Source organism: Phacochoerus africanus, chromosome 10 (genome assembly GCF_016906955.1).
Source record: "Phacochoerus africanus isolate WHEZ1 chromosome 10, ROS_Pafr_v1, whole genome shotgun sequence".
NCBI lineage: Eukaryota > Metazoa > Chordata > Mammalia > Artiodactyla > Suidae > Phacochoerus > Phacochoerus africanus.
In genome coordinates this window covers 99,859,638-100,003,816 of record NC_062553.1, presented here as the reverse complement: position 1 = coordinate 100,003,816, position 144,179 = coordinate 99,859,638, and the positions used below count along the sequence as shown (strand labels likewise).

At 36.0% G+C, this 144,179-nt stretch overlaps 1 pseudogene; it reads right to left on the bottom strand.

Annotated features, from left to right (window-relative positions):
- Window positions 1-39,937: 39,937 nt before the first annotated feature.
- On the bottom strand, window positions 39,938-112,795 carry LOC125137472 (protein mago nashi homolog; annotated as a pseudogene).
- Window positions 112,796-144,179: the final 31,384 nt, after the last annotated feature.

Here is a 144,179-nt window from a genome sequence, read left to right as displayed (position 1 = left end):
AGTCATCAGGTCTACCCATGGGCTAGAAATTGCCTGTTGGAAGCAAGAATTTATATCCATTGTCTTTAATATTTCCTTTATATTATGTGTATTGGGAGGTTAGAAAGTAAATTGTCCAGACTTCTTGGCCCCTAGGTTTATGAATGTGATTGAGTTTCTGCCAATGAGATGGCTACTGGGTGACTTTTTGGAAGGCAGAGGCCATTCCCTTTCTGGTGTCGGCACTTTAGGGGAAGGTCGTACTCTACATTTCATTCCCCAGTCACCAGCTTTTTGGGTAGTAGATGCCGTTAAGTTGGTAGCAGTTCCCATTTCTCCATCTCTGCATGGCAACTGTGGTATTGTTATTTGACACTTAGTGACAGCCCTCAGATCTCCCCATCTATAGCCTTTCTAAAAATATTACAAGCATTTAATGATGTGTATAAAGAACTTCTTTGTTAAAAATGTCTGGAAAGGCTTCTATTCCCTGTACTAAATACTGTAAGACACCTCATTTTCAGATGAGGAAAAGGAGTTTCTAGATTTGATTCAGGCTAGAAAAAAAGTCAATGGCAAAAATTGGATTAGAATTAAGCTCCTTCATTGCCTTTACAATATTTTACATCAGCACATATAAAAAGTTACATAGTGTAGTAGAATATGAATGCTTAGAGTTAAGTAGACATCTGTTTGAATTCTAGTTTTTCTGCCTACTAGGTGCATGACGTTGGGCAAGTCAGTTGATTATGGTTATCATTCACTTGATTATAATCTCACTTTCCATATCACACAAGGTTATTGTAAATATTGAAATAATATTTATTGAAATTTTTGACACACTGTAAGAAATTAATAACTACTGAGTTCTCTTCCTTAAGTCATGAATCTGAGCCAGAGATGATTGGGACACTAACACTTAGAAATAAAGACAAAAAAAAAATGACATCCTGTGATCACTGTATTTATATACAGTATAGCTCATGTAAATCTTACACATTGGGTGATAAAAAAGACAGTGTAAATCCTTGTAAATTAGTTCAAAAAGCAAAGTCCTTCCTTCGAGAAGTAAGCAGTATGATGGTTCACAATATATTTTAAGGTAAAAAAAAATCCTTAAAAGCCCATTGTTAGCTGGGGCACCCTCAATTAAATGTTATTAAATTTTAAACATGTACTTTATGTACTTTACTAGTCTGATTATACCATAATGTTGATTCTAACTTCCAGACTTTCAAGGAAATAAAAGATACTATTTCTTCGCTCAATAGGTACCTGAAGGACTCTAAAGTTTTTTTGAAGAGGAAATGACATTATAGTACTGTTTTTGCCATCATATAAAGCAACTACTGTAGTGTAGAGATAAGAATCTTAAAGAACAGTTAGGAGATAATTGCCATAGTTCAGACAAATTATCACAAGAATTTAAAGTAATGTGAGAAATGTGAATGAGAAGGAAAGACTAGAGTTGAGTGAAATTTTGTAATAAAATTGACGCTAAGTCAGAGCTAACTAAACATGAGCCACTGGAGGAAGGCCAGTGGTGAGGCGAGGTTTTCAGAATTAGTATTTGTTCAGATGGCAGGTGGGTCAGCAAGAATGTTTTATGGTTTGGGTGCTTCAGATAAAATGAATTAAGTTTAGGGTTGATGCAATTTGAGGTTCTCATGGAATATCCAGATGGAGATTGTTCCATGGAGTCAGAGGGAACACAAAAAACAGAGACAAATTGACCCTGCGGACCACAGGTGATTCTGAAGAAGAGTAGGCTTAAAGGTACAAGGGAATATGGTCAAAGACAAAATCTTCATTGTACTTTGGAACCCAAGTAAAGTACTGAAGTTGAAAAGGGAGCAAAGGCGGGTAGTTAGACAAAAGAAGAGGAGCTGGGCTAATCAAGTGTTAAGGGCAGAAGAGATGAATGAAAAACATTAAATGAAGGGGGTTCCTGTAGAGAAATAAAGGAAGTAAGACTGAGGAAATGCTAATGGATTTGGCAATAAAAAGATAAATTTCTTTTGAATTTTGAGAGTGAAACCCAAATCTAAAGGGTAAAATGTTGACTAGTGGCACTACATCCAGGTATTTCTGAGTTTAGCAATTTAATAGGACCAGGTATACATTATAACTTGATAAGTACCACTGATATTATGCATTACATATCTGGATGGCATTATTATATACGTCATATCATTTGTTCCAAAGTTGCATGGTATGTTAGTAGTCAAAGTGTTAAAATTTTTGTGCTTCTTCAAATTTTAACAGTAGTCAAGCCTCCATAAAGGGGGAAACAGGAAAAGTTTGGTTATTGTTTTGAAATGCCATGTGAGTGAATAGATTTTAGTTCTGAATTCTAAGATAATTTATCAATACTAGCTGATTTAAATTTCACTTTCTTCCCTTAAAAAACATTTTTAAGTAGCATCCAGAAAGTAGTCTTGGAGAAAAAAGAGAAATGTCCAGAGATCTTCATGTTTCTCTTTGAGGGAGTTGTTTGTTTGTTTGATATGGGTTTATTTGGGGAGGAGGGATTAAAAAAATCAATAACATAGGACTAACAGAACTTATTTCTCTTCTGTTGTACCTGCTGGTGACACAGCTTATCAGTTTAAGTTGTCATATTATATTATCGTTAAATCCACTTGTGGCCTCAGACAGAGCTACCAAATACCAAAGGCTTATATCACACATCTCTTTAGATACATTTCTCATAGAAAGAGCAAGAAACAAAGATGGCAATGATATCCTTAATTTTCAAACAAGTTATCTCTGTTAAAGAGATCATGACCATTATTCTTGAAGTTGGAAATGATAAGCAAATACTTCCAAATGTTGCCATGTATATATCTGGTAACTATGATTACTCTTGATGTAGTTACATGACATTTCAAAAACCTGATACTGTGAGATGTAAATTATTAAAATAAAATGATATATAAATATATCATTTTAATATATCATTTTATTATGTCATAATATAGAATATCACAATATTATTATATTTTTAAAATTAGGCATCTACATTGTCATTTTAAAGCATCTAAATAATACTTGAATGATCATTAAGATATATCTGCTGTTAAATATTTAAAGATATTTAAATAAATATCCCATCGTGGCTCAGCGGAAACGAATCTGACTAGGAACCATGGGGTTGCGGGTTCAATCCCTGGCCTCGCACAGTGGGTTAAAGATTCGGCGTTGCAGTGAGCTGTGGTGTAGGTTGCAGACACGGTTCGGATGTGGCGTTGCTGTGGCTCTAATGTGGGCTGGTGGCTACAGCTCTGATTAGACCCCTAGCCTGGGAATCTCCATATGCCCTGGATGCGGCCTTCAAAAGACAAAAACAAACAAACAAACAAATAAATAAATAAACAAATATTTAAAGATACATAAATGTTCTTACTAAATTAGGGATTTTAATCATTATATTAGATAAGTTAAATAATTTATTTCACTTCTTAATTGCTATTTGCTCTTGCTGCACTGTTAGGCTATATTTTGAAGAATTTCAAATGTGCTGTGTCATTAGAACTACTTTAAGGTGAGAAATATTTTGTAGGAAATGTGTGAGTGTAGAGAATTAAAAGGAAATTATGAAAGGAATTTGATTCTGTTTAAATTGACTCCTAAATGCTGACTTAACCATTTTATTCCACTATTTCTAATCAGATAGGATTAGGATGAAAATCCTTAATTTTCTTACACAAATAATAAGACTATAAACTTTGTATAATTTTAATTCTATAGAACTTTATTTATTTATTTATATATGTTTAAGGCTGCACTTGCAGCATATGGAAATTCCCAGGCCAGGGGTCTACAATGCAAACAATAACAAAAGTAAAACTGGTAAAGTTGTAGTAATGTTAGACAAGATAGATTTGGGGCAAAATTAAGACAATATTTCATAATAAAAAAGGATCAATATAACGATAGACACTGCATTTCTAAATCACACTGACTTTTTTCACAAAATATTATATTCTCTAGGTCTATTCACATTGCTGCAAATGGCAGAATTCCAGTCTTTATTTTTATGGCTTAGTAATATTCCATTATATATGTATGTATATATATATATATATATACATACATATATATATATATATATATATATATATATAACTACTTATTTATCCAATTGTCTATTGATTGACACTTGAGTTGGTTCCATACCTTGGTGATTGTAAATAATGATGCTATGAATATTGGGGGACACATTTCTATAACTAGACATAATTTGGTACAAGTATATGTTAACATATAAAAACATATTTCAGAAATGCAAGGACCCTAAAATCTTATACCATGCACTCCATCTTAGAGAGTGATTAGACAAGGTAGTGAGGTAGACCAGGATAGAGAAAGATGTTAGGTTCAGAAATGGGCAGCACTAACCCAGAAGCATGGTGAAGAGAAGCCTTAACAATGACAGACAGTCAGGTGGATTTTTAAAATAACTATAGCAGATTTTAGCTTAGGGAGGAAGAATGAGCTCCAGGAAAATAAAAGACTTAGTAAACAGGTAATATGAGAAGTGGTCATTGGTGATGATTTTTGATGGTTTGGTGTTGGTTATATAAAAAGAAAAAGACAAAGAAATGAAGAGAGGGGAGGTTAGGGGAGGTGAGTGGAAAGAGGAGAAGGAAGTAAAAAACAGTAAAACAAGGGGAAAGGAAGGATTTCTTGATTTAAGGAAAACAAGTTTGTACAACTAAAAATGCAATCATAGTTCAATACTTGGTTCTGTATTCAGCAATACTATATAGTTATAATGACATAGACATTGATGGTTTAATTTAACAAATCAATAGTTATATAATTATTAGGAAGTGTAGGGAAAGACAGATTGAAGAGAGAACTATATTGACATCTGACATAATGAGGAGTCAATAGGTAGATGCCAAATTGCTAGTTACTAAATAGCATTGTAAACACATTTTATTTAGGAAAGTGGAAGTCATTACCAGAAAAAAAAAAAAAAAGGCAGTTAAAATTGTTTCCTCCAGAAATATTGCCTGAGAGACATGGGAAGACATAGGCTTAGTGACCACACTCGTTACATGAGCCTTGTAGTACATTAGAAAAACAACTTTGTGACCAACTTTGATAGTTTAAAAAAAAACCCTATGGTAATAAATGAAAAATTTTTAATTTCAAGTTTTTAATTTATTTTTATTCTGTAAAATTCCACTAATGTTGATTGATCTATTTGATAAATAAATGTTGACTGATCTATTTAAAAAATAAATAGCCCTTATCTTCAAAAATGTAAAAGGCAGACATACAAGGTACTGATTTTTTTTTTAATGATACTAACTTTACAATAAGACATCAATTTAGGAAGCACTCTATCATCCAAGGCTCAGATCTACATTAGATACTCCATATAGATGATATTGATGGAAGGTAGATCTCCAGAATCTTTCTGAATGAGAAATCTAAGTTTGAATATTCATTCGCTGCCAGAAAAGTGCTGCTTTCTCTGAAATTCTCCTTCTTCCACCATGGTCTCCTTTACCAAAGTACTTTCTTTTCTATGCAATTTTTCTCTACAGTCCTGGTAGCTTGATGGGTAATATGCCCTAAATGGTTACAGTAACTGTTGTTTATACTTTGTTGTTTCAGTTACAGAAACATTAACTGTAGCAGACAACCAAACCAACTTCATGATATGTCTTTGCTGCAGGACGGAAACTGTAATTTTCCAGTTTTGCTTGGATCTGAAATTTGGCTTCACTTGAGTTCAGTCTGTCCCAGGACAAAGAGAAGCCAAGTTTACATTATGTATTAAATACTTTAGTTGTTTTTTTTTTTTTTTCAAACATGAGACACATTTTATGGACTGGAACATAATAGTAGTTAAAACCATAGGATTTATTTAAAGTTTTTTTCTTTTTCTTTTTTTTAATCCCAAATTCTTTGTTCCAACACTAGAGTTTCCTTAGTTTTTTCCAATGGTTATTGTTTATCTAACAAAGAAAGCAGAGATATCTTAAACTCTGACAGAAATGGTTAAAGATAAGAACTAATCAATCTCAAGTAATTCTTTCCATTCATCTTGTTTTCTCTCTTAAAATTCCCACCATAAGTCTCTGCAACTTTAAAATCAGAGTTCCAGTGCCCTTGCATAAAAAACTGCTGTTCCTTAACCACAGAAGCTCTAGATGTGAGGTAGACTGTTCTGAAGCTGACATAAAAAACTGGATTTCCAAAAAGATGGGATTGCCATTTCCTTTTCCAAGAATTACACACAATTCTTGTCTTGTTTTGGATGTAACAATTTGCTATCATTTAACAGGAAAAGTTGATTAAACTATAAGGAATTAAAGTCTGATCTTAAGGCTTGTAATACTAGGTAATATTATCCTATCAAAGGTACTTTTTTCCTTGTGTTTTAATGGTAATAGAGTATGTAAGAGAGTAAACTAATGCTTCAAAGACACACCTAAAGTGGTTCGGGATAAATTGTCAGGATCTGCAACTTTTTTGCAACTATGCAGAAAACAAAGTGAAAGCCATCAGGCAAGTGCAGCAAAACCACAGTTGAGCAAGGGTAAAGAGTATGCCTCATATTCACTGAATGGCCTTTTCAATTTTCTACAAGCTTCAAAATCAAAGGTTGGGAAAATATAACTAGTCCAATAGGCTGAATGGGAGGCCACATTAGGAACACTCTTCCTATGACTTCTTACTTGCAGACTTTCAAGGAATATTATTGCATTACTCTGAAGTTAAGCTTTTTAGCGTGGTTATTAAACCCATTAAAACAGCAGTTACCCAGATAAACAAAAAGGCCCTACCATATAGCACAGGGAACTATATTCAATATCCTGTGGTAAACTATAAGAGAAAATAATATGAAAAAGACTATATATAAATCTATATATATATGTATAACTGTCACTTTGCTGTATAGCAAAAATTAACACAACATTGTAAATCAACTGTATTTCAATAAAATAAATTGAAATTTTTTTAAAAAAAAAAAAAGCCTTTTGGGAGTTCCTATTGTGGCTTAGCGGGTTACGAACCTGATTAGTATCCATGAGAATGTGGGTTTGATCCCTGGCCTCACTCAGTGGGTTAAGAATCCAGCATTGCCATGAGCTATAATGTAGTTTGCAGGTGTGGCTTGGATCCTTTTGTTGCTGTGGCTGTGGTGTAGACTTGCAGCTGCTGCTCTGATTCAACCCCTAGTCTGGGAGCTTCTGTATGCCATAGGTGTGGCCCTAAAAAGCAAAAAAAAAAAAAAAAAGAAAAAAAAGTCTTCTGATGAGAATAGCATACAACTGGACAAATTTAGCATATCTGATTATACACACAAGATGTTAAGTTGAATTTGTAAATGACAAGAGCCCCAGAGTTACTCAAAGCAATTTACAGACATTCATCCTATCATATTTGGTGATCTTAGACCTTTGTTTGAAGTTAAATATGTACATATGCCTGCTAAGGTATCTGGTATTTTCAGGAAGAAAAATGAAACATAATGCACTTTTTGAAAAGAAAAAGAAAAAAGATTCTCGGTTTGATTGCTTTAGACTCCAATGTCAAGCTTACCAGTAATGTTATTTTGACAGGACTAGAATGATGAGTTTTCCTGAAGGCTTGCTTAGTCACACCAGGTTTTACCTGATACTTTTTTGAGGAATATTAGCACTCATAAGTGTCAATTAGTTGTGTGCTTGTGCATCACATTCTACATTGGAATACAATTCAAAATTAACACCACTTCAAAGATCAAGTTAGGATGAACACTGTAGTCCTAAACCAAGCAGCCCCCATAGAACGAGAAAGGGCTGGGGATAGTGGCGTTGCCAGATGGGGAAGAGTGAGGGAGCCACAGTCACTCCCACACTTGCTCATTGTTTTTGTAAGCCCTGGTGAAACTGAACCTAGGTCATTAAGGTAAAAGTCAGTGGATTAACCAACCAAAGTCCTCATCTCAAGGAGGCATATTTCTCTTTAGGTACTCCTTTTCATTGAAAAGGGGACCACCATCCCTCCGTTAATCAAACTTGAAACCTGGAAGCATGCCTTGATTTTTCATTCTCCCTCATAGTCCACATATAGTCATTCATGAAGTTGTTTTTCCTTCCTTAGAAATATGTCTGGAATATTAAAATGTCTCCTTTTGTCATCATCATTGGTATTCAAAGAATTATCGCTGTGGAAGATTCCCAATCACTTTCTTCATGTCTGTGTTTGCCCTTTCTAAATCATTCTTGGCCTGGAAACCAGAGGAATCCTTTTCAAAATTACAAATCTAATCTTGTCATTGCATTCTTAAAACTGTGTGATAACTTCACATTGTCTTAAAGTATCCAAAATCCTTATGAAACTATCCACAGCATGGTCCTATAGCTCTATCCTTATCTCAGTTTATCTTTATGCTAGAAACCTCTGACCTTCTTTCAGATTTCAAGCATTCTTTATAGAAACTACTGGTTCTGGAATATTTGTGTTTGTGTGTGGGGGGGTATATTTACTCCCTCATCCTTGCCTTATTCCTAGTCATCCTTTCTGTTCAGTTTCAAAGTTAGTTCTTTAAGAAATCTTCCTCATTCCTAGACAAGTTTAAATACTAACATTTTGACCCAATGCCTTTGTCCCCTGAACCTCTTCTTCACATTTTAATTTCTAGCTCAGTGTTCATACCTGACTCAGAGCCCCGTGTCTTCAGGGACTTTATATATTTTGTTCATGCTTGGCCTCCTTATTTCTATTATAAGTACTGAAATACAGTAGAAGCATGAAAGTATTTATACAAATTGAAAGAAATACATCAGAATGATTAAAAAATGTGTAACAGCTTCCACTGTATAGCACAGGAAAATCTACTCAATAGTTTGTAATAACCTCTATGGGAAAAAGGAATGGGTATATTTATATGTATGACTGATTTACTTGCTGTATACCTGAAACTAATACAATATTGTAAATCAGCTATACTCCAGTAAAATTAAATTTAAAAATAAATAAACATGTGAAATGTAGGCAGCTTGCTTTCAAATGCTGTAGACTAGAGATTTCAAGGCATTATACCTATATTATCATAATCCACATTTTGCTTCTAGTTTGCCCATTAGAATTATTTGTGGGTGTATATGCACATGTATACTTATGTGTAGGTGTGTATTAAACAGTGAACGGCAGAAAGAAAGTGTGAGTGTTAAGGACCCCCCCCCCAATTTTTTTGAAGAGCAGTGTGGAAAGCCCCATGGGGGACAGTTTGCCTTCCTTTTATCAAAAGCCTGCCATGTTCTGAAGTCTTTTCTAGACTTCCTGGTATACTCTAGAAAGCCCCGTATACCAGAACAAAAATGCTTATAAAGTGCAAATAGAAATCCTCTAGAGAATATATGCCCTGATACCTTTGTCTTCCTTTAAAGAGGTGAAGATCTGAGAGAATATATAAAGCCTAATCCCTTCCTGTGGTTTTAAGAAAGTACTGAGAACAAAATATATATAACTCTCAGCACATACTTGAAGTCATGCCAAGTAAATGTTTCTTCTGTACCTTATGGAAGAAGTGATTTTGCGACTCTCTGCTTTTGAAAATGAGATCTATTTTTTTCCCCAAAAAAATACTTTATTGAGAGAAGTCTATGTACTTTGGAAGCAGCACCTTCCTCAAGTTTTATAACTTATAGTATTTCTCCAGAGATGTTTATACGCTCAAAAAGGAAACTACATCTTTGGGGGGGTGAAGGTTACTGTGTCATTTTTTAGAAGTCTTGCCATAAAGAAATGTGAACAACACAGATTAAACTAGACTTTCCAAATATTTTATCATGCAACCAAACTCTTTTTGTTTGTTTGGTTTGAATGCTTGTCCAAGTCACTCAGAGAAAAAAACTGATGAAATTCTAGTGCGATGGAAGGAAAGTGAGTTCCAATCTAGCAACCTTATCTGTCTCTGATATCCCTCAGATAACCTAACTTATCCTAATCTGAGTCACAGTTTGTAAAATAACAATAATCACACCTACTCCCTAGTAGTGTAATGAGAATTAAATGAGAAACATATATTAGAATCCCTACTCAAAAAATTTCATTTTCTCTTCTAAATCCCAAATAACTGGAGGAAAAATGTGACAAAGCATTTTGTATGAATTATATGTGGCAGCATTTAGTAATTAATATTTCCTCAAAGGGTAAATATTGTAACATATTGTAATTGTGATGTTTGTGTACATCCTTAAACAGCAATGCTTTTTGCACTGGGGTAACTTCAAAGATGGAGGTTCTGTACAAATTGCCATCAAAATTCATGTAGGGGAATGGCAAGCAGGACAGTGCATATGCACAGGGAGAGCCTGATTGTCATTGCAGTCAAAGCGTGGGGAGATGCACTTTGCAGACAGCAGAGCAACTGCAGAAACAATACCTCTGAACACTCTTTTTCATTCACATCACTCTCAGAGTGTCTGTAATAAACAGGCTTCAAAGAATGAAAAGTCAGAATTTGGAAAGCATAGCATATGGGTTCCTAAACAAGTCTAGGTTATGAATTGGTAATGACTGAATTTGAATCCCTTGTCACCTTTGTGCCAGCACAGGAACCTGACCTTTATCCCCTGATCACTCCCTTCCCCGCACCCAAAATCCATCACTTGTGGGTGAGTAAAGGATAATTAAAAGCTAAGAAGAAAACTCAGACCCCACAGAGTAAACATTCATAACAAGCTCCTGCCTAAAGAGTCATACTTCAGAGAGAACAAATTATTTTCCCCCAAGAAAATTGCTGTTGGCAAAGATGTGACAGTTCACAAACTTTCATTCTAGTAAAGCTAACTGAAAATGGAAATCACTGAATCAGACTGGAAATGGAGATTATGTTCAGGAGTCTGTTATTTAAAGTTGTAATGATGTCCCCAGGTACAGTTTTGCTGAATTCATGTTTAAGAAATAGGAAAGTCAAACCATGATTTCTTTTTTAAAAAGACAAGAAAGTAATGATATCATACATTGGTTTGTGTGGTTAATTTCCAAGAACTGAAGAGCAAGTTAGCAATAGCCTAAGTTGTATATAAATTTTTGGAATGGATTAAGAATATTTTATTTGATACCAAAATGAGAGAAAACATGGGGCATAGGAAACATGCCACTGTACCAAGTGAGTTATACAGAAAGTTCAGCTGAGCAATGGAATGGTTTAGCTTCTAGGGCTAACATTTTTCTTTAAGGGAGAATCCCAAGTACATTGCTCTAAATCATATTTAACTTTATGTATTTATTTTTGATATATGACAAAACTATCATCACTGGTCCAGATATAAGATTATTTTTATTATTTTTTATTCATATGTATAGTTACTCATTTAATAATATAATGTTACTCATTTAATAATATAATGAACCCCTGTTTACCTACCTCTGTAACCAGACAATAAGGCCTTACAAATAAATTATTTCCAAGGGTTCTATTTTCCCCACTCCCAGAAGTAAACATTATTTTGGATTTTGAATTTATTATTTGTAGTGGGTGCTAAGATTAGCTGCCTGAGTCCTCTATTGGAAATCAAGGAACTTATTCAGCCAGGTGCTGGGAATGCTGGTGATTGCCAGGTCTCCCTGAATGTCCCTCTTGGAATTACCCGAGAGTCTTCACATCCAGGGTCACTTCCTTTCTGAGAGAGCATGCATCATGAGAGCATGCATCGCGTGTGTGTGTGTGTGTGTGTTGTGTTGGAGGAAATCAGTGGATGAGTAAGTCCAATTCCTTTGCTCCAATGCAGGACAGCTCTGTGGTACCATTCCAAATCCAAAGCTCTCTGTGGGGCTGCTGAGGCTTTTTTTTGAAACTACATCTCACTCAGTCCAATCTCTATCCTTCCTTCATTTTTTAAGAAAATCTCCCTCTCAGTTTCTGTTTTCCAGAGAACCCAGTGTTTGACATTATTCCTATGCTTTTTTTAACAAATGATGCAGAAGCAATTGTACATCTGTAAGTAAAAAAATAAATCATGACTTAAACCTCATTCCTTATTCAAAAATTAACTTAAAGTGGGTAATGAACTTAAGTATAAAACATAAAATTATAGAATTTTTAGGGAAAAATATAGGAGATATTTGACAGATGAAAAGTTTTTCAATTAGGAAAAACTTAGTAATTAGGAAAAGTGCAAATTAAGACCACAATGAGATATCCAAACTATACCTATTCAAACAAGTAAAATCAGAAATAATGATAATAATAAAGACCAGAAAGAATGTGGGGAAACAATCATTTGAACATTGTGGTGGGAATGTAAAATGTTACAACCACTTTGGAAAACAGTTTGATACTTTTGTGTAATACCAAACGTACAATTATCATACAGCAAAGCTGTGGAAAACTCAGGTGTTTATCTAAGAGAAATGGACTTATGTTCATGAAAACAACAAAAAAAATCTGTACATGAAAAATAACAGCTTGATTCATAATAGCTACAAACTAAAATGAACACAGATGTCCTTCGTAACTGAATGGTTAAACAAACTAGTACATCCACACCATGGAAAACTATTCGGCAATAAAATAGAAAAATGGCTATTACAGTCAACGACATGGATGGATCAATAAGGAGTAATAGAGGAAAAATTTCAGTCCCCAAAGGTTACATACTATATGATTCCATTTACATAAGATTCTTGAAATATCAAAACTATGGAAATGTAGAACAGAGAAGTAGTTATTATAAGTTAGGGATAATGTTGGAGAGATGTGATTATACAAAAGAAACAAGAGGGTTCCTTGAGATGGATTGTTATATATCTTGATTATAGGGCTCCATTTACAAATCTTTACATGTAATAAAATTACATACAACTAAATATACCCACAAAAATGAGTACAAGTTAAATTTGGGAAGTCTGAAGAAGATTGGTGGTCCGTCAGTGTTAATAACCTTGTTGTGGTCTTGTGGTGTGATTTTGCAAGATGTTAGTAAAGGGAGAAACTGCATAGAGGGTACAAGATCTTTATTACTTCTCGCAATGATATATGAATCTACAGTTATCTCAAAATAAGAATTTTAATTTAAAAATATAATGCTTGTTTTTAAAGTTTATAGTAGCATACACTACATGCTGTTTTGGGGGACTTTTTCTTCCTTTCCGATACTCAAGTTTATTCTATGTGACAGTTTAATACTAAGATTTATTCAGGCTCTTGTATACGCATTTCTTTCATTCATTTTTTCCCAGTTTCAAAACTTACTGATGAAGCTATAATAACCCAGACAGTGTAGCAATGGAATAATGATAGACAGAGGTGCAAGTGCTCTGGAAAATAGTCTGAAAGTTGCTCAAATGATTAAAAGTATTATTACCATATGTTCTAGAAATTCTACTCCTAGGTATATACTCAAGAAAACGTATCTTTCTCTGTGCATATGTGGGCTCTCGGGAGGTGGGGCACCTCCTGTGTGGGTTATGGGGGCAAACCACTGCAGCTATCTGACTCCAGAGGTTGGCACAGCCTGCCACCACTAGGGGTCCATGAACAGGCACCACCTGCAGCCCCAGTCTCCTCAGGGGTTGCTGCTGAGGAGAACACTGCAACCGAGAGACACCATTGCCCACGCTTCCCTGGAAATGCACACACCTTGCTGCTGCCACTGCCAGAAACTCTGGTTGCTGCCTAAACCTTCCAGGGGGTCACTGCCATTGCCCAGGGCCTTGCAACCAGGAGCAGCCTGCACCACTTCCCCACAGTCCTCGCCAGTGTCAAGGGCTCAGCAACAAGGCCCTGGCTACAGGCCCTTCCCATTGCTTCTATCTTCCTTGAAGCAAGAACAGGCGTACACCAGCACACTCTATATCAAGGGGATAATAGCCTGTGCACACTGAGAAAAGAGACAGCAAGCATCCAAACCAAAAGCAGCACTTACACCAAAAAAAAAAAAAAAAAAAAAAATAGAAGGCCATCACAAGCTACTGAGGGGTGCTCTCACTTATAAATAGCCCTCCAAGACTACAGGAGTTGTTTTTCCTAAACTCACAGGATAAGAAAAATATAAGCAAAATGAAGAAGCTCAAGAACAATTCCCAGTTAAAAGAATAGGACTATTCCCCTGAAAGAGTAAATAATGAAACAGACCTCTGCAGTATAACAGATACCAAATTCAAAAAGGAGACAGTGAAAATACTGAAGGAATCAAGAGCATATATGAATAGTAATACTGTTTAGAAAGTATTACTGTTTAGAAAATATAAGGAGAACTGAATAAAAATTATAAAATTCATTTGCAGAGTTGCAAGCTGAGTTAAAGGCATTGAAGAGAAGATTGAATAATGCAGAGGAATGAATAAGTGACTTGAAAGATAGAATGACGGAAATCACTCAATCAGAACAGACAGAAAGCCAAATGAAAAAAAACATGCAAGCAATATAAGACGTCAATGGGATAATATAAAGTGGGCCAATCTCTGTATAATAGGAATTCCATAAGGTGAAGAAGAAGAAAAGGGGATTGAAAATATATTTAAATAAATTATGGTTGAAAACTTTCCAAATCTAAAGGAAACAGATATCAAGATACAGGAAGCACAGAGGGCTCCAGACAAGTTGAACCCAAACAGATCCACAACAAGACATATTTGACATTATAGACATAAAAATGGCAAAAGTTAAAGATAAGGAGAGGATTCTAAAGACATCAAGAAAAAAAGAATTAATTATAAGGGAGCCCCCGTAGGGCTATCAGCTGATTTCTCTACAGATACACTATAGGACAGAAGAGAGTGGCAAGGTATATTCAAAGTTCTAAAAGGGAAAACCTTGCAGCCTAGAAATACTCTACCCAGCAAGAATATAATTTAAAATAGAAGGAAAAGTAAAGAATTTTGTCCAACAAACAAAAACTGAAAAAAATATGGCAATATTAAACCCATTCTAAAAGAAATACTGAAGTATTTCCTCTAAATAGGAGAGAAGTAAAAAGATATAGGATGGAGGAAATCACAGTTGGAAAGTAATCACTTAAATGAGCCATTATACAGTTCTAAAAGGGAAAAACAAACAAACACAAAGAACAACAACAAAAAAAAAACCTTTTTGTAAAAGTGATGATAAACACAAGGAACATCAAAAGGATAAACATGAAAATGTGAAAAAAGGCCATCACAATCATAAAATGTAGAGAAAGAAAGTAAAAAAATGTAGACTCTGTTTTTCTCTTTTTTTTTTTTTTTGGAATGTGTTTGAGCCTCTATGGTATCAGGCTACACCAGGCAAATATAGGAAGGGGTTAACATATTAAAAAAAAAACAGGGCAGTTACAAATCAAAACCAAAAAATGCATTCACGAAAACCAAAAAGGACACAAGCATAAAAGGAAATCATCCCACCAAAAAAAAAAAAGAACAAAGGAAAAATATAGCATTAATGGAAAACAAGGTTGAAAATAGCAATAAATACATATTTATCAATATCAGTGAACTGAATGCTCCAATCAAAAGACATAGAGTGGCAGACTGGATAAGAAAACAAGAACCTACGATATGCTACCTACAAGAGACTCACTTCAGGGCGAAGGGCACATATAAATTGAAAGTGAGGAGTGGTAAAAGATATTTCATGCAAATGAAAATGACAGGAAAGCAGGAGTTACAACACTCATATCAGACAAAATAGATTTAAAACAAACGCCTTAAAGACCAAAAAGGACACTATTTAATGATAAAAGGATCAATTCCGGAAGAGGATATTGCAGTTGTCAATATATATACCCCTAATGTAGGAGCACCCAAATACATACAACAAATGCTAACAGACATAAAAGGAGAAATTGATGGGAATACAATAAGAGTAGAAAAAATTTTTTTTGTCTTTTTTGTTGTTGTTGTTACTGTTGTTGTTGTTGTTGCTATTTCTTGGGCCGCTCCCGCGGCATATGGAGGTTCCCAGGCTAGGGGTTGAATCTGAGCTGTAGCCACCGGCCTACGCCAGAGCCACAGCAACGTGGGATCCGAGCTGCGTCTGCAACCTACACCACAGCTCACGGCAACGCCGGATCGTTAACCCACTGAGCAAGGGCAGGGACCGAACCCACAACCTCATGGTTCCTAGTCGGATTCGTTAACCACTGCGCCACGACGGGAACTCCAAGAGTAGAAAATTTTAACACCCCACTCACATCAATGGACAGATCCTCTAGACAGAAAATCAGTAGGGCAACAGAGATCATAAATGATTCAACAGAACAGTTAGATTTAATTGGTAACATTACATCCAAAAAAATCAGAATATGCATTCTTTTTAGGTGCAGGTGGAACATTCTCAAGAATTGACAACATATTGGAGCACAAAATTAACTTCAGTAATTTAGGAGTATAGACATGATTTCAAGCATCTTCCCTTACCACAATGGCAATGAAATTAGAAATCAACCACAGGAAAAGAAATGAGAAAAACCTGACTACATGGAGACAAAACAACATGCTGCTAAATAACCAGTGGGTCAATGAGGAAATCAAAAGGGAAATTTAAGAATACCTTGAGACAAATGACAATGAAAACATAACCACTCAAAATCTATAGGATGTTGCAAAAGCAGTTTTTAGAAGGACGTTCATAATGATACAGGGCTTCCTCAAAAAAAAAAAAAAAATCTCAAATCAACAACTTAACCTACCATCTAAAAGAATTAGAAAAAGAACAAACAGAACCTAAAGTCAGCAGAAGGAAGGAAATCATAAAGATCAGAGAGGAAATCAATAAAATTAAGATTAAAAAACAATTTAAAAAGCTGAAAAGAGAGATGCAAACATGTGTTGACATAAAAACCTGTTCACAAATGCTTATAGTGGCATTATTCATAATACTCAAAATGTGGAAACAACCCATGTGTCCATCAACTGATGAGTGAATAAATAAAATGTGCTATATGTAAACAACAGAATATCATTTGGCAATAAAAAAGAATAAAATTCTGAAAAAATTAAACTTGGTATTATCCATATAATAGAATATTGTTCAGTTCTTTAAAGCAACAAAGTAGAGATACATGCTACATGGATATACCTTGAAAACATTATAAGTCAAGGAAGCCAGTCACAATGGACAGTGATGGTTAACGTGTGTGGAGTTTCTTTGGGGAGTTTTACACTATTCTAAAACCAATCGATTGTGATTGTGAACACAGGATTCTGAACATACAAAAGCCATTGAATCATGTATTTTAAAAGGATGAATGTTATAGTGTGTGAATTATATCTGACAGCTATGTGTGAGAAAATGTTCTAAGGTATTGCCCATTGGAATGGGGTAAGGGGATGGTTCATTTCAAAGAACAGAAACTTTCCAGGTATTTTAAATGAAATGGATTTAATACAGAGAGCTATATGCACGTAAAACTGTGGAAAGGACTAGGGAAGCGAATGAAAGTTCACAGATGCACCTATATCATCCAAAAAATCAGGAAGTTGCTGCCACTAGAGGTCAGGAAAATGCAGAAAATGATTGCCAACATCTCAGCTGACCCCACACCCCAAAAGTGAGCGATTGGTAGGAATGAATTCAGGGTGCCCTTGCAAGAACTCACATGTGCCAGAGCTATGTGGCTTTCACCTCTGGCTAGGGAAAATTAGGTATTATGTTCTGCCTTTCAAATTGTATACAACTCAATCACATTGGCGAAATCTAAACCATATTCAGAAACATGGAAGCATCCTGTATCAAATAAGTAAATAAATAAATAAATAAATATGCACTTTCCTAAAGGCCAGCATAACACAGATGCCAGAGGAACTGTAAATGGTAATTTAATTCCAGATTGAACTGAGGCTGTATTCATTTGAGTTATTCAGAGCCTTGTCAGGGGAGTTTAGAGGCTAATTTTTTTCTGGGGACACAAAAGCCCAGCTACAATCTAGGAATGCTTTACCCTTATCTTGGAAGAATAAATTTAAATGTCATTAATTTCCCTTGATGATTCAGAGTTGATTTTTATTTAGGTCTCAGTTAATGCCAAACAAGCAAACTGCACTATTCTCAAATCTGTTAGTCATGATTTGCATTGCTTTAAACTATCACCTGCAATAAACTATTCTTTTTAGTTCTTTTTGATGCCTGGGGGTGTTTGTGTCCCAGCTGCCATCTGGCAGTCATTGCTAAGTCAGTGGACCCTTTTTTTCCCCTCAGATTAGTCATCATAGTAAAGTGCAGTGTTCATATGAATGTCTGTTCTATAAATGAATGAAAAGGAGAAACTGTGCTCAAAGTTTAAAGTATGAAAACAGATGCAATTTCTTTCAGAAGAATTGAATAGGATTTGAATGAGAAGCTCTAGATTTATAGAGCTCCCCATAGCTCCCCAACTTTTACACAACAACCAAACATCCATGTACTACTGCTGTATTTTCATTGCCTTTAGGTAACTCATTGGTTCTGAGTCACTTGATTTCTATTTATTTATTTCCTTCAGTCACTCACCCCTATACCCTCTGACCTTCCGTTTTTATGTCTCCTTCCTACTTGGGCATGTTTGGCTTGCCTGTGTAGTTCTAATCTTTAGTAAACGGATGATTTTCTCAATAGGATGCTTTTAGTATTTCCTTGACATTGTTAAGCATCCTATCCAGAGTGTCAGCTTGCATCCTTGTACCTCTAATACACAATGGACTAATACTCTTGGGTGAGGTGGAAAGGAAACTCTTGTCTGGTAGGTAGAGACATGAATACCAGGACAGATTTAAGGCTGGTATGAAAGTTAACTAAGTGGTGCGGTTTTTGATCCTACCTCTTTGTGCCAAGAGGATACTAAGACAAAAGAATGAATGAAGCAGAAGGAAAATCAGAGTTAGCTCTGTTTGTGAAGAGGTGTTAATTAATGGTTTCCTGAGTGGAGAACTGGCAGGTAAAGCTTTTGTCTTGGCAGATCCTAAAAGTAGGACCATGAATTAAAGTTTCAGGTTGTAAGCACCTAAACAAGGGCTACATCTGTGTAACTGGTTTTGTAAAGCCTAGGGCCGTGCTTGGGTGGTCATTTAGTAATAACTAGTGACTGACGTAGCAAAAGGCTTCCAGTTGACTCTAATACTACATCCAGTTTAGATCAGACCCTGTGTTGCTTAGACAATGCCTTAGGTTTCTCTCTCTCATCTTGGGAGCAAATGATACTAGCTGTATTTATATAAAATTTGTGTATGAGATTAAAATTCATAAGAATGATTCAAGCTGCCTCCAGCATAGGTGAGTAATGGTTTGCAGGTGATAAAGAAAATGAAATGAAGGGGGAAGGAAGTTGAACAAAATACTATGAGAAAAAACATTTTCAGTTGCCTTTCCCATTCTCCCAACCCTAACTTATTCATCCATTGCAACATACTGTACTTTTTTTCACTTTTTTCTTTTTTACTTTTAAAAATGGCTACCAAAAGGTACACATGTGGCATTCTATTTCTGCCAAATGTGAGCAACGTACTGTATTTTGTTATTTTGTCGTTACCTCTGCAAAACTGTGAGCAACTTGAGTTTGGAGGAAATTAGACTCATATGCTATGATACTGACTAGAGAGTTCTGATCAGACTAGACTATTTTAAATACAACTTATGTTAAATGCTAGTCATGGGTCCACAAATAGAGCAGAATAGTGAAAGGAATTTTGGATAGCAGTATACATAGATCATGCAGATAAGTCCCCAGTTTTTATTTTCTTCTGTCTTCTCATTCTTACCTCTTTCATCCTTGCTTCCAACACACTAAACTCTTGAAGAAAGGTTTTGAAGAGTGGGAGGGTTTTAATAGGCAGAAACAAAGAGGGGGAATGTTTTAGAGAGAACAACCTGTACAAAATTAGGATTGATTGTAATTACAAGAGCAAACTAGAATGGTGAAGGAGATCAGAACAAAATAAATATGACTCTGACATAAATATTATTTGAGCTGAAGGAAATTAAGAAGTAGCACATGCAGAAAAGCTCTCTCTGCTGTCTCCCTTTTCTGCCTAAAGGCAAGATATAATTTCTATTTTTTACCATAGATAGACTTTTAACAGTCCAGAAGCACCAAAGGAATTTGCAAACAAAAACCATACAACATTAGACTCCTCCACTATATTTACCTTCCTAAACTTTGCCACCCCTGCAAGAGTAAAACTGCTTTTATTTTTCCTGTCATTTCTCTACAAGTGTATTCTTTGTTGAAGATGCTATAGAAAGCCATAGTTCTGGCTATCAATTTGATTTACTTTGTCAAGGTTAATCCTATGTAATTTGTATTGCAGACATTAATAAACTGTTTTTCTCTTGTTAATCTGTCTTATGATTAAAGATTATCAGCTAAAAATCTAAGGGTAGAGGTAAAGTTCTGCTTCTCCTCCAATGGTCAGAGTACAGGATATGTAAGAAGGGAAAGAGCTATAACCTTGGCATGGTGGTTGTAGATACCATGGGTGGGAAGGAAGCAGTAGGGTAGAAGTTAAATTCTTGATTGAAGAGTTTAAACTTAATTTACTATGCAATGAGGAGCCACTAAATAAAGGTTTTAATTATAAGGAAGTGATCAGGTAAAAGAGTGGTGCTTTAAGTTTACTTTCACAGTGGTATTTTACTCATTCACATCTATTTATTAACCAGTTTTAATAAAGAAATATACATTAAATGCTGTAGAAGATTAAAAGTATAACTTCTCCTTTAAAGAGAGTGCAATTTAGGGATCCATTACAAAATCTTTGCTGTAGCTGTGCCACCTAATAAGTAGTAAATATCCTAAATGTATGGAAGGAATTGAGAGGAGAGACAGCCTGCTTCTGGTCAATTGGGAAGACCAATTAGGAGGTTAAAACCAGAGGCCAAGCATGAGGAACTTAAACTACCAAAGCAACTGCAGTCGGAATAGAAAGCAGAGAGAATAGATGCTATAATAAACCTAAGAGACTTGGTCACAATTTTGATTAGTGAGGTAATGGAAAGAAGAGTCAAATGATTGAATTTTCCAAGCTTAGACAACCCAGATTTATCCAGTCATTCTCCCATTCATCAGTTTGGTACCTATATATGTAATGATGACCATGTTCCAGGATTCTGTAAGTTGTTAGGAAGGGAGAGATGAACAAACTAGTCCTCATGGAACTTACTGTCTAGTAAGGGAATGAGAACATAAACAGAGAAATAGTGTTGTATGACCCAACAGGAAACCAGGGGGAGAGGTTGATTATAAAAGAGGTTTTCGTTTATTTTATAATATTTTGAGTTTTAGATGATAATAAGATATGTATTTAGACAGGAAGGAGGGCCAGAGGGATACACTGTTGTTTATCCAGTGGAAATAGTTCAAGCTATGAGGATATATGAGCTCACTAAAGAGAAAGTACTGAAAAGCAAAAAATAGAGTTTAGCATAGAATCTTAGGAAACACCTGTATTTAGGAAACAGAATGTTGAGTCAGAATCAATTAATGAGACAGAAGAAGAGGATGAAAAATTTGGAAGCAACCATGGGTGCTACAAGTTCAAAGAAAATATTTTTAAAAACCCAACAGTCAAGGAGTTCACCTGTTCAGTGCAACCAAGAGTGTAGGAATATAGATTGAGAAACAGTATAATATTGTAGTGGGGGAGTTCCCATATGGCTCATCTGGTTATGAACCCAATTAGTATCCATTAGGATTCGGGTTCAATTCCTGGTCTCACTTAGTGGGTTAAGGATCTTATATTGCCTTAAGCTGTGGCATAGGTTGCAAATGTGGCTCGGATCCCCGATTGCTTTGACTGTGGCGTAGGCCAGCTGCAATTCAACCCCAAGCCTGGGAACTTCCATATGCCATAGGTGCAGCCCTAAAAAGAAATAATAATAGTAATAATAAATGTTGTTGCGGGGTGAGAATCTAGATTGTAAGCTAGTCTTAGGTATGAAAGGAAACAGGGTGACTAGAGAAGAGCTTGTGAGAAAGAGATAAATTACAAGAAAGTTGTTTTAAGACTAATAATCTTTCATGATCACTAGTATTTGGAATTTTTTGAGCCAAAAAGAAGGAGAAAGCAAAATGAGGAAATAGCTAATCAGCCCAAGGAAGTGTGACAGGGTGAGATTGAGCACACATAGAGAGCCTTGGCAAGGGAGACTGGAACCCACTCCTCATTAGTTGCGGCAGGTATGCAGAAAGAGGTGGTAAAGGAGTGGTCAGGGGAGCAGCTGTGGAAACTGCTGTCAGATAGCCCTGATATTCTTGATAACTCAGAGAAAATACCGTACTGATTTGGAGAGTGTTGGGTGAAGCTTCTAAACATGAAAAATGAAGACAGTTTGAAATAACTGCAATAGCAAATGAAATTATGATTCAACAGAGGTGATTCAGATGATTGCTCACCAGCCAAAAGGCTCTCTGCAGAGAGCATTTATCTGCAGTGCGCTGATAGATATGGTTTTACAATTCCCTCTAATAAGCATTGGCTGCCTGGTAGCGGAGAAAAGGGTCTGGTTGATCCCAATTCCCCTTTCTCTAGTCTACCAAGCGTGCTACCGGCAGGGCCAAGGGTGATCCATCTGGTGTCAGAAGAGATACAAAGGGTTTTTCTCCTCATGTTCTCCATGGTTTGTTTTACCTCTTTGATGAAAAGAAGCTATACGCCAAAGTGAAGAAAGCAAAGTCACCAAAACATAAGCCCACTCATCTGTCACTGACAGTGTTTCAGACTCTTTCAGTCCAGTTGTTGTGCTGATGAGTGGCGATAGAATTGCCAGAAACCTGAGGAGGAAAGTTCTCAGAAAGTTAAACCAAGTGGGAGTAATTCATTTTCCCAAACATGGAGTGAAAAGTATCTCCAAGAGCAGTAGGAGGTCGCACTCGAGCTTCAGGAATTCTCTCCTATTGCATGTCAGGAGCTCCAAGTACTTTCTGTCACTTTTCTGACTCCTCCTGAGGGACCCTGGAGGACTTGATGCCAGTCAATGCGAGTTGATCCTTATAGACATTCCCAGCTCCAGGTTTTTTGTGGATTTATGTAATATATAGGTGTCATGCTTTCATATGCATGATTGTGACTCAGCTCTTAAGCTCAACCTCAGAACCCAATTCGGAACAGTGTCAGTATAGTCTGTGATTGTCAGGAGTGAATGTGTCAAAAATGTGATTCATATAATAATTTAGACAGTAAAACAGCCCAACAAAATAAGCTTTTAAAAAAACTTTAAGGGAGACCATTTTGACAATACAAACCTGAGGGTACATAGTGTAATCCAGCCACTTAAAATTAGGAGACATCTCTCACCAGAGAATTTTTAAACTGCCATGGTCTCTGTTTCTGCAATTAAATTTGCTAATGGTCAAGTTTTTAAGCTAGGCAATATCATTCAAGCTCAGCTCTGTTTTTTTTTATCCCAAGCAAAGGATCTGTTGAAAGGATGCCATAATAAAGTAAAGATAGGGCTCCTTTGTGCCTTTTGATGAAGTGAGACAGAATGGCATCAGATCAGGGATAACTTTAAGCAATATCACTGCTACATGAGGAGATAAGACAGAAAGCAGTCAGTGTCTGAGTTGTTTTGAAGCAGAAGTCTGCACTTGAGCAAGGAATATTTGTAACTGGAACCAAGTACACTCTGAACTAAGAACTAGCATTGGCTGTGAGTAATGGATTCAGTGCCTGAGGACTGTGTTATTGCTTCTGCTTTTCAATATCTTGGTTCCAGGGAGCAAGATGTTGGATTTAAGCACATTTACAGAAGAATAATATAGTTTAACTTTCTAGAATTGATGGAGAAAGAGAAAAGGAAGGGCTGAATATGAAGCACTCTTAGCCACTTCTCAGAAGGGTGAAAAGGAAAGTCTAATATGTTAATCACTTTTTGTATGTCTGGCTCTTAACTATATTAAGCCAATTTTTAAAATAATGAAACTAAGTATTTAAGAACCTTGCTCAGTCACACAGCTGAAAGTAGCAAACCCAGTAACTGAACTCATCAAATTTACCCCTTTGCTTAGTTTGTCTCAAAGTATAGACTTTGGACCAGCAGTATTGGCATCACCTAGAGACTTGTGAGCAATGAAAATTCTCAGGCACATCCCAGACCCACTGAATCAGAAACTCGGAGAGTGGGGCTTAGCCATCTCTGGTTTAGCAAGCTCTCTAGGTGATTATGATAAATACTAAAGTTTGAGAATCACTTAACCAGTAAAAAGTCCATGTTCCCTCACAGTTTGCCTCTCTTTCCCCACTATGTAAGAATATTAAGTATAGAATATTAAGCTGGTATGTATTGAGGACATTTTGCCCATGTTGTATGTCCATATTTTCATCATCTACTTAAACATTTACTTATGCATTCGTTCATTCATTCATTCATTCATTCAAGTATTGTATGTATAGAGTATTTAATATTGACAATAGATAAATAAAAGATTAAGATAAACTCACTGATGTTGGAGAAATAGAGCAGGTGCACACTAAACAGTTATGTAACAACCTGAGGCACTAATCAGTAATGGACAGAGTGCAGAATCAGAGAATTCCTCAAGATTTTGGATTTGAAGATGACATTGTCATGGTAGGACTTCACGGAGAATCCCAGAGTCCAGCATGATCTTGGAAGAATGTGGATATAAAGAAGTGATGGTGATGCTGGGGTGGAGGGGGCATATTCCAGGTGGATAAAGTCCTAAAAAAATATGTTTGATAATTTCCAGAGCAATATCCTGTTTTCTTAGATAATGAAATTGCCACAGTGGTTTAAGTGTTCACAGGGGGCAGCTGAGGTATAAAGAATCTTGGAATCAGAATGAGGAGACCTGGGTTCTGTCCTCTCACAGCTGGTGACATTTGGCAAACCTTCCATTTCCTTATTTGTAAAACAGGACTTTCAGTGTAGTACTTTTAACAAAATTGCTATAAAGATTAAAAGAAATAATCTCTGTCAGGGTTTCTCATTCTGGCCTTTATGTATGTGCTAAAACAAACAAACAAACAAACAAACAAAGCCCAACTTTCAAATCAATTTGGAGAACAGTAGGTTAAATTATGTGTTCAAGAGATCACGACTCTCTGAGAGGAGAAATCAGTATGTGTGTACCCCAAACATTGTGCCAATAAATGCCTTTATTTGAGGAGAATCTTTTACTATCTCCTTGGATAAGCATTTCAGAGAGTATAGTCTGAAACGTGGTGATCTATAGTGACTGGGCACAGAGTGGGGCTTTTAAATATTGATTAAACTGGATTTTGTGCAGACCAGTTACAGTTCATCTTAGATCTCAATGTGCAATAGTGGAAGTGGCACAGTAATGTGAATTCTAAAGCCAAACCTTCTAAAGTCCCAGAGCAATAGGTCGGTATTTATATCTTAAAACTTTTGCCCTTAAACTTTGTACAAAATGCATTTGTTTCTGAAAGTGTTAATAAGCCGTTTGACATTCTGAAGTCTTAAATATGTAATGAAATTGCCAAAAATATATTTCATGATTGATGCAGTCAGTTGGTAAATGAAACCTATTAAGGTTTCAGAAGTAGTAAAAAAATATTTAAATTAAAATTATATGTAGATGTAATTATACATACATAAATCCAAGTGAGTATTGTGATTGTTATATATAAATAGGACAAAAATTGCATTTTGTATTTTGTAGGCAATAAACATTTTTCATACCCACTCTGTGTGTCAAAGACTGGGCGGGCAAGTTTGAAAAATGTGACAGAATATTTTCCTACAAGGTGTTCATGAGCTAGTGGAAGATAGCAATACCCATATGAACCATAAGTGCTAAGGAAGGGCCAAACATTCCATGGAAATTAAAGAAGCAAGCATTTCTGTCGGGGAGGAGGAACAATGGAATGCTCTATCGAGAAGGCAATTCTCCATCTGGGCCTTGAGAGATTATTTTAAGATGTTTGGGGGAAAGGGAGGGATTCCAGGGGGAAAGTACAAAAATGTCAAAGTGCAGGTCCTGTTCAGAAAAAGTAAATAGATCTGCGTAATGAGAGAATAGAATGGGGGCAAGAAGCAGCAGGGGACTTGAGCTGGCCATTAATGTTGAAGCAAGAGTGTAAAGATGGTTAGTGACAATGTAAGAAATTGTGACTTCATTCTGAAGAACATAGGGTATTATCAGAAAGATTTGTGGCAAGAAAAATCTCTACTTTATAAAGATGGTTCTGATTTCTCATGTGAAAATATATTCTAGGTGAATCAAATAGTTATAAGAAGTAGTAGTAGCAAAATATCTATCTATAGAGGACTTGTACTGGGCATATCACAATACTCAATGCCAAGTCCTTTACAGATATTCTCTTCTATAATACTCTCACAACAAGAGGGAGGAATTCTTTTCCTCTTTTTTTGACGTAACATAATGTACTTAAATTCACACAGCTTAAAATTATAGGGGAGAATTCCAAGCCAAATCTGTGTAACTAAAGGCTTTCAACAACCATTCCATGCTAATATTCATTGAAAAATAACAAAATAAACAGAAGGAAATATGGTGAAGGTTTTTGTTTGTTTGTTTGTTTGTTTGTTGTTGTTGTTTTACATTCTTGAAGATAGCAAAAGCCTTTATAAGTAAAATATAAAAGTCAGAAAGGAGAAGTCCCCCAGTGGCCTAGTGAATTAAGGATAGATATTGTCACTGCTGTGGCTCAGGTTTGATCCCTCCAGAGGAACTTCTGCATGCCGTAGGCATGACTAAAAAAAAGTCAAAAAGGAAAATGATTAAGGAAAAAAGGTAGATTTTATTACATAGACATTAGTACTTTCTGTATAGAGTAATTATAAACAAGGTAGAAACACAAAAAATAACCTAAAGAAAATACTTGCAACTGGTATGACAGAAAAAGTATCTACAATATATAAATATCAAATATTTCTAAAACTAGGTAGGGAAAATTTGGACTCCCCTTACAGAAAAATGGGCAAAGAATACAGACAACTAGTGCATAGAAGGTGGAATACTACGGGGAATTTTTAGGAATAAACAGACCGTGAGAGAATAAACATATTCATGCAAAATTTGGTTGGGGTATAACTTTGTACTAGCTTTCTCAAGGAAACTTTGACAATATGCATCATAATGTAACAATGTGTATTTTTTGACCCAATAATTTCATTTTGAGATTTTTTTTCCTTAAATAGTAAGATATAGTTTGACATATAGAGACAAAATGATTAAATTGGTTGAAAGAAAAGAGACTTCAAAATTAAATCAGGAGTTCCCATCATGGCACAGTGGAAACGAACCCAGTTAGTATGCATGAGGATGCTGATTGGTTAAGGATCCGGCATTTCCATGATCTATGATTTAGGTCACAGCCATGGCCCGGATCTGGCACTGCTGTGGCTGTGTTGTAGTCTGGCAGTTGTAGCTCCGTTTTGACCCCCAGTCTGGGAAAAAAAAAAAAAAAGATTAAACCAAAATCTCTGGATGTAAAATATCAATCTTGCTCAAATTCTTTTAAGTGTACTGAGCATACTCTATAGTCCTTGCTGTTCCTCTGAAATGTTACAAATCTCCAGGGAGAGATGATGGGTATTAGAGAGAACAGTGATCTAATGAGGGACCATTTTAAAATTTGGCTTCGAGACATGGAATTCAAAGTTGTGGCCCCCTTTTCATAAAATATACCTATTCTGCTACCCTTGAGTACTCAAAAAGTAGAAGAGTACTTGGGATGTTAACACAATGCATTTTTAAAATACCATCTTTGCCTACATTCAAGCGTATTAACCTAAGGGTCAGAACTTTGAAATTCAGATTTTTGGATGCATTTTAGCTTCATAATTTAAGGTTATAGGCATTAAGTCTTTTAGTATGAACTTGTTCATATAATAGGCAAATACCAGCTACTCAGCACCTGGTTTCCAACAACCAACTTGCTGCATGAGTAAATATCAGTGTAACCATGTCACTAGATATCACTGAAATTTCAAAATTCTCTAGTCTTCTCAGAGACACAGTTAAATTAAAAGTAAAGTCAAGTGACCAAAAGTATTTGAACTTGAAAGGCACTAGAGTTTATAACCCCTATGGTGAAGGAGGTTATGGACAAAAGATGTGTTTAAAACTGGAAATATTTCTTCTCTTGAATTGCTATCTCAGTTGTTAAAAAATAAAAAAAAACCAGACATTTCTCCTTAATTTAACATCCTCTTACTGTATCTCTTAACATAACTTCCCCACTCATTTGAATTTCTGCCAGTCACTGTCTTTGGCTCATTATTATCTTTTCTATTGAGCTAGAAGAAACTTCTAATCTTTGATTTTCTCTAAGAAATATGAATACTGCACAATAGTTGTGTTTCCTCTGTATGAAGGATAGGAAGCAAGGAATCTGAAGTAAATACTTCCAATTAAAGCTTTACTCTGACATATAGGAAGCAGCCCTTTCCTGACTGTGCACCCTGGGCCATTTTATCCATGTAAGGCAGTAAGAAAAATCTCATCAAGAATCTAATACAGATGTGCACTTCCTATCTGAATTTGAGATGCTATGCTGGGCTTGGATGTTTAGATCCAGCCACAGTGGAACTGTCTGGAAAACAAAAATTAAAAAGACCAGTATATAATATTCTATATTCTGTTTTGGTCTTCAGTTTTTTAGTTCTAGGATATCTATTTCCAGCAAAGTTATATTAGCCAGGGATTCCTTTATGTAAATATGATTTAAGTGTTTCTTTTCAGTGAATACTAACAGAAGGTGTTAACCCAATTCAGAATCTCAACTGTTACTTTTGAGAGGTTGGAGGCATGGCTGTCATCTGGTCACCTGCCATTGGCCTCTCCCAGTTCTTTCCTACTCTTTTGTCCAAATCACCTTTCATTGAGAGACTTTGTCACTGTCACCTGAATGTCACCACATTTGCCAGCTCTACTGGGCATCATTATTTTTTCTAGCAAGATCTGCCATTCAATATTTATTTTCTTCTATATGTAGTATCAGCTTGTCTTTGAATCTTTGTATCTTCCTTTGAGCTTTTATTTCAAAGAGGAAATAGCTTCTCTAATTTCACAGAAAATGCAGTCAAAATTTTAATCTATCTCAGAGAGGAATTCCTGTTGTTTTCTTCTATTTCCTGCCTCTCTCTTGTTTTTTTTTTTTTTCTTTCCTTCCTGTTACATTTTTTTCTTAGTATATCAGGTCCTATCAGCAATGTTGTCTAGCTATTCTGATCATGATGTATGAGGGTTTTATTTCAGGACCACCTATTGACTGGTAAAGAAGTAGGAAGCTTGGATATAGATCTCTTATCTCAGAATACTTCCTCCCTAACTTTATTCTGCAGTTTGAAGCAAAGATTTTTTAGTGCAAGCAGATAGATGGATGTCCGGTTTGCAGTAAAACCCAGAATGGTGAAAGTTCTTCATGGAGAGATTTAGTGTTTCCTTCCTTTCAGAAACTTTGGGATAGCTCTTAGGTACAATCACTCCTTTATCCTGCCACACTAACAATCTGCTTTTTGCTAAATGCCTGTTTGAATGAATGAGCAATGGTCTCATGTGGATGGTAGTGATATATTTCTCAGAAACATGGTTCTCCCAATTTCTCCCAAACTGTCAGTATTCCTCTGGTTATTTTTCAACTTAAGGAGGCAATATAACATGGCATCTACCCAATGTGAAAAGTCTTAAACTTCATGTACTGCAAATTTAGAACAAAATTTAAAAGAACATGGAGCTACTGCAGCATACCATAAAGGGGAACTGTTATTTGCCAAAATTTCTAACATTTCGATTTTCTGTGATTTAGGGTGTTTAATTAGCTTCATGAGGCTTTTCTAGGTGCTGTGCTCATGTTGTCTATCAGTTAAGAAGATTGAATACCCTAGATGACTAAACATGAAACTCGGAATTTTAATTCTAATAATAAAATTTTAACATTTTATAAAGAGTCTACCATATGCCAGACATATACTTTTCCTTTTATCTTATAAACACTCTCATCCTTCACATTCTAGCTCAGTAGCCTTCAGTAAAATATTCCATGATTCAACTCCCAGACAATATTATAATGTGTCATTAAGCAAATTAGGATCATCTTCTAGAAAATTTGCTTCTAAACATCTTGAGAAAAAGTTAGATAAATCATGATTGAAAAATCAATTTATGAATTTTATAAGAAATCTAGATTTTTGTTATCCAGTGTTAACATTTCTGGATTTTCTTTTATTTATTTATTTATTTATTTTAGCTTTTTAGGGCCACATCCATGGCATATGGAGGTTCTCAGGCTAGGGGTCAAATCAGAGCTGCAACTGCCAGCCTATACCATAGCCACAGTAATGCCAGATCCAAGCCTTGTCTGCAACCTACACCACAGCTCACAGCACTGCTGGATGGCTGACCCACTGAGTGAGGCCAGGGGTCAAACCCTCATCCTTATGGATACTAGTCAGATTTGTTTCTGCTGCACCACAACAGGAAATCTTGGATTTTCTTTTATTTTGAAAAAACAATTTTAAGTAGAAACTACAGTATGGTGGTTCGAAGTACATACTCTAGAATCAGAGGGAGATGACTTCATATAAATCTTTGCTTTGCTACTTAAGTAGTAGTTGGATGAGTTGAAATACATTGCTTAATTTCTCCTTATGTCATATTCTTCCTCCAGAAAATAGGGAGAATAATACTTGTCATAGTGCGTTGATTGCTACAGGCCTTGATGTGTCATTGGTTTTTTTTTTAAATATATATATACACATATATGTATTTAGATGTGTGTATATGTGTATTCACATATTTAGATTACAAATTACCTAGTATATTTTTAAAGTCTTCAAAATAGGAAATATATCACATCTTTCTCACACCACTATGCATAACAAAGCTGTCAAAAAATACTTAAAGTAAGAATGAATGAGTGGGTGAATGAATAGAGAAAGCGAGGGAGTGAATTAATTTGGCAGTGCTTGAATTCTGCCAGTTATCTCCTTCAAAAAAAGAGTTTCCCTTGGAGTTTTTCTGTAGAGTAAAATCAGAAATTTAGTTTCTGGTGGACACCAAAGCAAGCCTTGATAAATTTAAGAAAACGGAAATCATCAAACATTTTTTCCAACCTCAAAGCTATGAGAACTGAATGAAATCAACTGCAAGAAAAAAAAACTGTAAAAAGTCAAACATGTGGAGGCTAAACAATATGCTGCTAAACAACCAATGGATCACTAAAGAAATCGAAGAGGAAATTAAAAAAAATAACTAGAGACAAATGAAAACAAAAACACGATGACCAAAAATCTATGGGACACAGTGAAAGCAGTTCTAAGATGGAAGTTTACAGCAATACCAGGAAACAAGAAAATCTCAAACAAACAACCTAACCTTAGGCCTAAAGCACCTAGAGAAAGAAGCACAAACAAAACCCCAAGTTAGTAGATGGAAAGAAATCATGAAGATCAAAGCAGAAATAAATGAAATAGAGACTAAAAAGCAATACAGAAGATCAATAAAATTAAAAGCTAATTATTTGAAAAGATTAACAAAATTTAACAAGACTCATCAAGAAAAAGGAAATGGCCCAAATCAATAAAATTAGAAATGAAAAAATAATTACAACCAACACTACAGAAATACAAAAGGTCTTAAGAGACTACTTCAAACAACTATATATAACAATAAAATGGACAACCTAGAAGAAATGGACAAATTCTTACAAAGGTACAATCTTCTAAGACTGAACCAGGAAGAAATAGAAAATATGAACAGATCAATTACCAGTTCTAAAATTGAATCAGTAATTTAAAAACTTCCAACAAACAAAAGCCCAGGACTAGATGGCTTCACAGATGAATTCTTCTAAACACTCAGAGATGAGTTAACACCTATACTTCTGAAACGATTCCAAATAATTGTAGAGGAAAGAACATTTCAAAACTCATTCTGTGAGGCCACCATAATCCTGATACCAAAACCAGACAAAGACAGCACAAAAAAAGAAAATCACAGGCCAATATCACTGGTGAATATAGATGCAAAAGTCCTCAGCTAGTGAACCAGTTCCAGTAAAACATCATATATCCTGAAAAAGTGGAATTTACTCCAGAGATGCAAGGGTTTTTTTCAATACCTAAAAATTAATCAATGTGATACTCCACATTAACAAATTGAAGAATAAAAAGCACATGGTCACCTCAATGGGTGCAGAAAAAAAAGCTTCTTTTTCTCTTCTTTTTCTTCAGGGCCTCACCTGTAGCATGTGGAAGTTCCCAGGCTAGGGGTTGAATCGGAGCTACAGCTGGTGGCCTACACCACACCACAGCAGTGCCAGGTCCAAGCCACATCTGTAACCTACACCACAGCTCATGGCAGCATCAGATCCTTAACCCACTGAGCAGGGCAAAGGATTGAACTCACATCCTCATGGATACTAGTTGGGTTCATTTCCACTGAGGCACAGCAGGAACTCCTGGAAAAATCTTCTGATAAAATTTAGCATCCATTTATAATAAAAAAAAGTGGGCACAGAGGAAACCCATCTCAACAGAATAAAGGCCATACTTGACAAGCCCACAGCTAACATCATACTCCAAGGTAAAAAGCTGAAAACATTATGTCTAAGATCAGGAACATAACAAAGATGCCTGCTCTCATCACTTTTATTTAACATAGTTTTGGAAGTCCTCACCATAGCAATCAGAAAAGAAAAAAAGGTGGGGGGGTGGAATCTAAGTTGGAAAAGAGAAAATATTACTATCATTGTTTGCAGATGATATACATAGAAAATTCCCAGAACAGCTGTAAATTACTAGAGCTCATCAATAAATTTGGCAAAATTGCTGGATACAAAACTAGTATACAGAAATCTGTTGCATTTCTACACACTTAACAACAAAAGGTCAGAAAGAGAAATTAAGGAAATAATCCCATTTACCATAGCATCAAAAATAATCAAATACATAGGAATAAAGCTACCAAAGCAGGCAGAAGACCTATACTCCAGAAGCTATAAGATGCTTATGAAAGAAATTGAAGGTAACACAGGTGAAATACATACCATGTTCTTGGATTGAAAGAATCAATATTGTCAATATGACCACGCTATCCCATGAAGTCTAGATTCAGTGCAATCCCTATCAAATTATCAAAGGCATATTTTCAAAGAACTGAAACAAAAAAAATTTAATTTGCATTGAAACACAAAAGACCCCAAATAGCTAGAAAGATTTTTTTTTTTTTAGGTGTGTCTTTTTGCCATTTTCTTGGGCCACTCCCGTGGCATATGGAGGTTCCCTGGCTAGGAGTTGAATCAGAGCTATAAGCACCAGCCTATGCCAGAGCCACAGCAACACGGGATCTGAGCCACGTCTGCGACCTACACCACAGCTCACAGCAATGCCAGATCCTTAACCCACTGAGCAATGCCAGGGATCAAACCCGCAACCTCATGGTTCCTAGTCGGATTTGTTAACCACTGAGCCACGATGGGAACTCCTAAAAAGATCTTGAAAAAGAGGAACAGAGCTGGAGGAATCAGGCTCCCAGACTTAGACTATACCACTCAGCTATAGTATCGAAACAGAATGATACTGGCACAAAAAGAGACATATAGATCAAAGGAACAGGATAGAAAGCCCAGAAATAAATCCTTGCATTTATAACCAATTAATCTATGACAAAGGAGGCAAGTATATACAATGGAGAAGAGACAGTCTTTTAAGTGGTGCTGGGGTCATTGGACAGCTACATGTAAAAGACTGATATTAGAACATTCACACCGTACACAAAATAAACTGAAAATGGATTAAAGACCTAAATTTAAAACCAGATAACTATAAAATTCTTAGAAGAAAACATAGCCAAGTGCACTTTGACAGAAATCATAGCAATATTTTTTTGGACCTGTCTCCTACAGTAATAGAAATAAAAACAAAAATAAAAAATGGGATTTCATTAAACTTAAAACCTTTTGCACAGCAAAGGAAACCATAAATAAAATGAAAAGACAACCCACAGAATGAGAGAAAATATTTTCGAATGAAGCAACCGATAAGAAATTAATTTCCAAAATATGCAAACAGCTTATATAGCTTAATATTAAAAAAAAATTTTTTTAAATGAGCGAAAGACCTAAATAGATATTTCTCCAAAGAAGACAGGGATTCCTACCAGGAACATGAAAAATATGCTTCATATCACTAATTATTAGAGAAATGGAAATCAAAATTACAATACGGGAGCAGGATCAAGATGGCAGAGGATGTCATGGCACAGCAGAAACGAATCTGACTAGGAACCATGAGGTTGCGGGTTCAATCCCTGGCCTTGCTCAGTTGGTTAAGGATCCAGCATTGCCGTGAGCTGTGGTGTAGATCGCAGCTGAGTCTCGGATCTGGCATTGCTGTGGTTCTGGTGTAGGCCGGCAGCAACAGCTCCAATTAGACCCCTAGCCTAAGAACCTCCATGTGCTGCAGGTGTGCCCTAAAAAGATTTTTAAAAAATTAAAAATAAGATGGCAAAGGAGTAAGGCATGGTGCTCACCGACTCCCACAAACAAACACACACAAATAAATGTAGTACAGTTGACACAGAACATCTCCTGAATGCTGGCAGAAGACTGTAAACCTCCAAAAAGGGCAAGAAACCCTTCACATTACTGGGTAGAACAAACGGAAAAAGAGAGAGAAGAGGGGGAGAAAAAGGAATCAGGATGGGACAGCACTCCTGAGAAGTAGCTATGAAAGAGGAAAGGAACCCACACCCTGGGAGGCCACCTAACTGACAAGATTAGTCCAGACAGAGGGACCTCAAAGCCTCAGAGAAAACTTCAGCAGCTGGACTGATGAGGGCAAAGCAGAGAGAGCCATTCAAACCACTGCTACTACTGCCCTCTGGACACCACAGCCTGAGATGCTGTGGCAGCAGGTGGGTATTGAGACTCAGGCTCTGGAGGTGAATTCCAGGGAGAGGACTAGTGTTGTCTGTGTGGAGATAGACTGAGGGGCCATGGAGTGGTGCACCATGGCTTGGGGAGTGAAACACCACAACCGAGGGAACTCAGGAGGGCACCTGGGTCCCCAAGAGAAGCAAGCCCACCATTGTTAGGGAGGGCAAGAGGAGGAGGTATGGGACCATATATAGGAATATCTTTTCTCAGCACACACGTGGGTGGCAGGGCACCTCTTGTGTGGTCTTCAGGGAGCAGGGCACCTCTGGTGCAGGCTACGGGTGGCAGGAGCAAACCTCTATAGCTATCTCAGACTCCAAGGTGGGCATGGCTCACCACCACTAAGGGTCCATGAACAGGTACCACCTGTGGCACCAGTCACCTCAGGGGTCATTGCAGAGAAGGGCACTGCAACTGAGTACCACCTGTTGTTGCTCTCACTCCCCTGGGAATGGACACACCCTGCTGCTGCCATTACCAAAGCCTCTGGTGCCTGATGGTCACTACCACTTCCCAGGGCTGAGCAACCAGGAGCAGCCAGTTCCACTGCCCCAAGAGTCCTTGCCACAGTCAGGGGCCTAGGAACCAGGCACTGGCTATTAGCTCTGCCCATTGCCTCCATCTTCCTAGAAGAAAGTGCAGATTATACACCTGTACACCCCCTATCAAGGGGATAACAGCTTGCACACACTAAGAAAAGAGACAGCAAGCATCCACACCAAAAGCAGCACTCATGCCCAAAAAAATAGTAAACCATCACAAAATACCCAGGGCCACTCGCACATATAAATAGCCCTCCAAGGCTACAGGAGTTGTTTCCCGTAAACTCACAGACTAAGAAAAATATAGGCAAAATGAAGAAGCTCAGGAACCAGTCCTAGTTAAAAGAATAGTACAGTTCCCCTGAAGGTGCAAGCAATGAAATAGACCTCTGCAGTCTAATAGACATTGAGTTCAAAAGGAGATAGTGAAAATACTGAAGGAATTAACAGCATATATGAATAGTAATGTAGATTACTTTAGAAAGGAACTAGAAGATAAAAGGAGGAGCTACAAAAAATTATAAAATTCATTTGGAGTTGCAGGCTGAGTTAAAGGAATGGAAAAGCAAAATGAATAATGCAGAGGAACAAATAAGTGACTTGGAAGATAGAATAATGGAAATCACCCAATCAGAACAGCAGACAGCCAAATGAAAGAAACATGAAAGCAATTTAAGAGATCTATGGGATAATGGAAACAGGGCCAATCTGTGGATAATATGGATTCCAGAAGATGAAGGAAGGAAAATGGGATTGAAAATATATTTGAAAAAATTATGCTTGAAAACTTTTCAAATCTAAAGGAAACAGATACCAAGATACAGGATGCACAGAGGACCCCAAACAAGTTGAACCCAAGCAGACCCACAGCAACACATATTAAAATAAAAATGGCAAAATTTAAACATAAGGACAGGATTCTGAAGACAACAAGAGAAAAACAGAGTTAATTATAAGGGAACACCCATAAGGGTGTCAGGTGTTGTCTCTACAGGAACACTAGTAGGCCAGGAGAGAGTGGCAGTATACATTCAAAGTTTTAAAAGGAAAAAATTGCAGGCTAGTATACTCCACCCAGCAAGAATGTCATTTAAAATAGAAGGAGAAATAAAAGATTTTCCAACAACAACAAAAAAAACTAAAAGAATACATCAATACTAATAAACCCATTCTAAAAGAAATTCTGAAAGGTCTCTAAATAGGAAAGAGATAAAAGATAAAATATGGAGGAAATAATAAGATTTAAAATGGCAATAAATACATATTTATCAATAATTACCTTGAATGTCAGTGAACTGAATGCTCCAATCAGAAGACATAGAGTGGCAGACTGGATAAGAAAACAAGAACCTACGATATGCTACCTACAAGAGACTCACCTCAGGGCGAAGGGCACATATAAATTGAAAGTGAGGAGTGGTAAAAGATATTTCATGCAAATGAAAATGACAGGAAAGCAGGAGTTACAACACTCATATCAGACAAAATAGATTTAAAACAAACGCCTTAAAGACCAAAAAGGACACTATTTAATGATAAAAGGATCAATTCCGGAAGAGGATATTGCAGTTGTCAATATATATACCCCTAATGTAGGAGCACCCAAATACATACAACAAATGCTAACAGACATAAAAGGAGAAATTGATGGGAATACAATAAGAGTAGGAAATTTTAACACCCCACTCACATCAATGGACAGATCCTCTAGACAGAAAATCAGTAGGGCAACAGAGATCATAAATGATTCAACAGAACAGTTAGATTTAATTGGTAACATTACATCCAAAAAAATCAGAATATGCATTCTTTTTAGGTGCAGGTGGAACATTCTCAAGAATTGACAACATATTGGAGCACAAAATTAACTTCAGTAATTTAGGAGTATAGACATGATTTCAAGCATCTTCCCTTACCACAATGGCAATGAAATTAGAAATCAACCACAGGAAAAGAAATGAGAAAAACCTGACTACATGGAGACAAAACAACATGCTGCTAAATAACCAGTGGATCAATGAGGAAATCAAAAGGGAAATTTAAGAATACCTTGAGACAAATGACAATGAAAACATAACCACTCAAAATCTATAGGATGTTGCAAAAGCAATTCTTAGAAGGCAGTTCATAACGACACAGGGCTTGCTCAAAAAAGAAGAAAAATCTGAAATCAATGACTTAACCTGCCACCTTAATGAATTAGAAAAAGAACAAACAGAACCTAAAGTCAGCAGAAGGAAGGAAATCACAAAGATCAGAGAGGAAATCAATAAAGTGGAGGTTCAAAAAAAAATAGAAAAAAAATCAATAAAACCAAGAGCTGGTTCTTTAAAGAGGGTAAACAAATTTAAACCTCTGGTCAGTCTCACCAAGAAGAAGAGTGAGAGAACCAAAGTAAACAAAATAAGAAATGAAAAAAGAGAAATCTCAATGGATACTGCAGAAATACAAAAAACCATAGAGCATGCTATGAACAATTATATGCCAACAAATTTGACAGCCTAGAAAAAATGGACAACTTTCTGGAGACATAGAGCACACCGAAACTGAATCAAGAAATAGATCAATTGAACAGACTGATCACTAGAATTGATTTAACATACTCAAATCAATAAACATCATATAGCACATTAACAAAAGAAAAGTCAAAAACCACATGATCATCTCAATAGATGCATAAAAAGCATTTGACAAAGTCCAACATCCATTCATGATAAAAACTCTTGGCAAAGTGGGTATAGAGGGAATGTACCTTAACATAATAGAAGCCATTTATGACAAGCCTGCAGTAAATATAATACTCAGTGGAGAAAAGCTGAAAGCCTTCCCACTAAAATCTGGAACAAGACAAGGTTGCCCCACTCTCACCACTTTTATTCAACATAGTATTGGAAGTCCTAGCCACAGCAATCAAACAAACAAAAGAAATAAAAGGTATCCAAATTGGAAGACAAAAGGTAAAATTGTCACTGTATGCAGATGACATGATACTATTATAGAAAACTCTAAGGACTCCATACAAAAACTACTCAAACTGATCGACAAATTCAGCAAAGTAGCAGGATACAAGATTAACATTCAAAAATAGGTTGCATTTCTGTATACTAGCAATGAAACATTAGAAAAGTAATGTAAAAAAAACCTTTAAAATCACACCCCAAAATTAGACACCTACAAATAAAACTGACCAAGGAGGTGAAAGACTTAAATGCTGAGTACCATAAAACATTAATCAAGTAAATTAAAGAGAATTCAAAGAAATGGAAAAATATTCCATGCTCCTGGATTAGAAAGAAGAATTAATGTTAAAATGGCTATACCACCCAAAGCAATCCATGACAATTCAAAACCAAAAAAATCCAGAATTGCCAAAGAAATCCTGGTGGAGGGGGGGCCTTGGGAACAAGCAAGAGGCATAACTCTCCCAGTCTTCAGGCAATGTTATAAAGCTGCGGTAATCAAGACAGTGTGGTAGTGTGGTGCTGGTACAAAAACAGACCTATAGACAAATGGAACAGAATAGAAAACCCAGAAAAAAATCCGGACACCTATGGTCAATTAATCTTCGACAAAGTAGACAAGAATGTAAAATGGGAAAAAGACAATCTCTTCAGTAAGTGGTGCTGGGAAAACTGGACAGCTGCATGTTAATTGACACTAGTGGACAGCTGCATGTTAATCAATGAAACTAGTATACACCCTCACAGCATGCACTAAATAAACTCCCAATGGCTTAAAGACTTAAATGTAAGACAAGACACCATAAAACTCCTAGAAGAGAACACAGACAAAACATTCTCTGATATCAACCATACAAATGTTTTTTATGTCAGTCTCCCAAGACAACAGAAATAAAAACAAAAATAAACCAGTGGGACCTAATCAAACTTACAAGCTTTTGCTCAGCAAAGAAAACCAGGAATGGGATAAAATAGTTACACATGGTGCAACCAATAAGGGCTTAATCTCCACAATATACAAACAACTAATACAACTCAACAGAAAAAAAAAAATGATGAAAAAATGAGCATAAGACCTAAATAGACATTTCTCCAAAGTAGACATACTGATGGCTAACAGGCACATGAAAAAATGCTCAACATCACAAATTATTAGAGATATGTAAATCAAAACTACAATGAGGTACCACCTTACACTAGTCAGAATGGCCATCATTAATAAGACTACAAATAACAAATACTAGAGAGGGTGCAGAGAAAAAGGAACTCTCCTACACTGTTGGTGGGAATGTAAATAGACTCAGAGGCATGAAAACAAACTTATGGTCACCAAGGATGATAGGTGGGGAGTGGGGGGAAATGAATTAGGGAGTTTGGCATTAGTACATGCACACTTCTATATACAAAATATATAAACAACAAGGATTTACTGTATAGCACAGGGAACTATATTCAACGTCTTGTAATAACCTATAATGGAAAAGTATCTGAAAAACCACATGTACATATATATTTTTGAATTTTTTTATGTACTTATTAAAGACAATCATTTATAGTTTATAAAAATTATTGCCCTAATATACACAAAAAAGTCTTAATAATGGTAATTAAAGGCAGCTATACCCACCTTTCCTTGTGTCCACACCAGTACTCAATCTAGATTGATTTAATCTTGAGGTATAATCCAGTAAGACTGAAGATCAAACACTTCAGTTCCTGGAGAAGATAATCAAATACTTGTAAGCCTTCTGGATCCTTAGATTGGTTAACATCAATAAGGGAACCAATTTTTGTGTTGTGAGAGAAATGTATTCTTCTGCAATGATGATTTCAAGCTCCTGCTAGCCCCCTTGGTCAGGAGGAGGCCTCAAAGTACCATCCTCTTTGGTAATTTCACTGTCATCAATTATTCTCTTCAGTTCCTCCATCACACTTTTATGTATATAAGCCTCTTTTCGGCTCATGACATCATTTTTATAATTGCTGTTGTTGGCATATCTCAATTTCCCATCGGGTCAGAACTCAAAGTATAGGAATTCGTGACTGAATTTGCCCTTGTGACCCACATGGTAACACAGATAGAAATCACTCTCCACCACTCACAGAGGGCAGCCGGATGAAAGTAATACATAATATAGTTCATTTAAAAAAGTAATTCAGTTTTGGGTCAGTACAAGTTGCTATTCTGTAAAGGTATGGTACTATTCTGGTATCTTGAGAATATCTGGCCAGTCAGAACTACTCATAGCCTGTCCTACTCCATCTGTCTCCTTTGGAACTCCCTGAAATTTTACTATACTTCAGTTATATGTACATAAAATTATTGGAATATTTTCCTTTAAAATTTCATATGGATTTAAAATGAGAAGGCAGTGAATGAAAATGAAAGGTTACATTTGGGAATAAAAATAGCAGTATTCTAAAGTAGCATAGATCAAAAAATAGAGTCTGTAGTAGGACATAGAATCCTGGCAAAAATATTTTTTTTCCAAGGAAAACGTGAATAATTGCATTTTAGAAAACATAGCTGATACCTCAGAAAGGTCTCTTGTAGATCCTAAAATATTGCATTACAGTGTTCCCCAAGGAGCACTGAAATATTTGGACTTAGAACGCATATAAATTTAGCAGAGAGCTTACTTTCCTAATCTTGTGTGTTGCTGTTATACTATCTCTCTCTTGTTTAACCTTAGTTTTCCCCACACACAAACACACATCTCTCTTAATCATGCAGAAAGGAATATAAGGTGAGACTAGGTCTATGCTGCACCAGACAGAAAGATAATGGGAAGGATATTGACATGAATGATAGGGAATAAGATTTATATTGAGTATAAAGCTGCTTGCAAGAGGAAGATTAGAGCAGCTATAGATTAATTTAAAGAGAAAGTTACCAAAATAAAGATCTGTAAATATTAAGCAAGTTGAAAGAGTGAAGAAATAAGATAAAGTATTTGTAGAGTAGATGCTGAGTTTGGAATTAATGGAACTAGGTTAAGACCTAGATGGCTATGGAAGAACACTATTACCTGTATATTGGGATTTATATGCAGAGCCTTGTAAGAAAGGGTCCAGAGTGAGTGTAACTAAAAATCAGAACTAAGGAATTCCCACTGTGGCACAATGAGATTGGTGGCATCTTGGGAGTTCTGGGACTCAGGTTCAGTCCCTGGCTGGGCATAGTAGATTAAGGGTTCAGCGTTGCTGCAGCTGTAGCTTAGGGGGCAGTTGTGGCTCAGATCTGATCCCTGGTCAGAGAACTACATACGCTATGGGGAAGCCAAAAAACTTAAAAAAAAAAAAATCGGAACTAAAAACAAACTAGCAAAAATTAGAATAGAAAAAAAAGTGAACCGTTAGTGCTAAGCTTTACTTATGGATTCAGTGACCAAGCCATACCATAAAACTAACTTATTTGGGAGTTCCCGTTGTGGTGCAGCAGAAACGAATCCAACTAGTAACCATGAGGTTGTGGGTTCAGTCCCTGGCCTCACACATTGGGTAGGGGATCCAGCATTGCCATGAGCTGTGGTGTAGGTCACAGATGTGGCTCAGATCCAGTGTTGCCATAGCTGTGGGGTAGGCGGGCAGCTATAGCTCCAATTAGAGCCCTAGCCTGGGAGCCTCCATACACTACGGGCACAGACTTAAAAAGCAAAAAACCAAACAACAACAACCAAAAACAAACAAACAAACAAAAAAAAACTACTATGTATAGAGCACGGGCTCTGAAATTAATGGTACTTTAGCTGAAGATATTTTGCCACCTGAAGAGCACACAGTATCCTTCAGAGGGGTGCCTCCATGGGGCAGCACAACTCTCATTTCTGTGGAATAAGGGATGGACCTTTGCCAATAGTAAGAGCAACCACTTGTGCATGTGTGCACATATGAACTTGGGACTTTTCTTTGTGTTTACTTTCTGAGAGAATGCCATCACTCAGTTACCCATTGTCCAAAGCTGTAGAAGGAGAAGCTTTTGTAAATACTTCCTTCTCAATTTTTCACATTCAATACATTGCAAAATCCTATCAACATCACTTTAGATCTCCTGAATCCACCCACTTCTCCATTTCCACTGCTTCACACTTTTCTCACTTAGACTTCCATGAAAACTTTTCTGTTTCTTTGCTGTTTCTTGATTCTTTCTCACCCACCCCTAGGATGTACTCTACTTTCAAAGAGTGGATCCCACATTTGTTCAAAACATGGTTCATAATCCTCTATCTAATAGCACTTATCAAAGTTTTAATTTTTCTATTTTCTGCATGATTGTTTTCAAAGTATTGATTTTATCATACATTTCTATTTATTTATTTATTTATTTTTATTTTTTTTTACTGCTGCACCTGCAGCATATGAAAGTACCCAGCTAAGGGTCAAATCAGAGGTGCAGCTGCCGGCCACAGCCACTGCAACACCAGATCCAGGTGTCATCTTTGATCTAGCCATAGCTTTAGGCAAGGCCGGTTCCTTAACCCACTGAGTGAAGCCAGGGATTGAACCTGCATCCTCACTGTGTTGAGTTCTTGACCTGCTAAGCCACAACGAGAACTCCTAAAATTTTTTAAATGACTTATTACTTATGGTATAAAGACTACACTCTCTAGCATTAGTTAGGATAAGCTTTCTTAGCAGAGATCCCTCCAACATTCAGTGACTTAGAGCCGAAGATTAATCCTCGCCAGTGTGGCAGTCCAGGGCAGGAGTCCAGGCTGGCAAAGAATCTCCTGCAAGCAGTCTTTCAGGGTCCCAGACCCAGGATGATGCATCCCCCTTTATCACACAGCTTCCAGTGGTACCCTGCTCTTGCAGCTCACAGAGTGGGTGGTGAGTAGTGGAGGAAGCACACCCACTGACTTAAAACCCTATCAGGGATGTAGTGACACCATATCTACTTGCCTTCCATTGGAGAGAAACATGTCGTGTGGCCACACAATGCAAAGGGCACTGGGAAATGTAGTCTCTGATGGGGCAGACCCACAGAAAGGAGAATAGACTGTAGCTCTTTCTGGCCCACCTTTTGCCCAGCTTCATTCTCTGCCATCATCTACCACAACTTTATATTTGTCCATGAAAACAGTAGTTGTCCCTAATTATCTCCTACTCATAATGGAGTTGTCAGGGTAAATATTGCTTCTCAGGGAGGCCATTCCTCACCTTCAGATTAGGCCAAGTCCCCCCTGTACATCTCATGGCTCACCCTCCCTTCTCCTGTAGCACTTAGCACAGTTTTAATTTTTCCATTTTGTGCATGATTTTTTAGTATATTTCTTTGTCACTGGATTTTAAGCCCCTCATAAGACCTGTTGATTTTTGCCTCTCGTAAAACCCATTGATTTTGCACACCACTGGTATCCCTGTTTAGCACAGTAGATGAATAGGTCCATAGCAAGATATTGTTTCAGCATTGTTTTGATATTTCCCTTAGTAGTATTGTCACATGACATTGTTTTCTTTTCTTTGCATTGCATTATCTTTTACCACAAGCCACATTCACTTATTCAATAAATATATGTGTTATACTGTATTAGGAATATGGATGGCAATGTGGTGAGAAATGGAAAAATGTGGTCTTTGATCTAAAAGGTTTTATTTTATAGTTGGTGAAAATGAACAAAAGGTCCTCTAGTATAAGACACTTGATAAAAGGTATTAAAAAACAGTATAGGATTAAATATATTGAATGAGTAGTATTGTCACAAAGAGTTATATAATTTCAGAGGTTCAAATGAGTGAGAGTTGTGATGCTGATGGAATGTTTCTGGAAGGAAGTAAAGAATGGAACTAAATCTTTACCTGTAGGTGCAAGAGTGGTGCCCAGACATTTTGAACACATATAGGTTTTTAGAGATACCAGCTAAGCACCAAACCTGAACTTATTCCCCTTAAGTCTTTGGGGATCAAGAAAGTCCTTAGGGAACATCCTCTGACCTCCTGTGACCTCTTCTAGGAAGCAGCTCAGAGTTTGGACTAGAGCCACAACCACCAATTGCTGTGGCTTGTGCTGAAGCAATTGTGTGTAGAGTGGTTGGCATTCTAGAGGTCCACTCTCTTGTCTTTTGTAGCATATAAAATCTCCACAGTTTAATGAATTTGTTATAGCTTAGCCCAAGTCTGCAGCTCAAAGGAACTTTCGTCAACATAAACATGTCTGAAAATTTTCAGACTCTGGGAGATGATATGTAGCCACTGTAGTTGCTAGAGGGTGAGACCAAAAAATGCAGCATACAAATGGTGAAAATACAGATGTGCTTATAAGCATAAGGATATACCCAAAGGATGAGAAAAAAACATCTCACTGGATTGACCCAAGATTTGGCAAATGGATAATTAACTTACTGCAAAATAAAGGCTAATTGGGACAAATCTTGGTTATTCACCCTACATCCATCCTTATGACTCCACTTCATCTTTCCTGGCAGAGCCCACTTCCAAGTTTAGAGGCTGAACATGCCAGGCACAGCTAATTAGGAAAGCTTTCAGCTATGATATGAATGATGCTGACTCGCTGGGGCCTGAGTGCAGGGGAGCTTTGGGAAAGCTTTCCTTAGTAACAAAAACAAAGACCCATAGAAGGTATCACCTCTTTTTCCTTACTGGAGAGACCCTGCCTGCCTTTGCCTCATGGAACTATCGTAGCTGTATTGAAAACACCAAATCCTAACCACTAAGCTACCAGGGGGCACGTTATCCCACAGCTATATTGAAATTATGAAATGTTGACATGCTGAAGTTGGTATACAATTCAGATGAAAAAATCATGATGGCATTAGTGAACAAGGCCTCCATTGCTGAGCTGTCCAGATCTGTCTGGTATCTTGTTAGTAGGAGGTTATACATGCCCTTACAGTCAATGCCACTTTTACTTGGGTATTGTATTACCTGCAGCTCAAAGCTCATATCTGACTTAGTAGCTAATCAAATAAAATATAAAAATGAGTTGGATAAAAGTGAAAGATAGCATAAAGATAAAAGTAAGGTTTTTAAGGCTGATTTATAAAAACGTGTATTTCGCATTGTATTTGCTTGTACACTAAGTTGAATCTATCTAGGTGATATAGTGCCAAAACATCAGAGGACAACAAATATTAATTACAGTTTTCCTCATGTTTCTGAGCAATTACAATAAATAGTTCTTTTGAGCTTCAGTCTGCAGTATTTTAGAATTGATTGGTTGATTTTCTTTATGCAACATATTAAAACATCCTTTTCAGTTCTCTGTAAATTTAGTTGAATGTAGAAATTTGGTCTCCAATAGCTAGCAAGAAAGTGTTCCATCTATAAAATCTATAAATAACAAGGAAGTAAGCCAAATAGTCACCAGCCTTCATTATAATAGTTTCTTTATAAATGATCTCATTTATGCAATTTAAAAAGGAATCAAAATTACAAATGACACATCAGGTTCAGGGCCTTGTGAGGTCCAATTCAAGTGAGAGACCTTAAAGCTTCAACTTCAGTAACTTCTCTGTGCATCTAACTTTAATAATCAATTTTGAATTTAAAAGTATTTATCAGAAGTTTCAATCTAGTCCTTTATATCGATATCAAAATTCACATCCTGGGTTCCAGTCCTGAAAAACCAGAATAAGTATCATTAACCTCAAAACCTGATCTACAGGAAAAAACTGTTGGGTAAACCTCACTTAAGGCAGTCTTTCTTTTCTAAAACTCTGCCCTTAAGTTTTCTTCCTGCGATGTCTTCTGTCTGAAGTTCAGTCATAAAATCCTTTCCTGACAGAGAAGAGAAAGGAGGACATAACGGTATGATCTGTGCTTCCTGCCAAGGTTGCTACTTTGGTGACAGAGGCGCTTTGTACCCTGTTGGTTATTGGATTACAGCTGCTGTTCCTGCCCCCATCCACCCAGGAGCCCAGTGCCCTGCCTTTATTTCTCGCTCTTTGTGTTTACATGGTTGCCTTCTCTGTGCTATGTTTTCCTCTGAGCTATCAAATATTTCCAATTCCTATCTGAAGCCTTGTAGCTTCCTGCCAACTCCCAGAGGCAGTCAGGGCACTCCTGACTTTGGCTCAGAACGCAACACATCCTGCCCAACATTTAACTGTTTTTCTACGTATAAATGCAATTTCTATGTCACTACCCATGCTGTCTTTTCTAAACTTGAAACGCTTTGAAACCACAAAATGTTTATCCTTTACCTTGGCTTCCACTCTCTCCCTTTTTTAAATGCACATCTTCTACCTCTTTTAGAGTAGGAGCCTAAGTGTCTGTATTCTTCCAACATGATTCATTTCAAATTGGAAAGATTTTAAGAAGACTGGCCTTTACCTCCTTGTAGACTCAATACTTATATTTTATTCATTTGGAATTAACTTTTAAAAAATGAGTTACTAATTTAATAGGATTTTGGAAAGCGACTTAAATAACTTAATTTCCCTTTTGTTCTCCTAGTGCCCCATGTGCATATCACATTGTACTTAAATTGTTGTTTTCTCCTCTCTCCCAAATTGTAAAGGAAAAAGGTTATCTAGTTTCTTTTTAAGAACATTTTTTCCTATCAGAGCAATTTATATTATGGAGCAATTTATGTAATAATATGAAAATTTTAAATATTCTGTATAATCAAAATAATTATTCTGATTTTTCCCCATACCTGATACCTGAAAGCCATAAATGAATTTTTTTTCTTTTTTTTGTCTTTTGGTCTTTTCGAGGGGCACACCCACGGCATGTGGAGGTTCCCAGAGTAGGGGTCGAATTGGAGCTGTAGCCACTGGCCTATGCCAGAGCCACAGCAATGCGGGATCTGAGCCGTGTCTGCAACCTACACCACAGCTCATGGCAAAACCGGATCCTTAACCCACTGAGTAAGGCCAGGGATCGAACCTGCAACCTCATGGTTCCTAGTCGTATTCATTAACCGCTGAGCCACAATGGGAACTCCTCATAAATATATTTTTAAATGTGTGTTTATTTTATTAATTTATCTAAATCACATGAACTGTTGATGCCTTATTTTTACTAAGTTCTATGATCCTGATTACTCTTTGAGTAAAATGACATTTTATTTATTAAATATCATAGAGCTGGTAACTAATTTTTCATTTGGTTTTTCTTCTTTACATGCCCCCCACATCTCTCTACACTCACCAAATGCCTCTGCTCTTTTCTTTCATCTCCCTTTAATTATTATTACCAGTATCACAGTGTTAAAATAAAATATATCCATTTCTTATTACCCGCAGGTCTCACTTGATGTATTTTTAATTGTTAAATTCAAGCCTAAGCAAAAGGTGGGTGTGTATGGTCCTTAAAGCGTACCTATAATGAATCCTTACTATTTTTACACACACACATCATGAATTTCACTGAAATAATTAATAAGCAGAGCAAGACAGTAAGTTTCATACATTGCCCTCTAAAAGAGAGGGGGATTAGAAAGTTTTAAACACACTTGTGTTCCAATTCACCTCTGATATTTTGTAGCTGGTGATCTTTAGCGGTTACTTAACTTCTCTGAACCTCAGTTTTCTCATGAAAAGAATGGAAAATGTAATGATCTTAACTGGTTGCTGAGAGGATTAATGGTATACTATATATATATTATATATGATATCATTGCATCTATTTATAGAGTATTTTTTAAAAATCCCACAAACAAGTAACTATAAATACCAGAACTTGATTTTAAACTGAAAAAGAAAAACTTAATAATCTAGTCTAGATGGTTTATCTATAAATAACTTGGGATATTAAGATTGTTCATAACCTCATGTTCTTATGTCCTTAGGTACTTAAAGGATACAAAGTGAATTCCATATACACTAAAGTATTATTTCTATTTACAAAGGAATTTGTAAAACTGAAGAAAACACTTGGGGAAACCAAGGGGGAAATGCACTTCTGTTTAAATTGAGTTTCACAATGAAACCTCTATACATCCCAAATAGGACACTATCAGAAGTAGCAAATTTGAAGTTCTAGAAAGTTTAGACATTTAAAAAGAATTTTGGCTCTACATTATTGTTTTAAATTTTAGCATGAATAAACCTTATTGTAGCTTATGGCATTTCAGTTCCATGAGTGTGGCAGACACTGTGGATTGACTGATCCAAAGCCATTTGCATCCCCCTTCTTATCTTCTGCTACTGTAGGAGCTCCAAAGCTAGAGTTCCAATATTCATGTTCCTATCCACTTCTTTTTAGGGGTGACCACATGACCCAGTTCTACACAAAATGATTAAGTCGAAGTCACTGGGCTTACCTGCTAAGAAATTTCTAAAAAGGGACATTTAAAAAGGACACTGTCCTTTGGCTTTTCTCTACCAACTTCTTCCTCCTTCTACCTAGAAAGCATCTGAGAGCCTGCCCAAGCTACAGCTATCCCACAACCTCATGAAGACAACATGCATAAGGACCTACCTGACATGCTGAGAATAACTGAACAGCAATAAAAAGAAAAAAGAAAGTTCCCTAGAGCAGTAGACTACTACCCCTGACTGGCTGGCTGTCTGAGATAAATAACCCCTCTTTGTCTAAGTCACTGAATAGGCTTCTGGTTGCTTATATCTGAATTCAATCCTAATGATACAAGTTTCCACTTGAACACAGAAGACAGAGAATGATTTAAAGACTTTTTTTTTTTTTCAATTCTCTCATGGAAGGTACATAACTAATATTCTAGAGGCAGTGAGGTTAATTTATTACATAAAATGAGTGATTAGGGTAGTAGGGCTTGCCTCTCTTCCACATCTAGCTGTGAAAAAATCTTCACTAAAATAAACCTTGCTATATAAAATCTGCAGGTCAAACAGCCTCGGCATTATCAGATTAATTTATTAGAAATCTAGAATCTCAGATTCCCCTTCTTCATCTACTGGGAAAGCATCTTAACCATGATATCCAGGTGATTCATATGTACATTAATGCTCATTTTAAAATAGTGGATAAATTGTGGACTCTTTGAGGTGAAAGTACCAGTCTTTAAAAAAATATTTTATACCTCTATTTCCTGATACAGTGTCTAGATAGCACCTGATAAACCCAATCAAATATTTGATGAATGAAACAAAACACTGGCTCAGTATCAATCATTAAACTTCATTATATATTTGATTATCAGAAATCTAACTATTATTTGCAAAGTAGCACCTATGGCTATGAGGAAATGAGTAATGGGCCAGATATGATGTGAGACAGGAAAAGTGGTTGAAAATTTACAAAGTTTAGAATGGAATAAAAAATAGGCTCTAGTTGTACACTGAAATTAAAAGTTTTAAAGTATGCAGGCCCCTCTAACAGAAAGATTTAAAGATAGAAAATTGAAGGGTAAGTCACAGAGAAATGCCCTTGCCGACAGTTACTATTTTGCCTAGACCCATCTGATCTGTCTGTTCTAGGCCAGAGGTTCTCCTAGAGTGATGGGATCACTTAATTCTGAGGAAGACTAAGGCTGCTTTCCCAGGAAAATGCACAAACACATTTCATACAGCATCAGGAAGTAAACAGACTCCTTAAAGCATACCTATCAAGGGTGCAGTGGATTTTAGGTAGAGAGCCAGCCCTTCATGGAGTTTGAATTTCCCATATTATCAGTTGGGTAGATTGATAGTCTGTTAAATCTAGAAATGGTTCAGATAAATAGATGGAGCCTCTTTCCTCACACATCTTAAATCCTAAATTATTTCCCAGGTTAACTTTTGACTGAATGGAAGCATGGTCCTTCTGCTGGTCTTTCTTCTGTGGGCCTGTTGTGGCGAATGAATAACCCATGATGGTTTAAGAAATGAGCTTTTACATACCCTTAGTTGTTGGACTAACAAATACTTGGACTTGGGCGCAGATGAAGTGTACCCAACTTGGAAATATATACAAGGATGTGTTAGAGACTCCCTTCCATTCTTATAAGGCTGCTAATGTTAGAGGCTATTATGGGTTGAATTCTGTCCCCCTGAAATATGTAGTGAAGCCCTAACCCTTAGTACCTCAGAATTTGACTTTCTGTGGAAATAGGGTCATTGAAGATGTAATTAGTTAAGATGATGTCATACTGAAGTAGGGTGGGCCCTTAATTCAATATGACTGGTGTCCTTGTAAGAAACATAGAGACATGGGGGAGAACGTCATATGACTATAGGACCAGAGATTTGAATGGTTAGCAAATAGCTGCAAACCAAAAAATGTCTGGGGCCACCAGAATCTGGAAGAGTCGAGGACAGGTCTTCCCATAGAGGGTCAAGAGGGAGCATAGCTTTGTCAACACCTTGATTTTCTGACTTCAAGCCTCCAGAACCACAAGAGAATAAACTTCTGTTGTTTTAAGCCATTTGAGTTTTGGAAATTTCTTCCAGAAATCCAAGAAACTAATAGAGTGGGAAAACCAAATCCTAAATTATAATAATTTATTTCAAAACGTCTGTCATGATTATTAAGAAAAGAATTTATTCAGCAAGTATTCATTGATCTTCATTATGTGTAAGACATTTTGCTGTTTAGAATATAAGATAAGTAGCAGATTCTATGCTTAATTTATCAGTCAGGAATATGAGTACCCATTAAAAATACTTTAAAGTGTGTTCCTCTAAAGGGTTTCATTGAAATCAAAAAACCACTCTTACTATGTGCGTGTTTTAAGTGCCTACATATCTTCACTGTAGTATTCTTATTGTTAGAAAAAATATAGCCTAATTTTTATTTACAAATTATTTAGCTGATCTTGGTCTCTTGTTCTTTCATCGATAGAATGGACATTAAATATTAAATGTCAAAATTTTTTCAGAGTTCTAATTTTCTCTTAGGTTATCAAAAATAAGTGGTAGTTTGTTTGCTAGGGAATTATCTTAAATGGTTTGTGGGTATATTACCTAAAGAAGACAAAACTCAGGGAAAACAGCTATCTTCAAATAGCTGAAAGCAATTAAAAAAAAAATGGAAGAGACACTGTCGTGTGTGGCCTCAGATAATAGAGGGGATCTGGTAGAGATGGAATTAGACTAAATATATGGGATAACTTCGTAATGATTTTTGGCTTAAACATGTATTTTGACCTTTACATTACTAAGTTCTTTGTCATAAGAATTGGATACCTTAACTGCTGTATGTCAGTTATATCTTGATGAAACAAAAATAAATAAATAAACATTTAAGAAAAAAAAGAATTGTTCATCTGGACAATTATTTGTCAAGATAGATCAAAGTCATGTTAAGCTTCTGGGTTGGTTGGTGATTTCCTGGATCACATTTTCCAGATAATATAGAATCCAGAAGGGTGTATTCAGAAGTTCATTCACTTTGGAGATGGAATGGAGTTCAAACCCTCTGTCTGTCCTTTATAGCTATGTAAACTTAATTTTTTTAATTTTTTAAGTTTTATTGATTTATAGCTGATTTACAATGTTGTGATAGTGTTTGCTGTACAATGAAGTGATTGAGTTATGAATGTACACACATCCATTGTTTTTCAAATTCTTTTCCCATATAGACCATCACAGAATATTGGGTAGAGTTCCCTGTGCTGTACAGCAGGTTCCTTTTGGCCAGTCATTTCATCTACCACAGTGTGCTTATGTCAGTCCCAAACCCTCAGGCCACCCCTCCCCCACACCAGTCATTTTTGGCAACTGTAAGTTTGTTTTCAAAGTCTGTGAGTCTGTTTCTGTTCTGAAAATAAGTTCATTTGTATCCTTTATAAAGACTCCACATGTAAGTGATATCATATGATGTTTGTCTTTCATTGTCTAAGTTCACTTAGTATGATAATTTCTAGGTCCATCTATGTTGCTACAAGTGACATTATTTCATTCTTTTTTATGGCTGAGTAATATTCTACTGTATTTATATACCACATCTTCTTTATCCATTCCTCTGTTGATGGACATTTAGGTTGCTTCCATGTCTTGACTGTTGTAAATAGTGCTGTAATGACCATTGGGGTGCATGTATCTTTATGAATTACATTTTTTTCCAGATAGATGCCCAGTAGTAGGATTGCTGGATCATATGGCAGTTCTGTTTTTAAAATTTTAATTTTTTATTGTCCTTTCCTGTGGCATGTGGAAGTTCTTGGGCCAGATATCAAACCTGTGCCACAACAGTGACCTAAGCCACTGCAGTGACAATGCCAGATCCTTAACCCACTGCACCACAAGGGAACTCCTATCAACTTAATTTTTGAATCCCATCTTCCTTGTCTGTAATATACATATGTTAATACCCATACTAAAAATATTATTCTAAATTGCAGATAAAATAATGCATAGAAGGTATCTAGTCACTAGTCAGTACCTAATCAATGCTGGTTCCATCCCTTGCTCTGTAACTGTGATTGTATTTGCTACTGTTAACTGTATTTTGTACTATACAAAAATAAACTCATAAATGAAACAAGAAACCAACATTAAAGAATTTTTTAAAACAGAAAGACAAGTAATAAAATATATTCCACCTCCATGTTAATATTTACAGTTGTAAGGATATAGAAGTTTGCCACTAATCACTCAGATTTGTTCACTAAAGCATTTAAAATGGTAAATTTCAACCAAACATTTTGAAGATAGAGAAAAAGAGCAAAAGTTCAAAACCATTGCTAAACTCTGATCCTGTGAGGTACCAAAAGATTCTTAGCAACTTGAAATAAAAATAGGCACTGCTTATATTATTTTCCAAAGTAATTACTTCTTCATGAAAGTTATTCAAATGTTTTATATTTGAACAAACATTTATTCATAGTGAGAAAATACGGAATAGTATATCATTCTTCATTTTAACTGCTATTTTACATTCACCTATTGTGTTCTTGATAGGGGTGGTTCTATAGTAATAGTCTGCATTTCTCTGTTAGAGTTAGAATGATTGCCTATGCATTCCTAAAAGCAAAGTGAAAAACAAACAAATACATAAATGAAAGTCCATTGAAGCTCTTTTGTAATATTTATATGTTTTGCCAGGTCTTCTCTATGTAAATGCCAATAATGCACATTTTTAAAAATTATTTCTACTTTTCTGAATATTAGCTTTTATTTTGGTATAGTTACTAGACATTTCTTATTAAGTATTTTCAGTCTTGATTTATGAAGCTTTAATTTTCCTGTAGTTAAAACATTGGTGTTAAAATATGTCATTCAAAAGTATGTTTGTGCAAAGTGAAAGAAACAACAATCAAAATCTTAAGATATATGTTCAGCTTGTTACCAAATCAGGCCCACCTCAAAAATCAGTACTAGAGAGAGGCAGATGTTGGTATAAAAGAAAGTTGCTTTTAATCAGAATGCCAGCAGTCTCAGGAGATGGTGGACTCATTGTCCCCTAAAAGCTACCTTTTAAGATTTTGCTCAGCCATAAAAGTTTTTAAAAGGGTAAAGGGATGCAATCTCAGTTAATCATTGAGATAGGAGATCAGAGTCGTTACCATCCTTCAATGTGTACAGACTTATATGTGGGCTTGTCGCCTTCTTGTGATTTTTCTTTAGATGCCATCTTGGTCATATAGTTTGTTTCAGAGATTACTGAAGGGGAGGCTAGAGAAGAGATCTTGTCATCTGTTAGTTATTCTTCATTTCTACTTCTTTGATCTAAAGAAAGAACCAACAGGTTAGGTGAGGTATTGGGTGATCATAAGATTTGAAAGGTGTGCTAGGGCCGGAGATGAATAGAGCATGGAGGTGCCTGGTTTAAGGTTAGTGAAAAGACAAAGGGGCCTCCTGGAAGGAACTTTCCTGTCAAAAGCTGCTTATAATATCTTAACACCATTATGGATTAGTAGGTGACTCTGGACAAACTACATAAATTTTATGAATTTTTGTTTTCTTATTTACAAAAAGGAAATTATATGTACTTTCTACAAACCTGAGGATGATAAAACTCAAATTAAGCATGTAAAAATTTCTATGTAAATTGTCAAGAGCCCCATTGACAAAAGACATTATTATTTAATGTTATTTTATTGTGATTACTCTATTTGTATTTTTCTATCTTTTTCAATTCTTAATACCTGTCACAGTATTAGACTTGACCCATTGTATATTTGGTTTATTGTCATTCTGACAATCTTAAAAAAGTCAAGTCCCTATTACACCAAAGGAGGTTGACTCCCTATTCAACCAATGCTTTCATTCAACAAATAATTGTCAAGCACTAACTATGTATCAGGAACTTTTCTAAGCATTGGAACCAGTTTTTATCTTCATTCAACTTATATTCTACTGGGTGAGACATAAAATAAGCAATACAAATAAGTAAAACACTGTATGCAAGATAATGTTAAACACTAAGGAATAAACATAGTGCATGAGTGTGCACTGGTAGATGCAGTTTTAATAGGGTGACCAGGAGGTCTCTCCAAGAAGGTCACATTTGAATAAGGCCATGACTGATGAAATATAAGCAAGTCTTTTCAGCTGATTCATAGCATAAGCTAATTTTTCCTGCCCTCCAGATGTGGCCAGTCTCTGCTAGGTCACACCGTATCTTCCAGACTCTGCTTTCATGTGTGCTGGGTATCCCGACTAATCCTGCCTGGCTTTTCTACCTCTGCCATGCTGAAGAGCCCCTCTTTATAGCTATCATCATGTATATTATTTAGCCTCCTCAGCTAATGCCACTGCCATTCCTGTTGGGAAGCTTTGAAACAGGTGAGGTACTGATATTTCCACTGCATCTAAAGTATTGTTTTCAAGGTGGCAAGATGAGACTGTTCCAGACCATCCATTAATAAAGTTGTACCATGTTCTCTGTAAGCATGCAGAGAATGCCTCTGTCTCTGCTTTCTCAATCAAAGAACAAAATGCTGCAATTAGCAAAATAATATTTGATTCAATTCACTTTAGCTTATGTGATATACATATGCCATAACAATAAAGCAAGGGGATGCCATATAAATTATTCAAACCTGTGTGGGATATTGAGATCATTTTGAATGCTAGGAATTACTAGGTAATATGATGATGTTATATTATTTACCACATTATCCCTAACATCGTAGGACACACAAAAAAAGCTTATAGTCAAATCACAAGCTTTTAATCAATTCAGACCACATTTCTGAGTGCCACTGTCAGCTTTCTGCACCAGCTGTTTTGCAGCTGCAATGAATTTGACATGTTCTGAAATCACCATGGAATGCTCCAGATCCTTTGGAAATACAGAGAAAAGCCTAAGAAATAAAAATTGTAGCCTGCCACGCTGAACAAAATCAGGGAAGACATGTTTTAGAGAGTTATGTGTACATGATTGTCTTAAAATATTTCAAATATAGGATCCGGTGTTGTGCTGAGCTGTGGTGTAGGTCACAAATGCGGCTCAGATCTGACGTTGCTGTGGCTGTGGTATAGGCCGGCAGCTATAGCTCCAGTTCAACCCCTAACCTGGGAACTTCCATATCCTGCACTGTGGCCCTAAAAAACAACAACAAAAAAATTTGAATATGAGTAGTTGTAGTATTTAAGATATGTAATAATACATACATATATATCACATACATGCAAGTGATACTATTTTTAATAATTTACTGCAAAAATTTTTCAATATGGAAAAAATATTGAAATAATTTTAGACTGGTTGCATATATATCTACCACCTACTACTCTTTTACCATATTCTCTTTATCAAGTGTATATCCAAATATTCATCCTTATAGCAATCCATGAGTTTATCTCATTTTCTATATATGTTTAATACCTTCTTGACTACTTAATATGGAAGTACACAATTTAAAAGAGCCAAACGTAATTGTTCAGAATATAACTATTAGTTTCTAATCTGAGAATGATGGATTTTTAACCCTGGAAAAGAACTTTAATCTCCTTACTGTAATCATCTTGTTATTTAATTATAGAAATTAAGGCATACTTGTTTTAAAGATTTTGAGTAAGAGTGCCCAACTACTACTTAGTAACTAATCCAAGATTAGAATTATTACTCAGTATTTTGCATAAACATTAACTTGGACAGTAAGAGAAAATGGTAAGGTGTTAGTAAGATGAGGAGAATCGTGGAAGCATGCTCTTTGTTAAAAAATGGAAGTGACTAAGGTAATAGACCAATGCACAGCTGAATTAACGGTGAGGTTTCAGAAGGTACCCGAGTTAAGTGAGTTAGGAGCTGAACACATATGAAAATCCTCCCACTGTGTAATCAAAAGAAAAAAATCTGCTAAGAATGCCCTAATGCTAGTAGAAATCTTGTATGTGTGCCCAGTTTATAAAATTACGGAATGTCAAGGGGATGAAGAATCTAAGTCTAACTGTGTTCAGAAGAAGGGAATTTGAGTGGGAGACAAAGAGCGTCTGCTGCTCAAATCCAGTTTGATAAACTCACAGACTGTCCCAATTAGCACAGTTTAGAGAGCATAGAAAGAATACATACTGTAGCTTACACATCCTCTCAAATAAGAGATGCTTTGCTAGAGGGGTGCTTAAAACTAACTCTAATCTTGCTCACAAATGATATGCATTATTTCCAGGCATATGCTTAGATAAGGGTTCAACTCTGTTCAGAGAATGAATGTATCACCATTTCATCCCTTTGGCACTTTTATGTTTCTACGTTTTAACACAGGTTTTAAAAGAAAATTTAAAATCAATAGGTGAATGAATGTTAGAGAATTGCTAAAATTTAGAAAATGAAAAATTCTTTACATTTTGATTCATACTTGAAAGTTGGCAAAGCAGAGAATGAAGGCTTTTTTCTCTTTTTTATTTCTTTCTCTTACATCCTGTGAAACCTATCTTCTTTAGGACTATTTTCTTAGACTTCAGGTGAATGACTGAAATATTTTCCCTGATACCGTAGTTTTAGTGATTTGGAGTGCTCAAGAACTTGCTGGGAAATGTTTAAAATTTAGCTTCCTGAGCTCTAATGTGAACGAGTTCAACCTTCTGTGCTTTTTTTTTTTTTTTTTAAGTCTTATTGTGGTATAGTGAATTTACAATGTTGTGATAATTTCTGCTGTATGACAAAGTGATTCAGTTATACATATACAAACATCCATTCTTTCTCAGATCTCTTCACATATAGATTATCACAGAATATTGGGTAAGATCCCTGTGCTATATAGCAATTCCGGGTTGGCCAAGCATTCCATATATCACACTCTCCAGGTAGTTCTTTAGGTGACCGGTATGTGAGAATTATTGGCATGGATAATTCTGTATTAGAGGTCAAGAAGTCTTGTGTTTAGTTCTGGTCCTATAGTAAATACTGATTTATTGGATGGCCCTACCAAAGTCACTTATCTCTAGAATTTATTCTCTGTGATGTGGTAGATTCCAGAACCATCCAGAAAGATAAAACAAAAATTATTTTTCTCTTATGGAGCTCTTCTTTGTATGACAAACAATACAATAATAATTATGGTAGGACATTTACAAGATTTAAGGTAATGTATTTAAGAACTTAATGTTTAATATTAAGTAGTGCTCAATAAATAATGGTCATTATAATTATAAAATTGTTAATACCATAAAGAAACAGGCGTTAAACTCATCTGTTATTTAAGACTAGCCTTGTAAAATGTTAAATTGACTAAAGTATTTCTGAACAGCAGGGTCATCTGCTCTAAATGCTCCACTGATCATGGTTTTATCAGATGACTCACTCATTTTAGGGTACCATAAATGTGGGGCTTGTGGTCTACTTAGGGAAAGCAAAAGGTAACAACAAAAAAAAAAAGGTTAGGGTCAATAGGCCCTGGAGATAGACCACAGGAAATGAATACAGTTAGCCTCAAAAAGATAAGCTCAAGGGTATATCAATCTCTTTGACTCTCAATTTCCTCGTCTTCAAAGTTGGACTAATGATTCCTATTCTCAGGTTCATGAATCAAAAATAACTATAATAAAATTCTGCCATTACTAGTTGTGCAAATTTGGCCCAAATAATTCACCTCTCTGAGCCTTATCTTCATCTGTAAGATATAAAAATATGTTTAGAAATACTTTATAGTTTGTGAGAATTCTTGGTGCATGATACAGTCTTAGCACTCGGTGAATATTTTCTAGTGCCATGGACTCATCTATTAGTTTCCTAGGACCTCAAAACAAAGCACCACCAACTGGGTGGCTTAAAACAACAGAAATATCTTATCTCACAATTGTGGAAACTAGATAATTCAAAACAGCAGGGCCGTTTTCCCTCTAAAACTTGCTGGGAAATTTTTCCTTGCTTCTTCCGAGCCTTTTGAGGTTGGCCAGCAATCTTTGACATTCCTTGTCTTGCCGCTGCCCACCCAGTTTCTTCTTCTACTATCACATAGCATCCACCTTTATGTCTCTGTCTGCACATGGCCGTCTTCTTATAAGGACATCAGTCATGCTAGAATAAAGGTCCCCTCTACTATTCATTGTCTTCATAGTAACTGATTATATCTGCAGTGACTCACATAAGGTCACTTTCTGAGGTACTGGAGGTTAGGACTTCAACAAATCTTTTTTGAGGAGGAGCACAATTCAGCTCATAACAATGTATCAGTGTCTGCTTTACCAGGGCTATAGTGAGTATTATGTGAGATGACAGATAAGAGTATTCCATACACAAAAATGTTACATACAGTTTTTTTTTAATAAAAGCCTTCACATAAATGACGAGAAATTTTTAGAATGAGAAGGAGTAGCAAATATAAATATACTTAAACCTAACACAAAAATAATTTAAGTGACACATTGGAAAAATACGATAGCAGTGATGTTTCTGAAATGACTCTTTAATTGTTGTCTTTGAAAATAACATTGTTAATACTGGAGTTAAATCTTGGTATTGAAAGATTATGTTGGTCTAGAAAGAAAGCAGGTAAGGCTCTAATACTTCAAATTGTAAAGTTCATATCTTATCCTACTAAACTATATGTAACAAATAATATTTTACAGATGTATGTTAATCATTTTTCTCATTAGTGATATAAAGAAAATTCCCTTTGTGCCACAAAGGATAATAACTATTAGCACCCTATCTTTCTCTCTTCTCTAAAAATTGGAGATCTGATATGAAAAACCTTACCCACAAGTCGTATTTAGTAAATGAAAAGCTTGGAATTCAAACCCATCATTTTGAATGAAAATCTTGTCTTTCTTTGGTTGTTCATTTGTTTTTACTTTTGTTGTTGTTGTTTTCTTCTATTTATGACACTGGTAGTACTAGATCAAAGAATGGTAGTAGCAACAACAGAGGATGTGACCGAGGCAGTCATTATAATTGTTGATTGACCAGAAATCTACATAGGGAGATAAGGCCATGCATTTCTAGTTTCCTTTCTGAAAATAACGATTTCCCATCATTTTTTTCTGACCTTCCTTAAATTAATATCCAGTTTCCTTATAAAGAATAGAAATGATTCTTTGATAATAATTTGTTCCATTGAAATGATGAAACATGTAACACTAACCATTGCATATGTGTGCAGCAACCAATTGTATAAACTTTGGATTTACTCAAATCCATGTATAAACTTAATGGGATATAAGCTGAAATCAGTAAATGTCAGGTGCAGACAGAGGAAACAGCATGTCAATTTAACTTTGCTCGTCCTACTTCTTCCCTAGAGAACATTCAATTAGATTTATGTTATGGTTTTACTCTAGTGGGTTCACTTACAAAAGATCTTTCTTATACCAAAACAAAAAAAAAATTATGCTCACCTTGGGAAAACATAAAGCTTTGCTTCCAGAAGCTATTGCCAGCTGGCCTTCCTTGACCAAATCCCAATAATTGGACCGAAGTCATGTGTTATATGCTAAGGTCTAGAAGAAGTCCGAACTTTTGGAGTAACATCTGCAGAGAAATTACAAGCCAACGTAAAAACATGTTCATTGTTACTGAAATTAGGAAGCTTGCATTCTTTAAAATTTTTCTGCTTCATTGGGTATTCTTTATTCATAAAACCTCTCCAAGGCATTTTCTTTGGAACACAAAAGGATGGCTCATACTCTGTTTTTTTAGGCTCATAAATTATTTGTTAGTTGTCAGAGTCCAAAGTTCTACAATGATGCTTTATTTCCTTTTAACACCCACTCACCTAGACCTCCATTTCCAAAAGAGAGCAGATGGAAAATTTATACACTATGTGTTTTTTTTTACATTCCTAAAGAATTGATTATTAAAACACAGATTGGATTTCTTAAGGTCAATATGCTATGTTTGACTATATGTGATTTAAGTAATTATGCTTGACTAAAATATCAGAGATTAAAAGATGTGACCCAGAAGTATTAGCTTAGAAGACTCTTCCAATCCTGTAAATCTAATTGATTGGCCTGTCTTCAGACAAGCCTCACAAAAGTTATTCCACTTGACTCACTTTAATTTATTGCCCAGTTGTGGGCTTGGTGCTCACTAGGTTCCAGGAGCTATGGGGACTGCAGAGGAAATAAAGTCATGACCCTAGTCTAGGAAACTTAAAATTTCTATAATGGATATTTTCTTTTATAGTCAAGACATGTAAGTATCTTCAAACAAACAAACAAAACAATTTAAACCCTTATGAATATCAAACCCCAATGATGAAGTGCCAAATTCATGGCATAGAAAATACGTGTAAAAGAGGGTCGATATTCCTTAGTTCTAATGCAAAACTGTCATGGTTTGAGTCCATTTTTATATTCTAAAACTGTATGTGAAACATGTTTTATATAATTATCTTTATTCAAAATACTTCCTTTGTTAATATTTGGTTTATAAACTTATTTGGGAAATTTTTCAATGTTGAGCAAGGACAAAAACATTTTAGCCCTACATTGAAAAATGAAAAAGGTTTTTTTCTCTGCTTCATACCTGTATGCAATTTAGAAGAGTGAAGGGGTAAAACATAAGCAGATTTAAATGAACGTGTCATGAATCTGTGATATTTATAGTTCTAAGGCTTTCCGCTGAGTTTTTACTTTTCTCTACAAGGGACAAGTCCAAGATATAAGCCATCTATTTCTTCTCACTACATCTTAGCAGGTTAGTAATTTAGTCTGACTCCTGATATTTAAGGGAATTGCTAGAGGTTGATTTGAGCGATAACAGGGAAGCTAACTGGTCTCTGGCTGTTTTTTTCATTTCTTTCAAACGTATCTACAAACTTTAAACATGTGTTTAGTTCTTCCGTCCTCAATGTTCTCTGTTATTGAGTCTCACTCAAGTCCAAAGTCAACCTCATCTATTGTGCTTGGTTCTTGTCAGATAAGAATGATAAGTAGGAAATGGTTTATCTCTAGACTTCAAATCTCTTTTTTACACACACACACACACCCCCAACCCATATACTAAGAGGTGAATTTAGCACTTTGGTTTCTCTCCTATACCATTCCTGAAACCTTCACTATGAAAAAGAGCTGATAAATTTTATTCCAATATATATTATTGACTGAAAAATACAAATTCATTCTAGTCAGTCTTTAAATTTGAATTAATGCTTCTTAGGACAGGGACCTTGTCTGTTTTACTGGGTGCTGTATCTTCAGTGTCTAAGGAAATGATTAGCACATAATATATGCTCAGTAAATGTTTGTTGAATGAATGCATGCATTGAAGATTAAATCTTCTGCCAAAGGAATTGGACAACTGCAGATGTCCGTGGAAGATGTTTAATTTATTTATGTCTTTTTTGTTTGTCCCTGATATACCTCTCTCAAAGCTGCTTCCAATTTATATACAGTTATGCATGTGGTGTCCTTCCCTCAGCTGCCTACCCCTGCTTTCCTATCTTGATAGTAAAGAGTAGAAATCTTCACTTTTACCCTGACTCTATATGCAAACATTACAAACCTCTCTGTGGGAGTTCTCATCGTGGCTCAGTGGTAACGAAACAAACTAATATCCATGATGACACCTCACTCATTGGGTAAGGATCTGGCATTACTATGAGCTGTGGTGTAGGTCGCAGATGCGGCTCAGATCCCACATTGCTGTAGCTGTGGCATAGGCCGGCAGCTACAGCTCTGATTTGACATCTAGCCTGAGAACTTATATATGCCATGGGTGAGGCCCTAAAAAGTCAAAAAGTCAAAAAAAAAAGGGAAGAAAAGAAAAAGAAAACTCTCTGGGGATATTAGAAAAGTGGTATTTTAGGTGAGTGTTGGCAAAGACTGAATTGCTAATCATCTGAGTCCCCAGCCCCCCTTACAGCTGCTGAAGAATAGCCCCTTAGGCACACAGAAAAGAAAGTCTTTGCAGTGCATGAAATTGATAAAGGAAAAGCAATTCTGTAGCCCTCCCAGGCATATCTATTAGTCTTAAAAGTATTTAATTAACTTTATTGCAAAGCAACCACACTAAGGAATAGAATGAGGTATTTAATTTGTGTGTGTGTGCCACTGTTTCTTGACTCCTGAATCAGGGGAGCTTAAGGGAAGGAAGTAGCAAGAAATCTTGTGGTGTTGATCCAACCAGGTTGTGTGAGAGAAACTTTCCCCATTGTTCTATAAGTGGTAAATAGTCACAGGACTGGCCAGGACTCACAAACTCACAAAGCAGTTCTTTATTTTCCTACTGATTTCTGGGACTTAATCCCCTCTCCTGCACCATCAAGAGACCTCCAGAAAACAGAGATACTAACGTTAAAGTTCAGTGTTTTCTGGCTCTGATTACAGCCATGTAAGCCAAGTTTTCTTTTCCATAACAAATTCTAATCTTGGGTGTCTATTCATCTTAATACACACACGTATTTATCAGCCTGTGGAGTTAAGCCTTCTGCTCAAACTAGCTTTTAGTCAGTTATTGACACTACCCCCTCTCTGCATTGTCTGAGAATTGACAGCAGAAACTCTTAAATGAAACCATTTCCTAAACACAGTAGAAAGCCTTGAAGATCCTGAGTGTGTGTCTGCTTTTGTCAAGGGGAGCACAGCATGTTTGTAAACATGTGGCATGGAAGGAAGATTCAGGCCTTGACAGCAAGCCTGTGGCCCACTGATTTCCTGTTTGTCTCTTGACAATGTGTTACCCCTAGTAACTGATGAGGGAAATAATCTGAGAGAATGGCCAGCACTCCTTTTCCTTATTCTAAGTTCTGAGTTTAGCAAGTAAGGTAAAATAGAAACTTTGAACTGCCTTCTTAATTGCAGAAATTTGGTATACCTCTCTTGTCTTCATTCACTTCCCTCCTTCCTTCTCTCTTAAGCAAGGAGAATGACAGAGACAGAGAGAGGGAGAGAGGAGATGAGATTCTGCCTCGGTATTTTGGTCTGCTGAAAAGTATACGCGTCAAGTTGATATAGGAGAAATTTTTTAAAAAGATAACACAGTACCTGCAGAGTTACCATAAATAAGCTCCACCTACATATCATAGAAAGTGGCACAGCTGAGTAGACCAGTGTACCTTGGATGCCTTTAGTTTACCATATAGGCAGACAGAAACAAGTCACATACATCCATTTATTCACTCAGGTGGCACTTGCCGCGTAGGAAACACTGCAGACATGTATGTTATTTTATCCCTTTTGAAGTAGAGTTTAACCCACGAGGAAACAGAACAAGAAGAGGTGAGGTACCCTGCCCTGGGTCACACTCTGCAGTTTCAGGGCCTCGTCTTTGGGATTCCAGAGCTGGTCTGGTCCACATACTACAAAGCCTCTTCAGATAGAAGTGCCTAGTGTCTGAGGTACAGCAGAAATTAGACAACACAGATTCTTAAGGCAATAAATCAAAATAAGGACGTGATTCCTGAGAAAACTGAGCAACCACATACTTAACTGTCGTGTTCACAGCTTTCTTAATAAGAAGCAAGAAAAAAATTGAGTCAGAGGGTGATGACTATTAAGGACCTTTCAGAATCTAACACATACATTAGTGTAAGATGGGAAGAGTATTCAGTAAAAATAAGCATTTGTTTCTACTAATGGTCACACAAAACAATGAGCCAAGTCTAATTTTGAGTAATGATTTTCAGGTTCCTGTGTCATTAAACATTTTATATTCTCTGTATCATGGCAGCCGTTGCTTCACAAATGACAATCAGAATGATTTTACCTACATGCCAAGTTCCTCTCAATATATGTCATCTCTTTGTCAAAAATGCTCAAACAAAATTTCCTTTTATATTTGGGCCTGCGATAGCTGTTGTTTGTACATATATTTCTTTAACCATCAAAGGGTTACCTTCATATTCTGAAAGTGCTTGGATTTCTCATTATGCTGGTCACACACTTAAACATTTTAGTAGTTAATGGGCCATTTGCTCCACAACGTCAACTGTAGGTAGTGCAAATTTAATTTGGAGGATATCTTTATATTAGGATCCACTAAATTTTTAGAAATTACTGTTCCTTCATAAAACTATTTTCTTAATATTATTCCTATTACCATTCATACTTCATATTACTACAATACATGTTACTAAAATCAGCTCAGGTCATTAATTATTATATAATCAAAAAATCTATCAGGATGTATCTTAAAATTTCTACCCATATTAGTACTCTAAATTTTACAGAAATCGGTAGCTTCATTGGTTTGTTCAATTTAGCAGAGACACGTTCACAATGACTTAGCCTTCCACTTACACAGGCTTCTTCCCAGACAGATTCCTAGAAACATTCACAAAGTCATAATAATTTTTGTGATATTTACAGTGGTAAGATATTTTAACTACAATTGATTAAAACCACTGTCTCCGTCCATCCCAACTTTCCCCCAGTGGCAGGCAATGCTGGAGTGGCCACAAACATATTTGAAATCTGGCTAAAGAAAATTTACCTTGATGATACTTTGAGTTTGAGTTTAATGGTATACATTTATGTGGTTTATGGTCACTTAAAGTGTATAGGTATGTAATTGCTGACCATCTGGATACAGAGATGACTTCCAGGAATCCTCCTCATGCTTTTTGACTCAAAGGAGGCAGAGTTAGAGGTCCTTTGATTGTGGTCAGTTCAAAGAGCAGTGTGACTACACTGCTTATGGAAACTTGAAATGCCTTAAAATCATCAGGTCTTAGATGAAACACCTTGGGTAGAGATTTCCATCTGTATCTGACAGCAATCCTTTGTAACACTATAAATGATGATATATGAAACTAAAAGGAACATTTTAAACTATCAAAAAATACATCTTTAATATGCTAAAACAAAGACTTAATTATCTTCCTATTCTTTCTAGAAAATATTACAAAATTATTGTCATGTGAAGAATACATCAAAAAATTAGGGACAGACAATAAATTAATAAAAGTATTAAGCTTTTTGGGCATTTTGATACTTACTTTATTTGCCATCTTAGGAAAATTTGGTCCTTATTAAGACTCTTATTCTCAATAAATTATTACATGTAGCTAATTTTGCATCTGCAGGTTTGTGTTATCTTTGGGGGGGGGGCATCCCTAGTGGTATAAGCTCCATAACCTGAAAAACCTGGATTCAATCCTGCATGACAGGAAACTAAAATAATTCAATGTATTTTCCTAAGAATATTATGTATTTGTTTCAAATTAAATTTAGTTACCAAAAATAAAGAATTGTTTAAAATTTTCCTTTTTTACTTTAATAGATTTTATCAAGATGAAGGACCTTTATGTAGTTGCTCTTAATATGGCAATTCTGTTATGTTGTTTCATAGCCTGGCAAGCTAAATTGAAGTAAATAGTACATTTTCAAAGACTCAGCTTTGCTATCTATTAAATGGGTAATGAATTAGATTGCCTACTTTCACTTCCCTCTGGTCACCTTGGTTGTGCCTTTTGCTAAGTGAAAAAAAGACAAATACCCATCACAAATAATATACAGTGATATAATACACATTAACTTAGGACAGGTTTGCAATTTCTCTGTGGCTTAACTTTTTCAAAAATAACTTGGGACAATTGATACATGCTTCACAGGGAAGCTTAGAGGGATAGTAACACAATACCAGTGTAAAGGCTTAGAACAAAAGTGGCCTCTAAGACTGAGGTAGAATTATACATGATGTGTCCCAAACAAATTGGATTATTCCAGAATGGCTATAGGCCCTTAGTTTCATGAATGATCCTTTAAAAACAAAGAGTTAAACCCTGGAGGTTCAGTTACAGCTTGATGAAATACTTGGAATGACCAAATTTTGAATTCAGACTTTGTTGTACTTCAGAGATAAGAAACGGCCACAACTACCATTTCTTACACTTGTCCAGAACAACGCCTTATTATTCTCTCCTCTCTCCATAAGTTGGAGTTTACTAGGCTAAGCAATTTTTTACATAAGTTTTGCAGGCATATCTGGTGGCTGCCACCAGATAGAAGGGGTGAGGACATTTTCATGCACTACTGGTCATGGCCTTAAATTCTTCATCATTTCTGTTTCTTTCCTACCAATCCAATCTTTGTTAAAATAACAAAACATAGCAGTTAACATTTCAAATATTAGCTCATATTACTTATACACTATAAAATGCTAATAATGAGAAAAAATTTCAAAAAGGTAAAAAAATTTAGGACACTTTAATTCTTACCAACCATTGTAAATTTAAATCTTGTTCTCATTCAAGGCGTTTTCCTGAACTCAAAGTCATTCATTGATAATCTGTGGACTCCCAGTGCTAGTGCTTTGGTGCTTGAGAAGAACCCTGATAGAAATAGCCCTCATAGAAAACCCTCTTTAAATTTATTTGGGAGAATAATTTTTATTTTAAAATACCACTCATAGCTGATCAGAGGCTAGGTATTAAGGCCTTTTTAGAACTTCTGATTAGCTCTCAATTCACCCAGACCAGGTTTCCAAATTTTTACAGCGTTCTGCTCCATGTGGCCTCAGAGAGAAGAAAAATATTCACCTCAGTTTATAAATCTTTTCAGGAGGCAATACCATATCCTATATTTTGCCCAAACTCTCAGAGGGTCTCTTTCTGGTAAAAAGTGTTTGTTTTCTCTATTCCTCTAACTTTTCCAAGAGATTACAATTCTTTAAAATGACCATTTGGCATAAAAGCTAATATACTCTAAAGTATTTTCTTTTGTAAGTTCTTCAGGCTTTTGCTGTTTCATAACTATTCCTTTCCAGAACTTTCTGGTACCAATTTACTTCTTAAGGGAATCTTAGATTTTTATCATAGCCTTTATTTCAAAAATGACTTGAACAGCAAACTCAAGTTTTGAAGAGTTTATAGAAGTTTCCTTGCTTAACTAAAGAGCCCATAGTCTAAACAAAAACTCAAATACAAAGGCTCTCTTGATAACCAGAAAAATGATACTGTTGGAAATTGTTTAAAACCCATTCCCAGTAAAATAAAATGAATGCTCATATGGATATTCCGTTATGAAAATAGGTTTCCTTTTATCTTCTGTGGTAACTATTTATTGTTTTAACAGCTCTTGGTAAGAAAAGCATAGCTACATGTATGGGTATAATTTTCTTTGATGTGAATTTCTCTTGTTATTTTCCTTACCTCCCATTTGTAATTTTGCATTGCTTTGTGGAGCATCCATGACACTGTTAACTTTTTTCCCAAACAAATAGGGTCATTTACTCTAGTTCTGCTCCAATAGCTTGAAAAGTCCCCATTAAACACCCAGGTATCTTCCTAATTAAAGCAGGTACCTGACTCTTGAAAGCCCACTGGAAAATTCCACTGATGTTTGAAACTTGGGGCAAATCAGCAATGAGAACTTCTGCTTAAGCTTTTTTAAACTACAAAGGTTCTTAGAATGTGAGCCAAGTACTTAACTGGTATAACTTTTCCAAAGAATTCCAGAAGTGACTCTTATCTTCTTAAGTTGATGAATCAAAAGATATAAATAAGACTTTATCTTAGGAAATTATCTCTGAAAGCTTACTGCACAATATTTTGTTGTATAAACAAACAGTTTCAAAGGAAAAACCATCCTTAATTAGAACAAACTTTAGTGCAGGTATTGAAAATGGTCTATTCTGAAACCCTTAGAGAAGCAACATCTCAAGTGGTATCTTTATTGTTATTAAGTATACATGACCTATGGCATAATCTTGGGTATGTTCCCCTTAATGGAGAAAACCAATTGCTTTTGAGTCACCTCTTCACCATGGTAATCATAAGAAATTGAATATAATTCAAGCAATACTTCTAAATAGTTTGGGAAGAAAAAAAACCTAAAATTGGGTAAAACTTTCCTAAATATTTCACTCCTCAATTTCAAAATATCTAGAGATAAATTTTAAAAGTGTCTTGGAAATTCAGATGCAATAAATTTCACCTAAAAATTTAAGGATTATAGTTTTGTCACAATTGTAGCAGATAAGCTGATTCTTTGTGAATAACCAAAAATTGATAAAAATCAATAAACATTCCCCAAAAAGAAAGACTACAAGGCAATGCAGTTGACCTTTTGACTTGCCTGAGTAATTGACCTGAGTAATTTATGAGGTCTTCTTCATCTCTTTTAATTGTTCTGTTAACATGTTGAGATATATTTTGTTTTGTTTTTCTTATTTGAAATTAAACAGCCATAACCAAATGAGTCATAAACCTAATATTTATATCTTTATCATTTCTTTTTTTAGTATGAGATAATAATTAAACAATTATATATTGATTTAGCATATATTTAAAGAGACTAAAGGTAAGAAAGTATACTAGAAAATGTGTTGAGTTCAGCTCGAAATGTTACATGAATTAAGCAGTTTTTTTCCCCTATATTCCTTTAGTCTGCTCATTCATTCATTATGTAAATAGGCTAAACCTGTTTAGAATAATATACAGAATAAGTTATCATGTATCATCACTGTTATTATTTTGCACCTTGTTCTCTTTACCTGTCATAAGCACTGAGCCCCCTGAGCTGTCTCCAAGGTTGAGGAACAGTGTATTTAGACTCTGTGAAAGAGGGGACTGCTAAAAAGGAGGATTTTATCAAAGGGGCACATGGACCTCCCTAGAGGATAGACTTCTTGGCATTATGACTTCCTCAAGTTCTCAAATTGTGCTGGTGACTGACTGAATCCTCTATGCTGCCTGGTCTCTAATTAAAACAAGATGTCTGATATCAGAGGAAATGAGTTCTGGCATGAAAAGCATTTCTCATTTCCTTTGGACATTTGAGACTTTGAGTTGTGGCACTCCACCTCTGGTGATTCAGTGACACCATGCATTTAAAATAATACCCACTCCTCTCTTTGTAATATGGACTCCAGTTTAGGACATCATTTTCTTATATGAAAACAGCTATGACTACCATGATAAAATCTGCTTTGTTATAGAATTTATATGAAAAGTTTTAAAAATTTAAACTCATGTATAATAGAAGGCTTCCTATGACATCACATCTGGTTAATAATCAACAAAGAAATGTTGATGCAAATTATATAAACCTATTGGTACCGTAATCATTTATTCTAAATAGTTTGCACAAGAACAGTTAATGAGGAGGAATGAAGGCATTAGTTTGGAAGACTTGGAAGAGATTTGACCTTCTTGTTTCTCTGAGCCAACGAAACAGGTCATCTAGATATATGCTTACTCAGGACTAGAACATCTATGGGAGAAATCGATTCCTAGAGGATGAGATTAATTTGCAGCATGTCAAACTCTAACACTGCAAATTTGCCACAGGCATGGGATCTTTTTTCACGTATTTTTACTTTCTTTTATCCTTAGTCTGAATGTTCTGCCAAGCATTTATTCAGTATTCATTAAATTGATAAATGGTCTTTAAGATATTTTCTACAACCAGTCTGTAAACTCTGCTAAAATAGCCTTTCCCAGAATAGAGAGCTATGAAAGGCATTGGAATGCCAATCAAATTTTGAGTCAGTAAAAAAAAAAAAAAAGTTAGATGCATTTAAAGCTATAAATTCTTCTGTCTACCAAAGACAATTTTTCTCACCTTTCCTTTGGATTTTTTAGTTGTCTTAGCTGAAAAATGTGTATATTAAAATTGTACAAAGATAGTAAAGTCAGTGTGGGGATATACTGGAATTACACTTTAAATTTAATAATTGACTGTTCTTCATGGAGTCACCATGACAAACTACAGAATCTAGAAAGCATGTTTTTTCCTGTTGTTTCACTATGTTTCCTTCAGTGCAGTTTGATTTTTATCAATAGGGTGTTGACATCATTTCCTTTCTAAGTGGCCATTGTTTAACTCTGGTGGACAGCGGCAGGAAGAAGGCAATATATTTATTTATATAAAATGTTCTAGTCAGGAAAATACTTTCTTGGGTATTTTATTTCCTCATTTTCAAATGCAAGGTTCTTATAAAAAGATAGTGGCAGTGTTTTCATTTAACACAAAAATGCGGTCATTTGTTTCTGTTCATGGAGCTTTTTCTTACCTCCATATCACTTTTGATAAACATGTTTTATTTTGGGATTTACTTTTTATCCTCCCCTAAATTCCAAAAAGTTATCTTGGCATTAGGATCCCCTGAAATTAAAAAAAGAAAAAAAAAAGAAAAAGACAAAAATCAAATACACTCATGCTTAGTGAAGATTGAGTTGTCTTCCATAATTCAACAGCCTAGTCTTAGGGCAAATCCAACTAAAATGGAAAGGATTATACTCTGAGTTGATCAAAAGATTGGAGGAGACTTGGGCTTTCAGTTTGACTTAGAGGCTGAGTTAGAAAGCAGCTAGAACAGAATAATAATGAAAAAGTATATGATTCTCTGAAGTATGCTTTAATCCCTTTTATTCTTCTCATTGCCATGGTCTTTTTTTCAGAAATGGGGTTCAGAAAATAAGGGCAAAAATGTGATCTTTTGGATCAGCTTAGAGGCTATTTCTCCTTATAGCTTTAATGATTGGGAGATAATTCTTTGAGCACTGGTAAATCTAAGGTTAATTTTTTCAAATAATAATATTAAACTTTTACTGATACCTCATGTGTTATAGTCACTCAACTATGTCCTTTACATCAGTCATTTTATCCTCATAACAACACTGGGAGAGGTTGGTTCAATTTATCAACCCATATCATAGGATGAGAAACACTCAGACTTGCCTAAGATTATGCAGTTGGTAAATTGTAGAGCTGGGATTTTAACCCATCAGCCTGACTTCAGAGTTTGAACTCTTAAAACTGTTTTACCGCTTACCTAATGTAAGACACTATTCATTGAGTAGTTCATTGAATAGTTCTCAGTGAACACTACTTTAAGTATATTTAAGAGAACATGATGTAAAAATACATGTGCTTCCATTCTCACTATCCCTCTACCTTTAAGAAAACAAAATATTTATCACCAGAGATCCAGGAACAGTGCTAAGCCTTAGAGACACAGAGATGAATCATACAGAGATCTTTCTCGCTTACATCTCAAAGCCTGGTGATGGAGGAAACTATATCCTTATTTGTGGGATTGTATGTTTTTTTTAAAATAACTGCAGGTTCATTTAAGATAAGAAATTCAAATAAGTTCAAGAACACCCGTTAAATAACTTTACATGTGACCAAGTAAAATCTTACCTTTATGTAATAAACATAAGTGATGTCTGTGAACGATTGCACAATGATAAATTATTCACAGTGTTCCATAAAGAAAAAGTCTGTGCCATTTCATCAAGCAGACTATAATATCTGAGTGACAGGTGTATGGTAATTTTGGTCCCTATAGCATCCTAATTAACTTTTCCATCAACTCAGAGTCTCGATGATACCACAGGTACTGACACAGTAGCCTTATGATGTGGGAAGCATTGTAACTGAACAGGGAAAAAAACCAAATAAACATAGGCTCAAGGATCAGAATGTAGTGTTTTCATACCACTCCTGCCCTTATAAGTACTAGGACTTTAGACTGTGCCCTCATTTGTCAAAATATGGATACTGTCTACCTAATCTTAAAAGTAGGTAGTTTTAAGATTAAATGAGACAGAAGTAAAGTACTTACAATATAAGGGACTAGCACAGTGGCTGTCATAACGTGAGCTCTTAGGGAATACAATCTCTTTTGCTAAGCCCCCAAATCTTTCATTATTCATGGCAACATCTAGGCTGGCTTAGTAGTCTCTACAAAGAATACTATTTTTACTGTCGTAGCAGAAATATATTTAATGGGGATGGTATTACAAAATTAAAGCAGACTAGGCTCATATCTCCTGTTTTGTGTTCTCTCCAATGCCTGGAGGAGAGGCTGTCCTCTAACCTCCTGCCATTGAGTGTCTTTCTGCTTGAATTTCCTAATGAGAAATGGGTATTCAGCTGGCTATTCCTCACTTCCAGAGAAGGTGGACAAAGACTCTGTTTGGGTGTTTCCTGTGCAGATACTGTGCCTATGAGGAGAAAATTTCAAAAGATTTAAATTAAAGAGCATACACCCTACAGAAACCCTGGCCTAAGGCCCTCACTGGGTCATTTTTTCCTTTGTCTATAACTGACATATTCTTTAGAAGTTTTAAAATACATCTTCTCATGAGAGTACAAACCCAGAAATAGAAAATATCTTGCTTAGAGCTTGGTGTGCAACGCAGGTGTCCTCATTCCCAAACCATCATTCTTCGCGAGCCATGCAGCCTCAGTGATGTATACATAGCTGCATACAGCTGGGCAGACTTGGAGCCTAATCCCTGTACTATTCACATTTAACAAGATACCAGCCCAAGGACTTTGAACAATCATATCTATCTTTACTGAGATTTTCCCTTTGGGAGTTCAGAGGCTTTATAAGGCCCTTCATTCAATACAGCCTCTTAAATATCATCTGGAGACATTTCACCCATCTCCAAAGTTTAATTTCCGTGAACAGAGCTAAAATTGTGCCCAAACCGTACCCTCAGTCCTCATGTGTGCGACGCCTCACCCTCACGGCCATTCTTCTCCATCCCCTCCATTTAGTCCTCACTCATAACTTGTCCCACTCCCTCTCATAGGAGAAGTCACCCTTCTCTGACAAGGAACACTTCCTTTATAACCAGGGGAACAATGTCCTTCATCATTTCATTATATTGACTTATATTTTTGAATATTCCATATTTCAGCTCTCTTCTACAAACTCTTAAATATTAACGTGGAAAATAAAACAAGTCAAGTAATTATTTTCTCAGGAATGGTCAGGGCAATGTAGGTTGTTCCAAGGAAATTCCCTCCACTGACCTGGAGCCGCTAAAACCTCACTCTGAATCATTGTTGACAAAGAAATAAAACACAGATTCTAAGAGTATAGTCAGGGTTCCTAAGGTAGTACCCTGGGAGTCAGTACAGCTGGGAGAAAACTGTTTTCCCTCTCTTTTGTGGGGGCAGGGGGGGTGCGTCTGAGGTATGCAGAAGTTCCTGAGCTAGGGATCAATCCCACACCACTGCAGTGACCTGAGCCTCTGCAGTGACAAATCTAGATCCCCAGCACATAAGCCACCAGGGAACTCCTCTATTTTTGCTTGTCTTTCTGTTTGTTTCCTCTGCTAGACTGTGAGATCCTTGAGGGTAGAACTGTATCTTATTATTTGGTATTTTACCTAGGATAAATTGGCCACTCACTGAATGTTCAGGAAGGAATAAATGGATGAACAAATGAAAATCCCTTTGGAAACTAAAAATTTTGTAGTTATTGAGTACAGGGGAGAGCAAAAGGAGAAAGGATTGCCCTCACAACCCACCTACCCCAAGATGATGGCAAGAATCTGAGTTGAGCAGTGTTAAAGATATCCCTCCTTCCCAGACTCAACCCACTCCTCTTCCTTTAAAAATCCACACCGGGACCAGAGTCCCAGCAGTGCCAGCTCATTCACTGTCAGGGAATATCAAGGCAGCTTTCCTTTGTGGTCTGTGGTTAGAGATAGCAGAGGCTCACAGACCCCATTTGCCTGGTTCAGGGCTGTAATCCCTTTTGCTGGCCTCTCAACTGTGAGGACATCCCTCAGCAAGGCCAGGGGGGAGCCTTCATGCCCCCTTTTCTCTGCCGCTTGTTTCCCATCCTGGACGGGAAGGTCTCCATCACTTCTCTGAATAAATAGCTGGTCTACCAGGCCAGCAGGTCCTTTAGATTTTACACATCATATGGTGCCAAGCAGCATAAATTTGAATCTCCCATACCTGATCTCCCCCCTCCTCTAGCTTCACCATCGCTAAATAACACAGGGTCTTTCTTTACATTGGGAGCTGCCAGCTGTGCAAAGGGAGATTAACTGGCAGCTCTCCCAGCCAAAAAAGCTCAATAAGGATGAGAGCCTGATGATGAGGTGGGCTATGGCTGTAGCACCTAGATTACAAATCCAGTTTGAAAATTGCAAAGGTGCCTTAATACCATAAACAAACACTATAAACTTTTAAAAAATTCCATCTTCCTTATCTGATTGAGGTTGATCCAGGTTATCTCAACAGCTAAGTGGCAATGCATTTTAAATGAAACAGGAGGCAAATCTAGATACTTTAAATAAGCACAAAAAACAGAATGGGGTGGTGCTGGTACCTAGTGCCTTATCTCACATGCAGTCCCTAGGAAAAAATAGTGTTATTCTCAAAGAAAAATGTTAGCTGATGAGAATGGCCAGTTGATAGTTCTGTGGCCTATAATACTTTATGTACCAAATTTTAGCTTAAAATGCACTGAGATAAATTTGATTTTAAAGTTGAGCATAGTTTGAGTACAGATAAACTAATAAAATATAGCAAAATAACTCCCAATGCTTCTCAAAGTGCTTTCCATTGATACCACAGTGAAAGTGTGATTGAACATTGGATAAATTAATTTGAATTTATAACATCTTATTCCCAAAGAGGCATTCTCCTTTTACAGATGAAAAACTAACAGCTGCATATTTACATTGTGATATGCACTGATGTGATTTCAAGGGTTTCTCACCTGGATACATAGCAGACATACCTGACCCATAGAAATTCCCCAAAACAGGTTCTCTGTCTCCTGTTTTTTTTTTTTTTCCCTAGTTTAAAATTGACAATGCTGGATTTTATACAAAGATAGTGGTTCAATGAATTAGCAATTATCTACATTCAAAGAAAACTGCTCTTGAAGAATTAAATGTATCATATAGTCATTATTGAAGAGACAGAATTCAAAAGCCAGTCATTTTTAATGTTTAACATAATCATGTTCTAATTTAGATTTGTTTATTGTCACTTGTTCTGATTCATAGTCATTTAGATAATATATCACATTACTAATACATTTATAATCAAATATACATCATAAAGAAAACCTATCTACTTGAAAGTAGAATTAATAAAAAGTAAAGATAGCTTTAAATGTTGGTTCAAAGAAATTATGATCATTTTATGTTTTTTAAAAAGTCATTGGAAGCAGAGGTCATTTGTAAAAGCAATTTTGTGCCTTACTCAATGAACATGAATAAAAAGAAAGACACTTGATTTGCATGCACATCAAGCAATCACAGATCACTTAGTAATTTTAGAGAACTGCTAGTCTTTGGTGCAGTAGGAAAATGAGCATCACAATCTTGAATAAAATTCACAGAAATAGTCTCAGGGTAGTAAATTGCCTATAAACTCTCGCCTGGTAAAAAGAACCCCGAATTTCTGAATAACATCAAAGAAATCTGTGTATATCATGAGTTCTCCATCTGAGAGTCTAAAATTGACCTACCTAATCAGTGCCATAATTATTTCACTTGATGATAATGACTTTTCACATTAACTTAATTCTTAGCGCTTATCTTTGGGTCTTTTCATCCCTCCTCTACCTGCTCTAATTTCTTTTAGGACAGTTTTGCCAACTCATATCCCCATCGTATTGTATTAAATTAAAGAATTGTTCACCCCAATTGTATGACATTAAATGATGCAGTAACTGTGCAGACCAGTGTTTCATTAGATCACTGCCATTCCTAAAATATCAACTGGTAGGTCTCCAGCTTTTCCATAATGTTATTCTTCATATTCTTCATACCACCACGCTTTAGGTGGTACAGAATTCTCAGATGTTTTTATTCCTACTCCAGTAAATATTTGCCAGTTATCTGAGGTGCAAAGGCATAATATTGAATCTAAGCCGCAGCTGCTACATCACAGCTGCAGCAACACTGGATCCTTTAACCCACTGCACCAGGCCAGGGATCTAACCTGCACCTCTACAGCGACAGAAGCCACTGCAGTTGAATTCTTTTTTTTTTTTTTGTCTTTTTTTGTCTGTTGTTGTTGTTGTTGCTATTTCTTGGGCTGCTCCCACGGCATATGGAGGTTCCCAGGCTAGGGGTTGAATCGGAGGTGTAGCCACCGGCCTACGCCAGAGCCACAGCAACGCGGGATCCGAGCCGCATCTGCAACCTACACCACAGCTCATGGCAACACCGGATCGTTAACCCACTGAGCAAGGGCAGGGACCAAACCCGCAACCTCATGGTTCCTAGTCGGATTCGTTAACCACTGCGCCACGACGGGAACTCCTAAATTCTTAACCCACTGCACCACAGCGGAAACTTTGATCTTGTGTTTTAAAGGCACTAAAATGTGTGCTATCCTAATCCACAAATCCCATCTCTTGGACTGTTTTCTAAGGCAAAATTAACAGATATGCAAATATTTATTTACAAGAATCCATTACAGTTTTATAGAGTATCAACGTGGATATATATATATATATATATATATATATATATGGCTTCATATATCATGCTTCATTCAAATAATGTAATATGATGACAAAACAAGAGTCTGGAAATATAGAATACAGATATTTACTGGTAAGGATATTTACTGGTAAAACATAAACATAAGGGTGTTTATGTTTTATTTTGACTGATGAGTAGATAATAGCAGTTGACAAATTATTAGCAATTTGTGTAAAAAACTATTATATGTGTAAGGGGAAGTGTCTAAAATGTACACACTAGGAATTCCCATCATGGTGCAGCAGAAACCAATCCAACCAGTATCCATGAGGATGCAGGTTCTATCCCTAGCCTCGCTCAGTGGGTCAGCAATCTGGCATTGCCATGAGCTGTGGTCTAGATCACAGACCCTGCTCGGATCTGGCATTACAGCGGCTCTGGTATAGGCCAGCAGCTGTAGTTCCAATTCGACCCCTAGCCTAGGAACTTCATATGCCGTGGGTGCGGCCCCAAAAAGCAAAAAATAAATAAATAAATAAAATGTACACACTAAAATATTTATAATGTTTTCTCTGAGCAATTTATAAAATGTCCCATTTTTTTCATTTCTGTTTAACAATATTTTTACATTTTTGTATGATTTTTTAAAACATTCTAAAGTAAAAATTAACATAAAATAAGAATTTATTACTGGCATATATGTTCATTATCTATTCATTAATGATAATGAGCAAAATATTTCATTCCTCAGCTAATCTTGAAAAAAAATCTTTATGTACTCCATACATGATATTGTTCCACCTCGATGACAACCACACCCTTTGCTTGTAATGGTCATCCTTAAGTTCTCCTCTTCCAGCTAGTCTCTGTAGAACCATTTATAGGAATTACTGTTTGTAATTGGAAGGGCAGGCAATAGCAAAAGTAGATCAATTCCAAGGAGTTATGAGTATTGAAGGAATTAGCACAAGGAAAATAAAACATATTTCCAGGGCTGTAAGGAAATGCTTCAAGTCTGCCAGCTGTGCTGCAGTAACTCTTCAACATTTTTCAGTAGGAAAGGGGCCACTGTCACTAAAAGCCTTGATAACCAAAAACAGTCCAGTCATCTTAGCAATGAGAGTCCTTTGTTGATCAGTCCAAATCCATCATCTTTATTAGTAAAATGAAAGCACTCCTTCTGCATGTGGTCAGCTTGACCTGTGAAGTAGAGCAGATCATTCTTTCCTCAAGCATCGCTCCATCGTTCCATCCACTGAGTGCTAGACTTTTTCTCATGATGAGACATGTTTTGTTTTTCTAAATCAAATCCATGGAAAATTGATATGTAAATGCTGAGCACTCCTTGCTTCTGCGTGATGGCATTCTTTGTGCAAGACCACACCTTTGGGAATGGCAATCTGTATAGTTAGGTTATTCATCGGAAATTATGTAAATTCTATGAGAATTGGTACCATGTCTTATCTACCACTTTAGCACTGGGTACAAAGAAGACATTCAGTTAATACTTGTTGAATAAATGAATGAAGAGTGAATAATGAATGAGTATATGTATCAAACATAGTAATTAAAAGTGGAGTGTTTTGGAGTTCCCGTCGTGGCGCAGTGGTTAACGAATCCGACTAGGAACCATGAGGTTGCGGGTTCGATCCCTGCCCTTGCTCAGTGGGTTAAGGATCCGGCGTTGCCATGAGCTATGGTGTAGGTTGCAGATGCAGCTCGAATCCCGCGTTGCTGTGGCTCTGGCGTAGGCCGGTGGCTACAGCTCCGATTAGACCCCTAGCCTGGGAATCTCCATATGCTGCAGGAGCAGCCCAAAGAAATAGCAAAAAAAAAAAAGACAAAAGAATAAATAAATAAAAGTGGAGTGTTTTTATACGAGTGGCCATGAAGAAATTCTAAAACATCAAGTAGACTCAATTTTATGTAACCATTTAATGCATGATGAATATAATGTCAGAAAATAACATGGAATATTAAAATTATTTTCTAAAAGGTGCTAGGTTAATAAGATAGAAATTAGATAAAGCAATTTAATCCACATCATTCACCATAAAACAAAAGCCCATATGATCTAAAGTGCCACAGGAAAAAGCAATTAAGTATTTATCAACTCTGTAAAGAAGAGTTAGTGAATATGTAAAATGATAAATACCCAAGCTTCCTAACATGGAAGCAAGCAATAGAAGAAATGCTAAACTAAATAATCAACATATAGGAGTTCCTGTCATGGCTCAGCAGAAACAAATCTGACTAGCATCCATGAGGATGCAGGTTCAATCCCTAGCATTGCTTAGTGGATTAAGCATCCACGTTGCCATGAACTGCAGTGTAGGTCACAGACACGGCTTGGATCTGGCTGTTCCTGTGGCTGTGGCGTAGGCCAGTGGCTACAGCTCCAATTCATCCCCTAGCCTGGGAAACTCTATATGCCACAGGTGTGGCCCTAAAAAGACAAAAAGAAAAAAAAGTAAAAGAAAAAAATAATCAACATACAATGATATAAAAATTCTAAACTATTGTAAGATTTTAAAAGTGGTAAACTTTGTATTTTTTAAGTTCAAATCGATTATAAAATATACTTAGTAAACCAACATATTGAAATGTCTGCAATCTCAAAAATAAGAAATAAATAGAATTAGAAAAAAATAGCATGGCACCATTTTCACCTATTGAATTGGCCATTAAAAACTAGCAGCTAATGTTCTTTGAGAGCATATTAAAAGTGGTAAAGTAAATCATACTTTGCTGATAGCAAAGTAAATTAGCACTATCCTTTTGGGGAAAAATTGGCAGTATGTTTCAAGTACTGTAAAATGTTTGCCTACTTTGTTCTAATATTTCCATTTTGTAAGATTCACCCAATTGAAAATAACACACAAGAAATACTTCTTTGTATTCATTGCATTTTATTTATAGAAGTGAAAACAAAACCATAGCCAAAAATGTCCAAGAATAGAGAAAAAGTTAAGTAATTTTGGAACGCCCATTTAAAGGAATGTGAAGAAGCAATTTTTTTTTAATTTTTATTTATTTATTTATTTATTTTAATGGCGGCACCTGTGGCGTATGAAGTTTACGGGCTATGGATCGAATGAAAACTGCAGCTGCAGGTCTGTGCCACAGCCCCAGAAAAACCAGATCTGAGCCATATCTGTGATCTATGCCACAGCTTGCAGCAACGCTGGATCCTTAACCCACTGAGCAAAACCAGGGATTGTATCCGCATCTTCATAGAGACAACTGTAGGGTTCTTAATCCACTGAGTCAAAACAGGAACTCCTGAAGGAGCAATTTCAATGAGAGTTATGGATATGAAGAAAGCAGAACATTATATACATAATACCTCTGCAACTATGTAAAATATATTCATCCGGAAAAGGTGCACTGGAATATTTTCATATGAGGAGGGGAGGACACCTTTATTTCTTGCTTCCATCCTCTTGCCTGGAATAGAGATTCATGAGTTCTAGAAGCTTCTTTCACCTTGAGGGGAAGGGTAGCACTGAGGGAGAGTCAAGTCTAGAGCTTGAAGTCTGAGGCCCTATAGGCAGTGGAGCTACTGCACCAGTCCTGGGCTGAATACCTCAGATTCCTTATCTCAGCGTTTATTATTTAAGCCTCAGCTGTTTGGGTTTTTCTAATATTGCTTGTTTGTTTTTGCTGAATGCATCGAACTTAATCCTAACCAATATGTAATTTTTAAAAATCTAGAATCCATTCTATATTTAGGATGAACAAGCAATTCCAAGTTCTAATTAAAATTTTATACTAAGTATTAATATTTTTATTCAGAACATACCCTGTTTTTCTGCCCCACTGGATATCATCCATTATTTTTTAAATGTCCTATTTACCAAGGTGTTTACTAAAATAGGAAATGGTACACTGCAATACTTTGTCATTATTAATAGTCATTAAAATCAAAAGTTTTGAAAGTAGTTAATGTAACTCTAATCATTTTTTTCTTGTTTCCAGTTCATTTCTCACCCTAACAATGACAACCGGCCTCTATTTTCAGTTTTTTCTCTTTGCTTCAGAACCGTCATGCTCCTCTCACGGGAACTGACTAACTCTGTTTAGTTTTGGCAGCCACAAAATATGTTCCCAGGACAAACGGCCCATGTGCACTGTGAAGTGTACACAATTCCCAGCTCAGAATAATGCTACATGCTAACAAGCAGATGCATACAGCTGGCTTCTTAAAAGACTTGGCAAAGTTCACTCTTTGTTCAGCTTTCTTACAATTAATCCTTAAAGGATTTTTCTGAATATTTTACACCGGCCTTATTTTATACAAGAATATCTAAACTGAGAAGAAAATTAAATACATACACATGATATATATATATACAATGATTAAGTTCTAGGACTTTTTTTTCACTTGAGCCATCAAAACCTCAGTATAATCATTTTTAGAATTAAATATTGTGGATGGAGTCAGAAATGTTTATTAAAATAAATGCTAAGTCCATAAAATTAAAAGCAAAAAGTAGATTTTATTTTGACAGGTCAGCTAGAAAATATGTGAACATGAAGTAAAGCAAACTTTGGAGAATTTCCATTTGACCATACACACAAAGAATAGCATGTGATTTAAAATATTATTCGGCACCAATTCTGTGCTACATGGTCAAAAGAAAATTGCTTCTCCCTGAGTATAATCTAATTGTAATCAATTAATACTATTCTATTACAATCTATTATAATTCTATTACAATATTATGATGTGTAATTATAATCACAGTTCAGAGAGACAGAGAAAGGAAAGAAGGAAATAAGGAACAGAGGAAGGAGGAAAGAAAGGAAGGATGGGTAGAAGAATTGGAAAAAGAAGATAGACAATGCTATGTCCAAGTAATGTTACATTAATTTCTCTAGCAAACATGTGACTATCTAGTAAATTCGAAAGACAATCATTTTTTGTCTATACCCATACATGCATACATCTACATATATGTATATATACATATGTATGTATATATGTATAATTTTATAAGCTAAAAAAATCTTTTTGGAAGAAGCATAAATGTGTTTATCATCATTTTTAATATATGTATAATTTTTTATTTTATTTTATTTTTTTTTGTCTTTTTGTTGTTGTTGTTGTCGTTGTTGTTGTTGCTATTTCTTGGGCCGCTCCCGCGGAATATGGAGGTTCCCAGGCTAGGGGTTGAATCGGAGCTGTGGCCACTGGCCTACGCCAGAGCCACAGCAACGCAGGATCTGAGCCGCGTCTGCAACCTACACCACAGCTCACGGCAACGCCGGATCGTTAACCCACTGAGCAAGGGCAGGGACCGAACCCGCAACCTCATGGTTCCTAGTCGGATTCGTTAACCACTGCGCCACGACGGGAACTCCATAAATTTTTAAAGTTCTGATTCAAAAATAATTCATGAAGTATTTTTTATTTGGGTAAATTTTGTCAAAATTGTACACAAGTCTGAGGCAATTGATTCTGCAGGATTTTTTCATGATAGAATATTTAGTTAAAAATGATCCACTAGGAAAATGGGTAACTCAATATTGACTCTTTATATTAAACTAGTAGTATAGAAAACAGTAATATATAGGACAGTAAATGAAGAGTTAAAATCACAGGTTCAGGTCAAATGACCTCTTCCCTTAAGAGTCTGTGTTTTTTGTTTTTTTGGGTTTTTTTGTCTTTTTGCTATTTCTTGGGCCGCTCCCGCAGCATATGGAGGTTCCCAGGCTAGGGGTCAAATCAGAACTGTAGCCCCCGGCCTATGCCAGAGCCACAGCAATGTGGGACCTGAGCCGCATCTGCAACCTACACCACAGCTCACGGCAACGCCGGATCGTTAACCCACTGAGCAAGACCAGGGATCGAACCCACAACCTTGTGGTTCCTAGTCGGATTCGTTAACCACTGCACCACGACGGGAACTCCAAGAGTCTGTTTTAACAGCCTGACCTGCTTCCTCTGAACAAACATCACAGTTGGTCATACCTCTAACTTGACACCTGACTCTTTTATCTCACATTGTAATTTTCTGTGTAACTTTACATAGGTTATTGCCCCAGCCTCCTACACAGTTCCTCTCCCTCCAATCTTGTTTCTTTGCACTCTAATGATTCTCAAACTTGAGCATCATTGGAATCACCTGAAAGACTCAAAAACATGAGCCTTTGTCTTCACAGTTTTTGATTTACTATCAAAACTGTGGTGAAATCCAGTAATTTGCATCTTTAATTAAGTTCCCAGACAATACCTATTCTGTGGATTCTGAGAATATTTGTAGTACCCCTGACTGGTCTAATCTTTACTAAGGAGATGGAGAGGGCTTTAAAAGCAAACACCCAAGGATGCGTAAAGAGTTCTGATATCTTCAGGGTGGACTCTGCTGCGTGGTGCTTTCATTCATATGGTACTTCCCTACTGGAGCCTATTTCTTACCAGTCCTCACCTTCACACTCCAGAAACAGTCACGTTCAACTTTACTCGGGATTCTCAAATGAGGTGAGCTTTCTTTCTCTTCAGGGCCTGTATGTCTGTGCTTCCTGACACACTCATTTGTTCCTCTACTTGGTTAACCCATCTTTATGTTCCAGGTAGCAGATTTTTCTTCTTTCAGGAAGGCTTTCTGTCTCCATTAGAAGTGTTGCTCCTATTCATTCCCCTTAGTACTCAACTCCTATTTTAGCCTAGCAATAATACAGTAGCTCTTGACACAATTATAGAGCCAGTAATGGCAGCACTTATTTGTTTACTATTATCTAGCACGGGGCGTAACATGTGCCAGCTGCTCAATAAAAATCTGTGAAAGGATGAATAATGTAATGAATGAATGTCTCGGTTTATCTTTCAGACTTTAAGCTTATAAGAATTTAGCGCTCGAATCTCTGTCTTCTTCATAGCATCCAGATACTTCCTTGCACATGGTAGGCTCTATATAGTGATGATTTGGCTAAAAGAAGAGATGAATGGATGTAGGAATGTATGGAAGGAACTGGGAAGCATGGGAACAAGACACACAGCCAAATACTATTTGGAAAGGCAAAGTAGCAATCTTCTTCTATTTACTAAAACAAACAAAACAAGCAAACAAGCTCTCTGACATAGATTCACTGAAGCCAGCCCATAAAAGGAAAGGAATGGTAAATATGTTATCATGGAAAATTGAAAAATTAAAGTATTTTGTGTGGGTATTCCTTCATCTGAAAGTTCAGGGTTTCAAGACATTAAGCCTTACCAGAAAAGTATTCCCAGAAGATGTATAGGGTGCAATGTACCCAACAGAAACAACATCCATATTAATAGAGGAAATGGCAATATCACATTACATTTCTGTAAGTAAAGAGCCATAACAGGAATATTCAGAGGTTGGCTTCAGCTGTGGCTGCCATCTGGTAGGTCACAGTGTGGGAAAAATGAGAGTTGTGACACAGAAATATAAATCATAGTCCTGGGAAATGGAAAATCAGAATTCTGTTCTTGATTTTAGCTGCTGAATTGATACATGAATTTGAACATGCTGAGTGCTTTAATTTCCTCCTCTATGAAGTGGGGCTAACAAAATTTTCAGTAAGACAATGCAGGGATGAACAGATATCTGTCAGTATGGAAAGCTCTCTGGACATATTACTATTCTGAGACAATTTCAGATACTGTTTTTCCCCAGTCTCAGTTTTTTCTCCTATATTCAAATACGGCTAAACTTCCTGTTATTTTGCAGTTTTATGGAGCCTGTGTTTTATATAAATGTACATTTCCCAAGCTGTTGAGCACAGTGATTATTCTTGCTTTCAGTGAGAAATTCTGCAGATAACAGAAATAATCAGAATTGAGCAGCTGCTAGCTTGCCCATTTTTAAAACAATTATGAATGGTTTCATTTTGTGTATTATTTGCTGCTCTCACATTCTCTTTTCTTGCAGCCTAGAACTAAAGACTTTTCTGTTATAAGCCTATAGAGATGAAGAATATAATTAAGAAGCAGCAGCACTTGTAGCAGGCAAAACTTCCAGCAAAGATGGCAGGAAAAAAAAAAAAAAGTCATTGAGCAGGAAAGAAACCTAAACCAGGAATCATTCAAAAATGCAGTACGAATATGGGGGAAAGGAAACCTGGGGGGAAATATTTGACTCACAGGAAAGACTGCCCAACCCCTCACGGGAACTCAGCAACAAGAGCAGACAAATGCAGTTAGTGTATAACTTAGGAAGATAAATATGGATTTTCCATACACCTCTAGCAACTACTATTTTGATTGTCTCTGGTCTCTTGGCTATTCAGGTGGGCGAGTCTTGCAGAGCATTTACTGTGAGTCAGGTAGAACTTTTCAATAGTAGCTTTGCTTATGTGATTCTGCTAGCCCGAAATGCCACTTCACTTCTTTCCTTTCCCTAATTCTTCAGCACCTCGGTGGAAATGTTGCCAACCTTTCTTGGGTGGAAATATCTGTTCTGCCCTCATATCTATAATAGCACAAAGATCTCATTATATCAGAAAAAAAGTTTTCTCTCTCCAGCCTTATGTGAGCTTCTTGAGAACAAGGATCTTATTCTCCTTCATGTCTGCACTGCTGGTTCCTCTTCCAGTTTTCCTGCCACATAGTAGAAGCTATATAAACGTTGGGCAACATCTCAGCCTTTGGTTAAAAAGAGTAAGCGTGACTCAGTGCCAGCTGACATCATCAAGTGCTGCTATCGTTACCTGACATAAGACTGAGCACATTTCCATCTTATCAGGAGTATCTTCTATGTTTATGGAAGCCTGCATACTTCTGCTTTCAGAATGCATAAGTAGCTGTTCTCTCCTCATATTACTACAAAGTCAAAGCAATAAAAGCATCTTACATCACAGACTTGGCATTAGATTAGCTCAATGAGAGCATTTTCCATATAAAGATCAATGAAAGAAAGCCAGAGCAATTACTAATTAAATGGAGAGAAAATGTTTTTCTGATTCAGAGCCAATAGATTATTTTCATTGGCGAGATATTCAGCATCTCTCATTTTTAGGGAACTAAGGTGTTGAATTTTTTTGAAAGACTTGAGGTCCCCTACTTTAAGAGATGAATGTAGATCAAGTAGATGTCCGGGATGGGGGTAGCATAGTGCTTTGCTTTTTGTAGTGTGCACTCAACAGACCCTTAACAAATAAATGTAAGATCTAGAGGTACAGTTGTTTTTTAAAAATCTACTTGGGTTAAAATAATGTGTGATTTCAAATTGAAGCTACCAGATACATTGCATTCTTCAGCCAAGTCACTAACGGCAGTGTACTGTGCCAAATGCTGAATTGCAGAAATTATGACACTTGTTTGTGAAATGATACCCACCCACTAATAATGCCCTGGTTTTCAAGAAGGACTAAATAAACAATAACCCTGGCCACTTTACCATAATTGCATCCTATCACAATTTATCAATGTTAAGAGACCCTGTTCTAGAGAAGTAAAGTGAAGACTTTGGTGTTTTTACATTTTTCTACCTTTATCACATCCTCAAAATGTTTTTTGTCTTATGTCTCATGCCATTTGGGCCTCATTGCTCTCTTTTAAGTAATGGTGAGCAGTAGTTTAAATTAGTAGCTTTTGTCTGTTTGGGTGATTTCTGGAGAAATCCAAATTTCTCCAGAACTGGTCTGGAGCTGAACCCACAGTATCTCTGAGTTATGCCAGTATAGCTGTAACATTAGTGAGAGGCTGCTTTAGAATCACATTACTCTTTTCTGTGATTATATCCTCCAACCAACAAACAAGCAAATATCCCAGGTAGGGAAAACAGAATTTGGATCATACTTTCTGACATTTTAAACGGTTAAGGCAAATTTTAGGCAGTAGTTCTTCCCTTCCATTTGGGTTTAGACGTCCTAAATTGAGGTGAATTACTATTTCTGTCATAGCAGTACTCCCACAAATCTCCACTCTTATTGCCAAGTCTATGATTAATTTAATTAAATAAAATTTTTGAATCGGAATAGACTTTTTTCATCTAAATAATACATATATACATACATACATATTTAATGAGCCTCAACTTTACATTAAAAATTGTTTTATTAAAATAGTAGATAATCCATAAAATAAATCCCAAACCATCAGTTGTGCCAATTATGATAAATATTTTCTGACCCAGATCTTTTAAAGTGAATCTTTCCACACTCTTACTGCCAAGCACGTTCTTGTTCTGTCCAATAAGCGTAAAGAAACCTCTGTGAATCCTGTAGATATTTAAGTCACACTGTATATACTATATATACAAAAAAAGGAAAGAAAGAAAATAGAACTTTCCTAGGTGTAATGTATTGAGTATTCTCTAAAAAAGAAGTGAGACTTCATGAAAGTCTCTGTTTTTCCAACACCCTCCCCAGTTTATACAGTAAACTCAGCACACACAAGGTATGGCAGAGCCCAAAAGAGTATTCTGCCTAAATCTACACCCCACAGTCCTAAAGAGCTGGTGAATTTTGATTTAGCTTTCTTTAGCTCTCACATGGCTAAATTAGAAACAAAACCCTGCTCCGCAAACCAGTTTTTAAAATATAAATTGCTCACGTGCACGCACACACGCGCATGATGAAAATGCAAGAGGGCACAAGATAGAAAAAACTAAGCAGGATCTGATTTCTTTCTCCACAGACTGCAGAACAGGATACATTGGGAAATGAATTTCAGTTAACTCATGTGATCATGGCTTTTGGGAAGCTGTAGCCTAGAAATAAATCACTTTCCCTAAATGTAATGTGAGAAGATTTTACTGAGAGACAAAGTGCCACTATTAGAATGGCAAGGAGCACTAGGGTGTCTGGATGAAACCTGTCCAGAATTCCTAATTTGTCTGAAAAGCCCAAGTGTTGTTCAGCCCTCCAAGTCAGTGGCTAATCTGGAAGAAAGATTAAAGCCTGTATTTGAAGCTCCCAGAAATCACCTTGTGGATGTGTCATTGCTGAAAACATTTTTTTTTCCATTTTGTAGTTTAAAAAAAGAGCTTGCAAACAACACGAAGAAGTAGCTCATAAATCAAAAGATACAAGCAGGGCATAAGTTAGAGTCAGGCCATTATGATGAGAATTTCCACAGCAAAAACCCAGTTCATCAGAATTCAACTGGATGAATGTAATCATTAACATGAGAAGTTAAAAAACAAAATTCTCCTGATTTTTCAATTAGTGCTTTCAGTCACAGTTAGACCTATTGTGGGAATAAACATCATCCTCCCAGAAACTCCATTCATAGGATTGTGCATGAATAATCCAGTAGGAGAGTGAGGTGGGGACCTTACATCTCAGTAAAGAGCAAAATCTCTTGTCTGTTTAATTTAAACTCTGTCACTATTGAAGGAGATTAGTAGAAGCAATTTTCTTCACATCTCCCTACCCCCCAGAAGAGGAAAACACAGCAAATAAAGATCTAAAAATAGCAAAATCTACATCATCTTCCAAATCAGTTGAAAAACTGCCACATATTAATTTCAGGTTTTGTTCTTATAAAGGGCAATAAGAACTCTTGGGACAGCTGGTTGATTTCAGCAACCCTTGACATCTGGAAGAAGATGGTTACAGTATTGAAGCTGGTGGAGCATATAAGGTAAGAGAGAGAAGTCATTCTGTCTGTGCACCAGAGTCACCTCTGGAGAAGAACTAATGTTAAATGCAATGCTAAGGTATAAACACAGTGATTAGTCCTGAGGTATAAATGCAAAGCTATTCTAAACCAGAGATCAGAAAATATGTTATGTAAAGAGCCAGATAGTAAGTGAATGTAAGCAACCTGTATGATCTCTATTACGACTGTTCACCTCCGCCATAAATAATACATAAATCAGTGAGTGTGCTGTGTTCCAAATCGATTTTATTTAGAAAAGCAGGCTAGATTTAGCCTGTGTCTTATGGTTTGCTGAGGCCTGTTCTAGGTTGTTTTGTTGTAAATGTATTTCATGGTGCTACTGAAGAAGATTCCTTATGCATTTTCTCCATGTAACACAATGAACAGAAGAGTAAGGATTCTATTGAAGCATGGATGCATGCAGAGATCAGAAACTGAAGACACAGAGAGCTATAGCATCTCTGTATTTCCAACTTCTGTTTTTATAATTTCCAGTCATCTCCAAGTTATTGAATAGAGGATAAGAATATTCTGTAGTGATTAATAAGGTCTTTAGACCACATGTAACAACAAATCAGGATGCACAATAAACTCTTTATACTGTCTCATACCCAATCCCTTAATTTCACTGATTAAAATTTATCAGCAGTTTAGACTCAGAAGGAATTAGTGGCAAATCAAAACACATTATCCATTATTCACAGTTCATTGTATATAACATAGAGTAAAATACAGTCTTATTTTAAAAAATTTCTATGTAGCCATTCTCACGTTGTTAATTTTTTTTAAATTTTGAGTTAATAATCTCCTTCAAATGGTATTAAACATACCTCCTCAATAAGCCATATCCTACCCACCTAATATGGAAGTCCAAAATAGACAAAATTGACAAGTATTTTTTAAATCGTTCACTGATGTTTCAGTTTCCTTCTTACTTAGCTCATATTTCACAACCCACCACCATAACTACTTCCACGGAAACATCTTTATTCACCTGTCTTTCTGATGGATTCATTTTTGAAAACCCTATAGCAATTATGTCCAACTATTTGTTGATTCTACAGCTGCACATATTAATTACATAACAAGCCATGGCTAGAGAAAATTTTGCATGTTGACTCTACCCCTTTCAAATTTAAAAGATAAATTTTAAAAGAGCAGTTAAAACTGAGACAGTCTACCAACCTAGTAAACTCACTTTCTTACTCTCTAAAACAACAAATGTTTCATGTTTTCTCTTTCATAGATTAGGAAACCATATCAGAAACTAACATATAGAAGTCCATATGCAAGATTGCACCAAAAATTTAGGCAGTGCATAGAAGGAAATAGAGTTGTGATGAGCACATACTTAAGAGTGATGCTTAAGTATACAAACTGCCTTTTTAAAAATCTCTGCACATAGATAAACACTGCTCTTCTCCCAGGGAAAGGCATGAATTACTAAAGAATTACCTATGAAGGCATGAATTACCTATCAGTATGGTTTTAAGGAGTGGGCATAATGCAAGCATGAAAAATAAATCAGGAGTTCCCATAGTGGCGCAGTGGAAACGAATCTGACTGGGAACCATGAGGTTGGGGTTCGATCCCTGCCCTCATTCAGTGGGTTAAGAATCCAGCATTGCCGTGAGCTGTGATATAGGTCACAGACGCGGCTCAAATCCCACATTGCTGTGGCTATGGTGTAGGATGACAGCTCCGACTAGCCCCCTAGCCTGGGAACCTCCACATGCTTCAGGTGTGACCCTAAAATAAAAACAAACAAACCAACAAACAAAACCACACTGTCTTGTAATAGCGGCAGTTTAATAGTTTTAATTTCATATATGAACAATATATTTTCTAAAAATGACCCCCGTACTTGAAGAATATTTTTATGGGTATTAGATGTTGTTTTTATAAGATTGCATTTGCAATTAAGCATTCTATTGTATCCTGCCATTTTTCTTGCTTCCTGCTCCTCCATTTCTCTAACGCAGACCATAGGGTGAAGTCAAGCAGAGCTCTGAGTTTCCACTTTATGATTATGCTAAGATCCATCAGGTTCTTATCCAGGAGATACCTGCTGGAACTCAGAAGATGGCAGTGGTTTTCAGGCTCAGCACGTTTCTCACATGGCTCCCTTTAAGAGAGGCTCTCTGGGTAATGTGAAGAAGACTAGAGAAAGGAGGGAAAGGAAAGGGAAACAGCTCCATCTCGGCTGATAGAAAGCCACTCAACCCAGCGTCTTGTGATTAAAAGCAGGGGCCCTGGAACTAGACTGCCTATGTTTGACCAGGCTCTGGCACTTTTTTGTGACCTTCGTCGAGTTAGTTTTACTTTTTGGCCTCAGTTTTCTCATCAGTTAAATGGAAATAATAACAGGGTTTACTTTTAGACATGTTAACAAGATTAAACAATCCAATATTTGTAAAGTGCTTAGAATAGTACATAGTAAGTAGTATGTACCACTTAAGTGTTAAAGAAAACAAATATTTTTTAGCAGGGCAGCGTGAAGCCTACTGTGAATATTATGCTTCTTAGATAAGAGGTAGACAAGAAAATAAGATTCACCCAAGGTCCTACCCAAATTATGATCAAGTGTGAATAATAGACATTGCTATATCCTTGGTCCTAGAATAGTACCTTATAGACAGTAAGTGGTCAGTGGATATTTGTTGCATGAATGGGCATGATCTCAAGGATTGGATTTGGGCCACAAAGTTACCTATCAGTCTGAAGCCAGAATTATAATCATTCAGATAAAGTAATTGAAGTGCTGCTGCATTTAGGAACAAAGTCCTATGGATATATATTTGGACTAGGTGATTAGATCTTGTGCTATGTGCTTGTGTCACAAGAAGTTACCACAAAACCTCACAGGCTCAGGAATAGGAACAGATGGAAATTAAAGCTAAAAATCAGTCAGGACAAAATGAAGACTGGTGTTGGATGAGTGGTGGTCAGAAACAGTGACAAAATAATACAGTGTTGGCATTTAGAGGGACTCAAGAAGTCATTTAAGTGTGTTTCTCCATGTTCTTCAGGTAATGTCTACGTATCCAAAAAAGTGGGCATGCCTCCTTGTCTTGATTCTTTCCACATATGGGAAAAACTCCCTCCCAAGTGAAATATAGTCTATTTTCAGATAATTTGAATCAGTAAAGTATTATTTGTATTAATATGCTAAACTCTAACTCTGTATATTTCATTGACTTATTTTTCTTAGTCCTGCTCTCTGAAACTTCAAAATACAACAAATACTTTTCATATTTTTGAAACTGCAAGTATAGTTATCTTGTTTTCCATAAATCTTTTCTTCCCTAGGCTAATAATTCTCTGTTTATTTATATTTTCTTCATTCAGCATGGATTCTTTGCAGCCCCTTTACTTTTCTCATCACTCTCTTCTGGATAGTGATAGTGCACCCAGAGAAAGATAGAATCTGGAACTGAAATTGTGAATAAGAGTAAAACCAAGAAATCATGCAGGAAATATTGGCAGTGATTATGCCCCTATATGTGGACCCTCTATATGAATTTAAAAAAAACCTGTCAGCACAGTTTTTCTGTAAATGTCCAGATGATAACTATTTTAGGATTTGACGTCCATAAAGTTCTATTATAATACTCAATTCTGTTGTAGTATGAAAGCAGCCATAGACATCATGTAAACGAATGAGCATGGCTGTGTTTCAACAAAGCTTTATTTATAAAAACAGAGTGGTTTGCTAATTCCTGCATTAGATATTCATATACTTTCAATTAACAAAAACTCTTGGGTTTTCTTCACTTCATGCCTCTAAGTTTTAGAGTGTTATGTATGATTGACTTTAAAAATACTTTGTGTTTATCCCTATTAAAATTGTGTCTTATTAGATTTTGCCTGTACATCTAATGTATCACAGCCATTTGGATTCTGATTCTGTTAGTCATTTCATGTAAAGGCCCTTCTCTACATCACACCACCTGCATATAAATTAGATATGTCCTTTCCTCATTTTAATGGAGATTATTGACAAAAATATTGAATGGGACAGGGCCAAGAAAAGAATCTTTGCAATGAAATTCTGAGTTAATAAAAATGCATTAATAAATGTTCTTTGAGAATATTTCTTCGATTAGAATATAATGGGTTGATCTTACCACCAACACAACCCATGTTTTCACATCATAATAACTCAGCAAAAGGATCTAAATTTGTCTTTCTTTGTAACCTAGCATTAAGTATCTCAGTATTCAAAGATTCAGTAGTAGTAAATAGTAGTAAATTTTTCTGTTTTTCCCACCTATTTATGGCAAAATTAAGTGGAGTGTTTGAAAGTTTAAGAAGTTAAATTGAAGCTTATACAATGAACAGTTTCCTAATAAATATTTAGAATCGGAATAGATTGAATCATAAAGAAATGGGGTTTACAGTCATGGAATGTATTCAGAAGATAAAATATAAAATTCGAGGATGACTTAGAGTGATTAAGTATACCAAATAAACAGTGAAAGAGAGGAAAAAACCATGTCTTACCTCTGAGAGTCTATGAATCTAAAAGTTGGTTAAGCCAAATAATTACCAAGGATTTAGCAAGGAAATAGCCTTTTGACTTTCTGCTGGTATCTTCAGGCTAGAAGTGAGGTTAAATACACAGCGCTTGGCTATAGCTCAGACCTCACTTTCATTATCAATCCCTTGCTATCTGCAGCTCCTGAGATTGTTCTGGCAATGGCCCCAAAAGACAGGATATGGAATGAGATTGAATTTCTGACAGTCTGAAAGTCATGAAATATTTATTTCTACACAGGAAAGAAAGTGGAGTGATTCTTTTGCCACCATTATTAAAAATTTAGCCGTTTAAATTATACCTTTAGCCTAAATAGGATCAGTCCACAAGGAATACCAGATGTTCCTTCTCTACTTCATTTAGAATATTTCCCTCATTGTACCTGTTTCAAAGATATTGCACAGTTTTAAGTAATAGCACTATTATCTGAATTGTGTGTAACATTTCAAGCTAAGAGAATGAACTGAGATAAATCTTTCATTAAGATGTAAAAATTTGGTTTATGATTATGTATAAGAATCTAATTTAATTCCCAAAGCTATTTTCATCAAAATCCATTCATTGGCTGAAAAGAGGTTTTTTTCTAAAAGCAAAATTAAATATATACATATATACAATCATTATCTATGCCCTGAAATTATGATGATATTCAAAAGCAACATAGTGACATGATTAAAATGCAGCCAAGTATAATTTTATCAGAATTTCTAACCAAGAAAATCTGCTTTATTGCTTATTTTTGATTCATGTTATATGATAGACAATTGGCAACATATCTTCTGCAATTATTTTTATCATCCATGAAAAATCATGGTGTACATTTCCTGATGGGTAAAATGTTTTTTCACTTTAGTATTTCCTCCTTATCTTATTTCCCACCTGAAATTATTGTTCTTCAGTGTTACTTCATATCGAAAAAGTCATCATTCATAAAGTTCATGCTTAGTTTGGAGTTTGAAGCTTGTTACTACAACAATCATGAAGTGTGGAACAAAAAGGAAATCAAAGAAGAATGAGCAGACTGTTTAATTTGTTAACTGACTTTGCCATGTCTTGAATAACCAAATTATCATAATTCCTTTCTAAGAGCGATGAACTTGATTTTGAGGTTCTCTGAGGACCTGCTTCTCACTCCACTTATCATTTATGGTATCTTCAGAACATCATTGCTCTATTTTGGGGAAACCCTTTCTCCCAGACTCTAATCAAATGTCCCAGGTGGAGGCTGCCAGGTACACTTTCACTCCTACTTCCATCTGACCTCAGCCAAGGGACCACACTCCTAGTGGTTGGATAGGACATGGGTGGATGATCCAGGTTCTGTTCTGAATTTATTCTAGGATTTTATGAATTAGGAGCCATCTCTTCAAAAAGAAATCTGAGGTCAGAACAGGGAGCCATGAATTATACTGAGTGGAAAAGGATCTCAGCTAGTAATCCAGAGGAAAAAAATAAACTCAAATTCTTATAATAAGGTGGCAGGGGGGGAGGTGAAATAAGTGGGAAAGGGAGAATAAGAACCTCCAGATATTTTCTGCTCAATAAAAGCAACAAAAACACAGGCAATTTTTTTTTTCTTTTTACAGCCACACCTGTGGCATCTGGAAATTCCTGAGCTAGGGGTCAAATCGCAGCTGCAGCTGCCAGCCTACACCACAGCCACACAACACCAGATCAAAGTTGTAACTGCAACCTATGCAACAGCTTGTGGCAATGCCAGATCCTTAACCCTGTGAGTGAGGCCAAGGACGAACCCACATCCTTAAGGACACTATATCGGGTTCTTAACCCACTGAGCCACAGCAGAAACTCTGAAATACTTTTTTTTTTTTTGTCTTTTTGCTATTTCTTTGGGCCGCTCCCGCGGCATATGGAGGTTCCCAGGCTAGGGGTCAAATCGGAGCTGGAGCCACTGACCTACGCCAGAGCCATAGCAACGTGGGATCTGAGCCGCGTCTGCAACCTACACCACAGCTCTCGGCAACGCCAGATTCTTAACCCACTGAGCAAGGGCAGGGACCGAACCCGCAACCTCATGGTTCCTAGTCGGATTCGTTAACCACTGTGCCACGACGGGAACTCCTGAAATACTTTTTTAAATCAACTTTTTTAGAACTGTAGAAATTGACCAAAAGTTTGCAACCATCTGGAGAGTGTTTATTTTGGAAAAAATGCCTGAATTTCAGTAACAGCAGTGAGCCTTGTGACATTTTAGTCTGCCCTGTTCCCAGCTCCCTTTCCTAAATTCCATGGTAGTCTTGAAAACCAACAATCTGACTATCTTGGTGATAACTAGCAATCTAGCAGCCTCTGAAAGGGTCAGGACAGAGCTAGAGCACCTTCAAAAGCCCATTCCCAGATAACTTTCATTATTTGATTTACCTGGAAGTTCCCTGGAAAATCCTACCCCAAAGCTTTCTTCTATTTAATCAGAATTAGAGTTCATCCAGCAAGAATAGCATTTTTTGTTGGGAGCATTTGATGAAGATAATCAGCAGCAATTGTTCTGATGTGGCAAAACAATTAGGACAGACTAGGTGATCAAAAAATTTAGGAGAAAAAGCTGGAGAATGAAGTGTAATTAAGGGCTTTTAAAAGCTCCGACATACCTCTGGGACTCTGGAAGTCTGTGTGTATGCCTAGATCTGTGTGCATGTCCAGGAACAATGAAGAAGGCACTGACTGACTTTAAACTCTACATGAGCAGGAAATCAGGTCTAAGGGAAAGTTGCAAACTACCTATCTGAACATTGAAGGCATGCCTCCACATACATATGGAGCCACCAGCAAAATGGAAGATTTACTGATCTGATTCATTTCAGGATATCTCTCTCCAGTCATTACCTGACCGCTAAATTAACCATCCAAAGATTTTGGAGGTTACATACAACAAAGAATATTGGTGTTAAAGAGTTCATTTAGGAAAATCACTGAACAGATAATAACAACAACAAGCAGCCACACAATAAACTCTGCAGATGGGAGGAAATTTAATTTCCAGTGCTATCACATTATATTATTTGAAATGTCCAAATTTCAAACAAAAATCATAAGACAAATATGGACTCTACACAAGAAAAATAAATGACAAGTTAATAGAAAATGTACCTAAGGAAACCAGGACATTGGATCTGTGCACAAAGATGTTAGGTCATAACTTTAAACATACTTAATTTCCAAAGAAAAGTATGTCTAAAGAATTGAAGGAAAATAAAGGAACAGTGTCTCACCAAATTGAGAATGTAAATAAACAGAATCATAAAGGCAGATCCATTGAAATTATCCAGTTTGGGAGTTCCCATTGTGGCTCAGCAGTTAACGAACCCAACTAGTATTCATGAGGATGCAGGCTCAATCCCTGGCTCAGTGGGTTAAGGATCCGATGTTGCCATGAGCTGTGGTGTAGGTCATAGGTGTGGCTCAGATCCCTGTGGCTGTGGTATAGGCCAGCAGCTGTAGCTCTGATTTGACCCCTAACCTGGGAACTTCTATATGCCGCTGGTGCAGCCCTAAAAAGCAAAAGAAAAAGAAAAAAAAAGAAGAAAGATATCCAGTTTGAGTGTCATAATATATTAGGGCTGCTGCTGTTTAAAAACAACAACAACACAGATTTGGTAGCTTATAAACAACAAAAACATACTTCTCACAGTTCTGGAGGCTGAAAGTTTGAGGTCAGGGTGCCAGCATGATCAGGTGAAGACCTTCTCCCAGTTGCAGACTTCTCATTGTATCCTCACTAGGCAGAAGGGGCTTGGCAGATCTGTGGAGTCACTTTTATAAGAGCACTCATCCTATTCATTAGGTGCTTAGGCATCTCCCAAAGGCACCAGCTGATAATATGATTATATTGGACATTTGGATTTCAACATATGAATTTTGGAGAGATTCAAACATTTAGGCCATAACACTGGGAAACGACATAATCAAAATTGTACGCTAGAGAAAATTTATCTAATAAAGGAAGAATATAGGATTAAAAAAAACCCTAAAAATAGCAAAATAACACACATATATTCTACCTAATTAGTAATTACGGTAATTACATTAGTTATAAATAAAGTATAATCTCTAATCGAAAGGCAGAAATTTATTGGCAGAGTATATTTAAAAATTGTTCGACCACATGCTGTCTGTGAGAGATACATTTTAAATTCAAAGACACAAATAGCTTGGAAATAAAAGGATAGGAAAATGTATCATGTAAAAAGTCAATAAAAGAGAGATGGAGTGGCTATACTAATCTCAGAAAAAAAACTTTATGATAAATTGTTATTAGAGGCAAAGATAGATATTTTATAAAAATAAAATAGTCACTCCATCAAGAAGTCCTATTATAAATACAGATGTACCTGACAAGAGAGGCCCAAAAAAGCATGAAACAAAATCTAACAGAATTAAGCAGAGGAATAGATGATTCAGCAGTAGTATTTGGAAACATCAATACTGTAGAGGACTGATAGAACAACTAAAGCTATCTATACAACAGTCTATGCAACAACAGTAAAATGCATGTTCTTCTCAAGTGCACATGGAACATTTGCAAACCAAACATCTAATAAGGGACAAGTTTCATACATAAATATCCATACAACTCAATAATAAAAATACAAATAAGCCAATAAAAATGTGCAAAGGGTAAAAACAGATATTTTCTCCAAAGAAGATATATACGATGGCCAACAAGCACATGAAAAAAAAAAACTCAATATCACTAGCCATAGGGAAATGCAAATCAAAACCACAATGAGATACCATTTCACACTTTTTGGGATAGCTGAAATCAAAAAGATGGACAGTAACATATGTTAGTGAGGATATGGAGAAATTAGAACCCTCATGCATTGCCAGTGGGAATGTAAAATAGTGCAGCAGATTTGGAAAACACTTTGGCAATTCCTCAAAAGTTAGACATAGAGTTACTATGTGATCCAGCATTTGACTTTTTAGTATGTACTCAAAATAAATGAAAGCCTGTTCACTTAAAAGCTTGTACACAAATATTCATAGCAATATTAGTCATAATACCCAAAAAGAAAAAAACTCAAATATTTAGTAGCTAATGAACAGATAAACAAAAGGACATGCAATAGAATACTATTTAGCCATAAAAAGAAATGAAGCATAAATGCATGGTGCAACATGGATGAAAACATTATGCTAAGTTAAAGATACCAGACACAAAAGATCTCATGTTGTAGGATTCCACTTATATCAAATTTCAGAGTGGATAAATCCATGGAAACAGAAGGGAATTCGTGATTTCCAGGACCTGAGAGAAGCAGGGGAATGGAGAATGACTGCTAATGCGTTAAAGATTTCTTTTCAATTGAATGTTCTGAAATTATCAATGGTAATGGTTGTACAACTTTGTGAGTATACCAGAAAGCACTGAATTTGTACAGTTGAGGTGATTTTTTTTTTGTATATGAATTATATCTCAACTAAAAAAGGAAAAACAATTTTACCTATAAAAGGCCAGTGATACAACAGGTTAACAGTATAGTCGGTGGCTCCCTACATTGTTAAATTTGAGTCTGGGGAAGTCAGACTCTCCAGAACCACAAAGATTGTCAAGCAAATCTGGAATAAAGTGACATGTTGGTGAAAACAGGGTCCCAAGAGATGGAAGAGGACTTGCAGTTAAAAACAGAGAAAGAGAAGAAATCTGAGGCTGAGACTGGGTTCAGCTATTGCATTCTTCTTCACGGTTTAGTTATCAGAGGCAATAAAGTTTCCTTTTTTTCAGTTGAGCCATTGGCTTGGATTTCTGTCACTTGCTAGTATAACTCTGGAAAATAGCTGTTTTTAAAGAAAAACACTACTCAAAATGGCTTAAGCCATTATAACACTGAAAATAGGAATATATTGCATGGCGATGAGTGAAAGTGAAGATACAAGAGTGTTGTATTTCCGTACCATTGACCAGAAAGCCGTTAATGGATAATTTAAGCCCCGGTCTTTAATACGTTGATTCTGAAATGAATATAAAAAATCTTGATAGGATCAAAGTTTAGAATGTTCAGGAAGAATGTGATTGCGAATTATCAAGCTGATTGTTAACCAGTGCTTGGTTAATCTCCGTGTTTTAATGCAGTAAGCAAGCTCTTGCATTACTGCTACTGAATTATTTTCTAGTCTACAGAATAAAGTAGCCTAAACAGAGGGTTTGTTTCCACATATAAATATAGCTTATATTTCAGTTTTTTGAGAAATGAAAACATTTTCCACTTTTACTTTCTTTACTAAATTATTTCACTTGATGGAATTTTTTTTTAAATCTGCAGATTTCTTTGCTACTAAGAAAATTGGTTAATCTGGTAGAATAATGCAAGGAGTTCTTATTACATTTCTTTAAAAATTATACTTCAGGATTCATGGTTATAAAATTCATTATTTTAGTATTTATTAAAATGTACCTAAGGAATGAAATTATAAATTATTTTCTTATAGAATGATCCCATTTATACTACACAGATACAATTAATTTTAAAGAATAAAATAATTAAATTTTATGATCCTATCCTCCAAGAGGAATCCATAATATCCTAAATTGGCCCAATTGATTTCCCAGTAATAAATAGGTATCTATTTAATAACTTTCTATCCCAAAACAAATAAATGACAAATGAAATACAGGAAGTGAGTGAATTATCTTAGTTGACAAAAGAAAATACACATCGTACTCAACCACTAAACTGATTCTTAATGATATCTAGAATAAGCAGTACTGATAAATGAACAGATTAATGCATAGATACACACACAGAGAGAACAGAAGCAGGTTTGTTGATAAAATTTTAATGAATTACAGAAGCTCTATAAAAGAAGATTGTCATCCAAAATTATCTGCATTAATTGGAGATCAAAACCTAATTTCCTACAAAGATATGTACATTGAATGTTTGAGAGAGACAAAGACATCTAGAGACAGAGACAAAAAGATAGAGGAAGAGAAAAGAGAGATAGAAGAGTACAGTCATCCCTCTGTATCCGCAGGTTCTACGTTCTTGGATTCAGGCAACCATTCTGGATTGAAAATATTCAGAGAAAATATTCCAGAAATTTCCAAAAAGCAAAACTTGAATTTGATGTGCGCTGGCAACTATTGACATAGCATTTACATTATATTAGGTATGATGATTGACCTTGAGATGACTTAAAGTATCCAGTAGGATGTGTGTCACTTATATGTAAATATTACACTGTTTTATATAAGGCACTTGAGCATCCATGAATTTTGAAAGTTGAAGTTGGTCCTGGGATGAATTCTCCATGGATACCGAGGATGACTGTATTTTAAGAAATAAGGTTTTCACTCTGGGCCCTATAGAATTCCTGGATGGCAGCAGGGAGTTCCTAATAATAACAGTCTGACAATCCTTGTTAGACTAAGGGTCCAAAAGATCCTTTACTTTTTGTAAGAAGAATGTACTGCAATTTAAAGCAAATACACTATTTTATTTCTTAAAACATATTTGAACACTTTCTTCCTGAAGTAAAGTCACACAGGAGATACAATTCATCCAGTTTACATGTAGTAATTGCTTATTGTGTGCCACATAAAGTAATTTATTGGTATCTTGGGAGTTATCTACCTGTTATCTACCTGTTAAATCTACATCCAGCTTACATGTAGTAATTGCTTATTGTGTGCCACATAAAGTAATTTATTGGTATCTTGGGAGTTATCTACCTGTTTAATCTGACTTATATTATTTAGGATTCGGCCAATTTTTATGAAAATGATGGATGAGTCTTCTGGTTAACTGGAGTAAGTTTTTAGCACATAGAATACTTCTACATAGTTAGATTTTTGTCAGGAAATAGATTTAATTTATATATTGTGTATATTTTTGCCCCACAATGAGCCTGCTTACCCAGGATTGCCAATAATTATGCTGAATCTCTATGGTAAGTCCATGCTAAGCCTAAGGCAGCAGTAAAAAATTGAACAGTACCTGTGACATAGAAAGAATTGCCTTACATATTGGTAAGAAGGGAGCTGAGTGCTAAGGTGGCCCTGGTCCCAAATTAATGGATGAAACACATTCATTTCTTGGCTGTTATCACTGGGCAGGATTCTCAGTACCTATGGGTTGCCAATTCATAAACCATAAGTATGTCACCTTAAGAAATGGAGGGTGGTCTTGCACAGTCATTTCCAGTCAATTATTTGTATCCTCATTTCATGCAACCTTTGCACTACTTGTTTGCTGTTTCAGTGGTAAACTGAAATGTGATACTACTGAGGCCAGTCAGAAGTAACATTCTTGCCAATTTTCAAATCCAGTCCAGCAATTTGTGGTCTAACTCAGCTCATTTGCCATTCCACAAAGTAGGTAGGATTGGTTAAAATCACTTTGTAGACCCACTGCATTTGTCACAGTGAAGTTCAAATAAATAATCAGGCTATGTTAAGGATAACAATCATATAAATCTAAATATATTTTAATGGAACAGACGATATGTAATATAAGGAAAAGAACATGTACATTTAAGAAGTCTTCAGCATGCTATAGATGCATTTACGAGTGAAAAACAGTTCTGTAGTTTTAACTGCAACTGAATGATTTAATGAATGACAGCAAAAGAAATAAGTTCAAAATTGTCTCAATTTTGCCCCTGTGATTTAATAAGCATGAAAATATTCATAGAAAATCTGGCTCCCTCAGATTTCTAACTACCTAATGATTAAGAGGTATGGATGGCTAATGTCTCCTACTCTGGGTATTTAAACATAGATATAGGATATTTATATATATGTGCCAAGAGGAAGCCACAAAACAAATCTTAGGTGTCCTCCTGAAGTGTCAATTTTAATCAAGTATTTGCTAACAAAATACCAAATAATAAATGTTTCAACTCATCTAATTATTGTATATAAGATATCTTCTCATCAAAATCAGCATAGATATATGTAGATTAGAAGATGAAATTTATTTGAATTTTAGAGATAAGACACATAATTCAAAGAAACACCAGATGTTCAAGGAACAATTTGCCAATCCTTCGTAATATTTACTCGCACTCTTAATGTCCAATTAAAATTTGCATTCTTTACTTCATACCCATTTCTTGGTCTTTTGTGGACAGAAAGAATAACTCCTTAGCAAGTTCCTCATAAACAAAGGCTGCTCACATAATCTAAGTCAAAACCAACCCACTAAGTCTGTGTCTAGGTCATTTTGCCCAAAGCCAGTTCTTTAAAAGTCACTTCACCAAACAGTCAATCTTCCAAATGACCAGTTTGCCAAAATACTTGTATATTTAACCACGTAGTTTTAATTAGACGGTTCTCTTTTGGTTTTCAAAGCAGGCCTAGGGCCCAAACAAATAAAATATTTCTTATACCATATTATTATGAAACAAAATGCAGAACAGTCAAATTAAATGTGCTAAGAAGAAACAAGTAAATTCTGCAAGTTGATCATTCCAAGGATTGTTTTTGGCTTTGGGGAAATTGTTGGCTCACATGTGTTAGATATCTAGGCTACATATATATTTTTTTATTATTTCCCAATATTTTAGGACTAATTTCCATTCATTCATAATCACTTAAATATGCTTAATTTTGAAACCAGTGGGAGTTAATCTATCCTCAAATAGGTTCGGTTTCCTGTCATTCTTCCCACTTTTTAAAACTCAAATCACAATTGGAGTGTGTCACCCCCTTGATATGTAGATGTGTTCTAAGCCTAGCAGCTCTTTAAACACCATCCCATTGGGATTTTTATGGAAGTTTCATCACATAGGCATGATAAATCATGAACTCCATTTTCAGCCCTCTTCTCTTCTCAAGAGAATGAAGGGCAGGGAGAAAAAGTCTAAGCTTCTAATCATGGCTTGGTTGTCTGGTATCCATCCCTCATCCAGGAGCCCACCAGGAATCATCTCATTAGAACAAAAAGACCTCCTATCATCCAGGAAGTGAAAGGATTTCAGGAGCCCTGTGTCAGGAGTCAGCATCAAAGACCAAAACTTAGAAGTACTCTTATGACCTAGGAAATTAGAGTAGTTTTAGGAGCACTGTGCCAGGAACCAGGGGCAGAGAACAATACATATTTTCTTTTATCTTACATCAGATGTGAAGACAAATAGATTGCTGAGATACTCATTGCCACATTTAAAAAAATTTTTTATTATGGTTGATTTGCAATATTCTCTCAATTTCTGCTGCACAGCAAAGTGACCCAGTCACACATACATATATATCATTCTTTTTCTTACATTATCCTCCATCATGCTCCATCACAAGTGACAATTCCCAGTGCTATACAGCAGGATCTCATTGCTTATCCATTGCAAATGCAATAGTTTGCATCTATTAACCCCAGATTCCCAGTTCATCCCACTCCCACCCCCTCCTCCTTGGCAACCACAAGTCTGTTCTCCATGTCCATGATTTTTCTTTTCTGTGGAAAGGTTCATTTGTGCCATATATTAGATTCCAGATATAGGGATATCATATGGTATTTTTCTTTCTCTTTCTGACTTACTTCACTTAGTATGAGAGTCTCTCATTCCATCCATGTTGGTGTAAATGGCATTGTTTTGTTCTTTTTATGGCTGAGTAGTATTCCATTGTGTATATATACCACATCTTAATCCATTCATCTTGTTACCATGTCTTGGCTACTGTGAATAGTGCTGCAGTGAACATGCAGGTGCATGTGTCTTTTTCTAAGAAAGTTTTGTCCACATATATGCCCAAGAGTATGGTAGTTCTCTATTTAGTTTTCTGAGGTACCTCTATACTATTTTCCATAGTGGTTGTACCAATTTACATTCCCACCAACAGTATAGGAGAGTTCCCTTTTCTCCACACCTTCTCCAGCATTTGTTATTTGTGTTCTTATTAATGATGGCCATTCTGAATTCAACCTTTCTTTGCCTTCAGATTCTGTTCTTTACTTTCTTTTCTTTCTTTTTTTTTTTTTTTCTCTTTTGGCTGCTTTGCAACATATGGAGTTCCTGGGCCAGAGATTAGATCTGAGTTCTAGTTACAACCTATGCCACACCTCTGGGCAATGCAGGATCCTGAACCCACTCTGCCTGGCTGGGCATCACCCCTGCTTCCCAGTGCTCTAGAAATGCTGCAGATCCCATTGTGCCATAGCAGGCACTCCTGTTCTTTACTTTTGTAAGGTGGTCCCCAGAACAGTATTTCTATGCCTACCATATATTGACTCAGAACATTCAGATGTCCTCCTTGAACAATTTTGTGGCCAGGTGACAGAGATATCTTGCTTAGTTTAAAACCAGTAGGCACTGCCCTTAGGCCCTTAGAGTAGAAACAACTCCATGCAAATTATGACTTGAAAGCAATGGAAAATTGATAAAGGGAAATTTATCATAAGGAGACTATTCTCTAGGTGACAGATACTAAAGGTGCCCCCTCAATGATTACTTTAAAATGTGATAAATTACCACATATATCTTAAAATTCATATTGTTAAAAGTATTTAATTACATGAGAAAATGTTTAAATTTCAGATTAAAAAAGCAGGAGGAATAATAATGTAAACACCTGAGGCAGAATCAGTCTTGACCTATGAAGAATGGACAGTTATGTGAGCTCAAGCCTAATAAGAGGGAAAAAAGTTTTTATAAACAAGACTGGAGAAATAAGCAGAGCCCACATTATGAAACGGCTTATAGAACAAAGCACTGATTTTAGTCTTTTTCCCAAGTTCAGTGAAAGGATTCATTGAATCCATTTGATCATAGGATTTTTCACAAGAAGTTTGCATGACACAATAAATATTTTTAAAGGACCTTGTGACCAACGTGTAGAAAATGGATTAGAGAGGGGCAAGTATAGAAGCAGAAATGAACAAGATTTCCCTGAGAAAATCAACAGTCATGTGTCTGTTTAGTTCTGTATTTAATCCATGTCCAATGATCTCACTACCTCTTTATTACCTATGTTCTGCCTTTGGCACTCCGCCATATACACACCAATTCCAGGAGGGCAGGGACCATGTCTGCCCATACTTTACACCTCTTTCTGTACCTAAGATATCCTAGGCAATATTTGCTTACAAAATCTTCATATGTGTGAGCTTAAAATTTTTTTTCTTAGCAAATCTTACGTTAAATAACAAAGTGATCCGTCTTCTTAAACAGAAGGTCTCTTTGAATCCTAAACTATTGATTCCATAATTTTTTGAGAAATTAATGAACCTAGAGTATATTTTCAAAAATGCTGTTATGAATAGTTTAAGAATAATAACATTCAAGAAATAAGAAAATACTTATTTATAATATTCAGTAGTATTTAGGAAATGATCTCCGTGTTTTGCCAAAATATGTTTCCTAGTTTGTTAGCATGTTGACTTCCTTGAATCCTAATGAAGTAAGTTGAAATACCTTTAAAAAAATAACATTCAAGTAAACATCGACTTGAGATACAGTGTTATCCCTGATATTTTTCTGAGACATTTAATTTTGGGGGGGCTCTTTTTAGGGCCACACCTGCGGCATATGGAGGTTCCCAGGCTAGGGGTCCAATTGGAGCTACAGCTGCCAGTCTATACCAAAGCCACAGCAATGCTGTATCTGAGCCAATCTGCTACCTACACCACAGCTCATGACAATGCCAGATCCTTAACCCACTGAGCAAGGCCAGGGATTGAACACAGGACCTCATAGTTACTAGTCGGTCAGGTTCGTTGACCGCCAAGCCATGACAGGAACTCCTCATTTACTTTTTAAAGACAGATTCATTCAATATAAGATCACTAAAAGATAAATAAAACAGTTTGTCTTGGGTCTCATAATATTTATATTGTTTCCCTGATATTTAAGGATATATGTAAGGTTAATTTCTATTACTTCTACATGAATACAAATTTGAGAAGAAATATAGAATTTCTTATAAGCAAAAGGCCTAGCACTTAATATTTAGCAAAATACTTTGTAGTAGATACTGCTGGTGCTATTTTAAAAATAAAGGTGTCAAAGATGAGAAAATTCCTCAAAGTCATCTAGTTAATTGGTGAATTTAACCTTGTTCTAACATATATTGACAAATCATAATTTAAATTTTCAATATTCTTACTGTGGTTTCAGATATTTCAGTGAACATTAAGCATCTTTTATTCTCTAACACTGGATTAGACACTTCTCTTCTGAACTCTTATATTGATTCATTCATACTTCTGTCACCATTCTTGTTCTACTGCATTTTAATGACCTATTTACTGTCTCCCAACAAGAGTATGAACTTTAGAGTAGGGATTGCATCTTGTTTCTTAGGCACATAATAGACAAAGTGAATGTTTTAAAATAAATGTTATTTAAAATCACTTATGTTTTCCATAGAAGCAGATAGAAACAGCAGAGCCTTATCAGTTATGGAAAATATTCAGGAGTTCCCGTCGTGGCGCAGTGGTTGGAGAATCCGACTAGGAACCATGAGGTTGCGGGTTCGGTCCCTGCCCTCGCTCAGTGGGTTAAGGATCCGGCGTTGCCTTAAGCTGTGGTGTAGGTCACAGACGCAGCTCGGATCCTGCGTTGCTGTGGCTCTGGCATAGGCGGGTGGCTACAGCTCCGATTCGACCCCTAGCCTGGGAACCTCCATATGCCGCGGGAGCGGCCCAAGAAATAGCAACAACAACAACAAAAAAAAAAGACAAAAAAAAAAGAAAATATTCAGTGACCTAGAATAATATAATTTGCTAGTACTACTCCATGGAAAGGAGAATTTGGATTATATTAAAACACACACATATGTAGTGTATGGTATATATATTTTTTGAAATATGACCATTATGGAAACCTCCTTGGGACTGATCTCAAGTACATGTTCTTGAAGGGAAAAAAGTGAGACTGGGGGTTGAAGTGCATATAGGCAAATTGGCATCATTTGTTTGTGGATAGCATTTCAGGCAAAAGAACTCAAGACTGCATAGACATGCCAAGAATCATTTAATGCCACTTGTGGGCATTTCATAAATTTCATGGAAAATATAGTTCTCAGGTTTCTTATTTAATAACATGGGCAGTTGCCAGTGATGGGAAAATGCCAAACCTATTTCAGTTTTGAAGTTACAAGATCTAATTTACTCAAAATCAAATCTTATCATACCCCTTAAAAATAGTTGCTACTGAAGACTTCTAAAAGTGTGTTACTTACGTATTTATACTTGCAGAAATAATGCTAAAAAACGTATTTCAATCTCAGTTTTTTTTAATGCAGTTGAATTTAGTTTAAATAGGTTTTGGTTCCTTAGCAAAAATATGTTATATAGAAAAAGGAATGGTGAATTTTCTAATGAGACCCAAGAAAACTCAGGTTAAAGATACAAAATTTTGAGTTAAATGACACAGAACTAATTTAATTCATTCAACAAATATTGCAAAGTAGTTTATTTGGCTACCTAGTAAAATGTTGTGGTTCTAATTTAGTCAACATGTGCCTTTTAAATACCCACCTGATACTTTGCGAATTCAACTGAAGAAATCTTGGGATCATAGAACTATGTTTTATGTCTATGTCAGTTTTCCACCTACCTGTTGGTGATTTTAATTGGGTTTTATTTTGATCTATTGGAATAAAATTGAATAGATTGTTATTTATATGGATGTAATAATTTTTCTCATAAAATAACAGTCAATCACAATTATTTCTCAAACTGCTCAAAGCCAACAATAACCAAAAAAAAAACCCTTAAAGGGTTTCCTAGTAGCCTCTGAGTAAATAATTGTGGCATCAACCTTTACCTGACATTACATTACATTATTCTTTTCCCTTTTTGTTTTATTTCCCCTTTTTTCTCATTTCTGGCTTCTGAAAGTCTTTTGATTGTTTGTTTTCTTTATTTTCCTTTTCCTCCCATAAATTTATGATTTCTGGGGAGTCTTGGCTTAATGTAATTTAATGTTCTCTATAAAGTATTATGCACAACATGGACTGACCAAAACCAAGAAGTCATTCAATAGGTAGAGTCTACATCTGGCATGCTTTGGTTTCCTAGATGTTTCTACAACCCAGCAATTCTGGGGTGGGGCCCCATAACTCTCATGTTTTCAGTCTTTCGTCATTCCTGGGAACTTCTCTGAACTAGTCCTACTTAACAGGCTTTGCAGACTACATTTCAAAATAGACCTCTTCAGAGCTGACAGACGCGAGCAAAGACTAGCTAGGAGAAAATTACAGACAATGAAGCTAACGGCACTGTGGCTTTTTGGTTTTTGGTGTTTTTTTGTTTTGTTTTGTTTTGTTTTCTTTCTCTCTTATATTTACTCTTCATGATTCACACGTCTGTTACCTTCTGTGCAGAGCTGACTTCAGTTTCCTCTAGCCTCATCCAAAACTGAGCACTGACTGTTTTGACTACAAAGCTTTATTTTTGCCCTATCAGTTCACATTGTATGAAGCAAAAGCCTTCTGTTAGGACATAATTTCCACTTTTCTTATTTAATAATGTGTTTACCTCTCTTATTCTCAGAACACACACACAGACACACACACACCATACCTCCTAATGTTTTCACTCTTAAGGAAACCTGCCAACTAAAGACAAGTAAAGTTTCTTACAGTTCTAAGCAATGGTCTGTGGTCCCTTGAAATGACAGGGTCACTGGAATCTTTGGAGAAATGAATTCTCTGGGTTTTCCCATAGTTCTTTCAAGTTATGTCCACACATCCCTGGGGATGCCACCCCTATCCTCATTTGTTTGGTGGTTCTTTCTGTCAACTTCCATAACATCAGCCACAATCCTGGCTACTACTTTTGCTAGTATAGTTAATGTTTTTTAATTGTTGTCATCTGGAGACAGAAATCTCAGTTTTGATTTTCAAGCCAAAAAGATATTTTTTGGAAGTCCTAGCAACAGAAATCAGAGAAGTAAAAGAGATAAAAGGAATCCAAATTGGAAAGGAAGAAGGAAAACTATCATTATTTGCAGATGACATGATACTATACCTAGAGAATCCTAAAGACTCTATCAGAAAACTGTTAGAGCTCATCCATGAATTTAGCAAAGTGGAAGGATACAAAATTAATACACAGAAATTGACTGCATTTCTATATACTACAATGAAAGATCAGAAAGAGAAATTAGGGAAGCAATCCCATTCACCATCAAATGCAAAAGAATTAAATACCTAGGAGTAAACCTACCTAAAGAGACAAAAGACCTGTACTCTGAAAACTATAAGACACTGATGAAAGAAATCAAAGATGACACAAACGGATAGAAAGACATACCATGCTCTTGGATTGGAAGAGTCAATATTATCAAAATGACTATACTACCCAAGGCAATCAACAGATTCAATGTAATCCCTATCAAATTACCAAGGACATTTTTCAAGAACTCGAACAAAATATTTTAAAGTTTGTTTGGAATCACAAAAGACTCAGAATAGCCAAAGCCATCCTAAAAAGAAAAATGGAGCTAGAGGAATCAGGTTCCCTGACTTCAGATTATACTACAAAGCAACAGTCATCAAAACAGTATGATACTGGCACAAAGACAGAAATATAGATCAGTGGAACAGGATAGAAAGCCCAGAATTAAACCCACACACCTACAGCCAAGTAATCTATGACAAAGGAGGCAAGAATATACAATGGACGGAGTTCCTGTTGTGGCGCAGTGGTTAACAAATCCAACTAGGAACCATGAGGTTGTGGGTTCGGTCCCTGGCCTTGCTCCGTGGGTTAAGGATCCGGCATTGCCGTGAGCTGTGGTGTGGGTTGCTGACGTGGCTCAGATCTCGCGTTGCTGTGGCTCTGGCATAGGCCAGTGGCTCCAGCTCCGTTTTGACCCCTAGCCTGGGAACGTCTATATGCCATGGGAGCAGCCCTAGAAAAGGCAAAAAGATTAAAAAAAAAAAAAAAAAGAATATACAATGGAGAAAAGACAGCCTGTTCAATAAGTGGTGCTGGGAAAACTGGACAGCCACATGTAAAAGAATGAAATTAGAACACTTCCTAACACCATACACAAAAATAAACTCAAAATGGATTAAAGACCTAGATATAAGACTAGACACGATAAAACTCTTAGAGGAAAACATACGCCAAACACTCTGACATAAATGAAGCAGTATCTTCTCAGATCCACCTCTTAGAGTAATGACAATAAAAACAAAAATAAACACATGGGACCTAATTAAATTTAAAAGTTTCTGCACAGCAAAGGAAACCCTAAACAAAATGAAAAACAACACACAGAGTGGGAGAAAATTTTTGCAAATGAATCTACTGACAAGGGATTAATCTCCAAAAGTTATAAACACCTCCTACTGCTCAATACCAAAAAAATAAATATATAATAACCCCATCAGAAAATGGGCAGAAGATCTAAACAATTATCCAAAGAACACATACAGATGGCCAAAAAACACATGAAAAGATGTTCAACATCACTCATTATTAGAGAAATGCAAATCAAAACCACTATGAGGTACCACCTTACACCAGCCAAAATGGTCATCATCAAAAAGTCTGCAAACAAATAATTGCTGGAGAGGGTGTGGAGAAAAAGGAACCCTAGTACACTGTTGGTGGGATTGTAAATTGGTACAACCACTGTGGAAACAGTATGGAGATTCCTCAGAAAACTAAAAATAGAACTAACATTTGATCCAGCAGTCCCACTCCTGGGCATCTATCCAGAAAAAACTATGACTTAGAAAGACGCATGTACTCCAGTGTTCATTGCAGCACTGTTTTCAACAGCCAAGACATGGAAACAACCTAAATGTCCATCAACAGAGGAGTGAATAAAGACGATTTGGTACATATATACAGTGGAATATTACTCAGCCATTAAAAGGGTCGGAATACCAGAATTTTTAACAACATGGATGCACCTAGATATTATTATGCTAAGTGAAGTCAGTCAGACAGTGAGATACCAACATCAAATGCTTTCACTGACAAGCGAAATCTGAAAAAAGGACACAATGAACTTCTTTGCAGAACAGATACTGACTCACAGACTTTGAAAAACTTATGGTTTCCAAAGGAGACAGTCGGGGTGTAGGGGGATGTGCTGAGGTTGTGGGATGGAAATCCTATAAAATTGGATTGTGATGATCATTGTACAACTATAAATGTAACAAATTCACTGAGTAATAAAAAAAGATGATTTAAAAAGCAAAAATAATTTTTAAAAAATAAATAAAAATTCAAAATAGAGAATAATTTAAAGAAAGCAAAATTCATCTGTATCACTTTAAATCACATCAAATAGGTAGAATTCACACCAGCTTTAAATTACTAACAGGCATAAAAGTGATATGTATATTAATTATTATTTTTAAAATCTTCTAAAAGTTTAATAAAGAGTAATATTACAAATATGAGTAAGATTACTGAGCTACAATACGGAAAAGGATGATCTCTAAGATGGATGCTGTAGCAGGAGACACTTACCAGCTTTTTTTGTGTGTTAGTGTGGCTTTTTAGGGCTACACCCGCAGCATATGGGGGTTCCCAGGCTAAGGGTCAAACTGGAGCCACAGCTGCAGGCCTGCACCACAGCCACAGTAACACAGCATTCAAGCCACATCTACAACTTACACCACAGCTCACGCAACACCAGATCCTTAACCCACTGAGCAAGGCCAGGGATCGAACCCACAACCTTATGGTTTCTAGTTGGATTTGTTTCCACCATACCATGATAGGAACTTCAACTTATCAGCTTTTAAAATTAAGTTGCTTAACTTCTTAGAATCTCAGTGTTCTTAGCTGTGGAAGGAGGGTAATAGTTCTAAAGATTAAAAGAAAGCCTTTTTATCAAAAGCCCTGAAAACTAATATAAAATTACCTGTTGTTATGTAATGAATGTTTAAATGACCTAACTCACACACAGCACGATGCTAGCCTTACTAGAAAATAGAATACTAGAAGTAAATCAAATCACTCCTCTCTGCACGTATTATACTCACTCTAATGTACAAGACAGAGTACATGAAATTTCTCAAATATAATTTAAGACATGATAAGAAGCCTTCTTACAGACATGTCAGAAGCTGCTATGGGAACCAAGCCCTGGAGAGGGTATTTCTTGGGCTTCTGGTGAGTTTCATGGAGGAATTAATTTTCTGAGCCTTAAAAGAGAAGGTATGAAATGAGAAATTTATTTACATAATGACAGTTACAACCAGCAAGCCAGCAATATCAAAATGATGAGAGTCAGCTAGCTGACTAGCCCGGGACAGCCAGCATACTATCTTTATTATTTTCAGGATAGAGCTGAGATTAGCATAAGGGAAAAAGACTGCCCTGGAAAAAGAGGTGTTCACTCACAGTAAATATACACATGGCATTGTTAAAGGATCAACCAGTTTTGAGAGAGTTGGTGCAATTTAGGTTAACAAATCTAAAAGAATATTCTTACAGAAATTATTTGTTATAATAAATGTCACACTATTACGTCATACAGTAGAATACCTAAGTAAAAATGGTGCATATATGTGTGCATGGTTTTGTACTCATATATTTATAATGGATCTATTTCTGGTCGCTGCTCTTTGTCCACAGACATAATTTAGGCTCCCATGTCCAAATGAATAAATTTACTTAAAATTGCTTTAATTATTTAAGGTAATTTTACAATTGCAGTAGGAGTACAGTGATTCCCTTTTCTTTCATGCTAAACTTTTCTCCAAGCAGTTTGCTAAGAAGCAGCCTTATTTCTGATTTTTAGAAAGTCCTGTGCTGGTTTACATATCTCTCCTAACAGTTCTTGAGTTCAGAGAATTTGAATCCCGCATGTGGGGGAAAGGTTTGTAAGTGAAAACTGATCTTCCCCTAAAGAACTGGAGCAGATTAGGCAAGGTCTTCAGAGGAGGAGGGGAGGGTGGAGCCCAGAAGGTGGAGGCAGGGCCTTAAGACACTGTTTCCCCCAGCAGCTCCCTACTGATTCTAGAATGTATATGTGTACATTGATGCTCACTGTCATCTTAGGTCAGTATATCCAATATCCATCTATGCGTATGATATCAGCAGGCCAAATATGACACTGAAAAAGACCATCCTGAATCAATCACCACGTTTTACCTCGGCCGGGGGGGTTGGAGAGGAATGCTGCCATCCGCATTTTCACCGTGGTCCCAGCTGTGTAGGCATGCATATGGAGGAAGTATCTAGGTGCATGCAAGCCTTTCTTCTTCCCTTTGTGATGTTGGTCAAATAATTTAAAATGCTCAAATATCAGTCTTCTTATATTATTATGAGAATAATATTTGCACCAGTATAATAGGGCTATTCTGAATACAAAATGTGTACAAAGCACTTAGCACAGCTCCTGGTACAATAAAAGTGAGACTGCATTATAAAAATTAATTATTAAATATAAATATTTTAAAGACAGTGCATAAATGTAGGACCTCAGTGTTGGGAAGATAGGACAAGAGATATAACTTTGGGAAAGGTTTATGGTGAATGATAAATAAGGGAGATTCCCACTCATTCTGCTATTGCAGTGGGGAGTATGTATCTATAGATCTCTGTTGTGCTTTAATTTTGTCTTTCTCATCACAAAAATCGGTTAATTTTTTTGTTGCTAATTAAATAAATAATTCTCTTTGCAAAGCCTTTTTAAACTAATTCTTGGGAAATAAGAACATCCCTAGGTGGGAGCTTTGGAGATGTTGCCACTTTCTCTTTGAGAAAAATAACTGTCCTCCAATTTCTTAAACTATGTAGATATCTACCTAATTCTAATAACTAAAAATACTTGCAGTATTTCAACAAGGTTTATTATTGTTCTGGGTTAAAATTTATATGGTGTCTCCAAAAAGTTACAACTTACTAAAGGCCTTAGACTTCCGAATGTAAGTCCTCCAAAAAAAAAAAATGTTCATTCATTTCAGAATGAAAATGTTAATGCAATCATCATAACATCTGAGATTATTTTTGAAAATTAGGAGATACCATATGTTGAAAGTACATTAACCAGGTACATCTCACTCATTGTTGCTTAGTAGACATCTCACAGAAAAAAAACTGTGGCAAGAGACCTGGCTGACTGGAAACATGGAGGGAAATCATACACAGAGGAAGTGTTCTATTTCCTTTGTTCTTTATGTGTTCTATAAATATTTCATGTATTTATTAAAGCTGTGTTATTGCTGGAAGCCAGCCTTCTCCCTTGTTTAATTCTTCCCCCATGTTTGAAATATAGGGAGTCTGCATTCCATGTGTGTGTTTTCTTAATAGACAACACATGAGAATTAGAGATGAAAATTTCTTACAAGGAAGAAAATGGGAAATATTTAGGTTGACCGGAAAGACAAGCTCCAAATTCCCTGGAGGTGACCTTGGAGCAACAGCATTTACCAAAATTCTTTGAATTAAAAATATGCACAGTTCCAATAGAAATGAGAGTCAGCTTTTTCTTCTCACAGCTATGTTTGTCTTACTTGGCCCATGTAGCAGGAAAGTCATGGTTTGAGGGGCTTCATTAGAAAGCTGCTTGTGGGTGGTTCTTCTCCAGTTGTATTTATTTCAGTGCTAAAAGGGCAGGTTTCCTGTTTAAATAGTATGCATCTATGAGGGCAAGGGACCATTACAGGAAACATCAACAAAACCATTCCATTCTCTAACATTTAAGCCCAAAAGCTGGAATAATGGAAGGAATCAATAAATCAGAAGTCAACATAGAGTTCTCTTCGTTTGGAGACCCTGATGATTCTGTTTCAATCTCGTCTGGGCTGTGAAATGAACAGAAACAAGTGGAAACATTCCATCTGATCTTTGGCAAACATAGGCTTTAGCTTCTCTCTTTTAACCATGAACATCACAGCAAGACTATATGCTGTTCTGTTTAGTTCCAACATAGTACCACTTGTTTCCTAAACAGAGCATTGGTAAGTTGAAACACTATGATTTGCTTCACATTGGGGAAAAAATGATGCAATACAAAAGCAGATACCAAAATCAATCCACATAAATTAAAAAGTGCCAAAGTCTATGATGAATCCCGTGCTGTGTTGTGTCTTCTGTAGAAAGGATCTGTGCTGTTTGATATGTGCCAGACAATGTGATAAGCAATAGACATTATCTTATTTTTCTTCAAACTTTTTTTTTTTTTTTTTGCTTTTTAGGGCCACACCTGTGGTATATGGAAGTTCCAGGCTAAGGGTTGAATTGGAGGGGCAGTTGCTGGCCTATGACACAGCCACAGCAACACCAGATAATGAGCCGCATGTGCGATTTATGCTGCAGCTTTTGGCAATGCTGGATCTTTAACCCACTGAGCGAAGCCAGGGATTGAACCCACATCCTCATGGATACTAGTCGGGTTCTTAACCCACCCAGCCACAATGGGGCCTCCTCTTGAGTCTCGGTTTTACTAAGGAGGAAACAGAGGCTTGGAGAGGTTGAATTCTTGTCCAAGTTCCAGAGCTAATACTTAGGAAAGTCTGAATTCCAACCTATGCTTACCAGATCCGGCACCTGAGCACTTAGCCACTACACATCCTCCAGCTAGAAGTTTTGGCTGCGATTTTTTAAGAACAAGCCTGGTTTAACCCTTAGTACCAAAGTTCTACTAAAGACATTTGTCCTCACTGATTGACACACCTCTATCTATCCTGGAATTACAGAATCATATAAACTCAAAGGTATTTAATATTAGTGTTATTATATAATGTCCAGTTTTCCATACTGGGATATTTTTGCAAAAGTGAAGAGTGGCTAGTAGTACTTTGCTTAAAAAACAGGTATAAATCAGGACCGATCAAGTAAACTTGGAATGTTTGCTCATTCTACTTTACTTGTATCTTGGTCAGTCATCTTATGATTAAATTAATTTTCTAGTATTATATTAATATTGAGAACTACAGTTAAATGCTTGCTGCTCAAATTCATATTTGCTTATATATATTTTCTCCATCTTCACCAATTCTTCAAGTAGGTATTACTTTTCCCACTTTACAGATGAGAGAACAGAGATTCAGAGTAGACAAATGAGTTGCAAAAGGGCATTTAATGGTTAACAGGCAAAACTGGAATCCAATACCAGATTTTGAACATTACCCCTTACTACCTTTCTTTTGTTTTCTCCTGTTTCCTATACCCCTGGGAAAATTGTAGTCTTTTAAAGTCCATCCCTTCTCAAGGTGAAACTTTGGAAAATAGTCCATTTAAAACAATATCTCAAGATGACAGAATTAGCAAATGTGACTCTCTTCTTTCCTACCTCAAATTCTTAGAAATGACAGGATTTAGTTTTTTTAAAGGAATAGATCAGTATTATCACTGGCAAAGAACAAATAGTGCCACCAGCAGACTAAACATTTTGGGGAATTTTGAAAAATATAGAGCAAATGGGATTAGAGTGTCAAAGGATCCACAGCCAAAGCCATTTGGGGGAAAGGGCTGCTGCAGAGGTGGGAGTAAACCTAGGGTACAACATGAGCAGAGACAGAGAATACAGAGCAGGGGCTCCTTTGGGAATTTGTCAGGGTGAATCATTGGAGCTCTAATTCAGAAAAGTTAGTAGGCTGGCACCTATGTTTTTGCTGATTAATAGGCAGCACAGGTTTCCTTCCAAGTTAAAGCAGTGGGGATATGGCCACCTGGGAGCAAGGACAGTGGCAGAACTGGTATGCATATTGTTCAGTAACCCGACTCACACTGCTCTCAGCCCCCTAAATTCCTCCACTGCCCCAGCCTCCCAGGCATTTCTTCCAGAACCCTCAGGTCCCCTCATGATTAAACAACCAAAGGGTAAGTCTGGCATTACAGTTTAATGCTCTGGCCAGGGTCCATCCTGACTGCTCAGTACCTGTAACAGGTAAGGGAGATTTGACAGTAATAGACTTATCAGATGTTTGCTTTCTCCTTTATCGGCACATAGCCCTTTATAACTGGAAGTGGCTATATGATTTGCGTAGAGCCAATAAAATATGTAAGGAAATGACATGTATCACTCCAGGGTGGAAACATTTAGAAAATGTACTTATCACTATCCACCGCAAATCCTGATACGTCACGTAGAAATGTGGAAATGTTAGACTCACAACCTGATAGATTCCCCTGTCAGCCTGGGTACCCGTGGGACTGTGATAAATTTTTGTCATTTGATGTCATTGAGATCTAGGGATTGATCCTAGCTACCTCATAGCTTTAACATCCAAGAGGAAGACTCATCCAGAAGCCAAGGTCAGTTCAGTCAACAGCATACTCTGCCTTTCCTCTGAAATAACCCTCAGAAGTGGTATCAACTAATGAAGATGATCTCTCTAATGTTAAGATAGCCAGTGAATAAACAGCAACAAAAAGAAATGAAAAATATAAGGAAGACTTAGTGGATTATCTGAGGTTAGATTTGAACAGTTCAACATCTGCTTGCAAGACCTCCAGAAGTGTTAAACAAATGATATAAAGCAGAAGGAATATTTCTCAGAGCTTAGAGAAGATCTAAGACTTTGACTTAAAATGACCCTATAAGAGCTCCACAATATCAGTAAACAAGAGATCCACTGAATTCAGCAGAAATCCAGTGACTTGAATAAAGTTTTCGCTTAACAAAATAGATCATGGTAATACAACTTCCCAATACTATTAATATTCCAAGCTCCTTTTGTCTAAAGATACCTTCATAGGCATCTCACAGTCATAAGATGGTTGATCGTTCTGGTTTCACATCTGCATTCCAGGAAAGAAGAGCCAAGTAACAAAGGGAAAAAAAGCCTATCCTACACTGGAAACTCTATTCGGTATGGTGCCTGCATTAAAAAGGAAACTTTCCTAGACATGCCCAGAAGACTTTAACCTATAATCTTGCGGCCAGCGCTGTGTTACCACCTCTAGTTTAAGGAAAGGCTGGAAGTCAGCTTTTAAACACAGTTGGGGTTACAGTTACAAGGAGAAATGAGAGAGTGGATGTTAATTAGAAAATCAGCAGGATCTGCTCATGATTTTCCTTAGTGTGACTCGGCAGTTCCGATCTTCCTCTTCAGGGCACACCCTATCAGCAAATGTTGGAATGATGATTGAACATTTGGAAATAAAGTTACATGACAGTCTCACAAAATATATAAAAATAATTCTTTTTCAATCATGGCTAAAAACCCAAAATTATGAAAGTATTATGATTTTAACATGAAGGATTTTACTTAGAAAAATTCAGAAAGCTTAAGTAAAAGGATTGACATTGTTAATATAACAAATATAAGACTTCTTTATAAGAAAAGAAACCAGAAAAAAAATGGATTCTCACATTTTTTCATGTACCTGTTCTTGAGTCTTATTTTAAGAGGGTGTATTCTCCTAGTCTTTGTGCAATTATTTTAAATGAAAAACAGCAAAGGACGCAAAAGAATTTTATTTTACTATGTGTGACCCACCATCCACCTATTTTAGTTATACAATCTATTTATCCAACATCTCATCTATTTTCAGTTATACAATCTAATGCCTGGTTAAAACAAATCTAATATATCTTCTAAATGGCCATTCTTTGGATGAACAGTTATAATGTCATTCCTGACTTTCCATTTGTCCAAACCAAATAGTCTAAATCTCTTCTGTCATGGCTAACATGGAAGCTATTGAACTGCTTCACTGTCAATGCCGCTTCTGAATGTAGCAGTACCTGAACCACAGTGCAAAGTCAAATGTCAAGTGTGGTTTTTTTGTAAGGGACAGAATAAATCAGGAGTATCACTCCTCTAATTACAAGTATAATGTTCCCACTAATGAATACTAAACACATGATTTACTTTTTAAAGTAACTCAGTCATGCAGTTTGTACTGCATAGTTTGCTGGCTTTGCCTTAAAATTCATTTTTTTTTTATCTGCTAGTTAGCTAAGGTCCTTTCCTTGTATTTTTTTTTTTTTTATGGAGAGAATGTGCTTTTCTGTCTTTCTTCAGCTACTATATAATGATCTGCTGCCTCCTCTTACCTACTTTTGAAGAAGCCTGAAGGTCAAGTTTCTTGTAATTAGGATGGAGTTGGCCATACCCTCTGGAGACACTGCTTTGATGTTTTGATTGTTCCTTTGAAGTCCATATTTGAGTCTAGGTCAGTTCATATGTCTCCATGGTCATCAAGTTACATTCTAGACCCCTGACTTTTGTCCCCTGCTTCATAGTATTGTGTGACCTGTCTGCACTGCATCCAAAACAGGCTAAGATATGACTTATATATTATGTACTTGTCCAATTAGACTTTTTGCTTATAAATATAGGACCTTTTATTTATCCTTGTATAATTTCAATTTTTGTGTTGAATGCTTATAATAGTTAGAGTTTCTCATTCTTTATAATTCCCAGCATTGTATCAGGCCTGTTCTTGATAAGAATTGTCATCATAAAACATCCAAGTTACTAGCATAAACACTGAGCAAGGCAAGGCCAAGGGCAGAACCTAATAGCACATCCATCAAAAGCTTTATCTAGGGAAGAACTATGTCATTTCAACCACCTACATTTACTTATATTCTTAAGATAATAGGTATATATTGGATTTACATTTTGTGGTTCTTATTCCTATTATAGGAGAGTAACTCAAAAAGCTTAAATTTCTGGATTATATTCTGACATCTATCATCCCAAGATTATGTGTTAGGTTTTATTAGGCAAGATGTTTTGGGAGAGTACACAGCTCCAAACTGAATAGTAACTTCAAGACCTAAATTTACATATTTTGTGATAACATTCTGCTTCTTTAAACTATTGATTAAATATGGATATAATTTTTCAGTGCAATTTTCCCAGTTGTTTGGGAAAAACTGATTGGAAATTTGCACTTGCCTGAATCAGATATTTTGTATAAAACAAAATAGCATACTAATTTTCTTTTTTTTAACTAACCAGTGATTTTTATACTGCATAGATAGAGCTAGATTTACTTTATATGTACACTTGGAATGCATACTATGGCTAATTAGTTGCATGCTTTATTTTGTTTAATACTCACAAAAAAACAGTGGAGCAGATAACTCAGGGAGGTAAAGTAATTTATCTAAAGTTGTGCAACTTGTGACAGAAAAGGGGTTGGGGGTTGAGTTGAGGAAGGCTGACATCAGAATAGGTAGAATTATTCACTAAACCATTGACCCTTTATACATTATTTCTATTAATCTTTGGAGCAATTAAGTGAGATTTTGTTTTTGGTTTTCCTTTTCCAACATTTAAGAGACTTTGTCTGTTGAAAAAATTCCTCACCCTCTGAGTCCTCGTGGGGACAAGACAGCATTATCGGTCTGGAGGAGCTTAACAAGCCAGAAGCTGTCTTTCCAGCCTTTCCTGTAGCCTCTTGCCCAGCTTTCCTACCCCATCCTTCCTCACCTGAGCCTGACTTAGGATGGAGAGTTTTCGTCCTCTTTCCCTGGGATGGTAGCAGTAACAGTGACTCTGATGATGTCGACCAGCAGAGGTGAAAGCAGTATATAAGTTACAGTGGTATAAATTTACAAGCTTAGCATTGGGGTTTGGTGGCAACAGCAACAATATCCTCATCAGAATGACTTTGAGGATTGCTTCTGGCTGCTTAACCTTGAGTCTGATATTCCACCACCCCAAATATTTCTGTGAGTTAATAGTACTTTATTAAACTAAAGATTCAGGTTTGAGTATTAGTTAAGAACACAGACTCAGATCTGCCACTTCCTAGCTATGTGGGACCTTAGGTAAGTAACTTAATTCCTGTGTGCCTCAGTTTCCTCCTCTGCAACAGAGAATAATAAGAATGTGGGAAATAAGTGTGGTATTTTGAAGCTGTCATGGCATGTAGAAGGCACTCTATAATTGTCCACTATATTACTAGAATAATTTTCTCATTAATCAGGCAAAGTACCTTTCTTATAACTAAGAACTATGGCTGAGATCTGTTAATATTCAGGCTCAGAGAGATACTTAAGGTTATACATTTATTTTAAAAAGCTGATACAAGAATTTTAGAATGAAATTTAGCTCTATCTGAACTCAAAATTTAGTTCGGTTCTTTGCATTTTCCTGCTTAAAGGCTTAAAATAGTCATATACTAAACAATAGATACATCCTCATTCAAATGGACTTGACTAGGAAACAGAAAAGAGTTTAACTAGAAAATGTTTAACTCTATTATTATTACATATAGGAGACCTTCTATCAGGTTGAAATTCCAATCCTCAATTAAACCACAAGAAAAATGTGTCTGTGTATATAAGATATAGCTTGAACTCAATAACTTAATAATTCTGTTTATTAAAACTGTCTGGAAGTTAATCCTATTACAGCCATCTAGTGCCCGGGAAGCAGACAAGATTACTAAAAAAGAATGTGTGTAGTTTTTCTTTAATAATTTTTTTCCTTCCATCTTATTTCCTTGGCTTCAGAATTCAGTAAGCTTCAAATCTCCACTTTCTTTCTGGTTCTAAGTGTAGCAGAGTTAGCAGAAACTCTTGATATAAAGGCTTATCTTTCTCCCTTGCATTCACCAGGCAGAATTTCATCTCTCTTGCTGTGGCTGCAAAATAAAAATGTGTGTCCCAAACAAAACAGGCAAGCATTTCACATTTGAGCTAAGCTTCTTTGGCCATGGTCAAAACTGCTTCGTACCTTCATCAAGGAAATCATCAGAAAAAAAGGCAGTCCTTTTCAACCTGACATTTTCCTTGTACAAGCCCAGAGTCAAATTAAATGTATTTATCTTTTTTTTTTTTTTTGTCTTTTTTGCTATTTCTTGGGCCGCTGCCGCAGCATATAGAAGTTCCCAGGTTAGGGGTCGAATCGGAGCTGTAGCCACCAGCCTACGCCAGAGCCACAGCAACATGGGATCCAAGCCGCGTCTGCAACTTACACCACAGCTCATAGCAACGCCGGATCGTTAACCCACTGAGCAAGGGCAGGGAACGAACCAGCAACCTCATGGTTCCTAGTCGGATTCGCTAACCACTGCGCCACGACGGGAACTCCCTATTTATCTTTTTAAAATGATGCTATAATTTATTTCATATCTCCAAAGCTAAATGTGATGATTTGATGGGAAACCCAGGAAATAGCTCTTGATAGTACACATTATAACATTGCATCGTTTGCATATATGTATCTAGAACTAATCACCAAGCATCATATACCAAATGTTTTTTAATTAATTTTTTTATTTAATGATTTTTATTTTTTTCCATTATAGCTGGTTTACAGTGTTCTGTCAATTTTCTACTATATAGCCCAAATTGTTTTTAATTATTTCTTTTAGAAATTGGAGCATGATTTTATTCTTTTTTTTATTCCAAATTTGTATCTTAATTTTAACAGAATGCCAGAATATAGCATTTCCATATATATCTAGTGTCTGTAAATCTGAATATGTTTTAAATGGGTATACATATTATTATTTGAATTTTTTCCTTGACATGTGGTATTATTTTTCATTTATTCTTATAATCACCTGTGAGGCATACATTTGATGAACAAAGCTTATAAATTCTAAACTTACTAAACCAAGCCAATATAGATTATTTAAAACAGTAATTTTTGTAAAGCAACTGTAAAATACATTTGTGCATTATTTAAGTAATATTCCTGGAAGGGTCTCTATTGTCTCTTTTATGACCTTGAAAATAACTTTGTTGTTTGCATTGTGTTTAAAAATATATAAAGTGCTTTTACATTGATTTTCTCATTACATCCTAACAACTGTGTAAGCCGCATATAGAGGGTTTTATTGTTGCATTATCAGTTGAGAAGATTCTGAGAGGTTATGTTGTATTGCACTGCAAGGAGGGGGTGGGTGGGGGGCGGGGGCGGAAGGAGGCAATAAATGTTAGAGCTGGGACTTGAATCCATTATTCTAAAGTGTGGATCCAGTGTCCTTCCTATTACAGCCATTTCTCTCATTGTCTCACTGAGTTCATATGAGAGTTTGAAAGTGAAATGAATTGATTTATCTCAGGAAACTTGCTCTGGCTGCTAGCCTTGCAGCAGAATAGGCAGTGCTGTGTCCGAATCCCCACTGGAGACAGACCCCTAGCCCAGGATCCCTAGAGCTGAATGAGCTGAATGTAAGGGTGTATGGGGGTGTGTGTGTGTGTCCCGGCCCCTCTCTCTGGGCCTGAGGGGATGGAGTGCAGGGCACAATGCTAGCACCAAGTACCTGTCCAGTATCTGCTTGATAAATGAGAAAGTGATGCTTGGGCATGCTTGTGATCTCTTGGAAAGAACATTCAACTAAGACCCAAAATGTTTGTCAGAGACTCAAGGAACCCTCTCCAACTCTGAGTGGAAATTATCTCATACATAAAGAGGGGTTGACAGAGACTTAAATACATTCTGCTCTTTGTAATTATTGTGTGGCAATTTTGGAGTCCTAGTCAGGGTCTCATTTTACCCTAGAGGTGACCGAGCTTTTACTCTTCATTTATCAGATAGTTTTGTTTGTTTTTACGTAATGTTCTTCCCCTCTTCACCTTAACAGGGTGGAGGTTACTTTGCTCATCATCATTTCTGTGTTTGTGCAGCACTGGGAAAAGTAAAAGCTTCCCATCTGTTTAGATCAGCTCTTATTATTTGTATAAAAAGAACTCTTTGGGGGTGATTTGTAAGACTGAAATGTACCTTGCTCAGTGAGTAAATACCGGAAAGCTGATATTTTATTAAAATACAGTTTTTCAAAATGGGCTTACTGATCTTGGCACTGCTTTTGAGTACACACATACACACATGTTCATGCACACACACATCCCAAGCAGAACAACTTTCTCACATTAATTTTGGATGAGTGACACAATTTTTTGCCATAGTTTAAGAAACATTCACATTAATTCCTATAGCGTAAAAATGTTAGAATTGTTCTATTAGGCCTTTGGGGTATAAGTTGCTTCTAGGTTTTGAATGGTTTAAGTGTATGGTTTGAGCACAGTAGTACAGGAGTTGAAGAGGATTTCAAGTTTAACTTTATAATGAATCTGATGCTCTGTTGTATAGCAGATCAACGTAGAGATAATAAGGAGGGATTTCTTAGTCCTGGGAACAGTGGTTTCCTTTACATGTCTCTTTATCCCTATAAATCAGCTAGGATTATATTTCCACAACATATTTTCCCTTCTGGTTCAAAAATGAACCTTCATGTGACAACATAAACCACATATTAAGTTATAATTGCACTGTCTTCCCACAAAGTCTTCAAAGACAAAACACATACACCTTTTTCAAAAGGAAAACATGGAATCAGAAATCATTTTCCTCCATAAGAAAGAAAATAGCTTATAGTCAACCAATTGCCTCAGTAGCTAGATTTATGACAACTAAGGATAAAAAGTTAAGGAACTTCTAATAATATAATTCAGATGTATCTATTATGGACATATTAAAATTATTTATGCTTATTTGAAAAATGCATGTTTTAAATGATTGCCTAAGATCATAAAATGATAGCTGGTTGTCTAATAGGAAAATTAGATGATTTATATATTGATTGTGGTTGATACACAAAAAACCTTCCTAGGCTTCAGTTTTCTTGTCTATGACATAAAACCTTAAACCAGATTATTTGTTTATCCCTTTCCAATTCCAAACTACATTGAGTTATCTCTCTTCCAGAAAAAGCAAGTTAATTTTGTTATTTTCTTCTAGAGTTTCTTAAATATTTCAAAGATAGTGTCTCATGTACTCTTGAAAACCTCATGATGCTTGTCATTCATATAAAAATCAAAAAACAGTCATAATACATTAATTATGTAAAAAAAAATTTAAGCTATAAAAGAGCCAAAGAAAAATGAGAAATTGTTAATAACCTAAGGTTAATTTTTAAGAGGATACAAGAAAAGTCAAATAATGCCATACAATCATTAGATAAAGGATGTCATGAAGGAGTTAATGAGTACTGTCTGATCTAATTGTATGTGTAACAGGAGCTGAGTTCATTCTTTGGGGCTGAATGGAACTAGGGATTCTTATGAAAAAGTGATGTGATCTGCATCTTGAAGGATGGGGAGAATTTGAAGAGGTAAATGGAAGAGCCATGGCAATCAAGGTTATACTATTCTCAGAGCTTTTATAATGTGATAGGTGGACAGGAATACTTATTCCTATTTTAAATGAAGAAAACAGAAGAATAAGAACTAAAATTCATATTCTAATCTTTTGATTTCCAGCCTTCTTTTCTTACCTCTAATTTTACTGGAGTCTTAAGTATGCATTTTTTTCTTAATTCTACTATTACTTTGCTTTAGTTTTTTTTAGGAGGGACTGGAGAAGTAGAGTTTGAATTGTCAACCCTATTCTGCATTGTCTTTTGAATATAGGAGACTGGGGAATCATCCTTATTTAACAGAAGAAGTTGAAGCCAAAGAAATTAGGAATCAAAATCAGGAATGTGGAAAACTTCAAGACTGTGAATTTTGTCTTAAACAGTATAGAAAAGGAAAAACTTCCAGAAAGGTTGATTGTTCAGTTTGTATTTCACAAATGGCTGTTGCCTTTTGACCTCAAAAAGTTCATGAACCTTTATAAATCCTTAACATACATGCAGGAATTAATGTAACTAACGAGGAACTCTAATTGCCGTTATTATTTAGAAATAATAAGTAGTTTTTAAGAGCTAGCATTGTGCCAGAGGTCAAGCTCATTGCCTTCACATCATCAAGAAAAATCTAGTTAAATTATTTTTATAATTATTTACCCATATGTTTTATAATTACTTGGACATTTCAGTTTCCAAGTGATTAGCTATGCTGTGGGAGAAAAAACATTGAAATAACAAATGATTCTCTTACATCATCGAGGAATTCTAAAGGTCAGATTGCTAGGTGAGCGTCTGCCTTTCTCCTGGAAAACAAAGTGGGTCCTGGAGGAGGATGTGTTAGCAGCTATTGTATACATTTACGGAAAAATACAGGAAAGGTGTTTTATGATATCAATAGCTGAACACCCTAAAAACCCTAATGAGGGACTAATGAAATTTCCAGGTCACTCTTCAATCAAAAGAAACAAGGGAAGTGTCACTTTGACATCAAAAACTAGCTTCTACCTGCTTGAAGTAGTTTTCTTAAAAAAGAACACGAAGGAGGAAATGGAGGAGAAGCTGGGGAAATGGATAACAAAATTTCTACAGTATGAAGTGATCAATTTTAACCCCTCCAGGTATTTGTGATATCAAAATTTTGTATTATTTCCCTGATGCTAAAAATTCCAAAATGTACTTTTATAATTTCACTTTGAAGAATTCATTCATACTGTAAATTTTCTTTTTCAAACCAACAATTTTTTTTTCTGTAATATAAAACACATTTTCTATTAGAAAATATGCTCAGGTCTACATATAAGCAAAAGCTTTTTTCATGTGTTTAGTCAAATGATAAGAATACCCAGCACAAAGTGGACAAGCTAATGAGAACTATTCTAATATCCATGGATCTTTTTAATCTTCACTTTTTTTAGCAGCAGAGAATTTGATATAGGGTACCTCAGCTTTAATACTTCACACATCACAGAGAAAAATAAGAATAGTTTATCCTTTCTTGCATATGTATCACATTTGTGGGGCAGTATTTACACACTCACGCCAGCTTGGAAAGAGAACTTTTCATTAAAGAACCTTTTACAGTGGGTGTTTCATCTCCCTTTGATGAACATATTTGGCTGTGGATAGGAACTTTCAAACATTTTAAATAGGTTTCTCCCTCTGTATGCTTCAACAATACCACATGAACTAATTGTCTATGGAAGCATTTCTCAAGCATACTAGTCTCAGGACCCTTTTAGTAATACTCTAAAAAAATCATTGAGGCTCCCCAAAGAGCTTTTGTGTGTATAGATTATATCTGTCAATATTTAGCATATTATAAAACAAAAGAGAAATTTTAATTAGAAATAAAAATAAACCCTCTATAGGTGACTATAAATAATGAAAAAGAATATTTGACAAGGATAGTGACTCTTTTACACCTGTATGTGTTTTTACATATTTGCAAATCCTTTTAATGTCTGTCTTTATGGAAGACAGCTGATTTCTTATATTTAATTTTGCATTCCATCTATTGAAATATAGTTTTGGTTGACATATATGACTTCATACAGATTTTTAGTTGGAAAATAAAGTATATTCTAACAGCCTCTTAAGATAATTGCATATATTCTTCTTTGCTACTTAACCAGTATTTGACAAGTGGTAATTTCTCAAAGGTTAGTTGGACTATGAAGTTTCTTATCATATCAATCAACTTTTTGGACTCTGTTAACATTAAAATCTGTTACTTAACTTGTACTTTGGATGATTATTTTACCATGCATGATTTTGTAAAATTATATATTGGTTGCATGGATAATTTACTGAGTTATACAGATCTTCCTGATGTTGACACATTTCATTACATAATGTAAAAAAATATTTATCATTATTATCAACAACCTTATCAGAAAAGTCTTTAGGTTTTAGAAGCTGTGGAGCTCATAGTATAAATATTAGTTTTCAAAAATTCTAATTTTTACTTGATAGCTTGAATTTATTAACCTGCAACAAATGCTGTCAGTGTTTTCTTTGAGGTGGCAGGCTCACTTCATTCATGTTTGAGAAAATATCAGCCAGATACAGATGTATATATCAATAGTACTATTTGTCTATTATTCATTCAAGAAAAAAATGATGTTCTGTGAAAAAGAATAGCTAGTTCAACTTGCAACTCAAACAGTTATACTAGTGCTTTTACTTGTCCAACTACTAATTTGTGTGGATCTAACCACGTGGTTTAATAGATGAAGATTTAATAAAAATTAACCTTACTTACAGTTTCATCAAGGATATCCTTAAGTGACTCAGCATTTTTAAAAAACTGCGATTGTTTGGTGATGAAGAATGCAATGACCATAGTACAAATAGATGCCACTGCCTTGATTCATCTTAAGGCACAGCATTTCACACATCATTCCTTTTGCATCATCAGTGGAAATATCACCACAATAAAATAGGAAAATAATGTCAACATATTATTATGAAAATAATTTGAACTCACTCTTGAAAGTGTCTCAGGAGCCCTTAGATCTATAAAGTGAAAAAATTGTAACCTCAGACCTCTTCATTCTATCTTCATTCAAGGAAGGGTATGAATTATACATGAGTAAGAAGTATTCTATTCATACCTATGCATAGATATATAATACCCACATTAATAATAGCTCAAAAAATTGCTTAATGATTGAAAAATTTATGAGCCTAAATGCAGCTAGACTTAAGTTTGAATATATCTATTTATCATTTTATTAGAATAATTTTCATCCAAAGGTTATACTTCCTAAATTTTTTTCTTTAAGTTATTAAAAATATGAAACAAGAAACTATTTTCTAAGGCACCTATGGTTGTTCACATTAGAGTTAAATAAAATATTATTCACTACTAATTAAACATAAGTGCTTTAGATACTGAGTATCTAGAAGAGCTAAATCATTCCATATTAATGATATTATATTTATTTTTCAATTATCAATGAGGACTAGTTTTCTAATCTTATTTTAATTCATTCACTCAATAATTTTTTGAGACCACGAGCTAGTGTAAGCGAGTATGGATTGTGTACAAAGCTAAGGTACAACCTCTGTTTATTGTCATACAGTGTTTGATACAATTTAAGATTATAGGTGCTATAATAAAACTTTCTTAAAATATAAGAAAGTATGGAATTGCAGAAATAGAAAAACTAACTTAACTGCACATGGTGAATCAGAGACAGCTGCCTAGAGGAGGATGGACTTGGAGTTAATTCATGAAAGTCAAGTAATTAAAATAATAATAACTACCATTCCACTTATGTTGAATGTGCTAGGAGCTATTCCCAGCATCTGCAGATGTTTACAGACTTAGTCCTCATAATAACCCGAGGAGTAGGAATAATTATTATCCCAATTTTACAGGTGATGAGCCTGAATCACAAGAGGTTAAAAAACCTGCCCATGGTCAAACAGTAAACAAATATATGGTACCATACTTGAGCCCAAGAAGTCCAGCTTCAGAGTTTGTACTTTTGATCACTGTACTCTTCTGCAGTCTCAAACCACATGGAATGTTTACTCAGTTCTGGGATCTATGTTTTCTTTTCTTTCTTTCTTTCTTTTTTTTTTTTATAGCCACACCTGTGGCATATGAAAGTTCCCAGGCTAGGGGTCAAATCAGAGTTGTAGGTGCCAGCCTATGGCATAGCCACAGCAAGGCAGGATCCGAGCTGCATCTGTGACCTACACAACAGCTCAGGGCAATGCCGGACGCTTAACCCACTGAGAGAGGCCAGGATCCAAACTGCATCCTCATGGATACTAGTCAGGTTCATTACCACTGAGCCACAATGAATTCCTAGGGATCTGTGTTTTCGCCAATAACATCCATTGTGTCTGCAGGAGGAGAGGGGCACACTAAGCAAGAAATATGTAAGGGTCTGGGAAGATGGTGCCATATTCTGCTCTAGTTCCACTCTGAAGTAGAGAGCAATGTCATCTTCCTTGGACGAAGAGGTGGGGAGATGGCTGATGTTGATGGCTAATATTGAGTAGATATTAAAGATTGAGAAAAGCACAGCATTATATGCAAAAAGGTGATAACTATTTATACATATAGCTAATGTTTATAATATTACATTTTTAGCAGTCCAAGTCTACATTTTTGTTGAGTTTTCCCAGCAGATTTCAGAAATCGAGTTAGAATATTTGGATTGGTTCCAGGGTTAGCAGTAAAATAGGGTTTTAAGATATTTTTGAAGGAATAGGTAAAAATCATGGACATTGGGGTTTAGACTAAATGAAAAAATCCTCACAGAGAAAATGAGGAGCTGTGCCATTTCATTTCTGACTTTTCTAACTATAAGAAGCACATTCAGTCTGGAAATAGCAGAATACCACTGAGCCCAAGATAAATGGGAAGATCTTTATGAGTGTGTAGAGTTTCCAAATGATTGTATGTTCCAGAAAATTAAATTAAATTAGAATCGGTTAATATCTAGAGTCTCACTGCCTGTGTTGAAATGCTAGTTTTTGTTATAGTGAGCAAACTACTTAAACTCTCTTTTCCTGTGCTTTCCTATCTATGAAGTGAGGCTACTCACTGTAATTTATCTCACAGTGTTATTATAAGGATTAACAGAGTTAAATCGTGAAATGCACAGATTGATGCTTGCCCAAAATAAGTATTTAGTAAGCACCCACTTTTATTACTAATATTTATGTTATCATTATTTTAGAATAAAGGAATAAAGATACAGAATTTCTGGATGAATAATTCACTATATGAACAAAAACTCTAGTTTTGTTTCTTAGGGTATTTATTTAAAGTTTGAATACTGCATAAAAAATGTTAGGTACACATCATTCAGGGTTCATAATTTCTAGGACCTCACTCTACAAGCAAGTTTTATCTATAAATTTTAATCTTTATATATATATATAATATATTGGCTGCATCCTCAAATAGAAATACCAGTTTATATTGCTGTAATTCTTCAAAGTGTATAGTTTTTTTCCTGAAGTAAAAATAATGAGAAAGCAGCACAGTGGACAGGCACAAAGTCTGATGAGATTGCCCAAGCAAATCCAATCCAAGTATTTTGGCGTCAGTTGAATAATCACTAGAGCATCCTACAACCTCAGAACTTTAGCCAAATAATCCCCTTTCCCCTGGCCTTCACTAAAATCTGGTACTTCTCAGATTTATCAGAAACTGTTAACTATCCCCCAGAACAAATATTAATATATAGGTTAATATGCAACCTAATAATGCTTGTGTTAGAATCTGAGTCCTATCATATCAATGAAATGAGCAAGGGTTCTTTATCAATTTGAGTAATTTTTTTAAAGTTGTGTAAAATAGCTAATGCCCAAAACTGCAAAGTAGATAAGACAGAAACTGGTAGAAAGTGAGTAATAACAACAAAACAGATACTCATTATTGAATATTTACAGTGTGCCAAGTATTACTCTAAGTCATTCACATGTATTTACATGTATTGCTAATTATTAATAAATAAGTACTACTGATTTTTCTCACCCCAAAAATGACTGAGCCTGGGAAAGATTATATAACCACATGAGGACACACATCTAGTTTCATTCATTCTTTATCATTAATGAAAAAAATACTTAAGGTCTGAGTCATGGGGTTATCTCTATTTCTAATAAATTAGTACAGTGGTATGAAAGGTATCAGCTGAAAAGCCATAAGAAAGCTAAATCTGGCAACTTTTTGCTTAGGAGTAAATAGCTCTTTTATGAATTACAGAAAACTCAGACACATGCACTCACAAATCTTACAGAAAACTTTTGAAAGTTGAATGGAGATCACAATAAATTACATTGAATTTTGGATCGATATTTTCTCCAGGTTTGAAGTAATACAAAATAGAATCTATCTTTAGGCTTACTAGCTTCAGAAGAAAAATGTACACACAAAAGGCATATCATTTAGGAGGACAGAAAAATAGGGCTGCATGAAAGACCTTGTGTGATTTATCAGTCATTGAGAAAAGTAATGCACTATCTCCCAGAGATTTAAAATAACCTAGCAGAGTTTTTTTGAGAGGACCAAAAGGTAAAATTCCACATTGAGTAAAATAGATAAATACATACATAAATACATACATACATAGACAAATATATGGATGTCTGGACAGATGGATAGATGGATGAAAGATTAGATAGATAGATAAACAGACAGACAGACAGAGAGACAGACAGATAGAGGTAAAAATGGTTTGAGCCTATATGCGTAAGCTTAAGATACCTGATTGGTGATAGTTCTTCTTCAACAGCCAATTAATAACTAGTTTAAAATATCAGAATAAAGTTGTTTGGGGGTATCTGAGGGATTTCCAACTTTCTTTTCTATAAATTTTTAAAACAGTATGATCAAAACAAAGTTATCCTATTATTCTGGATGCTAACCCAGCTCCTAAACAGTACCACTCATGACCTAAAGAATAGCTTAGATGGATTATGAACTCCCACTCATTTATTCTGCCCTTTTACTGAATCAACTCTTATAAGTGTTGCATAATGAATAGAATTTTCATGGTCATTTGTACCAAAAAATCTTTTGGTTTCCATTAGTCACTGGCCAAGTATTTTTCCCCGAGGAAAAATTGTTTCCAGTAATCCCCTTTTTTTTTGCTCATTCAACCCTGTATTCTCTCAGTCTTTCTTATAATTTCCATTGTTGTAAAGACAGGAGACGCTGAAAGACTCCTCCTTCTGATCTATAGTAGACAAGGATTCAGGCTAAATCATCTTCCATGTTTTCAAAAGGCATTTGCCAGCCATCTTGAAAATTTAATAGAAGGAGTAATCTTTTTAATTTTTTTTTTTTGCTGGAATTACATCAGCAGAAGGTGGTTGTCACAGTGATAAAAGACTAAATTGACAGTAAAAAGATTTGTCTTTGAAAAAGAAAAATGAGGAAACAAAATTTAATCAAATAAGGCATTTTATTAGGTAGACTAAATCTTTCAACATATGGAGTACATGTGGGAAAACAAAATAAAGAGTCATTGACACTAAAAAGTATGGGAACCATGTACTAGGCCATCTCCTCCCCAAAAGGGAAGTGTTAAGAGATGACATTTGTAACATTGAATGAAGAAAGGAAACTTCAAATGTCTATGCTTTCTTTAATTCAACAAGTTCATGGAAAACTTTAGCCTGTGCTGTTACATTTTTAAATATTTATTAAATTGTTTTCTGAAATTTGACAAAATCAACAGAGGACTTAATTATTTTAATTATTTTTAAAGGTTTGAGGCTTTTTGGTGTAATTTGGGTATTTAAATTGGATATATGTGATATGTTCAATGCCATTTTGATTTTTTGGTTTTTGGGTTTTTTTTTTAATTTTTTTGTATTTTGTCTTTTTAGGGCTACACCCATGGCATATGGAGGTTCCCAGGCTAGGGGTTGAATCAAAACTATAGCTGCTGGTCTACACCACAGCCACAGAAACTCCAGATCCGAGCTGCATCTGTGACCTGCACCACAGCTCATAGCCTCACCGGATCCTTAACCCACTGAGCAAGGCCAGGGATCAAACCTGCGTCCTCATGGATGCTAGTCAGATTCATTTCTGCTGAGCCACAAGGGGAACTCCTTCAATGCCATTTTGTAAGTTTTGAATACGTTGGAAATGCCATTAATCATGTTACCTAAAATGTATTTTATGGAAGGTAAACTATGACATACTTGTAAACATTTTATTCAGAAGTCTTAGATTTTAGTTATCAATTATACATCATGTATTTTCTTTTAGCTTCAAAGATAAATACAGTTAATATCCATAAGTTCTTTGTGATTGAGGGTTTTAAATGTTTTATTTTTCTCAAAAACTAAAATATATGATAGCAGTGTTTTTTTAACATCTTTTTGAGGTAAATTGATTTCAATAAGCTATACATGTTTAAAGTATAAACTTTTACAAGTTTTATTATTTGTATGCTCTCTTGAAATTACCACTACAACTAAAATCATGAATATACTCTACCACTCCAAAGGTTTTCTCATGCTCTCTAAAATTTCTCTCACTGTTCCTTGTGCCCCATTATCCCTGAGCCACCACTACTGGCTTTAGAGCCAGCTGCATAATTTTCAGGATCCATTACAAAGTGAACATGTGAGAGCCTTTGTTCAGAAAGCAGAGAAAATTTTCTCTTAAAAGTACTAAAATACAAAGCTCTTTCTTTTCTTCTGTAGTCTCCTATCATGGTGGGGGTTTTTGTTTGTTTGGTTGGTTGGTTGAAATTTTTTTTTTTTTTTTTTTTTTGCTGTTTAATGTCATTCCAAGCAAAGAAAGTTTGAACTTTGAGAGGAACACTTCAAGACGGCTGTGTAAGAAGTCCTTGAATTCACTCCTCCCATGAACACAACAAATTTACAGCTACTTTTGAACTAGGTGAACAGTGACTACGTAACAAAAGATTAAAAGATGCACTGAGATGGAAAAAGAGGCAGAAACTTGGTCTCACCCAGAATCCCACCCCAGACACAGTGTCCCACTGTCAGGAGAGGACTCCCAAAGTATGGAACTTTTCCTTGAGGAGTGAATGGACTGTGTCTTACATCAGGCACCTCAACCAAGTCCAGCATCAGAAAGAGGAGCCCCAAAAATGCCTGATTTTGAAAGTCAACAGGGATTAAGTCCAAAGGAACCATAGAACTGAGAATTTACTTTTCAAGAGCTTGTGCACAGACTCACTCACCCTGAGACCTCTTGAAAAAGCAACAGTTAGAAAAGTGCCTTGACTATAAGTGAGGACAACCTACTTACTCTTTCTAAAGTGGCTGCTGAAGAGGCAGGAACCTGCAGTAACTTTCTCTAGCAACCAAAATGCTGGCGGGTGCCATTATTGCAGTCTTACTGTCACTTGCCAGTAAAGAAGCTGGTGGGCACTATATTTGGAGACCTCCCTCTAGCTTTCCAGCACCAGTGGGTGTGCTCTGCACCCTGTACACCCTGCACATCGGCTGTGTCATGACCAGGATGTTGAGCACATCAGACCCCGAGGTCCCCACACAATGCCTTGGCCCCTCCACAACTGGTAAGGGCATGCAGTTTACATAAGGGGTGCCCTTTGAGTACCAGGCTCTGGAAACCAAGGGAGATTGTTCTTGTGGGTGTCATGGGTCATCTCCTACCCAAAACCACACCTTCAAGACTGGTAGAGGCAGCTGCTTTGCATAATACATACAGACAAACACAGAGAGGCCAGCAAAATGAGGACAAAAAGGGATATGTTTCAAACCAAACAACAAGGCAAATTTCCAGAAAAGACTAGTGAAATGAAGATAAGCAACCTACCTGATAAAGAGATCAAATTATGGTCACAAAGATGCTCTCTGATCTCTAAAGAAGAATGGCTTCAATAACACTTTTTTGGTTATTTCAGGCAGGAAGGTAAATCAAGTCCCTGATACTACATCTTGACTAGAAGCAGAAATCCAGGCAATCTTGACATTTTAATTTATAGATAATTTTTATTGTTTTTTAATTTCTTAATAAATATATGGCTCTTTAAAACCATATCTTTTATTTCTTAAGCTTGTAAAAATTAACTGGCTGAAAATATGAAGTTTAAATTTATTATTTTCACTCCATGTCTTACTCTTCTTTGTTCGGAGTCCCCTAGCCTTATTACCCAGTATAGTCTTCTGACTAAGTGATCTCTAGTTGAGATACAGAAGAGTATGTTAGAAAGGCAGAATCTCAGGCTCAGAACTACCAAATAAAAATCTTTATTTTAGCAAGATCCCCAAGTTAAACGTGTTATATTTCAAGAGGCATACCATGGGATGTTTCTTCAGAAGTTACTCAGAGCTCATTTTTAGTTCCTTGGAGGGAATTCCTAGTCAAGGTTAAGGACTTTAACTTTGTACACCAGAGCATCTCTCTTGGTATCCAGCAAATTATGTATTTGCACTCCAGGCAGCTCTGACAATTTCTAAATATGTGAATTTGAGTAAGGTAATTTTTAGTCCAATTTTTATATCCACCAAGCAGAACTAATAAAACTGACTTCATGAGAATGTTATAAAATCACGTTAGATATTGCCTTTAGTATCTGGAACATAACTGCTAAACAAAAATAGTTATGATTATTAGTAGATTATTGTCTTGTAAGTTTCTGGAAGGAATGGGTCATGTCAAGTTTCTTTGCATTTTCCACAAAACCTAAGAGAGAAGATACTGATTCACTGATTGATTGATTGTGATGACATTTGAATACTTCTCTAGGTAATTAAGGAAAGAAATAGAAGTTAATGAAACTACTTCCAGGGAGTAGAGTATATGACTCTCTGAGCAGTCGTAATCATTGAAGGAGAAAACAGACACTCTCTACTTCATTCATGTTTAAAGGAAGAATATGTTCAACCTATGGATTTTCAGTGCTCGTCAAGACAGTTTCATGTGAAATTAATTTCACCTACTTGTTCCATTTTAAGCAGCAGAATCTCTCTGCCTCTGTGAAATTTTTTATTAAATATTCCTGTCAAACTTTAATTAAATATGCAATGACCCTCACAATTTACCTAAATTTTATTATTCACATGATTTTTTTTTGAGAAAAAGAAAATCAAGATAAGAGAGAAAGGAAATTCACCCCCAACACGTCATGATTCAGAGTGTTACTCATTAAATACAAAGATTATATGGCGGCCCTGTGATTTCTGTGACAATTATTTAAAGATTTTGTTTTAGACTTTTCCTCTTCCTCCCAATTTTGATGAAATATTGGAACTATTCTACCACATCCTTTCAGGCTGTCACAATTTTATGATATGCAGGAGATATTTTTGAGAGATTAATAACAATCACATATACAATTGGTCCATAGTCCATAGTCGACTGAAACAATGATTACCAACCACAGTTTAAGAGGATAATCTAACAAATGGCCAGAAAAGTTTCTTAAGCATTATTCAAAATCTATGTACAAAATAATATAAGAAATATAAAAATGATTTTTAAATTAATTTAATCTTCAAAGTTATTTTCTAAAAGCAAATACTTAAAAATTATCTTAAAGTTATTGTACTTGTTTGATTGTCATATAAACAAAAATTGTATCACCTAATTGATGTGGGGAATGTTTTCTTTCATCTGAGAAGATGGCAACTTTTGGGAAAAAAAAGATCAAATACAAAAGTTATTGTCTTTAAAAGAATCACTTGGCAAAATAATGTCCTTGTACTCCCAATTTATTTGTATCTCCTAAGTCAAATTGATGTTAGGGCCTATGAGGCTGTAAATCTGAAGAAGTTCTCTAATAACTAATATGGTGCTCTATCCTTTACCACACTGATTGAGACCCTGGAGACCAGCTTCGCAAGGATCCTAGACAAATACTACAAAGAGGTACATCCTGGAACGCTGCAACCCTTCCTGTCCCTGGGGCTGACACAGCAGTTGGGAGCCTGGGGAGCAGAGATTCTATTAAGTACCCCAGCAGTGGCACTGGCAAACTTCTTGCCCCTACACTTCCAGCCCACAAGGGAGTTGTTTTAGCTACCTGTGGGACTGATGACATTTAGCATCTTACAACAACCACCTCTCATACTCTGTAGATTAACAAAAAACGAAACAAACAGCCATTTAAGAAACCCCAGCAAACAAAAGGATCAGTCAGTATCTTAGGGTCTACTTCAGAGACAGAAATCACACACTGTTGTAACAGAGATAATGTGAAATAAAGAATGGTTAATCATGTGTAAAAGCAGTGTTAACTAAGTAACTGAAAGGCAAAAGGAGAAGCTGAAGTCTTGTGGAAGTAGCAACTTCGAGAAGAAGGTACTACCTGGAAGGGTGCAGAAAAACGAAAACACTTGGAAATATTAAATCTTGGGGGAGAGCCCCACAGAGCTAAAATTCAGACCTCTGAGGAAGAGGCTCTGTTCTGGGAGTGATGCCATCTTTGAGCTGGAGAAGGTGTCTCATAGGGCTGAGACCCAAACTTTCAAGGAGGAAGGTCAGTCTTCTGGTGCTGGTGTATTTGAGGCATGGTAATAAAGCTGATCTTGTCAGAGTTGGAAAGGCTACAAACAAGATTCAGCTGTCAGTGTGGGAGAGCATAGCAGTTACCAGGGTGATGAAGCATCGCTAGGGGGACACATGAAAAAGAAACTCAGAAAATGACAGGAAGCCCGCAAGAAGAAAACAGAAAATAAAAAGTGCCTTCTTAAACTTCCTGCTTGCACACTCTCTCTCTCAGAAGCCCCCTATTGACAAAGCCATAAGGGGAGCTGCTGACAAATTGGAAATAGGTCAGTTGAATTGCATCAACAGCCCTATATAGAAGGAGTTTGGAGTTGAAATGCAAAAACTTAATAACTGACACAGTCAGAAAAAAAACAGAAAACACCCACACAAATGGAGCACCTAGGAAAAACAAGTGGAATTGTAAAAAAGAATAGAAAAAATAAAGTGATTAAAGTGTAGGGAAAAACAGAGTCTATATATATTAAAGTATTAATAATTTAAAAATACAGTTTTCTAAACAAATCTCCGATGAATTGAAAGAGAGCAATTGCCACTGAGATCTAAATTAGTGACATGCAAAATCAAGTGAATTAAGTACCACAAAGGAGAGAAAAAAACATAAATAGATTGAAATAATGACCCCCCAAATTTACAAGAGATGTGGAACAGAGATCCAAGAGAGCTAATGTGAGTAAAAGGAGGTTTAGAAGAAGTACAATAAACTAGTGGAGGAGAAGAAATAATCAGACAAATAATACAAGAAAATGTATTTGATCTGAGAAATTCAGGTCTGCAGTTTAAGAATTTCACTGATGGAGTTCCCATCATGGCTCGGCAGTTAGTGAACCAGACTAGCATCCATGAGGATGTGGGTTCGATCCCTGGCCTTGCTCAGTGGGTCAAGGATCTGGCATTGCTCTGAGCTGCGATGTAGGTCACAGACATGACTTGGTCCCACATTGCTGTGGCTCTGGCTTAGGCCAGCGGCTACAACTCCAATTGGACTCCTAGCCTGGGCACTTCCATATGCTGCATGTGCAGCCCTAAAAAGACAAAAAAGACAAAAAAAAAAAAGAATTTTCACTGAGTTCTGTAACTGCAGTAATGGTAAAAGCTAGGAATAAAAGTCCTAAACCTAAGATAAAGAGACATCTACCAGTTTCTAGGCATATAGAAAAATTACCATCAAGAGAAAAAGAAATGGAAAAGGAAAGAGAGATAAAAAAACATTGGGCCGGCATCAGAATTCTTATCCAAACTGTAGGAAAATAGAAGCTAAAAAAGAGTAAGATTCTATCTAACCTCCATACTGTTAGATAGAATACATTACTGCCAACAGTATACAATACATTACTGCCAACACATTACTGCCAACACTATACAAGGGTTGTCTCTTCTCCACATCCTCACCAACATTTTTTATTGGTGTTCTTTTTAATGATAGCCATTCTGCCATATGCGTGGTGATGGCTCATTGTAGTTTTCATTTGCATTTTTCTAATGACTAATGATATTGAGCATCTTTTCATGTGCCTTTTGCCCATCTGTATGTCTTCTTTGCAAAAATGTCTATTCAGGTCTTTTGTCCTTTTAAAAATTGGATTGTTTATTTAATGTTGAGTTGTATGAGCTGTTTCTATATGATAGATATTAATCCCTTGTTGGTATATCATTTGCAAATATTTTCTCCTATTTAGTCTGTTGTCTTTTTGTTTTGATTGTCATTTCCTTGCTGTGCAAAAGGTTTTAAATCTACTTAGGTCCCATCTGTTTATTTTTGCTTCTGTTTCCTTTGCTTTAGGCAACAGATCAAAAAAATATATGTATTGCGATGACTTATGTCAAAGAGTGTTCCATCTATGTTTTCTTCGAGGAGTTTTATGGTTTTTGGTCTTACATTTAGATCTTTAATCCATTTTGAGTTTATTTTTATATATGGTGGTGGAGAATGCTCTAATTTCACTCTTTTAACATCTAGCTGTCCAGTTTTCCCATCACCACCAGTTGAAAAGACTCTTTTCTCCATAGTGTATTCCTGTCTCCTTTGTCATAGATTAATTGCCCTCAAGTGCACAGGTTTATTTCTGGGCTCTCTATTCTGTTCCATTGACCTATATGCCTACTTTTGTGCCAGTATCATGCTATTTTGATGACTGTAGCTTTGTAGTATAGTCCGAAGTCAAGGAGTGTGAGTCTCCCAGCTCTGTTCTTTCTCAAGATTGTTTTGGCTGTTTGGGGTCTTTTGAGTTTCCATAAAAATTTCAAAATTATTTATTCTAGTACTGTGAAAAATGCCCTTGGTACTTTAATAGGGATTGCATTGAATCTGTAGATTGCCTTGAGTAAAATGGTCAATTTAACAATATTAATTCTTCCAATCCATGAACACAATATATCTTTCTGTCCATCTGTGTCATCTTCAGTTTCTTTCATTAATGTCTTATAGTTTTCTGACTACAGGTATTTCATTTCCTTAGTAAGTTTATTCCTAGGTATCTCCTTTTTAATTGCTTCCTTCCCAGGTCTGTAAAAAATTTTAATTTAGCTACTACTCTGCTTTACATCTTCTAATGCCTTTCTAATTTTATTCACCTTTGTTTAGTTTCCTAAACATATGTACAAACAGGAACTTGGGAGCCAGCTTTCACTGCTGTATTGAGGAACATAAACACTTGAATTGGAGGGAAGAGACTGCTCATCCACAAATGCTCACTGCTGAGTCCAATATGCCAATCAAAGCATTCTCATTTTGTGTTTTTAATGGTTTCAATATGAGGTTTGTTTTGTTATAAATGGTAAGGGATGCCTGCTTATTTAGAAGGACTGCACAAAAAGAAGAGAATAATTCACAATTTTATGATTACAAAGTTCAAGATATCATATTATTTTTAAATTATAAGTGAATAGGGGAAAATAAATGAAAGACTAAGCATGCAGAGGGCTGTAATGGGGAAGTCATACTTAATAATCAACTAAGCTGCATGTGTTGGTGCTGAGGGCAAAATTGTGGAAAGGAATTTTGCCTTTTCCATTCTTGCTTTATCTATTAGTTTCTTTTCTGTGTAAAGTATATGTACTTATATGCTACCTGGAACAGACCAAAGCAGTCAATAAAACTAATAGTAATCACTAGATAATCAATCACTATAGCCTGCTTCTCATATTTCTTGGCCTCTAGCCTTAACCTTCTTTTTATAGCTGTAGATCATTAGACTTCAGGGACATAGAATATATGTCCATTAGGTTTTTATTCTCATTTTTGTATTTATTGCCTTCATTTTTAAGAAATAATCAAAGATAGTAAAATCAACAATTACACTTTGTTAACATTGCAAAATAGGTCATTCCAGACTTGTTTCTACATGTGTATGTACATGAATGAATGAGATATGAGTTAAATGAGTAAATGAAGAGTGAATGAATGAAAAAATAAATGAATAATTTAACAAAAAGAGAAAATGTGTGTGTGTGTGTGTGTGTGTGTGTGTGTGTGTGTGTGTGCATAACCTGGTTTTTCATTTGACCACAAACTCTAATTATCTCTTGAAGCCAGTAAAGGTAGAAATACATTATCATTACTATATACTGTTAATGGTAAAGAACCACACGTCTTTTCCAAATGGCGGTCTAGCCATCTCTTACTCTTGATTTGATTTTACTTGGTTAATTGCATATAAAAAGTGCAGCTTTATACACCTTTTCCAATATTAAATATAGAAACTGCCCAAATATTTACTTTCTCTCTTCATTGAATTCATAGAATAGTTTTTAGTATCTAGTCAAGAATCAGAAAACTTTGTGTAAAGGGCCAGATAGTAAAAATTTTAGACTTTGTGATCTATACAGTCTCTGTGCAATTTCTTGACTCTGTTATTGCAGTGCAGAAGTAGCCACTGACAATACATTAACAAATGAGCATGGAGTTGCTTCAATAAAAATGTTTGCACAAAAATCAGCAGTGATACAATTTGGCCAGTTTTAACACCTAACCCTATTTTGCTGGTAAAACCAAGGCCTTTAACGCTTAAAAACCAAAGCCAAGATGCTCAAGGTCTCAAAGCTAGTTAAAGACGCAAGAGGTCCTAGGACATGTGTCTATAAAACCCTAGTCCGATGTTCCTTCTGTATCCTGAAGTATCAACTTTTATTTTTTGTCCCTCTCCAATTCTAATGGTATACCATCCCCCCAAAGCCATAAATATATATTTTCATTTCTCACATTTATCAACTCCATTTTCAAAGTATATGTAGAACTACTTCTAAACACCTCCCCTACAACCATTGTGTTTCCACAATGCCATCATTAGTAACTTGGGTAACTGCAGTAAGTAGCCTTGTACCCCAGTCTAATTTTCACAAAGAAGCAAGCTTGATCCTTTAACAGATAGTCAGGGAACTCCTAAACTGAATAAATCCTTATTGTTTCATTAGGCCCTCCATGACCCAGTGGTCTATTTCCTCTGAGGTCATCTTTTACTATGACTTCCTTAACTCTGTCTCAGCAACCCTGATCACCCAGTTCTTCCCTCCAGGCACACCTGCCTTAGGAACAGATAGCCACAGTCCTCATTCCAGATCTATACACAAATGCCATATTCTTCATGAGATTTTCCCTGGCTGCCTTGTCTAAGTTGCAGTATATCTCACACATATCACACACACACACACACACACACACACACACACACACACACACATGCATGCATACATTTTGTATCTTCCTTCCTGCTTTATTTTTCCTCTTTGTATTTATATGAGTATTTTCTAGATGTGTATCCCCCCTCCTCCCTGATTAAAAGCTTCATAAGTGCAGGGATTTTCATCTATTTTATTTTCCATTTAACTCCTTCACTTAAGCCAATGGATGGCATGTGATGATTGTTCAGTAAATAATTGTATAGGGAGTGAATGAATAAATATAAAAGTCTGGTTGATTCACAGCTAAACTTGAGTGCTGAGCATACTGAATTTTAAAGTTCAAAGTAATTTGGGGTTTGTTTTCCTTCATTGTCCAAGAAAGTGTTAGGTTTGAAACAAATATTTCTTTACATATTGGAAAACGTGAAGAAATGAAGGGTGTGAATATCTGCCCTTGAGACAGTACGCCTGGAGTGTTTGAGGAAGAGTCAGGTTGCTGAGACAGGATTAAGGAGGTTGTGGTAGGAAATGAGATGAGAAGACAAAAATGGTCAGGTTATGGAGAGCCTTAATGTAGTGATAAAGGTTTGTTATACACACACACACACACACACACACACACACACACACGTATTCCTCCAATGGCAAGTATTCTTTCCTAAAAATACTTGAAGCAATAAGGATGACGGAATTGCAAGTTCATTTTGAATCCCCAATAAACTTGAATTTTTCACCACAGGTGCATAATTTTTAAGACTATTATCTGAGAAGTAAAAAGCCTTACTCCTTAGCTTTTGAAGCTGTATTTCTGCAACTCTAAACATTAAAGATTAATTTGAGGAGTGTAAACATCTTGAATTTAGATTTAGAAAGTAGTTTCCTGAAATGTGTACTAACAGCATTCCAATAATCAATTTGGCTTTTGGGATGGGGAGGTGAAGGGGCACAATAGAAACCCCCCTGCTTCTTTTCCAAATGGTACTTTGCCACGTTTAATTTGAAAGGCATTTTCTGGCATCCCTCTCAGATTCTTCCACACACCATATTTACATGAATTACACAAAGAAACATAATTATAACTCATGGCTAATTTGTTTTTAAAAAGAAGAGAAGGAACCCAGAACAAGAAGCATGTTAAAAATAACACTGAGAGTATAATTTAAGTATTAGACTTAAACCACTTAGTGTCAAAATACAGGCTTCCATCCCTAAGCAGCTTTAAATCTGCATCATTACAACATGACTTGATTTGCCTGAGCAAAAAAAGACTAAACTTTTACAGGAAGTGACCCTTAAAAAGTATACCTATGTTATTATATGTAGTTTAAGGAAAATATCTAGCTTGATCTGAGTGTTTTCTATGTTCCTACAATTGCACTTATGAAAAAGATGTATCATTGATTATTTTTATTCTTAAATCAGTCAATAAACTACCTGAAATTAACAGATAAAATTTCAGCTATTGAAATAGAATAGTTTTGTACCAAATATATGGGACAAGAATTATCCTAGCCATTTATGTTTTATAAAGTTGTTTGAGGTGTTGAAGTTTTTATTTATTTATTTTTTTATTTTTTGTCTTTTGTCTTTTTAGGGCCCCACCCATGGCATACATAGGTTCCCAGGGTAGGGGTCTAATCTGAGCTGTAGCCGCTGGCCTATGCCACAGCCACGGCATTGCCAGATCCAAGCTGTGTCTGCAACCTACAGCACAGCTCATGGCAACACCAGATCCTTAACCCACTGAGTGAGGCCAGGGATCGAACCTGCAACCTCATGGTTCCTAGTCAGATTCATTTCTGCTGCACCATGACAGGAACTCCAAATTTTTTAAAAATATCATAATATATATACAATGTAAAATACATTTTAACTTTCAATTTACTGAGTAATAAAAATGTTTAAAATCTTGATTAATTTATTTTTAATAATGGTTTTTATTTTTTCCATTATAGCTGGTTTACAGTGTTCTGTCAGTGTTCTACTGTACAGCAAGGTGACCCAGTCACACATATATTTTTTTTTCTCACATTATCGTAGTCCATCATAAGTGACTAGGTATAGTTCCCAGTGCTATACAACAGGATCTCATTGCTTATTCATTCCAAAGGCAATAGTTTGCATTTATTAACCCTAAATTCCCAGTCCATCCCACTCTCTCCCCCTCTCCCTCGGCAGCCACAAGTCTGTTCTCCATGTCCATGATTTTTGTTTCCATGGAAGGTTCATTTGTGCCATATATTAGATTTCAGATATCAGTGATATCATGGTATTTGACTTTCTCTTTCTGGCTTAACTTCACTTAGTATGAGAGTCTCTAGTTCCATCCATGTGGCTGCAAATGGCATTATGTCATTCTTTTTTATGGCTGAGCAGTATTCCATTGTGTATATATACCACATCTTCTTAATCCATT